The sequence below is a fragment of the Onychomys torridus genome, chromosome 16 (genome assembly GCF_903995425.1).
Source record: "Onychomys torridus chromosome 16, mOncTor1.1, whole genome shotgun sequence".
NCBI lineage: Eukaryota > Metazoa > Chordata > Mammalia > Rodentia > Cricetidae > Onychomys > Onychomys torridus.
In genome coordinates this window covers 65,577,458-65,721,636 of record NC_050458.1, presented here as the reverse complement: position 1 = coordinate 65,721,636, position 144,179 = coordinate 65,577,458, and the positions used below count along the sequence as shown (strand labels likewise).

The 144,179-nt window shown below is 47.2% G+C and overlaps 2 protein-coding genes across 2 annotated transcripts in view; both read right to left on the bottom strand.

Moving 5' to 3' along the window:
• The window catches only part of Scn8a (sodium voltage-gated channel alpha subunit 8), a 169,231-nt gene extending 156,333 nt beyond the window's left edge, over positions 1–12,898 (bottom strand). Inside the window, exon 1 of the mRNA XM_036207633.1 lies at positions 12,777–12,898. The gene's annotated coding sequence lies outside the window, so the exon portion shown is untranslated. The remainder of the gene's footprint in view (positions 1–12,776) is intronic.
• A 51,028-nt stretch (positions 12,899–63,926) lies between these two features.
• Slc4a8 (solute carrier family 4 member 8) lies at positions 63,927–129,004 on the bottom strand. The gene is made up of 25 exons (XM_036207701.1): positions 128,782–129,004; positions 115,399–115,480; positions 108,061–108,210; positions 107,166–107,301; positions 106,158–106,318; positions 101,017–101,205; positions 100,090–100,181; positions 98,870–99,027; positions 97,990–98,077; positions 96,833–96,979; positions 95,987–96,087; positions 90,982–91,156; positions 90,306–90,439; positions 89,034–89,279; positions 87,516–87,621; positions 85,429–85,590; positions 81,023–81,136; positions 78,547–78,708; positions 77,497–77,748; positions 75,590–75,658; positions 74,211–74,384; positions 73,348–73,485; positions 69,588–69,679; positions 68,140–68,235; positions 63,927–67,089 (listed from the first exon to the last, which is right to left on the bottom strand). The coding sequence occupies exons 1-25, from the start codon at positions 128,824–128,826 to the stop codon at positions 67,077–67,079; spliced, it is 3,282 nt and encodes a 1,093-aa protein (XP_036063594.1). The 5' UTR covers positions 128,827–129,004; the 3' UTR covers positions 63,927–67,076.
• Between the last annotated feature and the right edge of the window lie 15,175 nt (positions 129,005–144,179).

Below are 144,179 nucleotides of genomic sequence, written 5' to 3'. Positions count from 1 at the left end.
GGTGGCTTAAGGTACAGCTATGCAAGCCTGAGCTCAGACCTGCAGCATCCACAAAAAGAGCTGGGCACAGAGCATGCCCTGCAGTCCCAGCACTGAGGCACAGAGCATGCCCCTGCAGTCCCAAAACTGAGGCACAGAGCATGCCCTGCAGTCCCAGCAATGAGGCACAGAGCATGCCCTGCAGTCCCAGCACTGAGGCACAGAGCATGCCCCTGCAATCTCAGCAATGAGGCACAGAGCATGCCCTGCAGTAAAGATAGGAGAAGCTGGCTGACCAGCCAGTCTAGTCAGGAAGTGAGCTCCAGGTTCAGTGAGAGACCCTGTCTCAGCAAAACAAGGTGGAGAGTGATAGAGGACACTTGATGTTGACCTCTGGCCTTCACACATGCACACACATGCATACCCTACACATGTTATACAGCACCGAAGACACACACATACTTACTACATATACTTACTGTACTTCCCAGCAGTCCCATTTTTATTTGTTTGTTTGTTTTTCAAAACAGGGTTTCTCTGTGTAGCCCTGACTGTCCTAGAACTCACTCTGTAGACCAGACTGGCCTCAAACTCAGAGATCCACCTGCCTCTGCTCCAAAGTGGTGGGACTAAAGGCGTGCACCACCATGCCCAACTCAGTAGTCCGAGTCTTAGGGACTACCTCTGAGAAATATGAATTCAGACTTATACCCAAACCTGTCCGGCAGCCATTATTCACAATAGCCAGGAATATCCCACAGGCCAACTGGCCATCCACAGAATTGAACAAGCAGATTGTGAAATGCAACGCTAGACAGAATAAAACAAACAAGTCACTTATATACAGTGGGAGACTACTCACCAATGATAAAGAACTGATTGGCACAACAGAAATCACCAGGATATTATACTGAACAAAAAAGGCCAGGCTCAAGATGCTAGATGCTCTGGTACGATTCTATTTATACAGCCTTTGGGAAGGGTGGGTCATAGGAAAGGAGAGGCAGTCAGGGCTTGCCGAGAGTTACCCATTGGGACCCCTGCAGAAGGACTACAAGAGGAGCTTGTGAGGGCAGGAGAACTCTTCTCTGTCTTGACAGTGGTTACACTTACATGGATCTATACATTTATTAACTCAGAATTTAACAATTTCTTTCTCAATTTTGCTGTTTACAGGTTTAAAAAGAAAACCAAAGCTGTTTGACATAGTCAAACACTGTCTCTAAGATAGTGCAGAAGTTATCCAAACACTAGCCACACTGAGTCTATTCCTGAGAAAGAAACAGCCTTCTCTGGGGAGAAAACCCTAACAGGAAGGACCCCAGACTGTAGGGAGTCCCTGCTGCCCCGGGCACACGTGCTGTTGGCCTAAAGACAGAACTGCAGTTGCAGGTTCTGATCCCTCAATTCTGGTCATAAGAACATATTTTCTTTCCCAAAGTTTGGACTACCATCCATGCCTTGGATTCTACAAATCCACCACTGACTTTACAATTCTATGCCCCCAATGTCCACAAAAGAGTTCCTACTATGCTGTGTGATTAAATACCAGCACCAACAGCTCAGGAAACCTACAACTCCACACTGCTCAAGAGAAGAAGCACCCACAGGAGCTGCTGGCTCTGGAGTCCCACAGAAAGTGACAGAGACACTTCCCTGCCTCCTGACTTTTTCTTTGTTCATGAGATTTTTTGCTCTGGAGTCCCACAGAAAGTGACAGAGACACTTCCCTGCCTCCTGACTTTTTCTTTGTTCATGAGATTTTTGCTCTGGAGTCCCACAGAAAGTGACAGAGACACTTCCCTGCCTCCTGACTTTTCTTTGTTCATGAGATTTTCACAACAGGCCATGACAAGGGATGAGTGGTGGCTCTGACAAAATTCCTCACAGTCCCCCAGCAGCACTCTGGGCTTTTCCAATCCACACCTTACCACCAGACACCAGGAGGCAGCCTGCTGGCGAACAGGAGATAAAACTGTCCATACTCACAAGCCCTACAAGCTATGAGGATGAGGGTAACCCTCAACTTAGCAGCAGGCACACTGCATGTCAGTCCTCAAGAGTCAGGCTAAGTATATCCTGCTTAAATGGGTACAGGAAGCACTCGGGCTAGCCAAACAGCAAGTCTTCAGTATCTGCTCGGCACACAGGAACAAAAAGGCTTGACTTCACTCTGGAAAGCTTTTGAAGCAAGGATCTACAACAAAGTTTTAAACCATACTCTTTGGGCACTTGAGGGGGACTCCTCCAGTGTGTAAGTGAAAGCTATGTGACCCCTGCACCGTCATTACGAGAAACACTGCATGTTACACACCTCTTCCCCTTTTCTGGAGACAGGAGAGAAGAAAGATTACAAAGGGTCTGGAAGACTCCTACAGTTCACTATTTGTTCTTTGCACTAGAACATACAGATTGCTCCCTCTGTCTGCAGGTCTTCTAGTAGACATGCCTCGCCCAGCCCAGTTCCAGAGCGTCTTCACAAGGCCGTTTGATGCCTTAGGCAGGTGCGAGCACACAACTCGAGCATAGAGTTGCTCCCCATGGAAGTGCTGTGAGGACGCTGTGCACCCTATGTGGAGTGCTACACCTATTTCCATCGTGCTCATGAACTTGGCTTGTCCCCCTGGCTCCACAGCAAGCCCCGGGGGGCCACTGCCAACTGTCTGAGCACAAAAAGGTGGATGGAAAGGAATTCGCAAGGGCTCAAGTTACTCAAGCAATTTTAGCGGCTAAAAATTCTTAACCGAATTTTAAGAAATTTTAACAAATGAGATTATTTTTTACTGAAGCAAATTCCTGGCATGCTTTTTCTCTAAACTCACTTTATTATTTTGGGATACACATTCTGATATTCCAAATACTCTTTTATTTTATTTTTCTTTTCTTATTTGAAGATCTTTGCTAACTGGGAGCGGCAGGAACAAGACCAAGTTCCCCGTGTATGCCTGTGCTGCAAATGACATTCAAGTCCTTTGCAGGGCCAGTGGCCACTGTCACATATAGAGGGCTCATCCAAGCCCAAGACTCAGCACTTGAACTGAAGTAACAGCATGAATAAGATCTCGCCCTCTTCCCTCTGTTCCTACAAGCTAAAACCTTTTAGAGGCTTCCTCTAGAACCCCACTCACTTCTATTTGGAATAGAAGGCAACAATGCAAAGGAGAGGAAGAAGGGAATCCACTGTCTCGGCAAAGACAAAGCTCTCCATCAGTCTTCGCCTAAGAGAAGGTGTGTGATCCTTATTCCCGATCCTCCAGACTGAAGGGCAGTTGAGAATATCAACAACAACAACAAAAATAGGTTAAAAGTATTTGAACAGAAGAGGCGGCAGAATACTGAATGAGCCAGAGGACCAAGAAGCTGAAATCTGAACCTAAAGTTACCTAAACAAACCTCAATGATGACACCGCCAGTTGACGTGCCAGTGTGGATGGGGGACATCTCACAAGGCCCCACTCCCGGATGAAGAGCTACAAGCAAGTAAAGACTGTTGGGCAAAGGGCCATCAATGATCAGCCCCTAACTGGTGATCCAATACCAAGCACTCAGACCAAAAAACACACAGAGGGCGACACGAAATGGACTCAACAAGTTCCATACATGCAACAAAAACAAAACCCTCAGAAGCTCATGGGGAGAAGAAACTCCTGCAGAAAAACAATTTAAAAATTAGACAAATGTTACCGAAACAAAAAACATCGTGTAGCACACACATTCAAAAATATCCATGTAACACACACATTCAAAAACATCCATGTAGCACACACATTCAAAGTTCTATTGACTTCCTTTCCTGTCAGTCCTGCTCACGTGACCACAAGTGCAAGCTTTCACCAACAATGAGGCCAACTCAAACTGCCAGCCACTTGGCCGTGCACGCCTTGCTCCGTGCCATCCTGTAAACAGGGCTACACGATGCCATGGCTTTGATCATGGGTCATTTAGTACTCCTCTAAGTTGTCTATGCTTTCCACTGACTGAGAAGCCTTCAACGGTGCCTAACTCACTGCTATTTTTGCAGGCTTACCTGCAACTGGGGAATTCTACCCAGCCCACCTAGACTGCCCACGACTCCCCAGAAAGAACACTCTACATTCTTTACCGTCTCAATTTGGCTCACAGCGAGCTCAAAGCACACAGCTTCCAACAACCTGTTTCTGACCAAACTGGTTTGAAAATTTTCTGAAAATTCAACTTTCTAGCCAGGCATGGAGACTCTCAAGAGGCTGAGGCAGGACTGCCATGAGCCTGAGGTGAGCTTGGACCAGATGGTGAGTGAAGCCTTACCTGGGGGATGTGGGGGAGGGGATCAACTTATTAACTAATTGCCAACTATACCACTCGGTTAGCAATTAAACCCTTTTCAATCACTGAATCATGAACCATTAAGAAAACCTATTCGTTTTTAATATTCTGTGTTTGCTCTTTATTTAACCAGGTAAGTTTCTAGAACACAGAAATTGTTCGTACATCTCTCAGTAGCGGCTACACTCCTCTCCCTCAGTTGTACTTGACAACTTTTCTAGACCATGACTTCCTCTACACTCACTTCTAAGAAGTGTCTAATGGAAACCCTAACTTTTTACATTAAGTACCCCAAAACAGTAGAATATAAATTTCATCAATAAGAGGAAAACATAGAAGAATTGTGTATATCGTAAAGAAAGGACTGATGTAAGATAGTCTAGAATAAGTGATCAAATCATCAAATTATTCAAAGTCCTTCTAAGTGAGCTGGGGAGATGGCTTAGCCATCAGGAACAGCCTGGCTGTTCCTCCAGAGGACCCAGGTTCAATTTCCAGCACCCACACGGCTGCTCACAACAGTCTGTAATTCCTGTAACAGAGGATCCAAAGCCTTCTCCTGGCCTTTGCAGGAACCAGGCAAGCACATGGTATAGACATACATGCAGACAAAACTCCCATACATACAAAGTAAATAAATATTTTAAAAAATAGTCTTTCTAAAAGATGACAGAAATAGTTGTGGGAGCCAGAGGAGCTACTTTGTGTATGTGCCCAAATAGTACTTATTGTATTTATGGGGTGCATACTGGGTGGCCAGGAGACAGTAAAAAACAGCTCAACTTTTTTATTTTTGAACCCTCTACCTCTAGCAACTATTCAAGTAAATACAAAGGGTGGATTTTTCAAGCAGAATGGAAGCGAGAACACCAAGAATGTCTTTGTAGAAAGGTTCTTAGAGGGGTTAAGAACATTACCCCAGCCAGGAGTGGTGGCACAAGCCCTTAATCCCAGCACTCGGGAGGCAGAGGCAGGTGGATCTCTGAATTCGAGGCCAGCCTGGTCTACAGAGTAAGTTCCAGGATAGCCAGGAATGTTACACAGAGAAACCCTGTCTCAAAAAAAAAAAAAAAAAAAAAAAAAAAAAGTTACCCCTTTTACCATAAAGCAAGAAAATGCCCTCCAGTTTTCCTAACACAGAAATCAGGAAAAGAAAACAATGTGCCATAAAGTTAACATACAAGGTAAAACAAAACAGATTCTAACCAACAGATTCCACCTTCCTTAAGGTTCTGTACTCTGTCCAGATCAGGACCACTGTACCTCAGATATGAGCCCAGACACGGACCCACAGGAGTCTTCAGGAGCACACAACTCGTAGTAAGGCGTGAGCAGTGCTCATGTTCACAATATTGTGCCTCCCTGCCCCCTCTGATGAATACTCCCAACATTTCCCTCCCCAGCCCAATATTGATCTTTAAAGCATGCCTATTATACTTGAGGTATTTTCCCCCAAAGAACCATGGGTCACATCTTTTTACACCAAATCTTAGGAAATCCAACTGAGAATTCTGTCATAGGAGGTCTCTGGTACTCTGATCTCTGAGAAAGTTCTGCCAGGCTCATCCCAACTGCTTAATATTCCTCTGCAGTTTAATAAAAATGCACTAATTGTTTTCATTTAAAATCGTTTGTATTCAGCTTATTGCCAAGACAAAAAGGCAGTAGTGGATGTGGCGCCAGAGCTCACTACATTATCCTTAATTAAAGAACTCCTCAACAAGGATCCAGCCACACAACAGACTGTATTCACTCCTGAGACCACTGCTCAGCAAGGTAAGGCAACTGTTACCCACGGTGGTTTGCAATGGACTCTGGTCTTAACAATTAAAATAGGAAGAGATCATACATGGAAATGGATTGCTTTTTCTTTCATTATCAATTATTATCTAAATATTAAAATTAACCTAACTAATTTATCTGACTCCCAAGTTCACTCTGGTGGAAATGCTAATAATCAGTTAAGAACAAACATGAAGAAAACAGATAACTGTAATTCAGAACTTTTCTGTGTGTCTGCACTGCCTGGGCCTCCAAAGTCTCTAACAGCATCCGAGCCGCACAGACCAACAGAGCAGGGAAGGAGTCGGTTCACAGGACTTTTGAGGGATTCCATGCTCTCCATTTCTAGACCCCTGGAGAAGCCCCAGTGACTCAGGAAGCCTCTCCTTACCACTATAAGGCTATAAAGATGTTCCAAACTCTCCACATAACGTGTCAGTCACACATGCATATGAATACATGTGCACGCATGCATACACATACACACACACACACACACACACACACACACACACACACACACCCCAAATCAGCTCCCAGGCCTAACAGAGCTTCAGTCCCAAACTAAGAGTATCTCTTAGGCCAGTGGTTCTCAACCTTCCTAACGCTGCAATCCTTTAAGACAGTTCCTCATGTTGTGGTGACCCCCAACCATAAAATTATTCTGTTGCTACTTCATAACTGTAATTTTGCTACTGTTATGAATACAAATGTAAATATTTGATATGCAACCCCCAAAGGGGTTGAGAACCATTGTCTTAGACCCTCAGGGTCCCGGCTTCTGAGCCAGTTTTCCTCATTCTGGTACATCTCTGTGCCTGAGGAAAATCTTGACTGTTATCCTCCCTCACCTGCGCTCTCCTAGCCTACCAGCTCCCACCCCAGGAGCACCAATCCCCAGCGAGCCCCGTCCTCCAGCTCCCATACCAGCCTCAACCTGGCATTGGCAAAGATGTTCCAGGTGTCAACAGCCACCCTTTCCTACGGTCCTCGCTGTAACACAGGGTTGGCAGTGTGAGAGCGTGTAGGGGTCACCACATCGGGGAGAAGGAGAAGCACACACAAAGATGTGATGGTCCTTTTCAAACATAGCCACGCTCTGACTTTCGGGGGTCAGAAGGTTAGGACAGACGCAGAAAGAGAATGCATGCTACTCAACTGCTTCTCGACACTTCTTTGGGTCATTTTACCTCGTTCCTCCTCTTCCGAAACGCTTCTTCAGAGGTCCTTCTGCCTTTCTCAGAACCTTGCACTGTGCCCACTCACTAAGATATGTTTAGCTACCTAGGATAATGATAATTTCTTAAAATAAACCAAAACTGTTCATTTTACTTGGTTCTGTGAACATCAGAATGTAACACCATTTAATGGGGGAAATCTTTAAGTGTGGATCAACCAATCCCAGTAGCTGTCTGTGCTCTACCTCTCAAGTGGTCCTCACGCCTGCACAGCTCCACCTTCTGGGCACGCTGTCTCCCTAAGCTGTAGCACAGAACAACGCCTGCCTGCCATACCTAGCTCTAAAAATCACCAGCTAGAAGGGTATTTTCAATTTTGGTAAACAGAGTCATAATGACCAAAGGTATGTCCTAATATGATACCCATTCAGACATGGCCATTCAAAGTCCACATACCACTAAAACTAAAGACAGAAGCCCTCCAAACTCTACCACACTGATAACACCCACTTATGTGAGAACAATGGTGGGCCTAGTCCACCTTTAGATCTGTAGATAAAACAGCCTGTGAGTGCCAAACCAGTCCTTTGTGGGCAGGAGCCACCACAGCTTAGTTCAGGAGGGAACAAGGGAAGAATTACTTTGGGAAATGTAATGATGATTTTCCTCCTCTGAAACTAGCACTGTCCATTCAGGTTAAGGCACCTGCAGACCCCGCCTCCGAATCCAGACTGACATTAAGGAGCTGTCTGTTTTTCGGACCACTGAAACTTAATACAGTACATATAACTAAATCAGACACACATATAAATACCCTCTAGCCTGCTAAATCTCAGAAACAGATTTTATTTAATCCCCACAAACACTGCAATGAAGACATTATTATTACTATTTTATAGATAAGGGCAACTGAAACCCAGAGAAATTAGATAGCTTGCTCAAGGTTAAAAGGCAACTGTCTGACTCCAAGGCCCATAGATCTTACCTATGTAAGAAAGTAACTATGGCAACTGGCTGGGTCGTTTCTCCTCAATCTGTAACATAGTATTTGACAAGGTGTCCTAGCCATGTCTCCCCAACTTCACAAAGAGACGGGAAATTTTCAGAGGCTTTCTCCTTTTTCTTTTCTTTTCCTATATTTATTTTCTACCCTTTTACAAACTATTTTTAGGTTAAAAAAAAATCACTGAGCTCAACATGGAGGTCACACAACGTTTCTGCAGTCAATAAGTGCACAGGGCCAAGTTCTGTTTTTCCCTTTCACTTTCTACAGTCACAGAGCTTGAGCATGGCATAGTTTCAGCAACTGTGCCCATGTCTCATACAATGCCTTACTTATGAGGATCACGGGCCGACACCAGTCATCAAGCCACTGGTTGGGAAACATTGTCTTTATTCCTCTAGTTAACTTGCTACATTTTAGCCAAGAGACTTCAAAAGAAAGGTTTATTCTGTGAGCGAATTCATTGAAGATAGTTTTCTGAAAATTGTTTAAAGGATTAAGGGGGAAAGTAACGGGAAATACAACAGCTTAATGTCTGAGTCCCTGGGTCAGGTAGACCCTGAGTTTAAGAACCTGGAAGACACAGTTTGAAAGTAACTGTCATTTGGGTAACTTCTGCAAGTACACCTTGAAATTGAAAAGCGCACTCAAATGTGGCCAGCGCTTTTGCTGAGCTTGTAAAAGTCAGGACTTTCTTTCATGCTGTTTCTGCAACCAGTGTGTGTTATTTTTATAACTGTGGCAACTACCCCTACTCTGGATGCGCTGTTTAACTCCTTCTCTATGAGATGGGCTTTCTGCCCTTTTCAGTATAGCCCACAGGGGTTAAATAGTCATTAAGTAAAGCAGGTGCTTCCCAGAACTGTTACATAACCCAGCACATGAAAGACAGCTTTCTTTCCATTCAGAGAACCCCCTTTCTTACTTTAGGCAGCCATGATTCTCTGCATTCTTTCCAAATAGGTGGAGTATCTTATCAATTCTCAACAAAATATTGTCTCAATTTTCTTAGTTGCAAGCATGTGAAAGACATTTGCCCCTTACAGAGTTCCGATGTATGTCCTTCAGTGTTATACATGCTATCTTTTAAGAGAGATTAAAATATTTCAACCACTGTGGATGAACTAGTTTCATCCATGTTGTTAGTGAGTTCCCTACCAAGTATTCAAAGCAGAGTTGTCCTATAAGAAAGCTTCCCAGGTGAGGCAGGAGGCTGAACATGCTGAATTCTATGCTCCCCTTTCTTCTTCTTCTTTTTAATTAATTTATTTTTTTGGGGGGGGAGGGGTTTTCTCTGTGTAGCTTTGGAGCCTTTCCTGGAACTCGCTCTGTAGACCAAGGCTGGCCTTGAACTCACAGAGATCTGCCTGGCTCTGCCTCCTGAGTGCTGGGATTAAAGGTGTACACCACCACCACCCAGCGATGCTCCCCCTTCTTAATTTATGATTTTAAACACATTTTAGACCAATATACCCTAGTGACACAATGGATCACAAGCTAGCCTGCTGAGTCCCTTTCCCAGCTCACTGTTCAGATCAACCTGGCAAAGATGCCCTTCAGATTCAACTTAACTTGGTAAGCTATCTAATTGCTTCTGACGAAGACCAAACTACTGTAATATTAACAGTGTCTTGCTATTTGAAATGACAACAATGTGCTGAAATCATGCCATCAGCAGAATATATGCCTAACCTATGGATCTGTGGCAGCCTATAAAGCATTGCCTCCGTGAGGGGCACAGGCAAATGAGGAGTTACGTGGGAGTAAGAAAGACGTGATAACTAGACCTTCAACCTCAAGTACAACCTTGCTATGCACGCACAGGCAGATCCACACCCACAGGAAAGCCTGCTGTTCACACACCAGACCCAGTCCCTTCCAGCCTGGGACTTCAGCACACAAGCCAGGGAGCTGTCCATTCAGCACCATAGCCGATTCCCCCTTCTAGTTCCAGCATAAAGCAAAAGAAAAGGCCAGACGGACAGGGGGTGGGGGGAATTGCTGAGGGTCCTCCTTCAAGAGATCAACTACATAGCTACTCGTTTTTAAACATACTATATACCAGGTTATATCTTTTATTAATTTAAAAGAAAAGGTTCCAAATATCTGTATGAAAGTTGACAAAAACCTCAAATGAAAACCAAAAGCATATAAAGTCAGCCTCCCAAGCTGACCCCAAGAAACCAGTAACTAACTGGCCTGCACCATCATGAACTGCACCATCATGAACTGCTTTACAATGCCCACCACATCCCAGTAAGAGACATCACATCCACACACATCAGATGTTCTGAGAACACAGAACATGCTTGCAGCCCTCTCCAGAGAGCTTCAATTTCTAGGACAGACAGAATGCTCACAGAACACCAAACCATCGCTACCCCCACACACAGCAATCAAATCCTCTTTCAGGGAGAACTGAAGGCCTTATGGGTCATGAGTTCCAAAGGAGAATGCTGCAGTGTTTCAAGAGCTGGGTTACTGACAATATGCTAAAAGCGTTCAGCATTTTAAGTCCGAATCCCCAGCTCTGCCACCCTGGTACTGGCTAGCAATGTTGTCCAGCCATTTGCATTACACATCAAAAACAATTTTTTGAGGAAAGAAAAAGACTCCCTCTCCCATATCTCCTAATGCACATGGAGAAAAGGGAAGAGAGCCTGGGAGACGGTGAAAAATCTACCACACCCGAAATCTCCTTGGAAAGCTAAAATAATCCCCGGTCCTAGCACATACCCCTCTAAAGAATCTCTGGGTTTAAAGTCGAGAAAGCAGGTATAAAAAGCTCTCCCCCTTTGCCCCTAAAGGCCCTCACCCACACTTCCTGCTTCCTATCCCTGCCCTTCTGGATGCCCATTGTGCATTAAAAGCAGTTGCCCCTGTGCAGCGGAGCTTGCGGAGTGATTATTCTCCCTGCCCCTGAGTTTGGCCAGATGCAATGCAAAGTTTCTTCTATGCCCCCCAACAGATGACATTGATTAGGAACAGTGATGCGAATCTTGGAACCTCCAGTTATAAAATGTATTCCCCCGTGCTTAAAAAAGCTGCAGTGTAAGTGAGGGAGAGGGCATAGGGTGGAGGAGTTGGAAGGAATGCACAGTTTGGAGAATTCCTGTTTATTAGGCTGAAAAATTATTCCCCCGCCGTCCAAACTAGAAGCTAGGGACACTGAAGGGGTCTGACAGCCCCTAGTACCGCCCGGAAAGTTAACTGCCAAGTCTCCACCGGTGGTTGCCGGCAATGGAGAGAGGATGGAGCGGAGCTCCCCGGTGAAACGCAGAGGTTTGCCGGTCCCCAAGGTACCGAGAGCAAAGTAGAGAGGAAGGGTCCAAGCCCTGGAGCTGGGCAAACAGTTCTGTGTCCCAGCGCTAAGGAGAGAAGCCCAGGGTGCTGCTGCCCGTGGTAAGGTGGGGGAGGGAAGGGAGCAAGGAGAGGAACCAGCTCTGCATAGGGTGGCGTAGGGGTGGGGGTGGGGGAAGGGGATATTCTGAAAGTGATGTGCTCTGATGCAGGAATCCTAGCCTGCCAAGGAAGGTCGCGGGGGGCTCCAACATAGCCCCGGAGCACCCCGACGAGAGGGGCACTGCTACAGCCCAGCCGAGTAAAGGAGTAGAGGACAGTAGGTGTCCTGACCGCCCCACGAACCCAGGAGTCCCCCGGCTTCTGCAGTTGGTAGCAATGTGGAGCCGGATGAGGGAGGATTCAGTAAGGACTGGGGGAGGGGGCAGAGCTGCTGGGGCTGCAGAGCAGCCTGAGAGCCCCGGTTGGGCTGGCACTGGGGGGGCTGGGTGCCGGCTGCAGCAGTTGAGGGGGTTGCCGGGGCAAGCCCACGTCCCCGGCGCGACCGGGAGACCTGGAGGGTAAAGGTGTGCAAGGGTGGGAGCCGGTGGTCCCCCATTCTCCTCGGGAGCCCCGGCAAAACACCGTGGAAAGGGAGCAAGACTTCCAAACACCCGTTCCAAAACACGGAAGGGCAGGAACCCCCGCTCCACGGCCACGCGAGCCCCGGGAGCCCCGGGAGCCCCGGGAGAGCGAGCCCCGCGGCCCGCGAGCCGCGCCGTGCGCTCTGCGGCAAAGCTCGGGGCTGAAGAGGGGCGAGCCCGCTCCAGGGTCCCGGGGCGAGACGGGGAGCCCAGGCCGAGCAGCGGCGCCGGGGCGGGGGCGGGGGGGGAGACCTCCGGGGCGACTTACGGCGGCGGCGGGCGGGCGAGGCGGCGGCGGCCCTAGCGCGGGGCCCGGGAGGCGCGGCCGGACTGCAGAGGCGCCGAGGCTGCGGCGGGCGGGACTGCGGTGGGCGCCATCTTGGAGCGCTCCCCGCGCCCGCCCCCCGCGCCGCGCGAGTCCTTGCATAATTGATGACTCGCGCCGCGCGCGCCCCCGCCGCGCGCGCCCCCGCCGCCGGTTCTTCTCTCACCCCCCCCTTCCCCCAGGTCCCCGCGCGACCCTCCGCGCGCGCCCCCCGCCCGCGGCCCCCGCGCCCGCCCGCCCGCTCCCCGGCCCGCCCGCCCGTCCGTCCCGCGGCCACCTACCCTGCCGGGCGCGCCCGCCCGACCGCCCGCCCGCCTGCCTGCCCTCTCGCTCCCGGCTCGCCGGCCTGCGTCCCCGCGCTCCGGACTGGATGCGTGCCGGAGCCCGGCCGGCAGGGGGCGCCGCGCCCGAGCGCCAGCGAGCGTCCCCGGGCCCGCCTCCGCGACGCCCCCGCCGGCCCCGCCAGCACCGGCTTCGACACCCGAAAAGGTGCTCGCTCTGCGGCCCTGGTCAATGACAAGCTTCTCTCCTCCTCCTCCTCCTCGCTCCTGGGCACACTCGGTCACCGTGCAACCGCAGCTGAAGTTTCTGACGGATCGACTGGGTCTTGGGTCCACCGAGAGTTGTAACGCGGCAAATGGCAGCCGGGGTTGCCATCGGGGCCTGTTCTGAGTGGCAGAGACGCTGCTCCCCGGCAGCTTAGAGGTCACCTTACCCTCTCTGAACTCAGTGGGTCGCTCTGTGGAGTTGGCATGAGCCTCTGAACAGCTTCCGCCACATGCCTGGGGATCTACACGGTGAAGACGAGAACTCCCAGCGCTGTGTCTCTAATGCAAATTCAATTGAGCCGGAATAGCACCTCTTTAACTAAGTACCGGCGGGTGACAACCTGTCCAAACCTCGGTGTTCTGTCACTAGGAGGGAGCAGTCAATCACAAGCATCAGACTGATAGCTTTATTGTAGACACTAAAGGGGAAAGCATTTACCCTGTTCTAACACAGCCCAGCAGACTGCCGCATAATGTGCCCACTGCATGCATTTTACAGTAGCTTTCCTGAGATATATTTGGCGCACAATAAGCTGCATGTGTAGAATATACAGTTTTGACATGTGTATGCGTGCAGGAGCTCCTCCATAAGGTGATGGGCACACCCAGGGGGTCCCGGCGTTTCTTTGCAATCCCTCCCTGCGTGGCCCACCCACGCATACCCTCCCCCAGGCAAACATGGATCTTCTATTAGCGCACATTAGTTTGCATTTTCTAGAACTAATGGGATCATTCAGTATGAACTTTTTTTGGGGGGGAGGGTGTAGGACTCTTCTCTCAGCATGATTATTCTGAGGTTATTTTGTTGTTGCCTGTCAGGTGTTCATTTCTTCTTCCTGCTGGGCAGCAATCATCATGGAGGGACGTACCACAATTTTAATCCACTTACTTACCGGTGGCATTTAGACTGATTTTTACTTGTTACAAATGAAGCTGCTATGACCACGGTGTACATCTTTGTATGGAAGCATGGCCTCCCTTCTTTGGGCATAAATAAATACCTAAGAATGAAATGACTGAATCCTCTTCGGTTGTGCTTGACAAGTTAAAGTCCAGGGGCTACAGGTGTGTTCGATGGGTAGAGCGCTTGCCCAACATGCACAAAGCCGGGCGTCCAATCCCCAACACCCACCACATAAACCGTTCAAGGTCATTCTCACCCACATAACGTCTCCAGCTACAGGAGGCCATGCCTTTCAAAACTAAAATAACAAAGAGAGGAAAGGAAGTTCTGAACTGCTTTTCAAAGTGCTTAGGCTATCGTACATTCCTGCTAGCAGCCCAGCAGGACAGCAGTGCCCCATATCCTCATCAGCTTCTGGTGTGACCAGTCTTTTTAATTTTAGCTGTTGTACTGGTGTGATGGATTTATTATCCGACTGTGGTGTTAGCTCCTGCTTTACTAATGACTAAACATGTTAAATGTCTTGGCTCAGCAAATTCTTCTGGTTGAAGTTATCTATTCAAGTCTTCCATACTTTAGAGGATGCTTTCTTATTGAATTTTGAGAGCTATTTGTATATTATGGATACACCTCTTTATTGTTAGTTGGTCTTTAGTCTTTTGGGGGATCTGCCACCCAGCTCCCAAATAAATCACACACACAGAGGCTTATTTTTAAATTATAAATGCTTGGCCTTAGCTTGGCTTGTTGCTAGCCAGCTTTTCTTAAATTAACCCCTCTGTTTTTCAACTGGGGCTTTTCCTGTTCTCTTTTATAAATCTTACTCTGTGGCTTGTTGTGTAGCTGGGTGGATGGCTCCTTCCTCTGGCTCCTTCTTCTTCAGCCCCTTCTTCCCAGATTTCTCCTATATATTCTCTCTGCCTGCCGTCCTGCCTTGCTATTGGCTGTTCAGTCCTTTTTAGACCATTCAGGTGTTTTAGGCAGGCACAGTAACACATCTTCACAGAGTTAAACAAATGCAACAAATGAAAGAAAAAAAAAGAACACACCTTAAAATAATATTCCCCAACACATCGTCTAACAGGTACATGATTGGCAAATACTGTTTCCTAATATGGACATATTTAAGTCTCTTGACAAAGTAATTCCAAAAGTAAAGGCTCTTAAGTTTTGTGAAGTCCAATTTATTTCTTCTTCTTCTTCTTCTTCTTCTTCTTCTTCTTCTTCTTCTTCTTCTTCTTTTTTCTATGGACCATGTTTTAAGCAGGTGTTTAAGACTCTAGTCTAGATTCTGTTCCTCATTTTGCATGTTTACCTGGCCTTGTTTACGCTTGCTTTAAAATAAACCTTGTAATTGGACAGTTGAGGCCTTTTTCCAGGCTGAAGATCTTGTGCAGGGGTGTAGCACATGTGTGCAAGCGTGTTTGTAGCACAGGTATAGCATGATGAGACCCTGGATTTCATACGAACAAAAATAAACCAAGTAGTTGGGCTTGTGGCGAGGCCTGCAGTCCCCACACTGGGGAGGCCAAGACACATGGATCAGGATGACAGCTCATTTTCTCTCACTCTGTCTTTCTCCAAGGCTGGCGCTTCAACTCTAGGACTTTCACATTTGCCTACAAACTTTGGAATCTGTCGAGTTCTACAAAACAACAAGAAATCACTGGAATTTTCATCAAAATTACACTAAATCTACAGCATTCAACTTTGGGGAAACGTCTATGACAACAGAACCAGCTCTTCCATTTCAGCATTATTGTGGTCTTCCAAGGGCTCCGAGTGTCCTGTGATTTTTCAGGAGAATGGTCTTACTCGACTTTCTAGGACTCGTTCCTAAATATTTTGTATTTGTGTGTGTTGTGTGGCACTTAATTTGTATATTTCAGTTTCTCATTATTCCTTGGAAATATAGAAGTACAGTTGATCTTTCTGTATCTTACAAATGTGCTAACTTGGTATCAGATTACCCACAGGAAACACCACAAGATTGGACCATTAGCATTCTTCTACAGAGGGGGCGGACAGCTCAGGGGGTACATGAGTCTTTCCCCTTCCTGAACATATACAAGTGGTTAACAGTTGCTGAGGAGGAGTGGGGCAGGTTGCTGGGGGGTGGGGGGTTGCTGAGGTGAGGTGGGTTGGTAGAGGTGGGTAGGTTGCTGGTATGGAGTGGATTGGTAAAGTGGAGTTGGTGGGGTGAGGTGGGGTGGGGTGGTGGGGTGGGTTGCTGAGGGGGGTGGGGTGGGTTACTGAGGTGGGGTGGGGTGGTGGGGTGGGGTGGGTTGCAGGGGTGGGGGGGGGTGGGTTGCAGGGGTGGGGTGGGTGGGGTGGGTTACTGAGGTGGGGTGGGTTGCTGGGGTGGGTGGATTGGTGGGGTGGGGTTGGTGGGGGTGGGGTGGGGTGGGCTGGTGGGGTGGGGGTGGGGTTGGTGGGGTGGGGTGGGTTACTGAAGTGGGGTGGGTTGCAGGGGTGGGGTGGGGTGGGGTGGGTTGCAGGGGTGGGGTGAGGTGGGGTGGGGTGGGTTACTGAGGTGGGGTGGGTTGCAGGGTTGGGGTGAGGTGGGGTGGGGTGCAGGGGTGGGTGTACAACTTTTCTTCAGTAGTTTACCTGCCTGCAAGCTGCCCAAGCTCCAGGTAAACTTACTGGTTCACCAAATAGAGAGGAATCGTTCTTTAAGCTGTCGTCATCCTCAGTCTAGGATGAATAAAAATAGACTCCCTAGGAAAAGCCCCGAAGCATGTATCACTTACAAATGAACACAATTTTGTTTCTGTTTTTTAAAAAGTATTTTTATTGTTTATTTAATGTATATGGGTTTGGTGGTAGTCTGAATGAAAATGGACTCAGATGTTTGAATATTTGGTCTCCAGCTGATGTAACTGTTTGGCAAGGATTGTTAGAGGAGGTGTGTCACGGGGAGTGGACTTTGGGAGTTTTTGTTTGTTTGTTTGTTTGTTTGTTGTCTTTTTTTGAGACAGGGTCTCTCTGTGTAGTTTTGGTGCCTGTCCTACAACTCGCTCTGTAGACCAGGCTGGCCTTCAACTCCCAAGTGCTGGATTAAAGGCATGCACCACCACCACCCTGATGGACTTTAGGGTTTTAAAAGCTGCGATCTTCCCAGTTAGCTCTCTCTCTCAGGGCAGTCAAGAATGGAAGCTCTCAGCTGCTGCTCCAGCGCCATACCTGCCTCCCTGCTGCCTGCTTGCTGTCTGCTGCCTGCCATGATGATCATAACTAAACTAACCTCTGAAGTGTAAGTCCCAATAAACTCTTTCTTCTGTAAGTTGCCATGGTCATGGTGTCTCTTCACAACAACATAAAAGTAACTGAGACATAGGCATATATCTATTTCATCTAAGTTGTTAAGTTTATGAGCATAAAGTTATTCATATCACTTTGTTATTCTTTTACCATCTATACAATTTATAGTGATGTTATCGCTCATTCCTGATATTTATTTATTTATTTATTGGTCATTTCTCTCTCCCTCCCTCTCCTCTCTCCTCTCTCTTAGGTAAACATTTTCCTGTTTTTGTTGGCTTTTCTTCAGAGATGTACGAGCTGGCTTTGTGTATCAACTTGACACAAGCTAGAGTCATCAGAAGAAGGAGCCTCAGCTGAGGAAATGCCTCCATGAGATCCAGCTGTAAGGCATTTTCTCAGTGATCATTAGGGGAGGGCCCAGCCCATGTGGGTAGGGCCATCCCTAGGCTGATGGTCCTGGGTTCTGTAAGAAAGCAGGCTGAGCAAGCAATGGGGATCAAGCCAGTAAGCAGCACCCCTCCATGGCCTCTGCATCAGCTCCTGCCTCCAGATTCCTGCCCTGTTTGAGTTCCTGTCCTGACTTCCTCCATGATGGACTATAATCTGGAAGTATAAGCTAAAAAGATCCTTTCCTTCCCAACTTGCTCTTTGGTCATTGAAGCAATAGAGACCCTGACTTAGACAAGAGACTTGTACAGTCTGTCATGGACTTCCACTCTGGGTTTGTTTCCTTTTGTTTGTTTATTTAGAATTTCACTTGCTCAGCCTCCACTTCCCCCAGTTTCTTAAGCCTGAGGCCACTGGTCTGTAGCTGAAGTGTTCCTGTGTCCCACATGGTCCGCAGCTGCTCAGACCCATGTAAACACACAGAGGCTTATATTAATTAAAACTGCTCAGCCGTTAGCTCAGGCTTACTGCTGACTAGCTCTTACACTTAACTCAGCCCACTTCTATATGTCTCATAATCTATATGTTGCCATGTTTTCTGTGACTTTACCTGTGTGCCATTACATGCTGCTCCCTGGACAATGGGCTGGTATTTCCTGATCCAGCTTTCCTCTTCCCAGAATTCTCCTTATCTGCTTATCCTGTCTATACTTCCTGCCTGGCTACTGGCCAATCAGCATTTTAAACCAGTGTACAAAAGCATTATCCTACAGCATTGGTCTCAGTCCATTCTTTTCTAAGCTAGGCTTTTAATGCTACAGATTCCTCCCTAGGTACTGCTTTAGCTGCATCTCACAAATTTTGATATGTTGGATTTTCATTTAAATTCCATTAAGATTACTTTACAATTTCATTTCACTCTTAGGCTATTTAGAAATGTATCATCTAGTTTTGAAATATTCAGGGACTTCCCACATAACTGTCTGTTGTCTGACTCTTATTCCATTGCATTGTTCTCTGTGGCCATGGTTTGTATGGCTTCAACGCTTGTAATTTTTGAGACTTATTTCATGACTCAGAGATCCTTCTAAGCAAATGTCCCATGAGTAATTGAGAAGAGTGTATCCTCCACTGTTGTGAATACCCAATAGACGTCAGTTAGGTCAAAGCAATGGGTAGAGCCACTCTGGTATCCTCTGATTCCCTTCACCAGCTCTATTACTTATTGAGAAATGTGTATCAAAATATGTGAGTGTGGTTATGGCATGATACTTCTGTTATTGTTTTTTTTTCTGAGACAGGGTTTCTCTGTGTAGCCCTGGCTGTCCTGAAACTCACTCTGTAGACCAGGCTGGCCTCAAACTCACAGAGATCAACCTGCCCCTGCCTCCCAAGTGCTGGGATTAAAGGTGTGGCACCACGCCTGGCTCTGTATTATTGTTTTGACTTAGCCTCTTCATGCCTCTATATTTAAAGTGGACTTCGTACTATTCAACAGAATAAAGAGAAAACAAATAGAGTGGGAGAAAATATTTGCACAGAGTTTCATCCAATAAGTGGCCAACGTCCGAAACATGGGAGGCACTCAAAGCAGTCCACAGCAAGAAAACAAGTGGCCCTATCACTGGGTCAACAGGACCTGAATGGACTGGTTTTGCTGTTGTTGAATTGTGGGTGTTTTTTGTTTGTTTGGTTGGTTTTTGTTTTGGTTTTGGTTTTGGCTTCCTGGGGAACCAGCCCCCAGCACGGCAGGACCCAAAGGGAAGCCACAGAGTCAGAGCATACCAAGATGTTTCTATCTGAGGGGGTTATGGAAAAGACACTCACACACTCTCTTGATGGTTTCCTCAAGCCTTTTCTTTATTTTTCTTTTGCATTCTCTTTATTCATTTATTTTCCTGGTGATTTCCATCTCTACCTTATTTTAATTCTTTTTTTCTTGATGTTTTCCTTCTAGTCCGTTTTTAACTCTCTCTCTATCCTTTTTCTTACAGCTTATATACCCCAGCAAAATCTTGCAGGTAATATAAAAATTACAATGTGTTTTTCAAATGAATATTTACAATGAATACAAAACAAACAGTAAAAAACAGCATGTTTTCCATATCCCTTACATGATTAAACATTTTACATATTACAGGTGAAAAACAAATTACCCCAAAAACCCACATACATTCATACCCAAGCAACTTGTTATAGATTAACCGTGTAAGCAAGCAAGGTGTTCTTCTTAGTCAGGTCTTTTGCTGGCAGACTGAGTTTTGCAGTTACAAAGAAAGGACCAATTACTTTATTTTCTTGAAAGGTAATCTTATAAGGAATTTGTTTTTGTTTTTGTTTATTTGAGAAAGGGCTTCACCTTATAAGGAATCTTAAAGGAATCACAAACCTAAACTTTTACATATAAAAAAGAATCATTCAGCTCTACTTTAAATCTCTGGAATGCATACCCACTCCTCAGTAGTTTTTATATCAGGAGACTGAGAGCAAAAATGGGTACAAGAAATTAATCATCACCTTTGATCATCAACCAGTCCAAGCAAGAAAAGTGCATCAGCTAGTAATAATTGGGCTGCTTTGTTCTTGTTCCCTGATGTTAAAGAGTTCCTCACTCAACTATGTGCCTTTCTAAAACTTTAGATTGTCTTCTTGGATATTTCACCTCAAAACTATTGGACAAAAACATCTTAGGCTAACTTTAAGTTATTGTCAAAGCTTTGTTTCAGCTGTGATGCATTCTGAAACCTGTGAACACATCTCCCAACATTAAGCTTAAAAGAATTTAAGCTAGCTGGGCTAACTGAGACTCGATTGTTTTTTTTCTTAATCATTAACCTTAGCCACAGTCTATACAGTTCCTCAATAGTAGCTCATGTGTTCTAGCTGTGTGAAACTTCCTTTTTTATAATTTTTATCATCACAACTCTATTTAAACTAACATTATTATTATTAGTTAGACAGTACAGCTTAGGAAGGAATCATCTTCATAATAATCCACAGGTAAAAATGCCCAGTAGAAAGGAATATTTCCATGAGATAAACACACTACATTACAGGCAGTGGGCATCTCCTCCACACCCATTCCCACCATGTCAGATACTAAAGAAAGAGCAGACATGTAAAGGCACAGCAGAAGCAAAAGACATTCCAGAGTCTGTGGACTCAGGCCCTTTTCATCAGAGGAACTTCAATTACCACCTGCTGCTCCTCTGATATGGCCACCAACATTGTTTACTTTGTTTTGGTTTGGAGTTTTTGAGACAGGGTTTCTCTGTATATCCCTGGCTGTTCTGGAACTCACTCTGTAGACCAGGCTGGCCTTAAACTCAGACCGGAGTGCTGGGATTAGAGGCATGTGCCACCACACCTGGCCCTGAATGAATGAACATTTTACAAAAGAAAATAGACAAAGGCCAAGACAGATGTGAAAAAATATTCATTATCAATGATCCAAGAAATGCAAATTAAACCCTGAAGATCTGTCCTCTCACACCTGTTAGAATGATTATTATGAAAAAATATTCTAAAAATAGGTTTTGACAAGTATGTAGAGAAAAGAGGACCCTGATATACTATTGGTAGGAATGTAAATTTATACAGCCATGATGGAAAATGGTATGAAAGTGCCTCAGAAATCCAAAAATCTAAATAGAACTACCATATGATCCAGCAAAATCAGTACTGAGTATATGATTGGTGGAGGGAGAGCAGGATGCCTGTGTGGGGAAGTCACTTGCTGCTAAGCCTGACGATCAGAGTTCAATCCTCAGGACCCAGAAGAAAGAAAAGCAATGACTCCTACAAGTTGTCTTCTGATCTCTATACCCATACAAGTGCCAACCTTCCCACAACAAACAAATGAATAATAAAATATAACCAGTAGACACAAAAGAGGTATGCCAAATAAACACCTGCAATTCCACGTTCCAAGCTATGCAATCAGTCCAAATGCCCATCATCGGATGACTGGATAAAGGGAATGTCATGTAGCCACAGAGTGGAATGCTATCTAAAGGCGATCCTTTCAGTTATGATGCTGGATGATTAACCTAAAAGAGGTAAGTGAGATAAACCGAGCCCAGAAAGACACATACTGCTTGATCTCATGTCCATGTGGCATCTGGAAAGTTGATATCGTGCAAACAGGAAGTAAAATGGACTCATTAGACCCTGAGGATGAGGGGATGAGGGGCTTGTTAGTCAAAGGATACCAAGTATTAGAAGGAACCATTTCAAGAGATCTATCGTATTATGCAACTGTAGTTAATAACAACATATTATGTACTTGAAGACTGTTAGATGTTGAGGATTCTTGCCACAAAAATGAAAAATATATGTGTCAGTTACCTAGAGCTAACATAGCTCACAATCTAACAATTTCTAGTTTTCAAGTGGATGGGTAAGCAAGTTATATTTCATTATTAATATGATTAGAGTTAAATCTAAAATTGAGCTATTTTCTATTTGTTGCCATCTGTCCTATCCTGTCTTCTCTTTATCTGCATTATTTCAATTAATTGGAATATATTTTATTATTTCCTTTCACCTATGTTGTTGGCTTATTTACTCTAAACTTTTCGGTAATTTGGTTACTTAGTTAAAATGGCTCTTTGGGCTTGGTGTGTTTCGTGTGCAGATGACTTTCAGTGTCTAATCACTGGCTTGCTGGATGGATGGATGGATGGATGGATGGATGGATGGATGGATGGGCAGATGAGCCGCTAATTCTTCTCTTGCATGAGCAAACAGTGGATACCTGCGGAAGGCACTCGGGCAGGGTAACTAGATCATGGTGACTGTGAACAGGACAGGGAGAAGAGGAAGGGTTGAAATGTGGCAAAAGGCTTTATGTGGTGTGGTTGATAAGACATCTCATGTGTAGAAAAGTTAGAAAAAAATTGTAGTCCATTTGTAAGCTTAAATACCACGACAAACTCCTCATAAATAATCCCATTTCAGAGCAGTCCTGAGCCCACCAAATAAACACCAGGAGCAAAGCTCACAATCCCAAACTGGAAAACTACAGTTTGGACAGCAAGTTGTCAATGAAAGGGAATGGTGGCAGACCCGTTATAGACGTGCCGGTGGGCAGCAGAACAATGTGTAGTGGTAGTGATGCGGGGAAACATGCACTGAGTTCAGTAATGACAGCTGAGTAGAGATAGCCAGCTTCCCCCCACCACTAAAGGGCTTGTCCTACTACAACTTAGAAGTTGAGTCATATACGAGTTTGCCTTAAGCTTTTGGCTAAAGAAACCATGTAATAGCTGAAGCGTGCCTATCCTCCTTACTAACTCTGTGGCATCTCCCAAACAGTGAACGGGGATGATGTTCTAAATCCTTTCTCCAATATTTTAATAAATATGGAAACTCCACTGCTGGGATTACATGGGTTCCAGGAAAAGAATATTTGCTGACCCAGTGGATGATCTTCAGAACATCAGAACCGTCAAGGATCTCCTTTAACATCTAGTCCACCTGAGGGGCAGAACTGGATGACAAGTGAGTTCTGCTCAGAAAGATGAAGGAGTTAACTTAGTGTTGCTCCAGAGGACATGAGCAGGAGCCTGGGCGAGAGCACCCAGAACAAGCTACCCCTGCCCCCTACAAGGGAAGGTACCTGGAATGTTTGCCCAAGAAAAAGCTGTAAGAGCAGCTGCTTGGAAGATTTTTAGACTCAAAGACCCCTTTGAAAAATCTAAAGAAAATCATCAGTTTTTTTTTTTTTCTTTTGCTTCAGAAAAAATGACTCACTCCATGCCTGTATACCTGTGTGTATATGGACACACTCACAAACATACAATCTTGCATGGACTGTGGAGCACATCCTTGAACTACAGATTAGCAACTCAGTGGTGCATCCAGATGCCCTGGGTGTATAGCAGGACTAGGCACCTTCCACCTCAGATCATCTATGAGTCCCCAGATCTGTCCCTGTCCCCAGAGCCACCTTTAGAGGTCACCCGAGGTTTCCTAAAACTCCAGCAGCAGAAATGCTTCCTTTTCTCCTTGAGCTGTTCTCTCTCAATTCTTCCCCATTCTACTCGATAATAATTTAGTTAGCCTTCTATCCTCATTCCAGACATTATTGCATCCTCTAAATTTACTGTTCTCTTCCACAGAGATAGATTTTAATACCCCAGCTCCCTGTGATGCTAGCAGTTTCCAGTCTGAAGATTTTATCTCTGAGATTACCCTAATCTCCTCTACAAAGGCAGGTCTTGCAGAACCCTGGCAATGGGGACGGTACCACTCACTCCTTTCTGTTGCAACCCATGTGAATTCCCATGACACCATGCCTCCTATGTTAGCTGCACAGCTTTCTCCACTCATCTTACTTTTGATTGTTGCTTTGGGGAAAAAAAAAAAAAAAAAAACAAAAAAACCTTTCCCAGGCTGCCAAGATGGCTCAGCAGGTGAAGGCACCTGCTGCCAAGCCTGACCACCTGAGTCAATCCCCCAGACCTACATGGTTGGAAGGAATGAGTCAACTCCCACAACTCTGACCTCCACATGCCCACTGTGGATATGCTGTACACACACACACACACACATGTGCACACACACCCACACACATGTGCATGCACACACATTTTTTAAATTATTTTAAGTTCCTGGCTAATTTGCATCCATAAGAATATACTTTGTGCCTGAAGCTTGGCATCTAGACTCTACTGATGGTTCCACAGAGCATTTCCTGTAGGCTTCACTCTACAATAGGCACAATTGAGAGACAATGTTTGCTGTGATCATACATGTAGACCATAGCAAAAGGCATAAGGGATTCAAATCCACACTTCACCATAGTCTTTTAATCTTGCTCAGTTATATAACTACCAAGCTTTGGTTTCCTCACCTCTGAAATGGAGAAAACATTAGTTCTTGGATCTTGGTGGTTTTGACAGGATCTCGTTGGTCTGTGTATATAAGCATTTAGTGTGCTGTTTAATCCCCTACTAAGCACCTAACAGGTGTTAGTAGATTGTCAATATGGCCAAGAGAGATCACACTTATAGAAGACTGCCAAGATCCTTATTACCAGAGGTCCTTAGTTCCTTGTGTCCCAATTTCCTCTGTCATTGCCCTAATTAGCTCATGCTACTACTACAGTGATGAGAGAATTTTTAACAGAGTGATTCTTTCTCCTTTCCATCGCAGGGTCCTAGAGAGGGCAGAGCATATTTATCTTCCACAGTGGCTTTGGATAAGCTACAGACTTGGTTCAGTGAGCAGGGATGGTAATAGCAAAGGCTTTCCACGTGCCTTCGCATGAGCTAAGTCTGTGGCACAAAGGTCAACTCTGAGAGCAACCTTCCCCGATTAGTCCCTGACAGAACTCTGTGGAGGTCAAGGAGGAGACTGGGAGCTGCCCCAAACCAGCCTGGACCCCCTCAGCCAACCTGTAGGCTCATTATTGAGGAAAAACCTGAAGAGAAAAACACACTGTCACAGCATTAATGCAGCAATGGCTGGCTCACCCAGCCACCCTTTAGTCTCTGTACCAGCTGCTCTCCGTTCCTGCTCATCTCCACGCTGACATATCTGTCTTTGTGAAATTGATCACATCAGTCACCATAGGATTCTGTGACGGCTCCCTGTAGTTGACATAATAGAGTTTAAACTCCACAGTACCTCATTCAAATCTAGTTGTAGTTAGGCTCTGGGTTACCTCCCTCTCTTCCTTCTTTGGCCTGTGTATGTGACATGTAAGCATGTGTGTATGCATGGGCACATGTGAGTGTGGGTGAGCATGCACATATGTGTGTGTGCGCGTGTAGAGGCTTGAGGTTGGCATCAAGTATCTTCCCAGACTACTCTCCACCTTATATGCTGAGGCAGGGTCTCTTGAGGAGCCCAGAGGACATTACCCCAGCTTGTCTGGCTGCCCAGCTTGCTACATGGGTTCAGTCTCTGCCTCCCACTTGCTAAAATGACAGGCAGCTGCCACACCCACCTGGCTTTTTATGTGGGTTCTACAGGTCCACACTCTGGTCCTCAGGCTCACATACAAGGTGCTTTATCCACTGGTGGTTTGAATGGAAAATGTCCCCCATGGGCTCCTGTAGTTGTGGAGAGGTTATAAAGTCTTTAGGAAGTGGGACAGCCTTGCTGGAGGAAGTATGTCACAAGCCTCACTCCACTTCTAGGGGTTCCCCCCTCTCTTTCTCTGCTTTGTGCCTACAGTTGATGGAGTGATCTCTCAGCATCCTGCTCTGGCTACCTGCTGCCATGCCCCCACCACCACCATGGACTCTCCTCCTGGAACTGTAAATTCCTCCTGGAATACTAGATCTTCCTAAATAGCCATGATCACTGCAACAGAAAAGTAACCGAGACACCACTGAGCCCCTATCTACCTGCCAGAGACTACCCATCCACTCTTTGCCTGTGGTTTTAATCCATGGGCCCAAATCACACGGTCCTGTATCATGCCCAGGTGTGCTAAGCAACACCACATCCGCACAGTTGCTTATACAGTTCACCCTTTCTTGCCTTGATTTTTTTTTCTTTTGCTATGTAGCCCAGGCTGGCCTCAAACTTGCAATCCTTCTGCCTCAGCCTCTTCATTGCTGGGATTTAAGCATGTAGCATCATGCCTGACCTGGTCAGCTGTCCATTGCAGCTCAAGGTCTAACATCCATCCCATGGTTTATAAAGCTAAGCCTTCTCTAACTTCCTATCAAGTCAAAAATCAGTGATATATAGTTAACATTTTCAGACATTTCGTTTTGTGGTTGTCAGAGGACAGCCAGCAGGAATCAGTTCTGTCCCTCCACCGTGAAGGACCCTGGGGATGAGGTCATTGCGATGTGTTACGGCTATCCATGTGTATGTGTGAATACACATGCTTGTTTGTCTTTCTGCCTGCCTGTTATTCATCTCTTATCATTATTGTGCATCTATCACATGTGTTTCCAGAGACTGTGTGTGCCCAGTGTTCCATCTGCCTAGATAAAATGTCACTAACCAGTTATTCACAAGCGCCCCCCTGTCTGGTATTTACCTTTCCTTTAATTTGACACAGCGCTGGAATGCTCTTAGTTCCTTCAAATGCCCAAAGCCTTCAGCTCCCTAGCTATGCATCAAGGCATCCCAGGGCACGGAACTGCCAGGGGCTTTGGAAGATACTTTGGCTTTTTGAGAGAAATGCTAACATTTAGTGTCAGTCACACGCTGTGCAATGTTTAGCTCGAAGGTGCTCACAATTTCAGCATTACATGACAAACTTTCTTTTAAATGGTATCAACTCTTTATAAAGCTGGATTTTCAACACTCTTTACAAAGAAAAGACTGTGGCAATCAATACAGAAAAGGAAAGCAGGGTGGTGGATCTGACCTAGACCTAAGGTCAGACAGGGAACCTTTGTGATGCTCAGAATCCACCTGCTGGAGTAAACTATTACTGATTTATGAGTAAAGTTATCGCCTGATTTCAAGTTAAGGAAACAACCCTAACTGTTAAGGAAACAACTAACTGTTGGGGGTTATTGCTGCTTATTAAGTTGCCTGGGCCCAATGAACCAATAATGGAATGCTTCCCAGGGCTACCATTCAAAAGTCGCCAAGACATTAAGGGTTCAGTAAACTCAGAAGGTTCAGGACTGTCTGCCTCATGATGTACCCCTCTTGCAGACCTTTCCCCAAGATGCAGCCACACCTGGATGCCTGGGACCATCTGGAAAACTCAGGTTTATGCTTCAAAGGGATGAGCCGAGGTTCAGTCTCCCTCAAGATATCTGGCTTTCACAGATGGGGGCAGAGGGGATGCAGACATCCTGGCCCAGCACCTGCATCCCAGACGCCTGCATCTCTGCTTGTCAGCGTTCTATGTATAGAGGAGCTCATCAAATAATAAAAACTTTGCCCATTTGTGGGAACTGTCTCCAAGAAAAAACCCTGGAGCCACGGTTGAGTGCTGTCTTTCTCTCAGCCCTCTCAATGGATCTGTCAGCAAAGCCAGGCTGTAAATTCTCCCCCGCGCCCTCCCACAAGTAGCCGGCATTTTTCACCCTTGACTCAAAGGCTTCTTGGTTGGTGTCTTCACCTGGGCCCTTCCTCAGTCTCTCTCCGCTCGACAGGCACAGGGATCCTCTAGAATAGAGGTCAGACTGAGCTATTCTACTTAAAACCCTCTTTTGGCATAAAAAGTCAAACGCTGTGCCGGGCGGTGGTGCATGCCTTTAATCCCAGCATTTAGGAGGCAGAGGCAGGCAGATCTCTGTGAGTTCGAGGCCAGCCTGGTCTACAGAGTGAGATCCAGGAAAGGCTCCAAAACTACACAGAGAAACCCTGTCTCGAAAAAAACCAAAATAAATAAATAAATAGATAGATAGATAGATAGATAGATAAATGAATGAATGGATAGATAAACGAACAAATGAACAAACAAACAAACAAACAAACAAATAAATAAATAAATAATAAGCATCAAAGGCTGTGCTGAGAGTGAGAGGCTGGCATGATTGACTACATTTTTCTCTCTGCGCATGCCCACGGACCCGTCCTCACACAGCCAGCACAGGCCCAGCCTCTTGACTTTCACGCCTCAGGATGCTTCATCCCAGAACTATTTCCCACAGGATGCTCTCGCATGCGCTTCAGATTTCATCACTAGCGCCTCCCTTTCCCGACCATGCTGTGCGGTCTGCTGCGTGCACTAGATGTGCATCCCACGACAGAACTTTAAGAAGAGTGGAGAGGAGAGCCAGCAGCCGCTAACACTGCCAACAGAAGCTAACGTCTAAGGAAATAGACAGTTCCTGCCACGAAACGCAGGTTTGGGATCGAGAGACGCCAAAGCGGCTCTCGGCAGAGCTGTGTGTGGAGGATGAGCCTACCATGGCAGCAGGTACAAATAGGAAAAAGGAATTTGGAAAACTGTTTTGGCAAGAATTCCAGCCAGTACTAAAAAACATGCTTATCAAGTGAGATGACTTGTTAAGAGCCTAAAAGAGCCACCTAAGAGGAAAAGTATAAGCTAGAGTGGTGTGTCATGAAGGCAATACCAACTGCTATAACAGGGAAACACTGTGATCGCTGTGGCCCAACGCAGGAGAATCCCACTGCTCACGTGTGCTGTTAGTTTCTGGTTAACTTAACACAAGCTAGGCTCATCTAAGAGGAGCCGTCTGTGGAGAGAACACCTCCATCCTCTTCCCTAGAGGCCAGTCCGCGGGGCATTTTCTTGATTAAAGATGGATGGGGAAGAGCCCAGGCTGGTCCTGGGTTGTATTAAAAGCAAGCTGATCAAGCCACAGGGAGCAAGCTGGTTCCTGCATGGATCCTTCCTCCAGGTTCCTGTCTCAGGTTCCTGTCCTGACTTCCCTCCGTGACAGACGGTGATCAGGATGTGTGGCCCAAACAAACCCTTCCCTCCCCAAGTTGCTTTTGGTCAGTGTTTTATCACAGCAACAGGAGCGCAAGACAGCATTTTAAACCCAAGGTGACTGGAGGAAGCATGTTGTCAAGCAGATTTGCTCCACAAAGCCATTCAGGAGCATGCTGCATGTTGATTGACACACAGCCAGCAGATGGGCGGTTTCTCATCAGTGATCGCTGCATTCCATTGGCTGGAGCATGTGAAGGCAGGAGGAAGACATCCTCCTCTGAGAAGCTAATTCCTGTGTGCTACAATCGAAGGGCCACAGGATTCCTGCAACAGCTGCCCTGGTTCCAGTGATTACAGTGCTGTGTGTGTGTTCATCTATGTATATATGTGTGTATGCATGTATGTGTAAATACATATATGTGCATGCATGTATGTATGAGTTTATGTGTATGTTCATTTATGTTTGTATATATGGGTGTATGCATGTATGTGTGTGTGTTCATGCATGTGTATATGTACATGTATGTGCATGTGTGTGTTGCTGAGAACTGACCCTAAGCCCTGACATACACTGAGCAAACACTTTATATCCCCAGCTTTAGCATTTATTATGTTCAGTGCTCATACTAAAAGCATCATCATGATAAGGACTAGGTCTTTTAAACAAATAACAATGTGCAAAAAAATTCTTAACCATCTCTTATGGTTTATCCAAAAGGTTTCTACAAAGGCCTTCATGCCTTATTGTTGTTGGAAGTTTTCCTGTGTCCTGCCTGGACCACAGCCACTCGGACCCAAATAAACACACACAGGCTTATATTATTTTTTACCTATGGCCATGGCAGGCTTCTCACTAGCTAGCTCTTACATCTTAGATCAACCCATTTCTATAAATCTATACTTTGCCATGTGGCTTGTGGCTTACCGCTACCTTTACATCTTGCTTCTCATGGCGGCAACTGGCAGAGTCTCCTCTGCTCTCTTTTCTTCTCTACTATCTCTAGATAGAATGTCCCACCTAATCTCATTCTGCCTCACCATTGGCCAAACAGCTTTATTTATCAACCAACCAGAGCAACACATATTCACAGCGTACAGAATGACATCACCCATCATCTTGCGATTTAACAATATATCTCAGAAATTGTCCTGTGTTCACACATAATGAGTGTCCCTGATCTTTGTTTTAGCTGTATAATATTCCACTATATGGGTGCTTTGTAATGTATCTAGCAAAGGAATATCTCACAATCCCCAGTGCCTGGCTTAGCATTTGATAAATGTCATTTTACAAAGTCCTCAGCAGGTAAAACATGATTTTGATAAAGCAGATAAACACAGACACGGGAAAAGCCACAATTGTAATATGTAGCATTAAACACAGCTAAGGTATTTTTGTTTTGTTTTTTAGGGTAATTATTCAAGCAGTAAATGAGACACACACACACACATACACACACACACACACACACACACACACACACACAAGCCCAACTTATGAAGCAGGCAGGCCACATGAGTTTGGATCTCAGTCTCAGCTGTGACTTCAGGTAAATTGTCCCCCACCATCCCTCTGGGTCTCTACCTTCAAATACGGAGTCACCATCTTTCCAGCTCTGGACAAAACATCTTCCTGGAGTCACTTGAAGAAGGACTTGCTTGGGTCACAGTCCCAGAAGTGTCACCCTGCTGAAGGGGAAGTCCATGTGGCAGGAGCTTGTGGTGCAGCTTGTTGACATCCTGGCAGATCAGGAAGTGGGGAGTGAGAACAGAGGGGTTGGCTGTCACCCACAAAGGGAGATGCTTTTAACAAGGACAATATAAAATGGATCTGGAAGAGAGACGGATCAGAAGGGAAACAGTTCTGACCTTTGTGTACTGATGGGCACTTACAAGCTTGGTCTAGCCTCACCTCTGCTCTGTTTGATGGAGGTGTGACACTCGCTTCTGTAGAAATAACAGGCTTGAAGAGGTAAAGGATATTGTCCATGGCAAGAGAGAGATGCACTGGTAAAGTTAAATGCAAACCTAAGCTGGCCATGATGGCACATGATTTTAATCCCAGCACTTGTGAGGCAGAGGCAGGTAAATCTCTATGAGTTTGAGGCTAGCCTGGTCTACATAGAAAGCTTCAGGGTAGCCAGGGCTACACACTGAGACCCTATCTAATATATAGTTGTCTTACTCCAAGCAGACTCATAAAGCTTACATGAACAGATAGCTAAAATTTCAGGAATTTTGTGAACATTTTCCTTAACATAGTCTTCATTAAGTAAATGAAGCAAACTTAGATTTTGGCAAATTCTACTGAAGATTATAAACACTACCAAATTATCACCTCCTGGTCATTATTCCTGTCTGTCATTTTTTTTATTCTTTACTCTTTGTGGGGGCCCCAATAAATACACATGGAGTTTTAGTCTTTCTTAAAAATGCCTGGCCTTAGCTTGGCTTGTTTCTTGCCAGCTTTTCTTAAATTATCTTGTGTATCTTTTGCCTCTGGGCTTTTACCCTTTTCTATTCTTGTATATATATTTTACTTTTCTCCATGGCTTAGTGTGTAGCTGGGTGGCTGGCTCCTGGAATCTTCCTCTCCTTCTCCTTTTCTTGCTCCTTGATCTCTCTTGCTTCCCATCCCTCTTTTTCTCCTTCTCTTTATCCTCTCTGCCTGTCAGCCCTGCCTATCCTTTCTCTTGCCTTGCTATTGGCCATTCAGCTCTTTATTAGACCATCAGGTGTCTTAGGCAGGCACAGTAACACAGCTTCACAGAGTTACACAAATGCAACATAAAATAATGCAACACATCTGTGCATCACTGAACAAATATTCCACAGCATAAACAAATGTAACACATCTTAAAATAATATTCCACAGCACCTGTCTTCACTGTTGTTAATGCTTTCTGGTTATTTACCTCCCTTGTATCTGTGTATATGAGGAATGCCATAAGATGGTATCACTGTTCACCTCTTCCCAGGTCCACCTTCCATTCAGTGAGGTCATACTTAGAGTTTGAGATTGGCCAAGAGCCTAAGGCCTGCATTTCCCCAGCTGCCTCACAGTGAGAAGGCAGTGGGAAATATTAATAATGCAGGGTAAGCGTCAATGTGTTGTGTCTTTGCTGTTGCATTTTGCATAAAGCAAAAGCACCAAGGAAATAATCATCCCTCCACAAGCTTTGTCTTCCACACTGCTCTTTTTCATGAAAGTAAATAAAATATCAACCAATTTTCACATCAGACATGTGCTAACTCACCATTTGCAAACATGGATTAGTGAAGGGCACAGAGCTCAAGAAAGATTTTAAAAGTGCTGCAATAATCAACTGACAACTCACTAATGCCAGAACATTAGACAGTGTGTGTAAATCATCTGTTACACATATGTTGTGGGGCACTGTTCCAGGGGAGGGCTGAGCAACGTTTAATCACCCCAAACAGGGAACTGATGACCCACTAAAGTGCAGCTACCACCAAGTCAGCTAGGTGGGTTCCTTACAGGAATGTGGGTGAGGGGTTACTTACACAAGTGACTAAAGACAGCTGCATCACCAAAGCCCACCCCATGCATGTGTTTTCAAATTTTTATTACATTCATGCATTTTATGTATGTGTGCATGTATGTGTGTATGTGTGCCATTGCGCGTGCACACACACACACACACATACACACACACACACACACACGCACATGTACGCGCATGCGCAAGCCTGAGGACAACTTGTGGAAGTTGGCACTCTCCTTCCACCATGTGAGTTCTGGGAACAGAACTCAGGCATGATAGCAAGAGCTTTTAGACTGAGCTATCTTACAGCTCCTCATATATTTCACATCATTATTTTGTTTTGAGACACCATGTATCCCTGGCTGGCCTGGAACTCACTATGTAGACCACATTGGCCTTGAACTCATAGAGATTCTCCTGCCTCCTGAGTGCTGGGATTAAAGATGCACACAACCATGATTGCTTTTTTTTTTTTTTTTTTAAATTGTTAACAGCAAAGAAAGATTCAAGGGTTTATCCCCCTTTTCCTACAGGGATTATAAACACAGATAACCAGACAGCTAATGAGAAGTTCTCTTTATGAAACCATTGCATTTAATAAAGAGAAACCATTGCATTTAATAAAGAGAAACCATTGCATTTAATGAAGAAGGAATGGCAGAGTTAAAATATTGTCACTTATTCCCCCAAAGAACTAGAAATACATTGGACACAATCACCAACTTTGCCAAAAGAGACACAACCACAACCACGGGGTGGTGGTGGTGGTGGTGGTGGTGGTGGTGGTGGTGGTGGTGGTTCTTCTTCTTCTTCTTCTTCTTCTTCTTCTTCTTCTTCTTCTTCTTCTTCTTCTTCTTGTTTTTTGTTTTTCTTTGGTTTTTGAGACAGAGTTTCTCTGTGAAGCAGTCCTGGCCATCCTGGAACTCACTCTATAGACCAGGCTGGCCTTGAACTCACAGAGATCAGCCTGCATCTACCCCTGAGTGCTGGGATTAAAGGCGTGTGCCACTGCCCGGCCACAACCATGTATTTTATATCAATCTAAAAGAGTCCTTTCTTCAACTAAGCCAAAATACTAACATACTTGACATACAAGAGGTAGGAATATTAAAAACACAGGCTTACAGTCAGCCAGGTCCTGAGAGGACAAATGATCTTTGTCCTGGGGAGATTACAAGGGAAAAGGAAAAGGAGAGAAGGGATTGACTGAAAAACCCTTGACAATCTGGAGAGAGGGCTCAGCGGTTAAGAGAGCTTACTGCTGTTGCAGAGAACCAGGGTTCACTTCTTAACACCCATATGGCAGCTCACAACTGGGGATCCAATGCCTTCTTCTGGCCTCTACAGGTACTGCACACACATGGCACACATACACTTACCAGGCAAACACACATACATGTAAGTTTAAAAAAAAACAAACTAGGAAGACATGAAAATCAGCTGCAGTACATAAGCCTTATTTGGATCTCTACTTGAACAACAATAAACATGCAATCCTTGATATTAACACCTGATGTTAAGTAAATAGTGTTTGTTTTTTGTTTAATTTTCCAAAACAGGGTTTCTCTGTGTGGCCTTGGCTGTCCTGGAACTTGCTCTGTAGACCAGGCTGGACTTGAACTCACAGAGATCTGCCCACACCTGGCCTTTTGAATATTGTTAATTGTAGCAGGAATACTAAATAGTCTTATTAATAAAATCAAACCTGAGGCTAGTTATTGGGGTGAATGCTGGAAGATCAGAGAAGCAGAACAAGCCATAGCTACCTCACCTCGCCAGTTCCTCAGCTGGTCTTGTTTCCTCAGACTGCAAGCTTCTGTGTCCTCATCCAGAATGGATCTCAGCTGAACTGCTGCTCAAAAGCTTGAATGCTTAACCAGCCAAATGCTGCTAGTTTCTGGACTTCACGCCTTATATATTTTTCTACTTTCTGCTGTCACTCCCTGGGATTAAAGGCTCGATTTCTGGGATTAAAGGCATGTGTCTCCATGCTGGCTGTATCCTTAAACACACAGAGATCCGCCTAGCTCTTCATCCTAAGTGCTGGGATTAAAGGCATGCACCACCACCACCCAGCTTCTGCTATGGCTTGCTCTGACCCATTTTCTAGCCACCATTTTTGGCTCTGTATCTAGTGGCTGTCCGTTCTCTGACCCCAGATAAGTTTATTAGGGTGCACAATATTTTGGGGAACACAATACCACCACAGTTAATATGTAATATATGGTAACAATACTATATGTTACATATCATGTTACGTTATGAGTCCTTGTCTTGAGTTACTGCAAGAAGCGGGAAGTGGGTAAGGTGGGAGACATGGCAGGCTAGGAAACCGGAGCTTTAAAAAACACAGCAATCCCACAGAAGCCTTAGTTTGTAACATTTGCTCCTCCTGGGTGGCAACACTCTCACTATAATCAATTTGCAACAAGGAAACAAAGAAAAGGGAAGGGGGTGCAGCACTCTAAATAACTGATTAAGATTTAATTAATGATTATGGAGAACCGTGTGACCCATTGAATAAAGAATCCAAGAGTCCATGGTAATGAAAAATAAGCAGTTTGATGATTAATGGCTAATAAATATGGAAGAGATGAATTTTTTTTTAGGAATGAGTATTTTAAACTAACCATTTTGCAGTCATAAAGTCAGCCATCTGTTGATGTGAAATTTCCTCCATTTTAATTCCAGCACTTAAGAGGTAGAGGCACACTGGGCGTTGGTGGTGCATGTCTTTGCCCCAGCACTTGGGAGACAGAGGCAGGCAGATCTCTGTGAGTTCGAGGCCAGCCTGGTCTACAGAGTGAGTTTCAGAAGGTACAAAGCTACACAGAAGAACCGTCTCGAAAAACCAAAAAACAAAAAAACAAAAAGAGGTAGAGGCAAGAAGATCAAGCTAGCCCCAACTATGTAGCAAGTCAGAGGTTACCCTGAGCCACACATAGATACACACACACAGAATTTGATTATTATAAGGTGGAAATGGAAGCATATACCCCCACTTAAGAAATGTATCCTGGGGCTGGAGAGATGGCTCAGCTGTTAAAAGCACTGGCTGAAGAGGTCCTGAGTTCAATACCCAGCAACCACATGGTGGCTCACAACCATCTATAATGAGATCTGGTACCCTCCTCTGTCATGCAGGCAGAACATTGTATACATGATAAATAAGTCTTAAAGAAAAAAAGAAAAAAGAAAGAATGTATATCAAAGGACTCACGTGCAATCTTTTCTCAGATTGCTTAGAAAAACATCACTGTGTCTCGACATAGTATATACAGGCATGTCTGCTTATAATGCTCACACAGAAGAGGGCAGAGAGAGTAAGAAGAAAATACAGCATGATGTTCAAACTTGGTAAACATGCATTACACTCACACTGAATTCTCTGTACCATTTTGAAATTTCTCTGTAAATCTGAAATGATTTCAAAGCTTTCCAAAACCTTGAACGATGGCGAATGAGCTGGCTCAGAGGTTGAAGACCCTTGTTTCAAGCCTGGTGACCTGGGGATAGCATGTGGACTCACGTGGCAGGAGAGAGCCAACCTGTGCAGCATGCCCTCTGACCTCTACACGCATGTTAAAACAGGAGTGAAAACTATCCAAAAGGTAACGAACCATAATCAGGGACGCTGCCAATCAAAGTCCTGAAGCAGGGACGCTGCCAATCAAAGTCCTGAAGCAGGGACGCTGCCAATCAAAGTCCTGAAGCAGGGACGCTGCCAATCAAAGTCCTGAAGCAGGGACGCTGCCAATCAAAGTCCTGAAGCAGGGACGCTGCCAATCAAAGTCCTTAAGCAGGGACGCTGCCAATCAAAATGAAACATGAACACAAGCTGAAGGGGGGGGGGGTGGGGCAGCTATTGTGGGCAGGACTCTTAGTGGAGCCCAGCAAGGGACAGAGAAGGTAGCCAGAGGCTCTGAAAGACAACGTGGTCTGGACACCTGCTAAGTGTCCAAAGCCACTGCCAGGAGGCTGAGGCCACTTTTGCCACCTGTCTCCTCACCACTCTGTAGTGTCGCTTTGGAGAGCACCTGGTCTGGGACATACATGAACGGCTGTTGTGTTTTCTGTCTTCTATTGCTGAGCTCCACCTGGAGGTCTGAACCATCCATCTGTGGATAGAACTGAGGGAAATGATAAGCCTGAATGTGAAAGGGGAAAACCCTATTTTTTCCTGATTACTAATGTAGAGTTGGCATTATTTTTAATTATAAATGTAGTCAACAAACCCTAGCAAAATTACCAGTCCTGAATCTGTCACCAGTAAATCCCACCAAGCCTGCCATATCATGCCACAGCTGTGGCAGATGCTGTAACATATCTATATTGGTTACCTCCTGTGCCAGGAGCTCTGCCGTGACTTGCTCAAGAGAGACACTGAGCTGTGGGTGTGGGTCTCCAGCACAGGCTGTGGTCTTGCTTGAAGGGGTTGTAGCAAGAATTGTTAGAAGAACAAACCTGGAGCCAGGTATTGGGGTCAACACTGAAAGATCAGAGAAACAGAGCCAGCCATAGCTAACCTCATCTCGCCAATTCCCCAGCTGATCTTATTTTCTCAGGCTGAAAGCATCTGAGTCCTCATCCAAATGGATCTCAGCTGAACTGCTGCTAGAAGCCTAAAAGCTTAACCAGGCTCTAGTTCCTGGTCCTCAAGCCTTATATACCTTTCTGCTTCCTGCCATCACTTCCTGGGATTAAAGGCTTGTGTCACCATGCCTGGCTGTTTCCAGTGTGGCTTTGAACTCACAGAGATCCATCTGGATCTCTGCCTCCAGAATGCAAGGATTAGAGGTGTGTGCGCCACCATTTTTTGGACTCTGTGTTTATCTAGTGGCTGTTCTGTTCTCTGACCCCAGATAAGTTTGTTTGGGTGCACTATATTTTGGGAAATACAGTATCACCACAAGGGGTTGAGACTAACTTTGTCCACATTCACTATCTGAGATTCAAAGATAATGGGGTAGGGGGAGAGAAAAAAACTTCTTGGAAATGGGAGGTGCCCTTCTTTTCGTGCCGCAGCAGGCCACCACTTGGCCCCGGCCATCTGCCACTGCGACTCCCTTGGCGAACTCACTTCCTCCTGCGGGAGACACCAGCCACTGAAGAACACTATTCTTTGGTGTGGTTTCAGACATCCTGTTTCTCTATGTCAGCTGCCATTAAAGCAGGGGTCTAATTTCCCAGGGAGGTCAGCTCATTCCCAAGATGGGTGTGAACTCCCGGGGGGGGGGGGGGGGGCAGAGCTGCTGGGTGTCAAGACAAGCTGAGCTCTCTTCCCCGGGGCAGGGTCTGAAGCAGGGGACCGGGTCAGAAGCAGCAGGAGGAAACATCCCCTCTGGGCGAGTGTGGAGTCAAGCCTGTGGTGAGCTTACTACTTCGTCACACAGCAGTTGCTTGGTTGCTCAGCTGGCGGTGGCACCTCTCGCTGGATTCATGACAGGCCAGCTGCCCTCTGTGCCGTCACAGATGCAATTCTTCTTGTTTGTGCATCTCGGCCTGAGGGGTACTATGGAGATCTGTCTCCAGGAACAGACCAAGCCCTGCCATCGGCAGCACCATTAGATAGCGTCTTCAGTCTCCACTGCTCCAGCTGATAGGAAGTGGCCACTATGGCTCCCGCACCAGTCAGTAGGCATGGAGGACGGAGGCCCAAGTCATCCACTCCTCAGGTCTTCTATGGCTAAGAACCTGGGGCTGGTTTGCAACATTTCTGCTTAGAGTTACTGGCCAAGCTGGAAGTGTGTGTGTCAAAGTCAGTCTAGAAACTGTGTCACATGACCCTGTCCCAAAGTGCAAAATTAATGACAACAAAAGCCCAAACTATCAGCAAGACTTGTCAGCAGACAACCCTTATTGCTGATTGGCTGGGAAAGGTGGGTTACCTGTGACCCCACTCCTAGCTAAATGCTGTACTTTGGGAGGATGGGAAGTGGAGAGCAAATATTCAGAGAGCATACGAGAGCTGGAGATAACTCAGTAAGTTGCTTGCCACACACGGATGAGGACCTGAGTTATAGATCCATACACACGCTGTTGAGGTGGCCACCTGGCATGAGAATGGGCCCCCTAGGCTCATATATGTGAATGCTTAATCATCAGCTGGTAGATTGTTTGGGGAAGTTTAGGAGGTGTGTGTGGCCTTGTTGTGACGCTGGGAATGGGCTTGGAGGTTTCAAAAGACCACACCAGGCCCAGGCTTGCTCTCTCTCTCTCTCTCTCTCTCTCTCTCTCTCTCTCTTTCCAGATTAGGATGTAGCTCTCATCGACTTCTAGAGCACCATGCCTGCCTCAGGAATGCCAAAGTTGACTCTAAAATCTCAAACCTAAGTGCGCATACACACACACACACACACACACACACACACACACATACACACACACACTCACATACACACACACTCACACACACACTCACATACACACACACACACACACACACACACACACACACACACACACACACGGTCACAGAGTCAAAGATCTGTAGAGGCAGAGAATAAGGAAGTGCTCAGAAAACTCAAAGGTAGGATTGGTGGAACATTTGCCTAGCCTATGCAAGGCCCTGGGTTCAATCCCTATTACTGGAGCAAAAAAAGGTGCCATGAGTTAGATGTTTGTGCCACAAGCATTCATGTGTTAGAGAATCGGGTCTCGGTGTGGAAGGGGAATTTTGGACCTTGAGTCTGGTGATGGTGCTGCCCTTGGGCCCTCGGGAAGAATCGAAGTTGCTCTTGAGTGATTGGTAGCCTGGCCTGCACAGATCCCTGGCTTCCTGAAGGCACAGTCCCACACACATCCTGTCATTGCCATCTGTCATCAGGTGACGCCGCCAGTGAGGAGCCCTCTTTGGCGTCTGTGCCACACTGTTTGGATTTCCTGTGATGGGTAACCTTAGTCGCCAGCTTCACTGGATCTGGGACCAAATAAAAGGCAAGCCAGTTGGCATGCCTGTGAGGGATCTTCTTGTCCTGGTTATTTAAAATGAGAGGGGCCACCCTCACGTGGGCAGCACCTTCCATGGGTGGCCAGATGAAATGAGATCCGGCACAAAGAGCTTGACTTCCGCCAGCGTGGACTGACCAGCTACAGAGTTCTCTATTGGGACAGCTAGTGTTGGACTGCCCAGACCATACTGTGTTAGCCTACTTAATAAACCCCCTTTTGATATATAGTAACTCTATGAGCGCTGTTACTCCAGGGAACCCTGACAAACAGAGACTGAGTCCTGATGGTTAAGAGTTCATTGTCCACTTGACCGGAATCACCTGGAAGAATGTCTCTGGGCATGTCTGTGGGAGAGGGTCTTGATTGCTTCAATGTAGAAGACCTGCCACAATGAATGACACCAGGCCCTGGCTAGGACCCCAGACTCTGTAAATGGAGGGATGGAACTGAGCAACCGTTTTGATTCACAGACCTCTGCTTCCTGAGCGTGGGCACCTTATGATTAGCTCCTGCTTCTGGGGCTTCCCCACCATGAAGGACTGTAACTTCCAACTGTCAGTCAAAATAAACCCTTCCTGCCTCAGCTGCTTCTGTCGAGATATTTTGTCACAGCAAAGGGGAAGGAAACTCAGGCAGCCTCCACCTCTGCATGCTTGTGAATGTCTGTTCTCCATTAAGTTAGCCTGCCCTGGGTAGGCATTGTACCCACCCACAGAAAGGGGACTAATGATGTCAGAGACAGAAACCAACGCGAAAAAGCTCCCAGTGGCTGAAGCTAAAATAATTTGGTCAATAAGTGATGTGGTATTTGATAGGAGCCCAAAATATAGTCTATAAATGAATCTATATGGTATAAATTAATGATTCAGTAAATAGGTGAGATAAGGAACAAACCTTCCTTAAAGCTGAATTACAAATCATAATATAATAAATAATCCCCTCTTGGAGGTGGAATTTGTGCCCTTTGTGTGTGGGACAGACTCCTATCCAAACACATCATGGAAGGGGGCGGGGGTAGTGACTTTACCAGGGGACACTTGGCAAACCCTGCGAGGGCCAGAAGTTAGCGTCACCAGTGATGCTGTGTGGTGTCACGCCCCTGATAGGATACAATGAACAAGTCACTGAACTTCTGTGTTATTCTTCCCCAAACCCACAGCCCTCGCCTAAGCCTGAGAAAAACATCAGGTGGATCTAAATGGAGGGACATTCTGCAAAACCCTGCACCCGAACTGCTTTGGTGGGAACGAAGTCAGAGATGTGAGCTCCCATGCTAACCACTGATTCTAGGGTTCTAGGGACCCCCACCCCCACCCCGTCTGCAGATCACACTGCCCCTCTCAAGCCCACAGGGTACAGGGGCCACCAGAGGGCTGAGAAACTGTCACAGACTAGGTGGCTACAGGAACGAATAATTAAAGGCTAAGTGGTTCCCTAGATCAGATCATGGTACCACAAACTATAAAAACTGGTGAAATCCAAATGAATTCTAGAGTTCATTGTTAGTATCATTCGTGCTTTCTTGGTTTTAGCGGCGCTGTTACACAAAACACAAGGGGAAATGGCTGAAGAGGTCAAGGAACTCCACCATCTTTATAACCTTTCTGTAAATCTAAAATTATCCCCCAAATAAAAGTTTATTACTAAACATATATGCACATGATATGTATGATGTGGGACCAGACAGGACTGTGGTAGCACTGGGGGTGAAACCATAAAATCATGAAGGAAATTGGCCTTTGATATGCAGGGCAATTTGGTGGACTTGGTAAATCCTAGGGAGCCCAGTTTAATACAGCAAGTATGCTCAAACGCACTCACACTCTACATTAAGTACAATTTGCCCTGGAAACTTGAGAGAGAGGGATTATAATTTTGGTTTGGAACTTACGTAGCAATGAGTAATATTTAATTAAAATTGGCTACAATTTCCCAGGAGTCAACCATTTCTACCCGGGAATTCTTATGAAGTGAGAAAATCTAACCCACAAACCCTTTAAAATGGAATGATATTTATCAACGCCAAATTTAGCATTTAATAAACTTGACCTAACCTTGTTTTACAGACATTCAGTTAAGCCCTATTGGTTGCATTTCGCTAGACCTTTTTGCATTTGGACCCAATTCACTTATTTTGAAGTCCTTCGAGATAACCACCTCCAGGGTGAGTATGAGGTACTGTTCTGGCCCCCTCCAGCCCTTAAGTCTCCCCAGCCCTACCCAGGCGCCTTGCTTCAGAGTCCCTGTTGCTCAGCCCTCTCTCCCTTTATTCTAGATTTTCTTCCTTTTCTCGTCTTTGCTACTTAACAGTATTTCCCACAATGTCATTGGCTCTGAGCTCTGGACTCAGTTAATGTGCCAACACCCTGAGTGGTTAATGACTCACTGTCCAGGCAATTTGTTTACATCTTTTAATAGATGTATTTTAAGTGGGCCTCTTTGGAGATGTGGCATTTGAATTCAAAGGACTCCCTTCAATTATGTGAATTTAGCTCTTAGTTATAACAGGCATTTCTAGGCAGGTGCAAATTCCTTTGGGAGTAAACTTTTTAAAAATATCCTTTCTTCCTGGGAACTCATAAATTAGTAGAAGAGGGGACATAGGAAGTGTCTTCCTGCAGCATAGGTGGGCAAAGTCAGCAGGGAAAAGCTAAAAGAGAGGCTGTAGGTGCTCATGGCCGAGCCTTCGTGCAGCGGCAGGCATGGAGCAGGCTTCCTGCAGGGAGTGGCCTTTCAGGGGGACCCTGAAGGGTCAGTGGGACTGGGTGGGGGCTCCGGAGCCCTCCTGGTTCCTTCTCTCCTGACCAGCTGCTGATCATGAATTGTTCCAGCAGAGGGCATGCCACACCAAGACCGGTTTCTTTAGCCAAGTCTGTGGATCTCTGCAAGGCTCTGCATGGACAGAGCTCTCCTGACTTACTATGAAGGACAAGTAGTCTCTCTGTGATATTTAGAGTTGCTTGCTCCCAATTTGGACTCCAGGGCTCCACCTTGTGTTTGCCTGGAATTAGCAATGAATTTGCATTTTCCATCAACTTCACGTACTTCCAGGGCAGCCTGGTTGCCATCTGTCCGATTCTACCTCCCCACCAGCATTAACATACCCTTCTGGGAGAAGCCAATCTTGGGAGTCTGGGCTGTCTAGGCTGGAGAAGGGAGTAGAAGGCCTCTGTGGGTTGTCATGGGAACGGGTTCAGCCCTCCTTCTTAGAGAATTATGAGCCAGAATCTAGTCTGTTTGGTGTTTGAATTATTTCTCGGTGCGCCAGGTGTGGCAGTGCATGTCTGTGCCCCAGCACTCGGCAGGTGGAGGTAAGGGGATCAAGAGTTCAAAGGTATGGTGGTGCATACCTTTAATCCCAGCACTTGGGAAGCAGTGACAGGCAGATCTCTGTGAGTTCAAGGCCAGCCTGGTCTACAGAGTGAGTTCCAGGACAGCCAGGGCTGTTACACAGAGAAATCCTATCTCAAAACAAAACCAACCAACTAAACAAGCAAAACAAACAGAGTTCAAGGTCGGGGCTAGTGCAATGACTCAGCTGTTACGAGCACCCCAGCTTTATTCTTGCTGAAGACCCTAGTTCATTGCCCAGATCCATGTCAGATGTCTCATAAATCCCTACAGCTCCAGCTCTAGAGGGATCTGATGCTCTTTTCTGGACTCCAAAGGCTATTGCACTCACACATGCACACACTCACACACAGACACATAATTAAAAATGTAAAATAAACCTTAAAGCAAACCAACCAAACCTGAGTTCAAGGTCATCCTTGGCTACATTTAAAAAAAAAAAAAAAAAAAAAGATCTGGAGAAGAGATGAGACAGAATTTTGAGCACAAGTGACTAACTCGGGAATAACCTCAGGAAAACCCTAGAGAGCAGCTAAAACAGAACAGGGAAGGAGAAGACAAGTGTCACCTTTGGGGCACCCTACCCTCTGCACAGACAGGAGGCAACGCCCTATTCCTGGCTCTGTGGAGCGTATGCTGCTTGGGGCAAAGTCCCAGGCTATGTGTCCCTGTCCCTTACAGGTTGTTCTTATTCTAGGAACATAAGCTGACCAGCATCTCTGGTTCTTGATGCGTCAGCATGAAGGGGCTCTGAGGGCTCATGCTTCATCCTCTGCAGACAACTGTGGTTATGAGCCCTTGGCCGATGAGTGCAGAGCTGCCAGAGGACTGTGTCAGATCCAAAGGAAACGCCAATCCTCCCAACTCCAAAAGGCTGTCCGAATATCCAGAAATGAGCTCAACCTGCACTATAAAAGGATTTCTGGTGGTTACACAAAAGTCAGTCTTCCTCAGGAACTTGTGAAACAGGTTCCCTTCTGCCAGAAATAGTGATTTCCCTTCCCTCTGGCAGAATGGGCATTGGCTACCTATCGGCATATCAAAGCACACGCTGGCCTCCAGGTGCTCTCAGAATCACAAATACTGTTTCATAAAGTCTGCTCTAGCATCCTCGGCCTCCTCACCTCCCAGGCTCCCCACTTTCCAGCTATCCCTTTGTTCTTTATGATAGCAAAGATTCCCCCACTACACCTGCTTCTCCCTGGGCCCTCTCTGTCCTCTATCTTCTGCGATTCTCCTCTCTCCCTCCAGCAGTCCTGGCCACATCCAGTCTGCTGGCCATGTTCAGTCTACTTCTTTCTCTCTCTGCTCTGGACTCTTCAGATGCCTCTGGACATGTTCTCTCTTATTTACAGTACTGCCCCACCCCCGCCCCAACCGCACCACAGAGTGGTCATGTGGGAAGATTTTTAATGCACCCCTTGCACGCAGACTTGAGGATAGTGGGGTACAGCTAGGACAACGGTTGTGGCTCGCCAAGGCCCCTCCTATTGACGTCCTTCATGGTCTCTTCCTAATTGGTCCTTTTCATGACCTTCCTAAGGGCACTTTTGCAAGTCTACCCACTGCACTTGACTGTCCCTGCAAAGGTGGCTTGCAGCTGGCTTTCTCCGCAGCTCAGCACATCCCTGGATATGCTGTTGCTCAGCTCAGGGAAGCAACACCTGGGAAACTTCAAGGGAGAAAAAGGGGAAAAGCTCCGCCCCCATTCTCTTCTCCCATAAAGCCAGTAGACAGGGTGGTTCTCAACCTGCCTAAAGCTGAGACCTTCCAAGACAGTTCCTCATGTTGTGGTGATCCTCAACCATAAAATTATTTCATTGCTACTTCACCGCTGCAATTTTGCTACTGTTACGAATCAGAATGTAAATATCTGATATGCAATCCCCCAAGGGGGTCACAACCCACAAGTTGAGAACTGTTACAACAGACTATGGCAAAGCCAGGAACAACAGTTCTCCAACGCAAAGGCCCAGTGAGGCCCAGCTGGGGCAGTAGGCTGCGGCAGTTCTCGGGGCCTCCTGTCACTTTGACTATGCCGAGGAAGGGTATAGGAAAAAGCTCCGGGGACAAGCCCAGAATGAGAAGCATAAGGAGGGAGCAGACTTCATCCACAGGCTGTGGTCCCAAGAGCAAGGGGTTAAGGAAGCAGACTGCCTCACTCCATCCTCCCTGAGACAGCCCTGTCCTGGTTCTGATCCTCATCATTACTTTTGGGTCCCTGTGCACAGCATCAGGTCCACTCACACCCAATAAATACTTGTGGATTAAACACCAAGAACCATTCTCTCTGTGGATGCCATCTGTCTGATACTCATGTACCCAAAAATAAACAGTAAAGATGCAGTGTGGAGCAATCTCAGATATACGACAGGGACCAAACGAAGGGCCTTAAAATACACAGGAATCCAATAGTTTCTTTTTGCAGAAGAGGAAATTGATAGAGTTGGGAAATATCTCTTGGGGTGGGCACACAGCTCATTCCAGACAGAGCTGAAACAGAAAGGCAGCTCAGAGCACACCATTTTTGATGGGAGTCTAGATAAGGAGGGAGCGTGCTGCCCTCAAATGCACTGATGTGTATGTGGGAAGGCTCTCCCAGGGTCTGGACATGACTTGCTTGAAGTACACTGCACTGGCAGGTATGTGGCAGCAGGTGTACCCCTAAAGGTAGAGAACCCATACGTTCTTTTCTACTATTGGGATGCCCAGAGGAGGTTCTGCCCAACCTGCTTCCTTTGGCCTGGGAAACGCTGTGTACCTTGGTAAAGACGCTGTTCAACCCTGGTGGATGATGAGGAAGCTGGGCCCCTGCCAGGGCTGGGGGGGTTGAAAGCTCAGTCTGGTGGAGACATGGAGATCCTGCTCAGGATTGATTGACTGTCTCCACCCAACCAAAATCCACACAGTTCCTAGCACAGTGTGCACGCTCAGCCCTGGGAGGGAGTTTGGTTGGTACTTGAGCAGTCAATCCAAGCAGGAGCTTTACAAATTAGCATGTCCTTTAAGCCAATAATTCTCATTACAAAATCTGTTCTAAGGAAACAATGTGACATACAGAAAAACCTTTATGCTAAAAAGTGTTTGTCACAATGTTGACAAAAGGCAGAAATTATAAGAAGCAGTGGAGGCCAACTATGGTGAATTAGTGAAATGAGTCACAAAATATCCCATAATAAGCTGCTGTGTACACATGCAGGAGTCACAATAAAGAAACCACTGAAATGACCACTCCATGATTGTGGCTAAGGGGAGGCTTTTATTGTGGGTAAGAGAAAGAAAGTGGCCAGAGGCATCAGGAAGAGTCCAGAGCAGAGAGAAAGGAGGCAGGCTGGACAAGGCCAGGACTCTCTGGGAGAGAAAGGGGAACAGCAGCAGGTGGATGGTCAGAGTCAGGAGTGAGCATGGCCAGGGAGGGGCAGATGGCATAGAGAGAGCAGGGATCTGAGGTGAGAAGGGCCAGGATGCCAGCATGGACTTTGAAATGTATAGCAGGGCCTGAGGGAGCTGGCACAGACCAACATGCAGCCACAGGTAACGTCAATGGAGCCATACTCTGCCAGCAGCAAGGGAATGACTCCTTTTAGCAAGTGGGAGCTGCTTTTACACATTCCTGAGGAAGGCTGGCTTTCATCTGACCACCACCAGAGATCCTCCTATGGTCCAGCGTGAGCTCATTTCTAGACATACGGACTATATATGGACTGCATGAGACCTACCAGTGCAGTCATTAACCAGGGTGTTTGTAATGATTTTTTTAAATCAGTACTGGGGTTTAAACCCAAGACTCACCCATGCTGGGCCAAGGCTCTTCAACAGATCTACATTCACAGCCTTGAAACAACTTCACAACCTAAATAAATCCATGTTGTCACCACAATTTTTAAATTTAAATTTTGCTTTATGTGTGTGGGTGTTTCACCTGAATGTTTATGTCTATGCAACCACATGCATGCCCGGAGCCTTCAAAAACCAGAAATGGGCACCAGATTCCCTGCACTTGGAGTTACAGACAGTTGTGAGCTGCCTTGTGGGTGCAAGGAACCAAATCCAGGTCCTCTGGAAGAACAGCCAGTGTTTTTCACCATTAAGCCAATAATTACCCAAGTTGTTATATATGATAATGAGCTTGATATAGTTGTCATTTTGCAATGCAATGAATATAGAAACATTGGGTTGGGTCAGGCATGGTGGCACCCCCTTGAACTGCTGGGCTTTTCCTTTGAGCCATCAACCAGCTCCCAAATCATGACACAGAGACTTATTAGTTTTGAATGTTCCACCTAGCTTAGGTACATTTCTGGCTAGCTCTTTTAACTGAAGTTAACCTGCTTCTTTTTAACCTGATGTTTTGCCTTGGGGCTTTTTACCTTTCTTCCTGTGTGCATCTTACCTTCATGCTTCTTGTATCTAGCTGGTGGTGGCTGACTGGCTTCTGGCTCCAGGGTCTCCCTCATTCTCTCCTCCTCCTCTCATTCCTTCTTCTCCTCTTATTTATTCTCTCTGCCCACCAGCCCCGCCTATTCCTCTCCTGCCTAGCTATTGGCCAATCAGCTTTTTATTAGACCAATCAGGTGCCTTAGGCAGACAAGGTGGAACAGATGCAACACATCTTTACATAATTAAACACACATCCTTACATCATTAAACAAATGCAGCATAAACAAATGTAACATATCTTTACATAATTAAAATGATATTCTACAACACCCACCTTTAATCCCAGAACTCAGAAGGCAGAAGCAGGCAGATCTTTGAGTTCAAGGCCAGCCTGGTCTACATAGTGAATTCCCAGACAGCCAGAGCTACACAATGAGACACTGTCTCTGAATAAAACAACAAAAACGCATTAAGTTGTATACCTTACATATTTAATTTTTGTCAGTTACACACCATACAGTTGGAAAAGAAAATCCAGGTTCAAATAGCACATACTGAGTGATTTTAATAACGTGAAAAGAAATGGCCAGACAAAGCTAGGAGCAAATGTACCAAATGCTAATGGCTCCCTTCAACAATAGACCCATGTGGAAGGTTTTCTTTTTGTACGATGGCATTTTACTGTGGCAGACAGTCTTCTTGGGTGGTTCCTGTGACTGTCCTCAGGCATCTTATTTTGTTCAAGTATAAACTGATAGCATAACCACTCCATGGGATGGTTAAAGAGAAGGTTTTTATTGAAGCTGTGAGAGACATCTGGAAGAGTCCAGAGCTGAGAGAGAAAGCAGTAGACTGAACATGATCAGGAGGGAGGGAGGGAGAGGGAGAGAGAGAGAGAGAGAGAGAGAGAGAGAGAGAAAGAGAGAGAGAGAATATCAAAAATAGCAGGGTTATAAGGAGAACGGGTAGCTGGGTCAGGGGGTGGGAAGCCTGTGAACTGGAGAGGGCTTAGGGTGAGAAGGGCTAGAAGGCCAGCATGGGCTTTAACACATGGCACTGGGTACTTGTGGTACTGAGGGAGCCTGGAGGCCAGCATGTCCTTTGGGATGCTAATAGCACCACAGGTAACTGTTTGTCCCTTCTGCAGGGAAATGGCTCCTTTAGGTGGAAGAACTAGCTTCACCAGTTCCTGAAGAATGCTGTCTTTTACCTAACTGCCAGAAATTCACCTCTAGTCCAGGACTGCCTGCTGTAGTTTCTGGTTGAGATGCATCAGATTTGATCAATCGAGACCTCCTGAATCTGGACAGATAGTATCTATCAACACAGGTTATTGTACTGATATTTGCTCTGCCCATGACCTTGGGCTAGACAGCCCAAAGGAGGCGATACTTCCTGCCTTATAAGAGGTCACGCACAACTAGCCATGTGGGCAAGAAACTGCTCTTGCCTGGACTGCTTGACAATATGTGTGTAAACTGGACATGCAGGACCCATGGGAAGATGGCCACTGAACTTTGCCAAAACAAGGCAAAATGGTCCTTCAAGTTCCTGCTCCACAGAAGAAACTGCCAGACATTCTTCAGGACACAAAGGAAAGCAAACTGACAAACTTTGCCAAAATAGGCAAAATGGTCCTTCAAATTTCTTGCTTCACCAAAAAGTATGCCAGAGACTCTAGACATGTAGGCTGAAGATAGATGCCCCAATGTTACAGAGGAACTTTGGATAACTGTCCAGGCAGCCAGATGTCTCTGTCATTTCTAGAATTTTGGAAGTTGTTTGCAATGCACTCCTGTTTACTCAGATAATATCCCTCTGGGGTTTTTGATAGCATTGAAGACTAGATAGTTATAATTATAATTTTCCTTGGTTATGATAAAAGGTAAACTAGATATGAAACTTTAGACTCATAAATATAAGATAGATAATATTTTCTTTAAATTTGCCAAATACAAAGACTAGATCTTGTAACTGCAATTCTTGCTTGATAACTGTTTTGTTATATGTAATTTTAATATGCTAAAATGAAAACCTTCCTTTTTGATTAGACAGAAAAGGGCAAGTGCTATGGAATGGTCTTTCTGTATGCTATGAACATGTGTTGCTACTATTGGTTAGTAAAGAAGCTGCTTTGGCCTATGGTGAGGCAGGTTATAGCCAGGTGGGAAATCCAAGAGAGACACAGGGAGAAGAGGTGGAGTCAGGGCAGACGCCATCCAGCCACCCAAGAAACAAGATGCCAGCAGACCCAGTAATGCCATGGCCACATGGCAATACATAGATTAATAGAAATGGGTTAATTTAAGATGCAATAGCTAGCTAGCAATATACCTGAGCCATAGACCAAACAGCTCGCAATTAATACTAAGCCTTTGGGTGATTATTTTATAAAAATTGTTGCTGCCTGGGTGGAATCAGTTGGGACCGGACAGGACTGAGAAACCTCAGGCTACAACTGCCTTTTAGAATCTGGGGATGCCAGGCGGTGGTGGTGCACGCCTTTAATCCCAGCACTCGGGAGGCAGAGGCAGGCAGATCTCTGTGAGTTCAAGGCTAGCCTGGGCTACCAAGTGAGTTCCAGGAAAGGCACAAAGCTACACAGAGAAACCCTGTCTCAAAAAAAAAAAAAAAAAAAAAAAAAAAAACAGAAAAAAAAAAAAAAGAATCTGGGGAGCTGGAGTTTCCTTTGGCCCTAGCATCCAGGTTCTATGGTTCTGGGATCCAACCAAGGGCTTCATCCAAGCTAGGTGAGCACTCTATTAACTGAACTACATCCCTTGCCTCTCTTCTCCTCTTTGAAGACAGGGTCCCACTTTGTATCCTAAGCTAGCCTGAAACCATGTAGCTCAGGTTAGCCTCAAATTTGTAATCTTCCTGCATGAATTGCTAAGCCCAGTACATATCTTTAAGCTAAAATAGCTACAGACTACTAGTGGATAGCAGATTGGACATCGCAGTTCTGTAGGTTAAATGTCTGTGTTCTGAGAATGCACAAACTTCACAAGAAGTCTCAGGGGACAGGAGGGATGGCACTGACTGACCCTCTGGCCCTGAATGTTCTTATCTGTGAGAAGGAAATGGCTCCCTCAGTTTCAAGAGTCTACTGTGTGAAGACGACCTGCTGAGAAGGGGGCCATGTCTGTGACTCTCCACCAGAACTGGCCACATGGAATGCGAGGGAGCTGCTGCCTGGGATTGTAGATGCTTTCTAACCAAGAGCAGGTGAGGCAGGGAGGCCCCACGCCTGTGTCCCTCCTGGGGGCTGAGCAGGTCTGTTTTTCAGAATGTTGGTATGATTCCAGCTCAGAGGTTCTTATGCCTCCCACCCTGGTTCTCTGGCTCTTCCCTGTTCTCCAAGGCGTGCTCCCCTGAGTCTAGGGGAATGCAGACTTTTCCCAGAGGGAACTATTCTGCCCTGAGGCAGCTCCCCGCACCCTGCAGCTAGAGCTGGGGTGGGGGTGGTGAGAACCTCTTTTGGGAATGCCTGGCAGACTCCTTGGCAGGGGCAGGGAGGGAGCAGGATGCAGAGTGAGGGAAAGTATATTTAATATTATGAAATAATTGTATATTTGGATAATGAAAAAATAGATGTTTTCCTTGTGCCACAGGAATAAAAGCAAGGAGAAATCCTGTCCCTGGGGAGTGTTGGAAAGCGAGGGAAGCTCCCCCTGGAGGCTGGGAGGCCAAAGAAGCCACTTTTTCTTTTTTTTTTTTTTAGGGTGTGTGTGTGTGTGTGTGTGTGTGTGTGTGTGTGTGTGTGTGTGTGTGTGCCTGGCACCTGTGAAGGACAGAACACAGTGCTGGATCCCCTGATACTGGAGTTACAGACAGTTATGAGCCATGTGGGTGTTGGGAACCCAACCCGGGTCCTCTGCAAGAGCAGCCAGTGCTTTTTTTTTTTTTTTTTTTCCCCGAGACAGGGTTTCTCTGTGTAGTTTTGGTTCCTGTCCTGGATCTCACTCTGTAAACCAGGCTGGCCTCAAACTCACAGAGATTCACCTGGCTCTGCCTCCCAAGTGCTGGGATTAAAGGTGTGCGCCACCTCTTAACTGCTGAACCGTTCACGACAGAAGGGCCTTGAAGACAGATCAGTCACTCTATAAGCTGTGCTGTTTTGGGGAAATTACTCAGCATCTGGAACCTCGGTGTCTTTATCCATAAAATAGGAATAATTATTCCTCCTACACAGAACTCCACGCATGGTATGTTTTATTTGAAACGGCGTCTAGCCAAAAGCATCCCCTTACCTTGTCAGTGCCAGCAGGAGTATGGAGAGGAGGTGGAGCTGGAGGTCCTGCAGGCCAAGACTGTAGAGTCAGCATGAGGGAGCCAGGGGGACCTGGAGCTGGGGGTCGAAGAGAATAAGGCCTCACTTTCCACAACATATAACACATCTAGTGTATTTGTCCTGCTCAAGGGGAGGGATGTGGGTGAGGAGCTGGGAGTTGAAGGTGTAGTGGGGAGAGGGTCTTCCTTCCAGGAGCAGCTGAAGAGCGTGCAGGACCAGAGGTGGATGGACATGTGTTCATGTCCTCCCTTCATGTCTGGGGCCTTGCTGGTGGGATAGACCCCTGTCCAGGGATGTATATGATCTAAAAGGTCAGTATAATGGCCAGGCGGTGGGTGGGGCTCTTCCCACAGTATCCTGATGCAGGGTTCCCCTAGTCAGATTTTTCCAATCGTCCCCAACCCTGTGATAATATGAAGCTGTGTTCTCCAGACCAAAGACTGAAGGTCACACACTCTTTACTTTGTTTTTTTCAACATCTGTGTGTCAGTGCCAGGAGACACACAGGGTCACAAGAACTAAATGGCCTCTTTTGAAGTTTCGAAGGTCTAAGGACTCAGGTTCTTGGCTGCTGGATTCCAGACTCCAGTCTGCTGGAGCCTTCTGATGGTCTCTGGTCCCTTCTCTTGACTCTTAGGATGCACCTGTCCACTCTGGCAGTCTTGTCAAATGTGTGTGCCTTCTGGCCCCCCCAACGACTGAGCCTGCTGAATGATTCCAGACCTCATTCTAGACTCAGGAAATGGTGGGACTGTAAGAGAGCTTAGAAGCCATGTAAACACAGCTCTTCAATTATACTGAAGAGGAAACAATCCCTGGGAAGGCAATGGAGGCTCCCAACAAGTAGCATCAGGACCGGAACCAGCATGGAATCTACTGACTCCTTCCTAGCCAAGATCATGGGACAAACATGATGCAGGGATCACTTGGGAAGGTTTTTCCAGCTGTCCCCATCAATATGATCAGCCTCCTGGGGCTGGAGAGACGGCTCAGCAGGTAAGAGCTCTCTTCCAGAATCTGGGGTTTGATTCCCAGCATCCCACGATGGCTCAGTAACCATCTGTAACTCCAGTTACAGAGGATCTGATGCCCTCTTCTGGCAGCCTCGGGCACTGTATGCAAGTGGTGTGCATGCATACATACATGCAGACAAAACACCCATACCCATAAAATAAATCTTAAAAAAAAAAAAAAAAAAGACCAGCCTCCTCCTCAATTCATATTCATGTATGCCACCCCCTTCCCCATGTGTCCTAAGCATAGGGGACAGTTTATGGCACAGTGGAAATGTCATCAATGCAATCCATGCAGATGAGACCAAAGCAAAGTACTCAGCTCTCCAAGGGTCTTTGGGGCCTGGAAAACACACTGAATGCATTTTGCCAGGACAGTGAACTGAAGCATGACTATGCTTGGGACCTAGAAAAGTCTCAGCCTATGTCCCAGCTCCACCACCTGCTGCACAGGGGCAGCCAGATTGCTTCACTTTCAGCCTCAGTTTCCACATGGAAGAATCAGGTACATAGCTCAGTGGGCTGCTGTGGTAGCTACATAGTCCAAGGGGCTGTGCCAGCATCGCCTGAACGCTGAGCACTCACACTGTGGGGTTTTTCCATAGGAGAGAAGCAACATGCTGCCGGCCCTGCCCTTCCCTCTTCCTGGGAGCAATGGCACTCTGCACATGACCTGGCCATCGGCCAGAGGAGGGAATCTGGTCAGGGGTCGCCTTCTTTGGGACCTGGGCCTTGTAGGCAGTTGCTGCTTGTGCTGAAACCCCTTTTGGCTCACTGCCCCCAACAAAAAGAATCCACAGGTAGAAGGTACCTGAAGCCTGGCAGAAAAGGCTCCCAGCCTTGGATCAGGGCACTGCTGTGCTGAGGGCTTCTAAGTCAATGCCATCACACACAGGGCTGTTGGCCCAGCATGAAGTGGGATGGCACAGCACATCTGTGGGTGGTAGAGATGATGGCAGCAGCAGGGTCTTGCTCTATGTGGGCATGACAAGGACGAAACTGGAGCCTGAGCAGCTGACACCGGGGTTTTCATCCTCATTGGGGGACACGATTCAGCCCAGGGATCTTGTAAAGGGGACCAGGAAGTACAGTAGCAGGCAGGCACAGGGACCATCAGGGCAGCATTCTCCTCTGGCCTTGTGGAATCCTATTTTTTTAACCTGTGTCTCATGGAATCCAAAGACACAGCCAAGCAATGGAGATGTGAATGCCAAGGCCCTCACCCACCTGCTCTGCCTCAGACGCAGACAGCTTTCATCCATCCCACCCTCTCTTCCCAACACCCATGTGCTCCCTCCTCTCAGCTCAGACATCTGTTCCCCACCCACTCTTCATCACCACCCTCCCATCTCTCAGCCTGCTCCCAGGAAACGCTGTCTGTCTGCAGCACCCTCCTTGTCCCTGTCAGAGAACCATGTACTCTGCTGTCCACCCTTCCACACCTACAGCACCGCAGCACCCTCTCCTCTACTGCTAGCATGGTCAGTACCAAGACACTGATGGCATTTTTGGGCAGTGTTGGCCGTAAGGCCCTTGTACCGGGTCGGGGGTGTGGTCCATGTGTGACATTTGCTTATGTGGAAATATCACCGTGAACTCCATTGATTTGTACAAGTAACAGTTTTAAAGAGGAGGCTGGAGAGATGACTGAGGAGGTAGAGTGCTTGCTGTGCACAATGATGTGTGGCCCCTCAGCACCCACGTAGAAAGAGGAGCATGCTGGTGTCTACCTGTAATCCCAGAGTTGGGAGGCAGAGGCAGGAGGGTCAAGAGGCTGCTGGACAGCCAGTCTAGCCAATCAATGAACTCCAAGTTCAGTGAGAGACCCTGTCTGGGCAATAGAGAGTAATAGAGGGAGATGACCCATGTTGACCTCTGGCCTCCATGTATGTACACAGAGGCACGTGCACACATGATAACATATACACACCCCTAAATAATTTTAATAGTTTCTTGGCAATACTAGGATTGAACCCAGAGTTTCATGAATGCTAGGCAAGAGCTCTACTGAATTACATCTCCAGATCAGTGATCATCAATCTTAAGAAAACAGATTTTAAAAGATTACTTTTATATGTATGTGTTTTCCCTGCATGTATGTGCATGTATTGCATGCAAGCCTGGCCCCTGCAGAGGCCAGAGGAGGGTATCAGATCTCCTGGAACTGGAGTTACAGATGGTTGTGAGTTACCATGGGGATGCTGGGAACCAGACCAGATCCTCTGCAAGAACTTCAAGTGTTCTTAACTGGTGAGCCATCTCTCCTGACTCCAAGAAAACAATTTTTAAAAGGCAAAAGTGTCTAGAGGCTGGAGAGGGTAAGAACACTTGATGGAAAAGCAAGAAGTCCTGAGTTCAAACTCCCCAGATCCCATATAAGAAGCCAGAAGTGGGCACATATGCCTATGAGCCCAGCATTGGGGTGGGGGCAGGGGCAGGATCCAGGAACGCACTGGCCTACTAGCCAGAGTGATTAGCTCCAGTAAGAGAGCCTGCCTCAAAACAGAAGGGGCGCAGAGACAGAGGAAAGTATCCACATCTGGTCTCTGCACACTCACACGGGCATGCACGACACACGCGTGGGCCTGTTACTCACAGCTTCCCAGGAGATAACCTGGCCCTAGCATGTCTTTGGAGCCTTTTCTCTCGGGTCAGTGGTACTGAATGCTGTTCCACTCCACCTACCTGGCTCCCCAGGTCCAGCTGCTCCTTGGATCCAGCCTCCTGTTTCCTTGTGTCTCCATTAGTCTCGTCTCCGTCACCACTTGTCTTTCTGTTGGCCCAGCTAGGTCAGGCCGTCTCCATCGCTACGCTATGAGTTGCTTTCAAAATATCAAAATGTCCCAAAGCATCCTTCTACGCCACTGGAGTCCTGGGCAGCAGTTAAGGCCTTCCTTTGGCTCCTACGTTTTATGATCCAAGGCTTCTGACCCAGGATCCTTCATGGTGAGCACATCCCTCAGCACCCTGTTGTCCCAATCTCCTGCCCACACTCCCACCCCTGAGCTCCCGGCTCCTCTGTGGCTTCCCTGGCTCTGAAAGGACCCTTCTGCCCACAGGACTTGGCAGGTGCCATCTTATTTCCAGCACTAGTCCAACTGCAGTCCCTCTGAGGACTCTGGTGTTCCCTTTTACAGAATGACAGCATCCCAGCTGCCAGGATTCTGAGTGTCTCTCCCATTCCTGTCAGGAGCTCCTTTGAAAAACGTGTTTGGTCATCTCTGTTTCTCCACTGGCCTCTGAACAGCCCATACTATTCACTGTGAGGTCTGGCCACTATCAGGCCCGGTGAGACCAGAGGGGAGCCAGGCAGGTAGTGGCTTGTGATGTGACCATTTGGCTGCCCACAATTACCGTGTTCTGCTGCCAAGACACCCAATCAGTGCTTTGTTTCCTAGCTTCCGAACCCTGCACCTTCTAGATTGTTTGGGAGTAGCCATTGAGCCTTAGCTGTTCACAAGGGGGACAAGCTGCATGTCCAGCATTTGTAACAAATGCTTTCAGGGCATATATTTTATTCTTTGAATTTGTTGGATCATTCCCAAATAAGAATTTGGGTTCTTGTTTGTTTTCTTGACTTCTGTTATTTATAGGCAGCTGGGCTGCTTTCCCTCAGTGTTTTGGTCTCCAGCAAGGCCTTCTCTTGACCCCTCTGTATCAGGCTGCGTTTTAGACGCAGACCCAGAGTCAGGCACTGTCCTACTTTGCTCTCTCTCTTGCTGTGATGAACACCATGACCGAAAGTAACTCGAGAGTTTGTTTGGTTAGTACATCATATTACAACCCATCGTAGAGAGACATCAGCGCAAGACCCTGGAGGCAGGAGCTGACGCAGAGACTACAGAGGGGTGCTGCTCACTGGCTTGCTCCTCCTGGCTTGCTCAACCTGCTTTCATATAGAACCCAGAACCGCCTGTCCAGGGTGACACCACCTTTGGTGGACTGGGCCCTTTCTACATCAATCATCAGTCAAGAAAATGCCCTATTGGTATTTTTGAAGACTTTTTGTTTCTTTTTTTTTTTCTTTTGGTCTTATTGGTCTTTAGTGTCTTTGATTTTTGTTTTTGTGGGGTTCTTTGGTGTGTGTTTCTTGGGAATATTTTGTTTGTTTCTTGTTTCTTTTTCTTTTCTGGGAGAGAAAGAGAAAGCATAAAGTTGTATGGATAGAGAATGGGGAGGATCTGAGAAAGTTGAGGGAAGGAAAAATATATTTTATGAAAAGATAATTTTTAATATAAAAAGGATTTAAAAAGAAAGAAAATGCCTTACAGGGAATTTGATGGAGGCATTTTCTCAACTTAAATTCCTCTTTCTAGACAACTTTAGCTGTGTCAAATTGGAAAACAAATAAAAAACCCCACAAAAACAGGGCAGGAACCCTCTGGAGTCAGCAGAGAGTGAAAGCTGAGAGCACAGATCTGAAAAAACCAGGCTCCACCCTTGGCTCTGCTACTCAGCTGTGTGAGCATCACAGTGAGCACCATTTTCCTCATCTGCAGCACCCATTGCACAAGCTGCAATTATTGGATCAGAGTGACTCTGAAGCACACAGAAGAGCAGACACTGGCCCTCACTGCAGCACACACTGCACACACTGGATCAGAGTGACTCTGAAGCACACAGAAGAGCAGACACTGGCCCTCACTGCAGCACATTCTGCACACACTGGATCAGAGTGACTCTGAAGCACACAGAAGAGCAGACACTGGCCCTCACTGCAGCACACTCTGCTCACACTGGATCAGAGTGACTCTGAAGCACACAGAACAGCAGACACTGGCCCTCACTGCAGCACACACTGCACACATTGGATCAGAGTGACTCTGAAGCACACAGAAGAGCAGACACTGGCCCTCACTGCAGCACACACTGCACACATTGGATCAGAGTGACTCTGAAGCACACAGAACAGCAGACACTGGCCCTCACTGCAGCACACACTGCACACACTGGATCAGAGTGACTCTGAAGCACAGAACACAGACACTGGCCACTTGCAGTGATTCTCAGGTTGAGGACTTCAGCACTGTACAGTAGGCCTTTGAGTAAGAGGACAGCAATGATTGGACTGCTGGAGCAAGGCAGGGAAGCCCTTGTGACCCTGTGGTGGTTTGCAAGAATCATGGCTCCCTAGGGTCATATTTGGGATGCTTGGTCATCAGGGAATGGCACTGCTTGGGAGGGGTTAGGAGGTGTGGCCTTGTTGGAGGAAGTGTGTTACTGGGTGGGCTCTCGGTGTCTCTCTCTTCCTGCTGCCTATGGATCCAGATGTAGAACTCTCAACTACTTCTGCTACTGTGTCTGCCTGTGTGCTGCTGTGCTCCCCACCATGACAGTGGACTAAACTGCTGAAACTGTAAGCCAGCCCAATTAAATGCTTTCCTTTATAAGGGTTGCTGTGGTCATGGTATCTCTTCACAGCAACAGAACACTAAGACAGGCCCCAAACTAATGCTAGACTCTCACAACTCAGGATTACATGAAAAGGAAGTGACTGGGCAGCCAAGCCAGGCACTTCTGTCTTTTCCACCATGACTGTTAGGGAAATTAGATAAGGACAGCCCATTGGGATTCCTTAGCAGATGGATAGGTTTTGGAATTAGGGTAATAACAGAGGTCACTAACCTGTAGGAGCTTGGGAAACCTACTCAATGGCCCTCTCCCCTCCAGGCAAAGTGTTGACAAACCTGGGAACTAGTGTCCCATGACCTCACAGGACAGGTGATAGCTAGACCCCTAAGCTGGAGAGCATGTGTATCCCAAGAGCCCTGAATGTGGTTGCTTTCTTCCTATGAATATGCAAACCACTCAGAAACCAGTTACAGACTCTGGGGCAGGGAGGCCAATCCAGCACGCAGCTGCAATGCCATAGGGCAAGAAGATGGGGGACACAGACTAGAGGGGGTGTGATGGGGGACACAGACTAGAGGGGTATGCTGGGGGGCACACAGACTAGAGGGGTGTGCTGGGGGCACACAGACTAGAGAGGGTATGCTGGGGGGCACACAGACTAGAGGGGGTGTGCTGGGGGGCACACAGACTAGAGGGGTATGCTGGGGGGCACACAGACTAGAGGGGGTATGCTGGGGGGCACACAGACTAGAGAGGGTATGCTGGGGGCACACAGACTAGAGGGGTGTGCTGGGGGGCACACAGACTAGAGGGGTGTGCTGGGGGGCACACAGACTAGAGAGGGTATGCTGGGGGCACACAGACTAGAGGGGTGTGCTGGGGGGCACACAGACTAGAGGGGGTGTGCTGGGGGGCACACAGACTAGAGGGGGTGTGCGGGGGGGCACACAGACTAGAGGGGGTGTGCTGGGGGGCACACAGACTAGAGGGGGTGTGCTGGGGGGCACACAGACTAGAGAGGGTATGCTGGGGGGCACACAGACTAGAGGGGTGTGCTGGGGGGCACACAGACTAGAGGGGTGTGCTGGGGGGCACACAGACTAGAGGAGTGTGCTGGGGGGCACACAGACTAGAGGGGGTATGCTGGGGGGCACACAGACTAGAGGGGGTATACTGGGGGGCACACAGACTAGAGGAGTGTGCTGGGGCACACAGACTAGAGGGGTGTGCTGGGGGGCACACAGACTAGAGGGGTGTGCTGGGGGCACAGTCTAGAGGGGTGTGCTGGGGCACACAGACTAGAGGGGTGTGCTGGGGGCACACAGACTAGAGGGGTGTGCTGGGGGCACACAGACTAGAGGGGGTGTGCTGGGGGCACACAGACTAGAGGGGTGTGCCCACTGTCCTCCTCCCTCTGCCTCTACTGCTGGCTCTGTAAATTATCTTTCCCGTTTTGCAGGTGAAGAAATTGAGGAATGGCCGGGAGGTGGTGGCGCACACCTTTAATCCCAGCACTCAGGAGGCAGAGGCAGGTGGATCTCTGTGAGTTGGAGGCCAGCCTGGGCTACAGAGTGAGTTCCAGGACAGGCTCCAAAGCTACACAGAGAAACCCTGTCTAAAAAAACCAAAAAAAAAAAAAAAAAAAAAAAAGGAGGGACAGTTGGAGTGACCTGCCCGAGGTCAATTGGCTATAGAAACACAGCTGGGCTTGACCTCAGGCAGGATGGCTGCTGAATGGATGTCTGCAGGCCAGGTGTCTTCTGGGGGTCTCAGCAGCAATTTTCATCCTCCCAGGGTGCTTCCCTCCATCAGAATTACTAAAAAGTGAGGGTTAGCATCCATGGCATGTTTGGTGGACAAGCAGGCAGTGGAGTGTCCTGCCAGCTTGTGCCTGTGTACAATTAAACCCAGCCAAATGTAAACGGAATACTGTGTCCCAGCTGGAACCTGAAGAACAGCCTTTAGCCATGACTAAGGTGTCTCTTGGGCCCTTGCCTGCTGAGGGAAACTGACAATCAGTCCTTCACAGCCATGTTTCAACTTAAATTTTTATTTTATGTGTATGGGCATTTGCCTGCATGGATGTCTGTGCACCACTTGTGTGTCTGGTGCCTGTGGAGGCCAGAGGTGGGCTTCAGATCCCCTGGAACTGGAGTTACAGATGGCTGTGAGCTGCCACATGGGCCCCAGGGAGAGCAGCCAGTGCTCCTAACTGCTGAGCCATCTCTGCGGCCCCACAACCCTATTCTTTTTTTTTTCCCACCAATTTCCTTTTTCTTATTAAGAAATTTTTTTCATTCATTTTACACACCAATCAAAGATCTCCCTCTTCCCTCCTTCTGCTCCCCCAGCCTCCCCCTCCCAACCCAAACCCACTCCCACCCACAAGAAGGCAAGGCCTCCCATGGGGAGGCACATCCAGTAGAGGCAAGTCCAAGCCCATCCCCCTGCCTCAAGGCTGCACGAGGTGTCCCAACATAAGTAGAGGACTCCAAAAAGCATGCTCATGCACCAGAGATGGATTCTGATCCCACTGCCAGGGGCTCCCTCAAGCAGATCAAGCTACACAACTGTCTCACCATGAAGAGGGTGAGAGGTCCAGTCCCATGCAGGATCCACAGCCATTGATCCAACTTTCAACAACCCACACCTGCTTCACCCACGCCTCTCTCCCACTGCCCGAGCTGTCAGGGCCCTACACTGTGGTCTACTGAAAAATGACAAGTAGGGACCCACAGCTTTGTCGGGCTTGGGAATCATTTTGTAAGTGCAGAGACAGTGAAGTTGGGAGCTGTGGGGGTTGAAGCTGGGAGATCTGGAGGTGGCAACGCTGTGAGAGCCTGGGCAAGAGCTCAAATGCTGGGGAACATTCTAGAACTGGGTGGGAACAAGCAACAAGCTAGCTGGAGGTGAAGCCTGGCAGCACTCAGCCACAGTGAGCACAGGTGAGGTGCTCCAGCAGCCGAGTGCGACCACCTGGAGAGTTCCGGTGCTGTCCTCCCCAGCATCTGTTTATTTCATGTGGAGCAGCGTGTGGATACTGGGAGGCTGGAAATCTGCTCGGGGTGGAGAGGAGCTGACCTTGGCGCTGAGAGCTCCTGCTGCTCTCTTCAGCGAGGTCCAGCTGTGCCAGAGGCTCCTACCAGCTTATTCTTTGCTGCTGAATTTTGTGCAGGTGTTAGGACAGAACATGATCAGGGAGGTGAGCACTGATCCCAAAGCGCATCCTTGTTTTCCCCACCTTAGGAGACGTGTGTGGTCCAGCTCTGGCCAGTGCTGTGTTGGCTGCTTCTGGGATCCTCCCCACTATTTAATGAATGAGAGAGGGAGAGAGAGACTGGAATACCACCCATCCTGCATGTGGCAGTGATCTTGGCCAATGTAACTCCTACCAGAGTCTCAGGAGCCACCTTATAACCAGGAGGCTAGCAAAGGAAGATGCAGCGAAGAAACTGACCAGCACCCTGATGCACTCGCTGCTGAGCGAGCCTAGGAACCCTCAACCTTTGTGTTTATCAGGGCTCCTCCTGCTGCTACGAGCCAGGTGCTCCCTAAGGACACCTGACTCATCAACTAATAGACTCCCTAACCCTGGGTGTGGGATGACGACGCCCTCTGGAGCACCAGTGTCTGGCCCTCCTGGAGCTCAAGGCACCACACATGGCACACCTCTGGGAAGTAGGCAGAGGGTATGCGAACACGGGAAGGGTTGAACAAACAGCCAAAGGCAGCCCAAGTCTGGGAGCTGGTGAGTCCCAGGCCTACAGACTGCAGGTCCACCGGGGCTGACTCTCACCTCCGTGAACGTCCACACTGGAAGCTCCCCGGGATGCTTCTCTTGTCATCCAGTCGGGCATCCTGCCTGGCTCCCCACACTTCCCCCCCCCCAGGTCTGTTTCTACTCCACCCTGTCCATCTTCCTCTTGTCCCTAACCCTTGAAATGAAGTTTGAGCGTTAAAGTAATCAAGTACCCCCCACTCTCCCAGAACCAACTTTCAACAGCCAGATTCTAAAATCTGTATTTTGAAGCACTGGGTAGTACTTAGATATTGGTCTCCATAGCCCAGGGGTGTCTTCAAAATACCCTTTTCCTTTTCCTGTTGACCCCAAGAGAGAGGCCCCAAGTAGCCCGTGCCATGGCTCAGCCTAGGTGCTCTGCTCAGAATTACACCAGAGAGGACCGCACACAGGAGCTACAAGGCCCTTGTGCAGTATCCTTGGTAGATAAACACCCCACCACACACACACACACACACACACACACACACACACACACACATCCACTGTCTTCAGGAATCTTCTCCACACAACCTGAACTCAGGCCCCAAAACAGCACAGAAGCGAACAGTTTATACAGACTTTATTTGTCACCCAAAGAGGTGAGCACACACGAGAGTGGGCAGGCAGGGGGCTAGAGATACACTGGCATAGTTACCTGCCCTGTTCACAGACAGACCAGAAAGGGCGGGGGGTCTAGTTTTTAGCACGTATTGCTATGGGATAATCACAATGACACATTTTATTCCCAGTTCTATTTACGCCATGGAGTGTGGAGAGGGTACACTTCTTACACTAAAAATATAGACTTTGGAATCTCTAAAACAAAAATATCTGTCTCTACATGAGACCTAGAGAGAAGCACACAGAAAATGAGGAAATGTACCAGCACCTCAAGCTGCCCCTTCCGTGGGAAGGTTGCCCTGCTTTCCACCAGACACCATCAGCCACTTCTAACCAATGACAGACAAGACACAGAGGAGGCTTGGCATCTCAGAGGAGTGGGGAGGGGCAGGAAGGATTTTGGCTTCTCTCACAAAAGGAGTGATTGCACATTCAGGTTAGTGCTTCTGGTCCCAACACAAGTAAAAACCTGCTGCGGAAGTCACCCATGAGTTTGCTAAGCAATCCCCAAGCCAGCCAATTGCTCCTGGGCTTAGAAAGGGGTTGTGGGAGGGTAGGAGGGTGGGTTTTCCCTCTTGCTCAGAAAACATCAGCTAGGGAAAATGCTGGAAGTGGGTTAGATTTGGGGGAGGGTGCTCCTCCTTTTCTCTTCAGAAGATCCCGAAACCACTCCATTCTTATTGAGCACAGAATCTCCTCAAAGGATCATGCCTATGGATGGATGACTCACTTCTGAGGGCTACGGAAAAGACTCCATTCCTCTCACACACTCCAAACAGTGATAGTTACTTCACACCTCCTTTGCTTATGAAAATTATCCTCCTTTCTGGCCACAAAAAAGGTAACTGAAGAAAAAAATGTAACTGAGTCAGCCATCCATTCTCTATAATTAATGCTAAGAGAGACCAAGAGCAAGCCAAGTATGGTGGCACATGCTTGGAACTCCAGCACTCGGGAGGCAGGAAATCAGCTGCAGGCTCAAGGCTAGCTTGGTCTACGCAGTGAGACCCTATCTCACAGAGCAAGAGTGTCGGAGGGGGCACCGAGAGTCACTTAAAAGTAGATAAAGCAGAAAAGTTGCTTCTGTTTGAATTTTGAATGTTTGTCTGTTTACAATGAATGTAGGACAATACAGACGAACATAGGAGCTTAAAAATGCTTAGTCCCTCCCCAACATGTCATGTCAGAGCATAACCATCCAGTCCAGGACACGACCATCCAGTCCAGAACATAACCATCCAGTCCCGAGAGGTGTCAGCAGCAGCTGAGCTCAAAGCTCTCACCACCTAAGCTGGTGGCACTGTCAGGAGCTCTGATTATGACTCTTTCCTCAGAGGGAACTTGAACAATGGCCAGAAGAGCTGAAGGAGAGAGAGTTCTTGGAAAGCTGAGGCAGAACAGGCAAGAGCGTGGGTGAAGTCTCACCTGACCAGCCAGGGCCGGCTAAAAGATTTCCACCAAGAGAAAGTCAAGATGGCGGAGAACACTCAGTGCGGGGTCTGTGAAAGTCCAACAACGATGGGCTTGGAAACTTGAAGAAGAGTATGAGAGAGATGAGGGACAAACTGGCTCGACCCCACAATTTAACAGCCTTGGGAGCTGAGGACACGGTTCAACAGTTAGGAGAAGGACTCAGGTTCAATTCCCAGCACCTACATGGAAGTTCACAACTATCTATAAATTCAATTGTAGGAGATCTGATGCCCTCTCTGCTCTCTTCAGCACCAGGCACACACATGGTACAAAGACATACATGTAGGCAAACACCCTCACATACACAGTTAAAGTAAAATTAAAATTCCTAGGAGGTGCTGACACTCTTGCAAAAGACCTTCAGAGACACTGTAAAGTCTTAGGGGACACATGTGACATGATGTCTCTGATGCTCTTTAAAGACTAAAGGAAACCCAGGGGCCTGGATCCTAGCTAGCCCTGTGCTTCCGGATCACTAGAGAGGACACAAGGACAATTACTGCTTCCCTGACTAAGAAGGGAGTCTGGAGAGCTGAGGAGGTGGATAATGTAGACTTAACCATCCTTTTTGGATGATCAAAAACCACAGACTCTCCAGAGGGGAGACTGGAAGGCTGCAGCCATCAGCACCACAGCCTTTGGGCAAGTCAGGGACTCAGTCAATGCCAGATCTTTATCCAACATTTATAAGTAATTCAAAAGTCTGTTCCATCACCAGCAAAGGGAAATTATAACTACTCACATTGTCTTTGGGAAAATATGGCTCACTTTCCCTCCACCATGAAGGCAAGTTTCATGAATTAAGGAGACCTGGGATGGGGCTGTGAGTGGCAAAGCTCAGAGCCTCCTGACCCCTCCCAAGTTGCACGTGTATTACACAACCAAACACAAGAGGCACAGTATATCTCTTCAGGTCTTCACCCTCTCCCTAAAGCAACCCTTCCCTGATAATCATCAGGAAGCAACCTGGCCACTTTACATCTTTTCACATTTCAGGAACTTTACATCTTTTCCTTTAGAGCCAAGGCTTCACTACCAACATGTCCTTGAACCTCAGCCTTCCCCCACTCACTCTGCTCACATCACCAGTTGACATCACTAGGATGTCAGGACATTGGCTGGCAACACTCAAGAAGCTACCCTTGTCATAGAAGAGGTGATCACTTCTCTGGTCCTAGCAAATGTTGGCATGAGAAAAAAAAATCAGAGGTCCCATAGCTGCACTGTTCAGAGCTAACAAAGGCAGCCCCCACCCTCCAGCAGCTAAACATCTAGAGGGCAACTCAAGACTCAGCACTTGGAAAGAGGTATTTCCCTGGGGACACTGTCACTGGCTTCCTTGCACCATGGGCTCCTCTGTTACATGCCTCTCAGGTGCACTGAGGCCAGAGCAGTGGGTAAAGTAGTCACCAATTTCCCTACACGCATGGGAATACCGGGGTGGGGGGGGGGGGGGGGTGGTGTTCCCAGGGGACTAAAGCAATAGAAGAGACGCAAGTCTAAGGAAGTAGCTGGAGGGTTGGAAAGTTATCAAGAAAGTTTTCCCACTGACAGGCTGCTTCTGAATCATTCTGAGCTGGGTAAGGGCTACAATCGCTAGATCTGTCCTGAAGTGATACGCTCTGGAATTTGGCTCACAGAGACTATAATGCCCACTGATTGATTTCTGTGATACCTGCCTGTTCCAGTGTGCAGTCCTGGAGAGCAAGCCAGGGCTGTTGCTGAGATGCAACAGAGATCTCTCACGTGTAGAGATCAGACAAACCAGGAACAACACTCCATATTTCAGAGGATGTCATTTTAGGATCTGGGAGCAGCAAGGCATTCATTCATTCACCATGAATGCCTACTACTATTTTATAAAGTATACCTCTTGCATCTGTCCTGTACCAATTGTTAAATATCTTGAAAATCATCTCTGTATCAAAATGGCAGTGGTCCTCACAGGTAGGGAAGTAGTGATAACACAGGTTCACTTCAACGCCAAAGGCCTGCAGAGAATGGCCAGATGCCGTCGAGTACGTGCACAGTCCAAGGTGCATACTGCAATAAAATGATGCAGCGCTTCTCACCCAGGAATGAAAGCACGCATGCACTGTGTGTGTGTGGTGTCTTCTGTACAAAGATGCAGATGGAGAGCCAGTGTGACCAGCTTACCAGTCACTTCTGTGCACAAAGGAAGGAGGGGTCCATAGCACTGAGGCCCAAACCCTGGATGATAGTTTTAGAACACAGGAGAGAAAAATCATACATATACTTTTAAACTAAGTGTCCAAATTGACTTCACCACTTACAGTTCATTTCTTAGCATGGCTTTTTACATCTGAGAGCCAGAACTTCTGTCAGCCAAAAGGAATCTGTGGTGAGGAAGCCACATGGCTGAAGGCGGTTTTGATCCACTGTGTGATGATGGAGTTCGCCACCAAGGCAGCTAAGGAGATGTCCATGAGCACTTGGGTCTCTCCAGGGTGAAGGAGCAATGTAGCCTCATGAGACAGCAGCAGAATGTCAAACAGTCCCACAAAACAGCCAACAACCCCAGATTCACCTTTCTACCCACAAACAACTGGTATCAGATCTTCCCTAGATGACTACAAACAGACCTGGTAACAAATCCCCAGGCTAGGGAGTCTTCCCTGGTCTCTAGATTCATTCCTCTGCTAGCAGGCTCCTTCTTCCTCAAGGAGACCCAAGGAAAGATGGTCGTCCTCCTACTTGGCTGGTGTCCCCGAGGCCTTTCCTTTCTTCAGCTGAACTCTAGCTCTCACACTTGGCCCTGCTTCTTCTAAGGGTCTCATCGCCTGTGTTGACTGCTTCTGGGGAGCAATATGGATGACCCCAGGCCAGCAGCATCTTGCCAGCTCTGGTGATGGCCATTGTTGATGCTCAGATAACTGACCTCAGACAGCAGACCTGCTACAGTGTCTGGTCTGACCAGCACCCCTTCCCAAGTAGAAATGGAACTGAGGCCCAGGCTTCTCCGGAGCCTCCCCTCTCCAGCTTCTCTGCTACCATCCCAAGCTACCATTCATGAAGAGGGACCTCAAGAAGGAATCCTCAATGACAGAATGGACTCATGTGGCTTACTAGGCCAGCAGAGAGCACTGGAGAAAATGTCTGAAAAATGGGAAGCTGGCTCTTTAATGGTGGCAGTTCTGAAGAGAAAGAAGAAAGAGGAGAGGAGGCAACAGGAAGTCAGCCTGACGGTGGCCCCGCTGGTGCCTGGCTGCTGGTATGAGGGTGGCTGGGTATCTTCCAAAACGCACACCGAGAGTGACTGAAAGCTTCCGTGTGGCATGGCTTTGAGATGACCAAGGACGGGGCCAGACTCAGCCCGGCTTTTCTCTGAGAGACTCACCATTTTCTCGAAAACCAGAACTTCTCTGAGGCACCTCATGGCCCACATCTTCTCCTCCAGCAGAGGCTCTCAATTGAAGAGGCTGGATGACAAAGTTACAGTGAGACAAAGGGGCACAGGACCCGCGCCTGCTCTCAACACGGTACTCTGAAGACGCCACAACTCGGCTGTATCTTAAGTTCATTTACAAGTAGACTAGTTCTCTACTAAAAATAACCACATGTGTTATACATTTCTACAGCTGCCTGGGTTTCCTCTGAGAGAAGCAAGACTCTGCATCTCACCTGCATTCGACACAGATCTATTTTAACCCATTCAGGGAAGGAATGGGGGCCCACATGCTGGCAGCTGTGACTCTGAGAAGACTTTGCTGCTGCTTAGTACCCACATTCTACCACTGAGCCAAATGCCAGAAGTGGCAAAATGCCAAGTTATACCCGGAAGTAGGAGCAGGTCTAGTTTTCCCAGTTCCTGTTATCTCTATCAAGACCTCGAATATTTGCCTACATTTTTTTGAGGACTTAAATGTCCTTGGTGTTTGGGCTAAAATCGTAACTTATATACATAGCATTCCTTAATGCAGGCAAAGATGCCTCCAATCCTTTCTGATTAAAACTGATCTATGTTACCATTAAATGATACAGAGAAATTTCTTTGCAGAATAAGAAAACTGTTATGTTTAGCAAAATTCTCATTTCAGAACCTAAGTTAAGTGGGTTAAAGTCTGAGCTAATACTATCATATTATTTATTAGTGTTAATAGTATTGATCCAGGCTTTTAGCAATTTTCCAGTTTGTGCAGTTACAGTAACCAGAGACAACCTTCAGATTCTGAAATGAGAAACTTTCTCCAAGTAGATTTAAAAAACTAAGCAGATAAAGCAAATTTACATTCCAAAATAATTACAGCCTGTCCTTGGGACCTAAGTAAATGGGCAATTCAGAACAGCCTGCCTTTTCAAATATTTGGAAACTTTTTATTTTTATTTGTCTTACTGTACAGTTAGCAGAAACAGTTCTGTTATTTACTAGGCAAATTCAATCCTACAAGTAATATACATCTTACCTTTAACATTACTGCCATTTCAAAAGCCAGAAGTAAATAAAAATGGGAAGTTAGAATTCTCTTTACCTTTTTTCCTTTGTATTTCCAGAATTTATACTGAGAGCCTTCCAGACCGTGGTTTTAGGCATTTCATCTGATATATTAATCTCAGAGGGGTCACATCTGAAATCAAAGCTTAGGCAGTGAATATCAAATATGTAAGTAAAGGACACACCCCAGTTTACCATGACCACCACCCCATGAGAAGGGAGAGTTGCTTGAGGATGAGTCTGACAGGCCAGGGCATAGAAAGAGGCTATGTGCAAGGCTTCAGGCTGCTGATGCCCAGCTGGTGGCTGGTGCTTTAAAAGAGTTCACCGTTGGTGACACTGAAGCCAGGGGCCACCACTTGCTACCCGCTGCATGGCACTCTGGTTCATCCTCATTTACATAACAGAATCTTTTCCATTTATACTTTACAAAAGACTTTCATACTCTATGAACTTAATAATCATAGCAACAGAGATCAATCATAATCCTCATTTTGAAAGTGTAAAACCCAAAGGTTTCAGGGCTAAGTGCCCATCAAAAAGTTAAACAAAAGCATAGAATCAAGACTCTAAACACAGTCCTGGGTCCTTGAAAACCTGACTATTCTAGAATCATCCATGGATGCATCCTGAAATGCACAGAGAAGAGATAGCATCCCACAGGGAAAGGAGCACTGATCCTGCTTCGCTGCCAGAGACATCAAAGCCCATGGTCTCTTCCGTAAAAGCACAGAGACATCTTCTTAGGGACCAAAGAAAAGATTTCCTGATTTATCCGCAGTATAAACCACAGTCAGTCTAATCATTCAGCAGCTAATGATTCCCTGGGATCCAGATGTGGCACATCAGGCTTTCTTCCTTCTCTAGCTGTCCTTATTGCCAGGCTTCTTCAGCCTGGGTCTGCTGCTTCCAAACAGACACAGATGTCAGGAGTGAAGCCACATTCCGGGCATTCAGTACCCTCTGCTTTATGGAGAGCAAAGGGTTTGACAGAGAAAGAGGCTGAGGCACCAGCGCAAGCCTTGCCTGGGCTTTAAGATCAGTGTCCCCCGGGCTCCCTGGACTAAAAATGCTAACCCATACTGAGATAGGCTGTCTCTGCCTGCTTCCAAAGGCAGGCACGACATACCCACCAGGCTGAGGACACACACTACTGACTGGGGAAGTGGCAGAGATCCCGTCTAAATCCTGACCTGTGTGAGCAGCACTATAACCCTGGAACAACATCTCATCAGCTCCTCACTCGTACAAAGCAGCAGCTAATGAACCTCTGAGGAACGCTGTAAAGCCCCCTGTCCACCCTGACATGGGAGAAGGCATTGGGACACTGGCTCCTGCCTGCCTCTCTTCTTGTGACTCCTAGCCCTAGGAAGCAGGGAGCGCAGCAGGTGTTCAGTGGAGTGGCTGGTTGCACAGCTTCCTTAGAAGAGCCACAGCAGGGCAGCGGGAATCTGGCAGCAAGCTCTTTGGTATTTGGGGGCTAACCTGAAGCTGCTGTTCTTGCCAGGACTATTTAGCAACTTCCTGCTTTCAAGGGGGAACTTATCACCCCCTATGTCCAACATCTTCTCAGCCTCCTGGAAAAAGAAAAAAAAAAAAAAAAAAGGAAACCTTAATATTGTCAGATTCAAAGAAAGCCCCAACTCTCCAAACTCCAAAAAGTAGAGCTTATGGCCAAAAATTAGTCTCAGCTCAGCTCAAGCTGGACTACAGGACTGCTAAAAGCCTACAGCCAGCATTTCTCAGGAACCTGTGAAATGGGTTTCTGCCTGCCAGGAAGGGTCCTGCCAGCTGCTTACCTGTGGTTGCTAGCTCCTGTGCTGTGGTAGTTCATGGGTTTCCTTACTCCTGGAGATCTGCTCTATGTAACAGCAAGGTTTTCCCCGTCGTTCGTGTGTGCGTGTGTGTGTGTGCGCGTGCGTGCGTGCGTGCGTGTGTGTGCGTGCGTGCGTGCGTGCGTGCGTGCGTGTGTGCGTGTGCGTGTGCGTGTGTGTGTGTGTGTCCCATCAATGCATACCATTCTCATTTCTCTCACAGACAGCCTAGTTATATCCAGGAGGCTTCTTTTTCTCTCTGCTCTAGACTCTTCCAGATGCCTATGAATGTTTCTCTCTTTTACCTACAATAAAACCTCCCCCCCAATCATGAGTAACCATTTTGGTGGTTTCTTTACTGAGCCCTAGCTTACAATTAGATCTTGGACCAAGAAGGTCGAGAGCTGTTCAAGCCAAACAACCATCTTCCATATCCAGCACCCAGGCAGGGGGATCGGGATCTGTCCCTGGTCTATGGGCAGGCTTCTGGAATCCGGTGCCTGTGGTGTGACGCCTTGCACAGCCTTGGTGCAGTGGGAAGGGGCTTGGACCTGCCTAGGCTCAGTGTGCTGGGCTCTGCTGACTCCCCATGGGAGACCTCGATTTGGGGATGTGGAGATGCGGGATGGCTTGGGAAAGAGGGCTGGGGTGGGAGGGGGGGTGTCTGTGGACAGCATTGGAGTGAGTAGAAATTTTCTTAATAAAGAAAAATGAAAAAGAAAAAGAAGATGGAGAGCCCGCCACAGCCCATTTTCATAGTTTCACTCACATTCGTAGAGTTAGGCCCTTCTGTGAGTTTGACCCCTTGCAAGAGTGAGGCAACCAAACAGTAGTACATAGGGAACAGCATTGAAAACAGTAATAACCTCAATGTAAGCCGCTACAGCAGTGGTTCTCAACCTGTGGGTCACGACCCCTTTGGGGGCTGCATATCAGCTATCCTGTATATCAGATTTTTATGATTCCTAACAGTAGCAAAATTACAGTTGTGAGGTAGCAACAAAGTAGTTTTATTGTTGGGGGTCACCACAACATGAGGAACTGTACTAAAGGGTTGCAGCATTAGGAAAGTTGAGAACCACTGCCCTAGAGCCAATGACCAATTACTAGGGACACAGGGCACAGAAGAACATGCCAGTGTTACCAAAGAACTTCTTGATGAGAGAGACACCCTGCGGTCAAAGACCCAACAGAAAGAAAAAAGAGATCCCTAAAGTGATATGATGTGGGAATCAGCCAGTTGTAATGTATGGTCCTTTGCTAGATCCTGATCCAAATACACAAGCTGTTAAATGGTAAGTGTGTGTGGGGGGGGGGGGGTCTGGGAAGATGGCACAGGTGTGAAGTGCTTGTGGCACAAGTGTGAGGACTTGAGTTCAGATCACCAGGCCCCGTAAACAAACCAGGCATGGCAGCATCCTGTAACCCTGTTGAGGGGCAGAGACAAGAGGAACACAGGCTGGCTGGTCAGCTGACCAGCACACACAGGGAGCACAGGAGGACTGCAGGCTGGCTGGTCAGTTGAGCCAACCCAAGCAAGAGCTCCAGGTTCAGCCAGAGACCATAGTTCTAAAAACAGGGTAGGACACAACCAAGTAAGACACCTGATGCTAACCTCTGGCCTCCATCTGCAGACACACACACAAACACACATATCCCAATAATAGTGAAATTGGGGGAAAGTTTTCTCATTTTTACATATATTAAAATGTTCCATATTAAAATATTTTCTTAAAAATTATGCCAACACAAAAAGATTGGGAGTTTGAGTCCAGCCTGGATTACACAGGTCTAATAGGCCTGGCAATAGGTGCCTCTCCCTGCAGAGCCATCTTGCTAGGCGAATTATTTCATAGAAACATGAGTAAAATATTTTTGTCTGTATTGCTTGACTATTCTCAGGATGAGTTCCTGGGTCAAATGGTGTAAACATTTTTCTTTCTAATACAGAGTCTTATGTTGACCAGGCTGAACTCAAACTGTCCCCCTGCCTCAGCCTCCCAAGTGTTGGGAACGTAAGTATACGCTACAGTATCTAGCTTAAAAGGATACATATATGCATTTGTGTGCGTGTTCATGTGTGCCCTTGCACGTGCATATCGTGTGTGTATGCCATGGGTATGTGTGTGTGTGTTTTGCCTACATGTCCATATTGATATCATGTGGTTGCCTGGTGCCCAGAGAGGCCAGAATGGGGTGTTGTGTCCCTGGACCTGGAGTTACAGGTGAGTGAGCTGCTGCCACTTGTGCTGGGAGCCAAACTTGGATCCTCTGGAGAAGCAGCCAGTGTATAAACCATGAGCATCACTCCAGCTCTGGCAGATGTGCATTTAAGACTCTCCATCTCCCGTCAGTGTATGCGTGGCCCGTTCCAAACACAGAGTTGAAGGGTTAGTTCCTATCCATTCATGCTTTGTTGTCATTTTGATAAGTGAAAAAAAAAAAATTCCCTGCCAGGGATGGAGGCACAACAGGCAGGAGGGACGCTGTTCTGTTTTGTTTTTTCATTGCTTTTGTATTTAAAAATTCAATTATCTAACAATATAAGATTTTTTAAAATTCAAGACATTAGACATTAGGAAATTTTATTTTAAAATATAGTTGAAAAAGATGACAGTGTCTGCTGAGTGACAGACCGGGCATTTCCAGGTCAGAGCTGGCAGCAGGAAAACCACGTGTGTGTGTGTGTGTGTGTGTGTGTGTGTGTGTGTGTGTGTGTGTGCGCGTGTGTGTGTGTGTGCGCGTGTGTGTGTGTGTGTGTGTGTGTGTGTGTGTGTGTGTGTGTGTACATATATTTATGTGTGTATGTATGTATGTGTATGTGTGTACATATATTTATGTGTGTACATATATTTATGTGTGCATGTGTGCACATATATTTATGTGTGCATGTGTGTGTACATATATTTATGTGTGCATGTATATGTGTGTAGATAGATAACAGACAGATAACCAGAAGGACACTCCCAGGCCCTTCATTTCTTGGCCTGGTATTTCCATCTTGCCACACATCCTTTCTGTGCATGTTTAGGCCATGGCTCATGGTCCACTGTGCCAACTGCTGAGGGCCATGAAGGACAGAAAGTCCCTCACAAGCTGTGTTTGCACAGTGCCAACCACAGCACATCTAGGTGTATAGCCAGTACTCTCAGAAATATGGGTTCTACACACTTGTCAAATCAGATCTTCTGGAGAAAAGGAGCCATTGGATCTGAGAATCACAGAGTACATCCATATTCTAGTGTGATCCTGGGGTAAAATCCAAGGGGGAAAGGACTAGTTACCAACTCCGAAACATGAAGGGCAGACAGGGCCAGGACCCCTTAACCCTTCGGCAGCTGAGGACACCTTGGGTAACCCTTTGGATCCTGACATGCCGCCCCGCACACAGCCCTCCCTCCCTCTTCAGGCCCTGAAATGCGAGGCTCTACCTCCTCCTCCTTAGCCTTCTTCTTGGCGTCATCCAGCTTCTTCTTTTTGCTTTCAGGCATGAGGTCATCCAGCCAGCTCAGCTCACGCTTGGAGAAGCAGAGATCCATGACTTTCCTGACGAAGACCAAGGCCAGGACCTGACAAGAAGGAATGGAGGTAACGGGAGCTTCTCTGGCCGTTAGCAGAGCTCTAGGGCATTTCAAGCGGAACTGGACGACAACAGGAGCAGCAGTCACTCACTGCGGGCCAGTGGCACCCAGCATGAGGCTTTTTATAGAATTTATTTTAAAATTTTATATATTTAAAAAATATGCCTTTATGTGTGCTATGTATTATATATGCATGTGTACTATGTGAATGCCCGGTGCCCGTGGAGGTCAGGGAGGCACCAGTTCCCAAGGAACTGACATTGACTCTCTAACAGAAATGAACAGGGCATGCCTTGTTCACACTTCAGGAAATTCTGACCCAGGGGACAACATGGACAACAGGGAGATGGCAATGTCACATGATCACCTAGGGTGGCAGAAGTCCCAGAGGTGGAGAGCAGAGCTGTGGGTGCCCGCGGGTTTGCAGGAAGGGAGTATGAGGCGTGGCGGTTTATGAGTCTGGAGTTTCTGTTAGCAAGGTGAAGGTCTGGAGTTGGAGAGTGATACTGGTACCTCAACAGTGTTCTTAATCCCACTGACCTGCACCCTTAAAAATGGTGAACTCAGGATGGGCAGTGGTGGTGCACACCTTTAATCCCAGTACTCAGGGGCAGGGCAGGTGGATCTCTGTGAGTTGGAGGCCAGCCTGGGCTACAGAGTGAGATCCAGGACAGCCAGGGCTACACAGAGAAACCCTGTGTGGGGGGACTTACCATCATTGGGAAAACAATGGCAGCTGGCGATGCCTTGATGACCCAGAGCAGGACGAGGCAGGTGAGCTGGATGAGGGTGAAGAGGTGCACTTTGCGCAGGGGTACATGCCGCAGGTAGATGAAGTCTGGCTGGTGTTTTGCAGGCATCCCAAAAAGCTTCAGGCGGTCAAAGAACTGAAGGGGAACACGCATTGGCTGCGGCAGGTCCCAGGGAGGAGCCTCAAGCCCATCTGTGGCCCTCCCCACCTGCTCTGCATAGCAGCAGCTGGGGCCCTGCCTCCGGGAGATGGAAACTGGGTCTCTGAGACAATCAGCAATTTGGTCAGGTCAGTGAGTGGCGGTAAATAAGGAAAACCACCTTTTCTAATTCCAGGTGCAAACTTCCTCCTCCCGGTGCACTGCAACCGCCCATACCCTGCCCCCACACTGCAGCTGCAGAGAGGGTGTTCCCAGGGTGGGTGACCAACAAGCTAACCGCATCTTTGTGCAAGCTATCAAAACCAATTCCACCCAGGCATAATTACAGACAGGCTGGGGCAAGAGGATGGCTAAGTTTGAGGCCAGCCTGGGCTGCACAGTGGGTCCCAAGTCAAACTGAGCTACAGAATAAGATACTATTTTCAATGAACAAATTCCCTCCCCCCAAGTCCCTAAGTTCCCAAACCTCAACTCTCCTGCTTGTTCTTTGAAAGATTTGAAGCTACTTATTGATAAGACCAAAAGAGAATTCTTAAAATTCTGGCTGGAGGAATGACGACATTGGGGGCCAGTGAGACGGCTTGGGAGAAGTGTGGTATGCAAGCCTGAGTTCAAATCCTGAGACCGTGTGAAAGTGGAACGAGAGAAACAGCCCACAAAGTTGTCCTCTGACCACACCATGCATGCTGTAGCACGTGTGCCCACACATACCACCCCACACACATACGTACACACCACCACCATGCCATGGCATGTATGTGGAGGTCAGAGGACAAAGCAGCTAGTTCTCTCCTTCCACCATAGGTTCCAAGGATGGAACTCAGATCGTCAGGCCTGGTGGTCAGCACCTTACAGGCCTGGTGGTCAGCCCTTCCTGCTGGGCCACCTCGGTGGTCCTAGTCTACAGGAATTTGGCCAAGTGTCCCTGGTTTAATGACAAATAACCACTGTGTAAGAATGACCAGAACTGTGACATAAACCCGTGTCATTCTGGAAGTCAAGACTCCTACGCCAGCCTGACCTATTTTGTGCCCCACATCTGAAGACATTGCTTAGCCAAATGGCAAAACAGGAAGTCATGTCTCAGGTACTGGCTGTGCCTCCCTTGGGGGACTGTGCCTCTCTGGTCAGGACAAGTGAACACAGAGCAAGAGATACGGTCCAGCCGAACCACACGATACCTGGATTCCTTGTAGAGAAGAGACTCCCATGTAGAGGAAAACTCCGTAGAGTACCGGCATCGGAATGAACTGCAGATAAGGGCGGAGACAAGACATGGGGCGCACCAGCAGGTTACGGCTAGCTAGTCTTCTTTTTGAGACGGACTCTTACTGTGCAGCCTTGGCTGGCTTGGAACTCAATATGTAGACCAGGCTGGCCTTGAACTCATGGACACCTGCCCATCTTTGCCTCCTGAGTGCTGGGATTAAAAGGTGTGCGCCACTATGTTCCATCTCTATAAATTTTTAATTTTGAAAGTGAAAGAAAGCCACAGACAGCTTCATAAACTCCTTCATTTAAAGCAGAAACAAAAGGATAAGCTGGCGATGACCAAAGTCATTTTATTCTGAAATGGAATTGTGATCCATAGGTAAGTCATGGGCCTCGCGTCTCCTCCAGCCTCTCCCTCTGCCAGTCTTCCTCCTCCCTAGATATGACTATACAGATGGGACAGGACCACACTCATGGTCATGTGCACACATACATGTACACACATGCATACACACTCATGGTTATGTGCACACACACACACACACACACACACACACACACACACACGTATACCTGCATTTTTACTGACCTAAGATTTGAGGGCACCAGAGAGGAAACTAGCTGAGAACATGTTGTTATACTGCGAGCTTTTTAAAGTGGTGGACACAGTGCGAGACTGTGGCTTTCCTGTCACATCATGTCTTTCAATGTAGATAAAGTTAGCCTTGAACTTACTGTGTACAAAGAATTTCCTACCTCCACCCACATCAGCACCTCTCCTGCTGCTCTAGAGCTGAGGACCAAACCCAGAGCATTCAACAGCCCTAGCCCCTCAGTCTGCTTTTATCCTGGCGCTAAAGAACAACATAACTCCTCTCAGAAAGTCCACACTGGATTTTCATGCTGCCCCGACTCTAGAGTAACCAGACGTCCCAGTTTGCTGACAAGTCTGTAGCAATGCTGGGTGGTGTCTTCATTATCCACTTGACATAAGTTCAGAGTGACCTGGAAGGAGGATGTCTCAGTAAGAACTGCCTGTGGGACAGTCTTGATTAAAGGTGAGTGTGGGAGCCCACTATGGGCAGCGCCATCCCCAGGCAGCTGAGCATGTGCCAGAGTATGAGCCAGTACACAGCGTTCCTCCATGGTTTCTACTTCTACATGATGCATTGTCATCTGAAAGCGTAAGGTGAAATAAACCCATTCCTCCCCAAGTTGTTTTGGTCATGGTCTTTATCACAACAATAAAAAACATACTAGAACAATATCTACAATCCCAGCAATCAAGAGGCAGAGGCAGTTAGGACTGCCACAAGTTCAAAGCCAGCCTAGACTACATAGTGAGTTTTAGCACTCAGGGCCATATAGACCTGTCTCAAGAACGAAAAGCCAGGGGTAAGAAGGGCCAGGGCATAGCTCAGCAACACAGTGCTTGCTCTGCATGCAGAAGGCCCTGGGCTGGACCTCTAACATGAAGGGAGCTAGTCCAAGAAAAGGAAATGGCAAGACAATGGCCCATCAGATTACTCATTACATTTTATAATTACCATGTTTGTTTTCTTAAGCACATTTAACTGTCTTACCCACAAGAATAAATTCTTTTGGGCTAGAGTTAAGAGCACTGGCTACTCTTCCAGAGGTCCTGAGTTCAATTCCCAGCACCCACATGGTGGCTCGCAACCATCTGTAATGAGATCTGGCGCCCTCTTCTGGCCTACAGGGATACATGCAGGCAGAACACTGTGTACATAACAAATAAATAAATCTTTTTTAAAAAAAAATCAATTCTTCCAGAGCAGAGGTCAGTGTATGTCTATACTGGAGCCCTGCATTTCCAGCACAGTTTCTGGCACAAGGGCCCTGGATGAGTGATTACCTTTAAGACAGTTGTCATGAAGACAGAACAGCCCATCAGCACGAAGATCATCAGGCCTGTGACCCTCTGCTCTCGGATGCCCAGGAACTTGGGCTGCTCCCCAGGAGCGGAGCACTCAGACTCCAGCTTGAGACTATTCACATGTGTGATGGACAGGACAGTCGCAGCCACAAACCAAGGCAGGCCCATGATGGAGCAAACACCCAGCATGACGGCCACCATCAGCAGGTCCAGATGGTAGCCACAGCCTTTCTGTGGGGAAACGGTCACTTTCAGTGAGCTGGCTGTAGCAGGTCATGGAATAGTGAGCTAAAGGCTTCAGGCTCAAAGCTAGCTGGAGTAGAAGGGGAAAGAGTCCAGAGAACACTTACAACCCTCCCAGTTTGGAGGGAACAGGTAAGAAAAAGGGAAGTTTAGCTTGTCATATATATATCTGGTCTTCATACAGTTGCCTCTAACTTCCTCTGATTGAGTTTAGACATTCAAAACTCAACCCTTCTTTGGAAGAGCAGCAGGAAGCAAGCCACATTGTGACCGTCCTAGAAACTACAGAACGATGTTTTTATTGAGTTCCTGGACACCATCCCCATCCGTGCCAAATCTGGATTTTACCATAGAGATGGAAGGCATGTGGCCTCTCACTAATACATGAGTTAGAACTAACCCTAGCCTGAGTAACCCTAACTCAAGATTCACCTTGAAGCCTCACAATGGGCCTCAGTGGAAGAATCTCTGCCTCTGGGAAACAGAGGTCAAAGCCCTGAGCTGAACCATAGGAGGAAAAGCTGTATAGTTGTTGATTCAGAACATGTAGCTACTTAGGAACCAGCAGGACCTGTGGCCACCCCCTCTACACAGTCTGAGAGGAGAGTAATGGAGTCCAAGTCCCCCCATATTACGTCACGTGCTCCGTCTGGTCTCACCTCCAACCACCCTTTGTTATTAACAGGCAAGCAATGAAAAGCCCTCAGAGTTCCCTCAGCTCAGTTCCCGGCACAGCCAGGCTTGGCCCAAGTGAGAAGGTCAGCCTCGGGTCTGAAGCTTGGTTACCTTGAGCTTATGCTCCTTCCGATTAATGATGACGGCGGTGATCTGCTGGTCCATGAATATCAGGATGGTGCACAGGAGAGCCGGGATGGTCGCAGCTAGCACCGTCCACCAGGGATTGGGGCCAATGGGACTGATAAACCATCCTCGATCGTCCCTCGTCGGCTAAGAGATAAAACAAGCTGGATTTTTGTATCTTAACTCTGGACAAAACAAACCAAACTGAATCATTATTCTGTTTTTCTTTTTGTTCTCATTTGAATAAAAATCCTTAGAAAACAAAACATGAAATACAACAACCCCTAAGGAAATCTCTGGCCTTTTTTTCCAAATTCCCCTTAGTGGTCAGCTGTCACTTATCAGCTTCCTGTGGAATATTCATTAATCCCACATGGCCTTCCATTTGCTCCCCAAGTGCAGAGAAGGCAACTTTATCTCACGGTCAGCCCAAGTAAATACATCAGCAACTAAATCTGTTGTTCAAAAAAAATGACTTCCCAAGACAAATGAACGCAATACAGACAACCCTCACCCCTCCTGGCAGGAGCCATGGACTATGTCTGATGTACAAACAAAAGCCAAGTGGACCCACGTTTACTCAGATTCTTGGGCTGAGAGGAGAGTGACCCTGCGCCCCCATCAGTGGTCAAACAGGAGCCCAGGTACTGGAGACTTAGCAGTCCCAAAGCTTGGGGATATCTGACCTAGGACCCTCTTCGACGGCTTTCTAAGCTATTTGTTCAAACTCTCAACCTCCCCCTTGTGCACTCCCCGAAAAGACACATGGTGCTGGAGGACAAAAGGCTATGACCCAGAATGACCCCAAAAGGCAGCGAGTAAGGGAGAGATCGCTGAATCGGAAGCATTTGGTTGCAACAGTAGATACGGCACTTGGGTTAAAGAACTCTTCAATAATACTGGCAAGTCCTGGATTTCGAATGGGCTAAATAAATTCTAGAAGCTTTAGAACCTATGTGGAGAGACTACGTGGTCTTAGAGAGCAGTTAAGTTCTCAAACCAATACAGAAACTTGTTAACGCATTACTGATATCCTAAGTAATCACACAGCCAGGTCTGCTAAATCTGTTGGTTCGCTCTACACCTGCAGACTGAATCAACTGCAGATTAAAGATGCTGAGGAGATGCCACTGTGCTAGACACATTCGGATGCATGTCGCTGGCCTCTAAATACTACAGGATAACGCCACTTACACTGCTGTAGATAAAATCAGTCTAAGGGGGTTTAACTGCAAAGGAGTTTGCACACAGGTTGTAGCATTTAGGAAATATAGCATTTCCTTTCTGGAATGGAGCATCTGTACCCTGGGTCCTGGAACTAATCCCCAATGGATAAGAAGTGATTACACCAGCCTTCAGCCTGGCCTCGGGAGCTGAGACTGGCTGGTTAAGGAGAGAAGGCAGGAGACGCCTTGCTCTGCTTCCTGGGCTGTCTGTACCAGCCATGTTTCCTTGGTCTTCGATTTCCCTCTCTGTCTTCCCCTGCCTCTCAGAGGTCCCAGAAATCAACTCAGGTCTTAAGTCTGTGCATCATGGTACTTTCCCAGACTGCTTAATGCTCCAAATTTGCCCATTTTTATACAAAATCCATTTGTCCTGCAGCCCACTAGGTATAAGAGAGAAAGCTGATGGTGTCTGTTCATACAGGGATAAGAACACCGTGCTCTGGGAGGTGTTACACTTCTGGAGGGTGTTTTTCAACCCATTCAGCATTTTAGCAAGTTTAACAAAATTAAACAGATAAAATAGAAAAACAGAGGAAGAGAGACAGTATGTCTCCTTACAATCACTGTGAAGACAGTGAGGAAGTTGGGAGAGTTACCATGGAGCATCCCTGCCTGGCCTGGAACGCGCTCTGTAGCCCAGGCTGGCCTACAGATTCACAGAGATCTGCCTGCCTCTGCCTCCTGACTGCTGGGTTTAAAGGCACACACCATGGAGCACCAAGGACTGCCTCTGTACTATCTGTCTTCCGGCCATCCTCAGCCCCTCCTATTCTGGAGTCTTCTGAAGGAGCTGAGCATATCCAGGCTTTCTGACCTCTCCACCCAATGGGGTTTGTGGAAATCAGCTCAGCTCTCCTGTCTCATCTACTTACTTCACTAAAATAGATTTGGGATCCCAATGATTGATCATTCATTAATTCACTACTGTGGATTATAAATAACCAAACATAAAATACAGTTGAAGAGATGTTCAGATGACTTCTTAGGTCTTAGGTCATTTCTACTCCTTCCCAATTCCTTAAAGCTGCAGCTCTGTGAGGGTGGCGTCACTCAAGTGCGCTCCTGGGCCCACCTCTGCACACCAGCACATCTTTATGTAAACGGGCACTTTCCATCACCGAAAGCTTAGCAGGGCGCGTATTCATAATAACACACAATACATTTTACTTCCTGAGCCTCTGAGACCCACTTCAGATCAGCCCACACTCAGGCATGGGCTCCCGAGACCTACTTACCTTGAACACACTGGGAACCTGAAGCTTTGGTGACGGGACCCCAATCAAGAAGTCCACGATCACCATTGTGAAGATGGTGAGGAAGACGGCGAAGTCACTCACCATGGAGCGGACCTAGCACAGGAAAGACCAGAGCAGTTACCACAGCAAAGATGTTACAGCCTGAAAGAGCCACAGCTTCCCAGAAAAACACGGCAGCTGAACTAATACAAACCCATTCAAACAAGACAATTTTAGTATACTCAAAGGAATGCCCACAATGTGTGTGTCTAATATGGAACAACAAACCTCTGACCAAGTCTAACATAAAGTCAAGACCAGTCTCTAAAGAGCAGAGTTTGGGATGCACAGGCTCAGGTTCAGATCTGGGTCCAGCAGAGGTCGTCTATGCTAGCCCAAATCTCAGCAGCAGCACCTTCACGCCCTTCCCACATCCTGGATCCAACCCATCCACAGGCCTATCAGCCGCCATTCAGAACATCCCCAGAACCTGGGCATGACTTGTCACCCCAGCTGTGCCCACACGCAGCCAGTCACTGCCATCTCTCACAGGAGTCACCTTTGCCCTCCCTGTTCTTGAAACAAAAGCTCTGGAGTAATAACCTAAAAGCCAGGTTGAATCATGTCCTTCTGCCCAAACCCAGAGGCCTCCTTGTTTCACCAAGTTCAAAACCCAAAACCCTCTCCTCCCCGTGAGGTGCACGGAGCCTCCAGAGCTGTCCCACCTGTTCACGCTGCTCCAGCCACACAGGCTCCCTGCCTGCTTTCCTTGAGTGCTACTCTCTCATGCTCTGCCAGCCCGGCTCACTCCTGTACTGCTCACCTCCCTCCCTATGCTTATGTCAGGTGACCTCTGGGAACTCCCAAGGCCCCTGCAGCTTCACTCAAACATGACCTTCTTTCTGAGATTCTCTTGAGACAGGACAAAAAGTCAGGGACTCTAAGGGGACTGGGAAGGGACAGGACGCCCACTCTGGATCTGCCTGCACGGTGCTTGTCTTCCTGAAGGCGTGGAGACAAGACGGCCCTTACTCAGGCCTTGAGTGTGGCTGGGTCAGCACACCTCAGGACAACCGTACAATCTCAGACAAAAGAAAAACTACATTCAGAGAGTTTTTAAGTAAACCAGCTTGTTGGTTGTTTTGTTTGTTTACGAACTCACACATGTGTGGGCACACATGCATATATGTGCATATGTATGTAGAGAACCAGAGGTCACCTTTGGGTACCACCTTTAAGGAATACCATCATCTCCTCTGAGACGGGGAGCCTGGAGCTCACCAATTAGGCCAGAGTGACTGCCAGCAAGCCCCAGAGATCAGTCTCCTCTCCCTACAACTAGAATCACAAGTGTGTGCCGTGACACCAGGACCTTTTCCCTGGGTTTGTGATTTTTCCCACTGCTGCCTCGTGTTCACAAGGCAAACACACTGCTGATGAAGCCAGCTCCCAGAGACGGAATACGTCCTTACTTAATTTTTAAGCTTCAGTCCTCAAACCTTGCTGTAATGACATCCTGTGAGCACAGTAACTAGTATAGCACTTAGTATTAGTAACTAGAATAGTACTTAGTATTAGTAACTAGAATAGTACTTAGTATTAGTAACTAGTATAGTACTTAGTATTAGTAACTAGTATAGCACTTAGTATTAGTAACTAGAATAGCACTTAGTATTAGTAACTAGAATAGTACTTAGTATTAGTAACTAGAATAGTACTTAGTATTAGTAACTAGTATAGCACTTAGTATTAGTGACTAGTATAGCACTTAGTATTAGTGACTAGTATAGCACGTAGTATTAGTGACTAGAATAGTACTTAGTATTAGTAACTAGTATAGCACTTAGTATTAGTAACTAGTATAGTACTTAGTATTAGTGACTAGTATAGTACTTAGTATTAGTAACTAGAATAGTACTTAGTATTAGTAACTAGTATAGCACTTAGTATTAGTAACTAGTATAGCACTTAGTATTAGTAACTAGTATAGCACTTAGTATTAGTGACTAGTATAGCACGTAGTATTAGTGACTAGAATAGCACTTAGTATTAGTGACTAGTATAGCACTTAGTATTAGTAACTAGTATAGTACTTAGTATTAGACTAGATAGTACTTTAGTATTAGTAACTAGTATAGCACTTAGTATTAGTAACTAGTATAGCACTTAGTATTAGTAACTAGTATAGCACTTAGTATTAGTAACTAGAATAGCACTTAGTATTAGTAACTAGAATAGTACTTAGTATTAGTAACTAGTATAGCACTTAGTATTAGTAACTAGTATAGCACTTAGTATTAGTAACTAGTATAGCACTTAGTATTAGTAACTAGTATAGCACTTAGTATTAGTAACTAGTATAGCACTTAGTATTAGTGACTAGAATAGTACTTAGTATTAGTGACTAGAATAGTACTTAGTATTAGTGACTAGAATAGCACTTAGTATTAGTAACTAGAATAGTACTTAGTATTAGTAACTAGAATAGTACTTAGTATTAGTGACTAGAAAAACACAAAATCACACATACGCCTCAAGAAGCCCCGAAGTGTGACTCTGCGTGTCTTCAGTGTGTATGTCCTTTCCCTACATGACCCTGTCTAAACACGTTACATAAACTCACTGATCTTCTTCACTCTGGCTTATCTGAAATTCTCTCCATGGTGCAGCCAAGGACTGGCTTTAACTGAAACTCCTCACGCTTGCAGCCATGATGGACGAGTCCCCTCAGCACTGCTGACACCCGACGATCCTCCCGAAAACTCGCCACCGCCCCCAGCATTTCTTTCCTGCTTCATTTTTTTTAATAGTGCTTATTTCCTGTGTGTGTGTGTGTGTGTGTGTCTGTGTCTGTGTCTGTGTCTATGTGTGTAGTGTGAAGCTTGTGTATTGTGTGTATACATGTGCATGTGTGTGATATGTGTGCATTTATGTGTGTGTGGTGTGTGTGATGTGTGTGCATTTATGTGTGTGTGGTGTGTGTACTTTGTGTGTGATGTGTGTGCATGTGTGTGGTGTGTACATGTAGTGTGTATGTACATGCATGTGTGTGTGGTGTGTGTACATGTATGTATACATGTGCTTATGTGTGCACGTGTATTCCCGTCTATTTTAAGGCCTGTCCCAAGAGGACCACCCCATTTTAGAGCTTAGGTGAGCTTTAATCAAAGCTAGGGACGAGCACCCTGGTCTCAGCCTCCCACAGGAAGGAGGTAAAGACATCTTGGCCGCACACAGCATCCCCACTAACTTTGTTTTGATGTATCAGATTTACAGCATACTCTCCAGGATGTTCACGGATTCTCTGAAGCCTCATGCCCACACATGCACCATGAAACAACCCTGACACCCTGGGACCACACCTTCCTTCTTCCTCTGAATTCCTACGGCACTGACTTTCCAGGTAGATGGGACCAGCTGCCCACTGGACTTTTCCTTCATATCCACTAGAAGACACTACTATTGGATTACTTTTAAAAGTCTTTATTTCCTTTTTTATTCTGTATAGATGCACACACACCATGACACACAGAGAGACAGAAGTTGCTCTGTCTACCATGTGGGTCCCAGGGATCGAACTCAGGTCGTCAGGCTTGACAGTGGAGTCTTTACCCACTGAGCACCTCACTGGCCCTGCAGACATCTTTAACTCTGTGTCCCCCACAGCACTTAACCCAGGTGTGAGCCACTCACTAGTCAGTAGGTAGCAGCCTCTTGTTAACTATCTGTCTGGACAGGAAACAGATTGTGAACTTATTTAATATGTGCTGCAGACTCACTAAGGCCTAAGGATGGATTTCAGCCATGGATATGTAGATGGTAAGTAACCAACCGTGCCCTCCACCCACAGATTCAAGTAGTCTGATATGTGGATTTGCCGGAAGGAGAGATCTCACAGAAGCCATGGCCCACACAGCTGCTCAAACTGAGGCTTCTGATTTGCTGTCTGAACAGACAGAGACCCTGCTCATGACACAGGCTTCAGATGGTCAGGAAAGGAATCCAAGCCAGGGACAGGCTGGTTCCTGCAGTCAGGGAGTTTGTAATCTATGTCAGGAACCACGCCTTGGAAGGGGCTTTGGGGTCCTTTAAAGCACATAAAGCCAATCTCTCCCACAAGCCTGCTCTAGCTTTACACCCCAAGTGTCTCAGACATGAACTTCAACAGCATTCTGGAGAGACGTAACCTTTAGAGGACATTACCACCTCCTTCAACTTACCTGGCCCTTGTTAATCAAAAAGGTTTTAAGCATCCTCATTCCATACCATGAATGAAGATGGAGCTGAGAAAGAGGCTACCTAGATAGCTGCCACCATGCAGCTCATCAGGACAGCTGGTGTCCTTTATGCTGCCAATCTCTAGGGCAGAATCCTAACACAAAAGTAGTGTAGGAGCAGCTACCTACTCTGGTCGGGAAATAGCGGCTCGTCTTAAATGTCTTTAAGGTGCTTGAGAGGATGAAGGTGGTGAAGAAGAGGATGCAGGACCAGAAGAGCACATCGGGAGTGTAGGGTCCATGATGACCACATGACGATCCTATGAATTCTCCATGCATGTACTGGCATTCCTGGAGAAACAATTCTGGGTTACAAAAGGCGGGCACATAGGAACAAACAGCTGCTTTCTGAGGTCACCACACACTGCCGTCCCACAGTTGCGGGAAGCACAGGCCTCTTGATCACCATGCAGCTTGGGCCCTCACTAGCAGGTCCCTGTCAGGAACACTGCTGGTCCTAACCAATACATCCATCTAGGCATGAAGTTAGAATTGTCTGAAACAAACACTTCTTCTGAGCCTCTGGGAAGAACTCAGAAGTGGATATTATTTGTATTATAGAGACCCTTTGAAAGTTGAATATTCTTCAAGCTCCACAAAGCCTGGATCTGTCACTGTCCCCACATAATTTTATCTTCACATGTCTCCTAGTCACAGGACAGGGCATATGTGGGAGAAAATAAAGGAGCAGCTTTCTTTTCCCTGAAAGTATGAGAGGATTTCAGAAAGGGAAAAGAAAAGTTAGAAATATTTAGGTTTGATTAAGCTTTTGTGTTTACTTTTTTTTTTTTTTTTTTTGAGACAGGGTTTCTCTGTGTAGCTTTGCGCCTTTCCTGGATCTCACTCAGTAGACCAGGCTGGCCTCGAACTCACAGAGATCCACCTGCCTCTGCCTCCCGAGTTCTGAGATTAAAGGCGTGTGCCACCACCGCTGGGCTTTGTGTTTACTCTTATATTCATTTTTGTGAGGTTTTTGTTTTTGTTTTTGTTTTTTTAATGAAAATCAGCTATCATGTTCATATAAAACAAAGGAACGCAATAAAGCTGTCACTGCCTATAGCATGAATCTTAACAGGTCTTATTAATAAAATCAAACCTGAGGCCAGTTATTGGGGTGAACGCTGGAAGGTCAGAGAAGCAGAACAAGCCACAGCTACCTCACCTTGCCAGTTCCTCAGCTGGTCTTGTTTCCTCAGACTGCAAGCTTCTGTGTCCTCATCTGAATGGATCTCAGTTGAACTGCTGCTCGAAAGCCTGAATGCTTAACCAGCCAAATGCTGAACCAGCCAAATGCTGAACCAGCCAAATGTTTCTAGTTTCTGGTCTTCACGCCTTATATATCTTTCTACTTTCGGCCATCACTCCCTGGGATTAAAGGCGTGTGTCACCATGCCTGGCTGTTTCCTATGTGGCCTTGAACTCACAGAGATCCACAGGGATTTCTGTCTCTGAAATGCTAGGATTAAAGGCGTGTGCTACCACTGCCTATCCTCCGTTTAATATTGTGGCCGTCCTGTTCTCTGACCCCAGATAAGTTTATTAGCCTTCACAATATTTTGGGGAACACAATACCACCACAACCACCATCAGCGGCAAATTCTCTAAGCGCCGTGGAGACTCTGGTAGAAACGAGCACACGATAGGACTGCAGCACTTCAGAGCCTGACAGTCATCTGAAGGATCTCTGGGAAACCCACCCTACTGGAGGTGCATACACCTTCACAAAACATACCAGTTTCTTTCCATAACTTATAAACTCATACAAACTCCAAGGCAGTTTTCAAAAATAAACAAGAGAGGGTGATTCTTGAGTTCATCCACTAGAAATGTGTATCAGCTAACTGTTGCCACTAAGGGTGATACAGAGACCAATAAATAAATAAAATGTAGCAATTTCAGCATGATAAAGGCAAAGAAATCGTTAAGTATATCAATATGATGAAACAGAGCTAATCAATAACAGGCCACACAGTCACTGCTTGCATGATCAAAGTAGCCCTTTTCAAGCCCTCAGTGGGTCTCTTCTGTCAACCCTGGACGGCCTTAAACTTACAAAATGTTTCCACCTCTGGCTGCCAAGGGCTAGGAATACAGGTGTGTGCCACTACATCCAGCTCAAGCTTAAATGCCAGGGTGTGGCAAGGGGCCACTCTACCTCCATCGAGGAGTCCTTCACAGTGGTCACAACAGAGGGCTCTGGCCACGCCCGGACTTACACTGACAGTCAGGTTCGCCCAGTTCACGTCTGTAGTCACAATGTTGTGATCCTTCCAGTACTGTAGAGTATGGTTGTTGGGATTCTCCGGGAGTGTGCACCTGCAGCTAGGGAAAGAGGAAGACATTCCTAAACAGAGGCAGCCAGCTAATTATTAAGTGCTCGTAGCAATGACTAGGTTAAGGGCTCTGTGGAAGCCTTCCTCCTGTTTTCTCATAAACGTCAGATCTTGGAGATGGTTCCTATTGGTTGAAGACAACTTATCAACACAACCACACTCTGAATTTTCAGTTGGTCATGACTAAAGATGTGTCCAACTCAGTCAGCATGTGGGTCTTGGATAAAATAGTATGGACAACCTACGCTTGACGGGATAAGCCCATATTAAGACCAGTGGTTCCTTGTTTGGTTTCTCTCTCTTAAGCTCTTGCTATGAATCAATCAGCAGAAGGGGAGGTCCCGATGCTCCACTCAGTTCTCAACAACTTCTTCCAGTCTCAATCCCAGACTCCCATGCCACCATCACGGCCCCCACCCCTGGAGTGAATCTCCACTCTGCAGCCACTTCCTGCCCCCTTCAGCTGCTCCATTGCCTCCTCCAGCTGCTCCATTGCCTCTTCCTTCCCTCCCTTATCCATCCAGGTGAGACGCATCCACCTGGCCACCATGTTGTCCCCCAACCTCAGCAGGCTTTGCATCAGTGTGGTCAGCTGACAGCGGCTCTCCCGCTTTGGCATCATCTGGACAACTAGAAGCCAGGCCTTCCTTTTATAACAGGATTAAAATGCAAATCTCAACAGAAGGAAGCCTCAAAACTACACTTAGGTTTTTGTTTTTAAAGGCCAATCTCAGGGCTGGGAAGGCAGCTGAGCAGGCAAAGGGCTTGCTGTGCGAACACAGAACCTGGGTTTAAATCTATAGAATTAGACGCTGAGGAATGCCGTGTGCAGCTGCAATCCGTCACACCTATGATGTAGGTCAAAGTGGAGACAGAGGACCTGGAACCTTGCAGGTCAGCTTTCTGGGAACACAGTGTTAAACAACAAAGAGACTATGCCAAACAAAATGGGAGGTTGCTAGAAAAAGGGGCAATGATTTCTTCAGTGGTCTAACCATTGACAAAAGGTCTGTGTTCTTGTAAACAACTCCCACCACCTGTGCTCCTGTAAGCAAACCCAATCAAACTCAATGAGACACACACACACACACACACACACACACACACACACACACATATGCACACACACACACATGCACACGCACACGCACACACGAAGATGTAAACGGAGAAGGAAGACTGACTGGACAGAAGAAAAGCATCAGTGGAAGTGGCAGGGCGGAGGAATATGAGGGAAAGTGACTGGGGTGAACATGATCGAGATACATACTTGATACATACACTACATTGTCAAACAGGAAACCCTAAGTTACTTGATTGCCATACCTCGGTAAACAGAAAGTTCCTAATTCTGTAAGTGAAAAGCAAAAGGACGAGGAAGAAAGGCAGGAACATACTTACTAATAGAGGCTCAGGTGGTCCAGCTGGCTGTGCATGTGGATGGGGTAGGTCTCCGCCAGGTGAATCAGCTTTTCTATCGCTTCATAGATGAAAATGATGCAGATCAGGGAGGCAAACGCTTCTTCAGTGAAGCGAGTGATGTAGCAGACGAGGGAGCTGGCGTCAGTGGCCACAAGGACGATGCACAGGAAGGCAGTCCACAGCCCGATGCAGGCTCGCAGGGAGAGGTATGAGAGGGCATAGTCCCTGGAAAACACCGAAGCTCATGAAGAAACACGGAAGGGAGGCAGGGAGGGACAGACAGACACTATGGCTGATTCAGCTCAGAGTATCCACACCAGCACTGCAACCCTTTGTTCCTAAGGCTGCAAGCACTGCACCCACTGCATGCACTGCACTACTCAGCAAAGCTCTGGGACGGCTTGGTCAACATCTTCACAGGAGCTGCTTGCAGGGTAAAGACACAGAAGACCGAGAAGGAAGAAAACACTGTGTGTGCAGCATTTCTGCCATCACCACCCCGTGTGATTATAAGCAGGTCGTGCCAAGAGAAGATGATGCGGGCTCTGGTCCCGTGCGTCTACAGTGTGGGAAAAGGGTCTTCTAGGATGGAAGCCAGAGCATCACGAGTACCCAGCACCATCCACAAACAGAGTAAGAAAGGTCAGTAGACCCAATTTAAGACTGTCCTAAAATTTCGGGAGTCTGCGTCAGTTAGGATATTGGGCATGGCCGTGCAGCCTGCATCCAGCACTCAGGAGATCAGAGCAAGAGGAATGTGAGCACAAGGTCACCTGAGCTACACAAAGAGATTGTAGCTCAAAATAAACAGCTGGAGAGATGGCTCAATGGTTAAGAGCACTGGCTGCAATTCTAGAGGACCCGGGTTTGATTCCCAGCTCCCAAATGGTGGCTCACAACCACACGTAACTCCAGTTCCAGAGGCTCCAATGTCCCCTCTGATTTCCCCATCGACATTGCCCACACAATGCATGCAGGCAAAATGCCTATACACATACAATAAACAAACATAAAGCTCAAAAACTGATACATCTAAGAGGCTAAAGATGTAAAGACTTTCAGTACTGGTGAGGAGACACTAAGCAGGCTCTGGAGAGGAGGAGGCCTGCAGCTACATGAACCGTGGGAGGACGGCAGGCCAGAGACTCCCGCCCATCAGGTTTGTGTCTACTATGGGCCTGTATGGAGCTGGTGCTCAGCTTTGGCAGGTGGCAGCCACATCCATTAACTGTCAGGAAAACAATGTCTTACTTGCAGAACTTGAACAGAATCTTCTCAAACACAAGGACTGGCCCAGTACTCCCCAGGATGGTGAGGGGCTGCCCAGCAAACAAAGAGTAAGCAATCCCCGTCATGGATGCTCCAAACAAGGATTCAATTGCACTCTGAGGAGGAGAAAAAATATCAGAGTCCACGGCTGTCCACAGACAGGAGCTGCCTTACCTGCACTGATTTAGCTGCTCCATGCCTAGACAATCATTTGCCTCTAAGCAAAAGTGGGGGTACCCAGGGCCTAAAGCTCTCGCAAACAAACACTGCTTTAACAATTCAGGTACCCAAACCATCTTCCATGATTCCTCAACTAAGTTTTATCCTTCAGCTCAGTTCAGTATTCAAAGATATATAAAGGCACAATGTCATTCATACAACATCCTATCACACAGGGTCGCTGAATCTTGTTTCCAAATGTTATCAGTGGATCCATTTTCCATGCTTGGGGAAATGAGCAGTTCACCCAGGCAACCATCTACTAACAGCGACATACAAGCAGAAGGTGTATACGTGGGAGGCAGAAAACCCAGTGACTCAGGACAAAGGACCCCGTCTCCTCAGCACTGACTATGTAAGGTGTCCCCAGAGAACTTGGATGCCACCACAAGATCTGAAGTCTTGTCTTGGACCATTAGAGACAACGAAAAGCTCTTACTATGCGTCCTCCAGTGGCCTCTCCCAGCAGTCCCCCAAAGGTGATGACAGGAGACATGCAGGCACAGTACAGGAAGAGGAAGGAGGCCAGACACTGTAAGCTGAGTGCGTCCCGGTAGTCACTCCAGTACCAGGGAGCCTTCCGCTTGACGTCCAGCACCAAGCCCCCAAACAGCCTGCAGAGACAGGGCGACAGGCCTCTAACTCGATCCTCTTCGGAGGACACAGAGCAGAACACACCTGAAATACTGCAGATGTGCTCAGTGACAGTTCAGCTTCAAGCACACCTCTTTGGCATAGACAGACTCTGTTATAATCAAGGGTATAGTGTGTGGTAAAATTGAAAATGTGCCAAGCATTAAAAAGGTTAATTTAGGTATGCATACTGCCCATTTATCAATATCTAAAAATTAACAAGAAGGCAAACATTAGCTTCAATTTCAATCTCTAAGCTGTTAGGAGGAATTGTGAAAAGCAGATCAGGTTACTAGTGTTGTTAGGGTTTCCCAGGTATAAAGCACCATGCATGCACATTCCTACTCTGAGCAGCCCCCTGCCTCAGTCTCTTCAGAACCACTGACTCATGCATTGGACAAGCAGAAGACAATCAGGGCCAGGCACGGGGCCAGGCACTGGAGACGTAGTACCGAGCAAGACGAACACAGCCCTTGCTCTCCAAGACCAGCAGCCCAGTGCAGGAGACAGGCAAAGTGTGACAATGGGTGCTGAGGTAGCATAGGCCGGAGAGGGGCATCTCAGCAGTGACTCGGCAGGAAGGAGACAGCCAGACAAGGCAGAGGGACCTGCACGGGGACACCCCAGGGTTCAAGGTGCACAAGGGAAAAGACAAGGTTGGGGAAACTGAGTCACAGAGGCCGCAAATGGTTTCAAGGAACTGGAACCTACACCTAACAGCATGTCAAGTTATTGATGGATTTTAAACAGTGGAGCAGCAGCACCCAACATGCATTCTAGAATCATCGCCCTGCGGAGTGTGAAGGCAGTGTGGACTGAGCTGAGGGGAGGTGGTGGGTTCAGATCGATGGCATGGGGGCGGGGAAGGAAAGGACTGGGGATGTTTTAAGGCAGGAACTAGTAAATGCAAACTTTGATTGGATCCTACATCAACAAATAAAATCCAAGAAGAGTTAATCATCTCAAGAAAAATGAACATGGGCTGAGCACTGGATAATTTAAAGGAAGATGGTTAATCTTGTTAGACTTGAGATCAGCATAACTGTTTTTGAGACATCTTTATTAAATGAGATACATACATACTGAGGTATTTACAGGGAAAATGGTATCGATGATTTAGCTTAAAATAATCTAGAAAATATAAAAACAAGCGAGAGGGAATAAATGAAACAAAATTGGCAAAATGTTGGTAACAGCTCTGGTGGGTGTCTGGGGGGGCCATTATATAATTAACTCTTCTTCACAAGTTTAGAATTTTCTACATAAGAAAACTCCAACAACAAACCCATTTTCTCTATTGGAGGGCAGTGTGGCTGACCCTTGCCTCTTGTCCTCCACAAGAGCTAGGGAACTGTGAAGAGGTCGGGACCTACACCCAGGGGACAAGCCAGGCAACCCTGTTCCACTCCAGCCCTGGACTGAGGGTGCAGTGAGAAAGGACACAGGGCGGAAACTTCCCACTCGCCCGTCTCCTCTGGCTGTGGCACTCACTGTTCCTCCATTTATACCAGTAACATCACCATCTGCTGTGGTCTTGAGAAGGGACAGGAAAGCCACCCCCAGGACCTGCTTTAGCATCTGCATTACCACAAACCAGCTCAGGCAAAGGAGCTATCTCCAGGAGCCAGCCTAGATCACCAAAGGTCAGTCTCTGGGTTGGGACCAAAGACCTGTTTAAAACAGAGTGCCATTTTGTCTTGCTCTCTCTGTACAAAGACCCTCAAGGTCCTCTGTGGTGGCCATGCTAATCTGGGGCATATACAACTGTTTCAGGGTCCTACAACAGTGTCCTGTGCCACGGGCCCATCACTTTTCACCAACAACCTCCCTCTGAAGGGAAAAGAATCTCAACAGCTCACTGAGGCTCCTTGAGGCTCCCCCAGTGGCCAGCCTCTGGGCACGGGAGGTAAACAACAGACAAGTTCTATGAAACAGAAGGTGCCTAGTAATGCTTGAGAGAGGCAGGCTAGGGTCACACTAACAGCATCACTAAAAACTATGAATAATTTCTGATTACTTCTTTTATTTTTGAGATAAGGTCTCTCTATTATGTAGCTCTGGCTGTCCTGGAACTCACTCTGCAGACCAGGTTGGCCTCGAACTCACAGAGATCCACCCGCCTCTGCCTTCCAAATGCTGGGATTAAAGGTGTGCACCACCACCACCCAGCTCTGATTGCTTCTTTTAGAGTCAGCCCCATACCTCACTCATGCATAAAATCAGACCAGAATGCAGACATGAATAGACGTGGATGCTTCTCTTCATATCTGAAATTTCCTTTCCCTCAACAGGGTCCTTGCTGTTCAGTGTTTGGGGCAGAGGCACACAGAAATATGAACTGAAGCTTGATGCAAGGACAGACTTACCCGTGGAGAGGGTCACTAGGCTCTGGACCACTGACTTAGGGAACCCTTCCCTGGAGGGCTTTAGGGACAGGCCAGCCATCCATTTGTCAGGTGTGCTTTGAAAGAAACCTGTTTGAAGTGTGGGGGGGATCATCGAGACAGCAGCTCTGGATTTTTTTTCATTAACCCTTCCCAAAAATGTGCTCCCCGAATACGGGATATTAATCTACCCCAAAAGCCCCTTCCCAGAGGATCCTGCTGCAGAGCTTCTGGGTTGCTAGGAAGCATCCAGTCACACTTCCTGTTTCATTACATGATAGCTCACCTGAGTCAACATCAGGATGCCTCACAACATGGTCTTAACCCTGGCTCAGAGGGTCAGGAAACACAGAACACAGGAGTGCCTCCCACTGACTTCCTGTTTCTTAGACTCCACTCCACCTCATCTCCAAACACCTCTTCACCCATCATGACAACTGTCCCTAAGTCTCTGTGTTTGGCCTCAGGGTTCTACTACATGATATGCAGAAAGAGATATCTGCGTTCAAAGCTATACAACAAATGGTGTGAAGAATTACAACTGTTCTGTGACTGTGCCATCCAGAAAGCTCCAGAGACATTTAACGTACCCAGGGTCCACATTCACCTTTTACATAGTTGGAAGTGGGCTAGGGGCCAGACTGGCCTGGAACTGGGAGTTCTCACAGAGGCAGTGGGTCACCTGGCCTAAGAGCCTACCATGACAGGAAGGCCATGGCCCTGCTGCCTTTCCCTAGGTGGCCTGAGGCTGACATCAGCTCAGGAAGAAGACAGCCAAGCAGAACTTAGGCCACAGCTTTCTCTGAGCATTGTCCTACCCAGAAGTCCTTGCTGCGTGAAACATGCAGACTCTTCCCATTCCTGCTTGCATTTGTGAGTTAAGATCATTGGGTCTATGATAAGGGTGTGACAGTCCCGCCACTGGTGTTTGCCTTGGGAAAATCATATACTATTTCCAAGATCCTATACCTGTTGAAATCCGATCTAACGGTGGCCCAAAGCCCCACGGGGGCTGACTTAAGCCGTGGTTCTCATGTTCTATTTCCTCAGAGAAAACCTTGCGGTCTCAACCCCATGGCTTCAACTATGCCTGGGTACAGACTTACTTACACGTCAAAAAGATACACTGAGACACTGAAACACTGTCAGACCCTGATCCTCCTCCCGGACAGCCTCAGCCTTGGAGCTGCTGCCCGGATGCCCCCTCACTGCTGCCAGACACCGGCTTCCCACGCTCCTCTCTGGCTGCTGCTCCCTTTAGCGAGAGCTACCTCCATGCAAGGCCTATGTTACCCCAGAACACAGCTACTTTCAAACATCCTCTCAACCAGAAAAACATACTCCCCATCAGGACAGTGCTAATTAAGGGCCATTCCCACCCCCCATTTCTCTGTTCCCTTTGTGACTTCTCCATAAATTTCTAAGAGCAGAGAAATAAATCATCCATTATATTAAAAAAATTAAACAAAAACACCTGAGCTTCCAGAAAAGAGGAACAAGGCAAGGGGATGGTGTGAGAATTATGTCCGCAAGGCGTCCAGCCCTGAGGACTCCACCCACTGGATCTTCTTAGACAAAACACATCTAGAACCAGTCCCAGCCTCTCCCACACCAGTGCCTCATTTTATCTCTCTCCTACCTGGGAAATGAACTTCCTAGTCTATGGACTAGTTACCTTCACCTACCAAAAAGGACCTCTGCCATGGACACCTGTCTCTAAAATATCGGCCTGGAACTGTAGGTTTCCCCTCACAGAAACCTAATGGAACACCCATCCTCCTGCCCTCAGCGAGTTTCTCATCCTAAAGTGATGACCCAGCATTTACTCATCCCTTGTCCATTCCATGCTGCACATAGGTACCATGCTAAAAGTATTCATTCATCAGATAGTGTGTGTCCACTTGACACTGGACACTGTGCTGAGTGCCAGGAATACAGTGGGGTATCTGACTTTTTGGAGTCAAGAAATTAGCAGGGGACACACACACACACACACACACACACACACACACACACACACACACGGAATAATAATAAAGTATGATATGGGGTGTAATGATGGGGAGGTAAGAGGGGCATTGAAGACCAATACTATAGAAGCATGTCATTTTAGCCACAGAGAATACTAGGCTTTCCAAAGAAATTGCCAACTAAGTAGAGACAAAGGATGAGTGGGGAACACCAGGAAATGAGGAAGGGGGGGGTTGTGTTCACATCAGAGGAAACAATATCTAGAAAGGACTGGAGGACAGGCAGAACATAATAAATGGTTTTAAAAACCTAAATGAATGAATACAATATTAGACACACCTGCACTATGTACAGTAGATGGTCCCATCTGAAAGTCAACCACAGACATGGATGCCTCATTCCTTAACACGGGGTCTGCCAGTGAGCAGCACCAGTGAGCAGCATCTCAGAACTTACCGCCCAGTCCGTTCAAGCTCTGGCCCGCTGTGTCCCCCGTGTGGCTCTGGTTCTACGTGGCAGATGTTTCCATTTGGAACCCCAGGCATCTTCCTTTTCTCCTGTTGGCAAAAGACCACAGAGCGAGTTAAGCCAGCGTCTGTCTGTCTTTGCTCTTCCCCGTATCCAAAAGCCAGAAAAATGTTCCAATGTTCGTGGCTTCCAAATGTATTGCTGATTTGACGCAATTGGCTTTCATGGGGGTGGGAGAAAACAACGTCCCCAATAGAATGGGGACGCCTAACTAGAACTTTCCAGAGATAAGATATGACCTGCATCCCACTCTCAAATCTCACTGTCCTTTAAAATCTTACCCTAGAAGATCAGTTAATTCTGTAAACTAGAGATAAGAGCACAAGGGTGGGAGAGCGGGAGCCGAAGGTCGGAGAAGGTCAAATTTACATGGCTAGAAATGCCTGGCCTCACCTGGTACATATAGGAGCTCTCTTCCCATCCTTAGTATGTCAGAGAACCATCTGGAAGCCTATTTGCTCTTTCATTATACCGTGTCTTTCTCACTTGATTATTCTGTATATAATGTACTTCTAAGAAATATTTTCCCTCTCCCTCTGCCATTCTCCATCAGTCCTCCCCAAGTTTGGCTTAACATCTACTCCCAGTTAACAATGGCATCTCATCACATCCAAGCCTACCTGCTATTGTAGGTTAATCTTTTATTCCTAGGTCTGACATTCAAGAACTCCCAAATAGGGACATGTCTCGGTATATTCAGCACAAACACACATAATTTTGCTTGTCTATGGAAGGAACAGCACCCACCAATAGCTTAGATGATGCATACGTTACCTGGGAAGGGACATTTTTGGGTGGCTCAATTCTAATGGATGGGTCCCACTCCCCCGGAGGGAGTACTGTCACCTGGTCCAGGAACTCGTCAATCCCTGCCAGGAGGTCATCTCGCTCCTTGGCTTTATAAGCCACATCATGAAAGATCTATAGGAGGGAAAAAACTCAGGAAAACTCAAACTTATTTTATTTACAACACTCTCCAATGAATAGTGATAAATGGATACAGCCTTTTGGTTTTTTTTTAATCTCTGGCATGGACATCTAAGACATAAAACTCAGTGCTTAAAGAGGTACGTGGATTTTAAAAGGAACCTAAAGTGGAGTGTGGAGGCGTATGTGCCTGTGAAGGCAAGTACACCAAAGGCTACGGCAGGAGGATCACCGCAAGTGAAAGGCGAAGCTGGGTTACAGAGTGAGATCCTGTGTCAAGGAGATAAGATACAACTCTAAAGTCATTCTATTATCTCCACAGGAGAAAGAGTGAGACACACAGACACTCTGTTAGTCATGTTTGAAACTAGACGGACTTACTAATGGACGTCTTCTGTGAAAGAACAAGAGAGAGATCATAAACTCAGCCCACGCTTCTCCCCTTGGAAACCCACTGCCCAGCAGTCCTCACCAGGGCCAGAACAATGGTGTGGGCAGACACTTCCACCTGACACCACCCAAGGACACATCCTGACCTTATGCAAACCGCTCTCCTTTCCATGGAACAGGAGCATTTCTTTATGCAAATAACTTCACTGTATCTAATTCACCATATTCTCTAGAAAGGTAACCCAGGCTTCATGAGTTACATTAAATAGGAATCTACACATTCTACCTGGCAATAATAATTCTCCCAGAAAATGATTTCTCTGCATCCTTGTTCACTTAAAAGAGTCAAGCGGCCATAACGGTACATGCTTATAATCCCAGCACTGGGTGTTCAAGGCCAATCTGGGCTACATGTTAAGAATCTGTCTATAAATAAACAAACAAGAGATGGCACAGCCAGCAAAGTCTCCAGAGGCTCTTGAATGGCTCTCAGGAAAGTTCTCAGAATGCTGTGACAGTCATTATTTTATCCCCAACAACACACACAGTTTCTGTACCAGAGTAAATGCTTAATATTATGAGATGAGTGAATAGAAGGCAGAAATGGCGGGTACCTCATCTGTCATGATGGTGGCCATGGATCTGCCGATCTCATGGTACTGCTGACCTTTTCCTACTGGACCCAATAAGATAAACAAAAATCTGCCAAAACACGCAAAAAAAAAAAAAAAAAAAAAAAAGGGAGTTACGTAAATAAAGGCAGAGAAGTACATCTTATCCACTCTAGACAGTAATCTCTCTCCCCCACTACCACACAGAGTATCACTGCCTTCAATGAGAACATGTACTAACATGCAGCAGAACATCACAGTGCTATGGCCAAACAGCATCCTGAGCTATTTATACAACATCATTCAATACTGTGGCTGGCTGGGTTTCTTAGAGTTACCATAAGACGTGATTCCTAGCAATAGAAAGGGTGTCTTTTCAAAACACTGCACTGCTGTGTAAATTCCAGGTCATTTAATTCCCGTTCATTGTTCTAATAAGAAAATGATAGGGAAAGGGAGGGATAAGAAGTAGAGATGACCAGCCCCGGAGAGGAGCCTGAATTGTGTTCTGGACATCTGAGCACTCTCTATAATTAGTGGGGCTCTGAATCACCGCGTCACCACCTCAGGGCACACAAACAGCCAAGCCCTGCCAGCGCTGTGGAAAGATATCAGTACCTTTGCCTAGAAACAGTTCCCTGGATACTGCTCTCTCAAACTGGGAAAGGGGGACCGAGGCCTCCTGGTGAGACAGGCCACTGGTCCCTGCCGGACTTGACTGTTCTCTAGGCTCCTTTTCCAAGGCCAACAGTACTCCATGGTCACAGCCCCCAGCCCCAGCCCCACCCCCAGCCCGCTTTCATAGCTCTCTCCAAAGAGCCAGCCCTAACTTCTGGTACTAACTAGCTTCCGGCACCAGGGCTGGCAAACATCTCCCAGTTACCTTGTCGGGATGGGCACTTCTGTCAGGCCCGAGAGAAGCACAGCTGGGGAGAGCCTCACAAAGGCCACGATGGGCCGGTCCAGAGTGTCCACCTCTCCAACCAGGACATTGGAGGCCTCTGCCCCAGTGGGGATTTTTTTCATGAAATGAAGGTCCACCTGGAAGTGCACAAGCTGTCAACTTCAGGGCCAATCACGCTCCTCACACCTTCCAGTGCATTGTGTCACTCGGGGTTAAAAAAGGGTTCTCATTGTTTTATTTGATCTCTACAAAAACCCTGAATGGAGGTATCACAGATTTTATCAGTCCCACTATTTAAAAACAAAGGGGTAAAAAAGTAATTAATATTCAGGGAGAAAATGGTATCTAGAATTACAGAGCTTAGAATACAGATACATATTTATTTATAATTTATAATTTAGTGTGTGTGGTTTTTTTTTCTTTTCTTTTTCTTTTTTTTTTTCCCCTTTGGTTTTTTTTGAGACAGGGTTTCTCTGTGTAGACCAGGCTGGCCTCGAACTCAGAGATCTGCCGGGCTCTGCCTCCCAAGTGCTGGGATTAAAGGCTTGCACCACCACCGCCTGATGTGTATGTCTACATATGCTGTAGCCCATGTGTGCAAGCCAGAGAACACCTTGTAAGAATCAGTTCTGCCCTTGCACTGTGTGGGTTTCTGAATGGAATTCAGATCATTCGGCAGCAACACCTTTATCCACTGCGCCACCTCAGGAATGATAGTTTAAATCCACCATGCTCTTCAGAGAGGAGGTGCCTCAGAAGCTCTGGGTCATGTTATTTCTCTTTTCAAATCCCTAACCAGTTCATCAGATACAGCAGTCACAGCCCCCAAGAAGAGTCCGAAACATTAGGAGCTTTAGGAGGCATGCTGTGTGTCAACTTGAAGATGAGAAGGAACCGCCGAGCATCAGATACCCTAAAGCAACTAATGAATGGGGGATCTGGTGAGTAAAGCCTCAGGAGTGGTCTGTCTTCACTATGCTGAGCCTGGAAGGACACACTGAGGAGCAAGGCTCACCCAGGCTGTGTGTTCGAAGGGCAAAGACTAAGAAGATGGCATCCCTTTCCACAGCAGCAGCGCTGGTCTTGGGGAAAAGGTCATGAAACATTAGCGCTTACCAGATCCCAGAAAGAGTCTGAAGACACTGGGCTCCACTACAGACAACCTGAGCCTAGAAGCCAGCTTGCCATGTCCCCCTCACCTTGCTTAGATCCACAGGACTGTGTTCACAATTCACTCCATTTTTCACTTCCAGATTGTTAGCTGGAGCAGATTGAGGAGAAACAGTCTGACCTGTTTTGGAGAAAGTCAAACAGAACCTGCTAAGGGCTTGCCTTTCCCCTCTGACACAGACGGTCCTCAGAGCCAGCTTGTGACTTCTAGAGGCTGGCAGGTCTACGAAGCAGGGTCCACTCACACCTGTCTCCACACTCAGTACTAAGAGGAAGGTGATCCTCCTTCACCTTCCTCTCTAGAGGCAGTGACCCTTAACCCCAGTGCATGAGGACCTCCACAGTTGGCCAGCATAGGTCTGCACTCGATTTAGTAAATGAGGAGATATTACAGAGGAGGCCTTGCCCAGCCACAGCAAGAGAGGCAATTAGCAGCTGGAGGACCTTGCAACCCACCTGTGCCTGGCACAGGCTTTGGACATAAGTTAACTCACAGAAACCCCATAATAAATGGAAGGAGGTGCTGTCATTGTCCTTACTGAAGTAAGTTGTGAAGAGCTTTAAGAGACCGTCCAGAGCCATATACTCTCCAGGTGGGAGGCCAAAAGCACAGACCACACTATGGTGTTCTGTGTCTAAGCAAAGACTTTCATTTAGTTAGAAAAGACTGCAACTCACCTTCTCTGGCCCCAGATCATGATCAATGTGGACATTCTCCCCAAAGCTACACCCTCTCTGGAAGCATGCAGGGAATATTTCCCTCATCTTGGAGATCTACTTGGCATGCTTTCCAAGCACACAAGGGAGAGATGGTACCGTTTCCCAGCTGCCCGGCTTACCACCGTCCAAAAATTCAGGGGTCTGTGTGTCATGGCCTCTACCCTCTAGTAACTGCATCTCCAACTAGTCCCCAAATGTGTGGTCAACAAAGAGAAGCAGACTCAAATCCGTCGTACCATCTCTATCCATGGAATGTGGGTCAGATTGCTTCTTGCCAACCTCGGCGAAGGAGCGGACGATGGGGATGAGGTTGTTCCTCCTTCTCTCCTTCTGATGGTGGTGCTTCTTGAGAAGGGCCTCCCGCACTTTCACCCTCATACTGTCATTCAGGTCACTCAACAGTTCTTGCTGGTCCAGGATCAGGTCTGGAAAGCACACATGCACAGCAGCATTCACACTGAGCTCAGGAACCCAGGGGAATGGCGTCAGGTGGGAATGGCGTCAGGTGGGAATGGCGTCAGGTAGCTGGGGAAGGGGTGACAGAGGCAGGCTGCTCTACTAAGGTCACCAAGGTGGTCTCAGCTCCCCGTCCGGATGAGCGTTTGGTTTCTGCAGCTGTGAAACACTGTCCTTTGTTTACTTAACAACGAAAACACATTATTTAGAGATGGGAGTCACTATACTATGAGGGCTGGTCATGAATTCCTGAGCTAATGTGACCCTTCTGCAAAAGTGGGGCTTACAGGAGCTGGAAAGATGGCCCAGTGGATAAGAATACTGGATGCACTTACAGAGGACCTGGGTTCAATTCCCAGCACCCACACGATGGCTCACAGACACCTGTATTCCAGTTCTAGGAGACCCAAGACCCTCTTATAGTTCCCAAGGGCATACACATGCAGTCAAAGTTTATATATATAAGTATATATATATAAAATAAAATTAATTAATTAAAAAATTTTAAAGGTAAGACTTACATGGTGACATATGTCATTATGCTTAGCTCAAATCATTGGGGAACAAAGCCTATTAAGTATTTAATACATACCTAGAACTACACCATGAGCTTTACATCCATTATCTCTACAATACTCACTAAAATTGAAAAAGTGGATATTTTTATGACATTTTTTTTCTATTTTTAAAATATTTATTTTTTTCTTTGTGTGTGTGTGTGTGTGCACGAGCGCCACATGTGTGCAGGTGCCCAGGAAGAGAGTTATCAGATCCCCTGAGGCTGGAGTTACAAGTGGCCGTGAGCCACACATTGTGATTCTGGGAACCAAACTGGAGTCCTCTGGAAGAACCGCAAATACTCTTAACTTCTGAGTCAGAGTGTTCTTCCATATAAGGAATAAGGAAACCAAGGAACGCTTGTTACAGAAGTCCTCAAACTCTCACACCTTCTAAGTGGGAGAGCAAGGATCATATCCAAGCCTGGCTGACTCCAAAGCCTATGATCACCTCTAATTCTATTATCCCTTCTCCCAAGAACTCAGCCCTGATGCAGCTGTCAGGGCTACTGCAGCTATAAGCTCCAGGGGCTACCGGAAAGTGGAGCCCGGAGGAAAAGTTAGTGGAGCTGGAGAGGTGTCAGTGGTCAAGAGCATGGGCTGCTCTTCCAGAGGATCTACAAGCAGGCAAAACACACAGATATGAATTGAAATAGTAAGTTTTAAAAGTGTATTTAAGGGTTTGGGGATTTAGCTCAGTGGTAGAGCGCTTGCCTAGCAAGCACAAGGCCCTGGGTTCGGTCCTCAGCTCAAAAAAAAAAAAAAAGTGTATTTAAGTTACAACTGCTCACTGAAGGCAATTACCAGCACTTAAACTATCAAGCCCAATGACTGGGGAGAATGATTACTTGTTTCTGTCAGCAGGACGCTAGATACATGTCTAAATGTCTAAGCTTCAGACCCTACACATCATTCCTAGTTCCATTATTCTTGACCCATCTGACTTCGGAATTACATGACCACCCTCTACTCTGTCTCCCCATCCACAGAGAGGTACAGCACCGGAGTCTCAACACTCCCGGGAAGGTTGTCACTGCAGGTAGCTTCAAGTAGTTGGTCTTCCCACCTTCCTGTACTTCCTAAGTCCTGGGGCCACAGGTGTGAACAGTCAATAAGTGCTGGGGCCACAGGTGTGAACAGTCAATAAGTGCTGGGGCCACAGGTGTGAACAGTCAATAAGTGCTGGGAACACAGATGTGAACAATCAATAAGTGTTAGGAACACAGGTGTGAACAATCAATAAGTGCTGGGGCCACAGGTGTGAACAGTCAACAAGTGCTGGGGCCACAGGTGTGAACAGTCAATAAGTGCTGGGAACACAGGTGTGAACAGTCAGTAAGTGCTGGGATTACAGGTGTGAACAATCAGGACCAGGTTCCTGCATATTTAACCTTTATAATGACTGATTTCTTCCTCCTATTAGTAAGCTCATGCTTCTGAATCCTTCATCTTAAAAGGAAAAAAAGTTCTAACCAGGCCCCTCTTCCATGTACTGTTTTTCACTTTTCTCTTCCCACTAAAAATTCTCAAAAGAAGAAAAATCATAATTCAAGAATGACCTGCAGTTCCCACTGGGTGCCAAAGGACCACGGAAAATCGTTTCTACTCTGGGCCTTTAGGAACACAGCCTTACCTATAACTCATTTCAGATTGCTGGCTTCCAAATGTATTGTTTGATTGGTTTTATTTTGAGATGAGATCTTGCTACAGGCTGGTCTTGAACTTATCTACTTGCCTTAACCTCTGAGTGCTGGGAATACAGGCATGAGCCACCACATATGTGGCAATGTGTCACAGCAGTCCTAGCAGGCTAACAGACTCGGTGGTCCTTATACGGTTGTCATCTCACCTCCTATAGGCACTCCTGAGTCTCAGTTTCCAAGGAGGACACTCTTCTTTCTTTAAATGGCTGGCGTGCCCACCCCCACTTCTGACCTCATTCTCAACTGCCCTTAAGACTGTGAGCACCAAACGCCTATGAACCAATGACTGAAAACTACATTTCAGTTCAGATCTATCTCAAGAGTCACATCAGAGCTCCAGTCACCTACAGACATCATCTGGATGTCCTCACACCCTAAAACTCAGCAAGCACAAAATGAAACCCATCCTCTTTCCCACCCACCAGACCTGCTGATGTTCTAGGCATCTAGCCATAAGCCAGAATTCTAACACTCTTCCCTTTTTACCCAAAACCAGTCCATCAAGTCATCCCCATCAATTCTACCTCCTGAATTGCACTGGAAACCATCTCTTGCCGCACCGCCCACTGAAGAAACTCTAGTCTACAGAAATGTGGCAAACATGGCTCCGGCAGGCCTTCTCCTCATTCCCTCAGCCTTGCTAAAAACCATTAGATCACCTTCCTAAAGCTACCCACTAAGGTCTAGTCCCTGATTTCACCACTTCCTCCTCCCGAGGCTGACCATCAAGGTCCAGCTATCAAAGTACTGAAGTCCACCAATCAAAAGCCCCCTTTGGCTCACCTAATTAACACGCCCAATTAAAATTAAACATCTCATCCTAACACGGGGTTTCCCAATTTACCTTTATAAGCCATCATTTGTCCATGGGCCACATCTGTCTCCTCTCTATCCAGAGGCGGCCCACTGTCCCTCTGGGAGAAATACTGCCTTTCCTTTGTCCCCTTCCCTTTCTCTCTCATCCCATCTCCTTTACCACTGCATCCCAGCCCAATCCAACACAGACCTCCCTCTTCTTCTCCTAAAATTACACCTGCAAGGTCATTTGCTGCTGTTTTCTGCCTGAGTCAGACAGCGGTCATTTTAACTTTTCTTCCCGCTTACTAAAGGATCACTCTGTGGAAACAGGTATTCGGATGTGGTCGGGAGGCAGCCCCACCCCCACCCCACCCCCACACCCCCTCCATGCGGGGATGGGTCTCCTTCCTGTACCATCTCGCCTGCTCTGACCCAATGGCCTGGTTCACTCTCCTAAGCCCCATCATCTTTCTCTCAGCTAATTTCACCAGGCACTACCCTGCCAGGACGTCTGCAGGATTTCCTCACTGTGTATGTTATCATGCCACTAACTCCCTGGGGTTCCTCCACCCACAACAGGCCACAAACGTTCTTGGGAGCCTTCGCAGGCATTTAGACACAGAGCTAGAAGTCAGTGAAATACAGATGTGACCTGGTCGGAACACAGTCCAAGAATGGAGTTGTGTGAAGAAAGATTTCTGAATGCTTGTGGAAAAACTCCAAGAAACCAAGACTCTTGTCTTGTGACCTCAGTTTCTTCAAAAACACAGAACTGTTCTTGGACTGTGCTTTGTTCCCCTTCCGGGTGTACTGGATAGACGTTTACTTCAGATTATTCATTACGACTGGCTATTGTTATCTGTTAGCCTCTACAGAAAATCATGTTTTTGCCACATGCCGTGTGCAGCTCACCTGCTGCACTGCCCTCAGGGCATAAACTGTATAACTCATCTGATGTTCATTTTGGGTTCCATTCTCCCAGGTTCCACTGCCTCTAGAGCAGTAAACAGGACCGTGATACAGAACTCACTTTTTTTTTTTTTTTTTAAATTTCCACTTTCCCCACAGTTGGTGGTACATCTGGGGCACCACCTTCCAAAGGAGTTGACAACAGGATTCCATCAGTACTGACCTCCGGCCCCCGAGCCCCCAAAGGTCCTTAGAGAGGCCTAATAGATACTTGGAATGGAGACATCTTTACTCTGTCCAGCAGAACAGCGTCCATCTGAGGGGAAAGGGTCCAAATGCAGCCAGGTACTCTCCAATGCTGCTCCCACACACGGTATCTTAATATCCGTTCACATCAGATCCAGCAGACAGGTTTCCCTGTATGCTGTGCTGGAGCATGGGAATGCTATGGCTCACTTCCCTGCATATCTGTTCTAGATGATGTATTTTGTACTTTTAAATCTTTAATTTTCTTCTTAAAGTTATTATTATTGTTGTTGCAATCATTAGTGTATGTGTTTGGTGAAGGTGTGCGCCATGGCTCGCACGCACGTGTGTGTGTGTGTGTGTGTGTGTGTGTGTGTGTGTGTGTGTGTTTGATGAAGGTGTGTGCCATGGCGTGCTCATGGAGGACAGAGGACAACCCCCATCAGCTCTTCCAGCCTGGCTGCCTGGGGTGGAACCCAGCTTGCCCAGCAAATGCTTTTCCCCACTGAGCCATCTCAACAGCCCTTCAATTTTCTTTCTTTCTTTCTAGCTCCATTGTTCTGTTCAGTTTTGCTTAAGATAAAGTGTCACTGTACAAGGCAGGCCTCAAACCTGCTTCAGCCCTTCCTGCTTCCGGGAATACCTGAATGCTGGCCCCTCCTCCGTCTGAGCTTACCCAGGATGCCTCTGCCCTTTGTTTAGGCTTACCTGAGATCTCTTCTATGCTGCTTGCACGCATGTCCAGAAGGACAGTGCCGTTGATGAGGCAGCTCCTTAGCTCAAACAGACTGTGCAAGGAGAGAGTTGCCACGTAGGGCTTGCTCCAGCGCTCTCCCCCATCTTCAACGTCCTCTTCAAACTTCAGCCACCTGCAGACGAGGATGAGAGGCCACAGACAGAAGATGGGCTTTTCAAGAGAGCAGAATACCTGAACGGCACAGAGAAGGCTGCAGCCCTAGTCTGAGTCCAGACACAGAAGAATGGAAAAAAGAAGCCGTGGCACAGTGCCAATCTAATCCCACCCCCACCCCCTTTTTGTTTGGTTTGGTTTGGTTTGGTTTGGTTTGGTTTGGTTTGGTTTGGTTTTTCGAGACAGAGTTTCTTTGTGTAACAGCCCTGGCTGTCCTGGAACTAACTGTAGACCAGGCTGGCCTCTGCCTCCTGAGTGCTGGGATTAAAGGCGTGCCCCACCAATGCCCAGCCCCAATCCCATTTTTATTTAAAGACAAATCTAAAATTACAAACACGTGTGTGTGTGTGTGTGTGTGTGTGTGTGTGTGTGTATAAGACCCCAAAAATATTCCTTGTTCTATCCTTGTAGCAGTAGGGCTGAAGGTAACTGTCATGTTCTTCCTTTTGCTTATCTTTATTTTCTAATTGTCTATAATAAGACTGACTTTTAAAAACCTAATCTATATCATTATATCATTGACAAGCCACATTAATTAAATAATAACATTTTTATCAGGACTTTTTATGACTTCAGAAGTCACAAAGACAGAAACGTAAAAGACTGCCTTTCACTTGGTATCAGGCCAGCTGGCCTGTTTAATTCTCGTGGCCCACGAGGAAAGACCACAGTAGTGCAGGCACCAATGCCACACCAATGGGAGCTGGAGCCAGGCCTCCTCGTTACCGCTTCACCCATGACAGTAGGCCTGTCACTTGCAGAGAGGTGTCCCCTAAGCCCCTGCCTGGGTTACCGCAGGGCCTCACCTGGCTGTCTCCTTCCATTCAGCATCTTCCCCGTCTCTCATACATATCTCATCCAGCTCTGTGAAGAGCTCATGAGGCACGTGCTCTTCATCCTCCTCGGTGCCAAGAATGAACTGAACACGCTGAGATGGGGTGTCTAGAAAGCCAACCAGAGAAAGGTCTGGATGTGTATCTATCCTCCAAGTCAGAACAGAAATAGCACTCTGCCTAACCGCTTTGGGAATATATAGAAGATGTCCTGAATACAGATTTAAAGTTCCTTTGTTCTTAGAGAGAAGGCTATTCTGTGGAAGCATTTAACCAAGAGAGCAGAATTATGAACTAAGACCACTCACAGAAGTCCCATGAGAACTCAAAATCAGGATTGGAGAGATGGCTCAGCAGCTAAGAGCACTGGCTGCTCTTCCGGAGGACACGGGTTCAGTTCCCAACACCCACATGACAGTTCACACCTGTCTAACTCCTGCCCTGGGATTCTGACGCCCTCTTCTGGCCTTCAAGGGCACCAGGCATGCATGTGGTATACAAACATACATGCAGGCAAACCACCCAAACATGTAAAAGTAGATTTTTTAGTTTTCTAGAAACCTGACAAATTTTAAATAGCAAAGGATTACTTATAGTGCTGACTGGGGTGTGGAAATGTCAATTTCAGGAAGACATTTTCAGTTCTTAGAAGCATTCTTTCCTCTTGGGAACCCTAGCCAAGGGCTAGAGAATCAAGGCCACCTGCCTATGCCTCCTGCATTCCCATAAATCTCCACACCACCCTGTCATGGACACTGGTCCTCTCCCCCCCAGGGTGTTACCCCGTCTCCCCCCAGGGTGTTATCCCCTCCCCCCAGGGTGTTACCCCCTCCCTCCACAGTGTTACCCCCTCCCCCCAGGGTGTTACCGTGGGCCAAGGCTTCCAGACTCTCTTCCCCCTGGCTGGCTCCTTTGCCCCGCCCTCCTCGTCTCCGGTGCTTCTGGCCATGAGTGCGGTGGTGCCGATGGCCCTGCCTGCCCAGTGGCATCCGAACCCCCACATACAGAGTTCTATGACCTGAATGGAAACAGAAGACCTATGGAGAGAACTCCTCTTACAAAAGGAGTCTAGCCTAATTAAGAGCAAAACATCTCCGACCTTTGTATAGGCACTTCCCGGAATGATTAAACGGCACACACCCCAGGACTAGAGACAGTAACCACAGAGTTGACAGTGTCTTCTATGTCCTGCACACAGCTATAACCTCACACGGATGCTGTGACAACCAAAGGAACCAACTGTGCTCCATTATGTGCACTAGCTGTGAGAGTGGGAGCCTGGGAGCCTGGGAGGGCATAGCAGGTCACACAGCAGAGCATGGGAACGGAGCCTTGGCGTGAGCAAGGCTCTGGGAGGAGGGTGGAGGAAGGAGGGAGGGGGAAGAGGGAGGGGGAAATGACTCACAAACTATGAATATATGTGTGTGACTTTTTGCTATTACAAAAGCAACATGAATGATTTTAAAGAGGCAAGCCCTGTATGGTGACCGTGGCAGGTTTTGACAGAGAGGCTGTTAGCACAGTCAAGGACCCAGTAAGCCCACCCAGGCTCAAAGGTCCATTTCAGCACTGGCTAACAGTCTGAGCATGAGCAAGCCAGCCAGTCTCTCTGATTAATCCTTTCAAAGGAACACTGATGCTTACTTTTTTTAACTCATGGGGTTATCAAGAGCAGCAAATAAGATAACACATGGGAAATGCTCAAGGCCATGCTGGGAACTGCAGACCAATGTGGTATTGTGTTCCCCACAATATTGTGCACCCTAATAAACTTATCTGGGGTCAGAGAACAGACAGCCACTAGAACAGAGCCAGAAATGGTGGCTAGAAAATGGGTCAGAGCAAGCCATAGCAGAAGTTGAGTGGTGGTGGTGCACAGCTTTAATCCCAGCACTTGGGAGGCAGAGCTAGCCGGATCTCTGAGTTCAAGGCCACTTTAGAAACAGCTAGGCAGGCGACACAGCCTTTAATCCCAGGGAGTGATGCAGAAAGTAGAAAGATAAATAAGACGTGAAAACCAGGCACCAGAGTTAGTTAAGCATTTAGTTAGTTAAGCATTTGGCTGGTTTAGCGTTCAGGCTTTGAGCAGCACAGTTCAGCTGAGAGGACTCAGAAGCTTGCAGTCTGAGGAAACAAGACCAGCTGAGGAACTGGCGAGGTGAGGAAACTGTGGCTTGTTCTGCTTCTCTGATCTTCCAGCATTTACCCCAATAACTGGCCTCAGGTTTGATTTTATTAATAAGAACTTTTAAGATTCCTGCTGCTGACCAGCTTCTGCACCATGGACTGCACAGCCAGGCTGCTGCAGACAAACCTTATAAATCAGGAGTGAGGCTGGATTTTGAGAGTTAAAGTCAGTGCACAGAGTGGAGAACGTGGAAGTAAGTGACTGACAGCAACCCCTTCTCGTCCCTCCCCCTGCTCCCAACTCCTCTCCTACACCCCTGTGGTGGTATTGTGTTCCCCGAAATATTGTGCCTGCTAATAAACTTATCTGGGGTCAGAGGACAGGACGGCCACAATATTAGGTTAGGCAGTGGTAGCACATGCCTTTAATCCCAGCACTCGGAAGGCAGAGCCAGGCAGAGCTCTGTGAGTTCAAGGTCACATTGGAAATAGCCAAGCATGGTGATTCACACCTTTAATCCCAGGGAGTGATGGCAGAAACCAGAAAAGATATATAAGGCGTGAAGACCAGAAACTAGCAGCATTTGGCTGGTTAAGCATTCAGGCTTTCGAGCAGCAGTTCAGCTGAGACCCATTTGGATGAGGACACAGAAGCATGCAGTCTGAGGAAACAAGACCAGCTGAGGAAATGGCGAGGTGAGGTAGCTGTGGCTTGTTCTGTTTCTCTGATCTTTCAGCATTCACCCCAATAACTGGCCTCAGGTTTGATTTTATTAATAAGAACTTTTAAGATTCCTGCTAGACAGCCCCTTTGATTTCATCCTCACCTGACTTCCTGCCAAGCCTGGAGCCCAGGATCAGCCTTGCTGTGCCCATTTCTACCTGACTCCTGCTGCTCTGCACACCACACCTTAGCTGCACCCACACTGTCTCCATGGTTCTCGGCATCTTTAGCCAGTGTCTTTGAATCCTACCTATGCCTGTCCCTGCCCTTTGACCCCTTCCTCCTCACCTTACTGAGAAGACAAAGGTCCTTTCATGGCAACTCCTCTGTCACAGTCTGGCTCCTCTCTGCCAGGCTCGGGAGCTCTCCACCCCATGCCTCCCACTCTGCTGCCCCTCCCCAGGTGGGACGAGGCCCTCCCTCTCCTCTCCATCCAGTCCTTCCATGGCTCATCTTTGAAGACTCCCACGACTGCAGCCCCCCACATTTCCCCTCTCCTTCCTTCTCCACCAAGAATCACGACTGGCCTCACTCCCTCTCCTTCCCAAGTTCTTGTTCCACGGCCTCTGGCTATGGCTTCTGTCTCTGACTTCTACTAAAGCTGCTGTCCACAGTGAGGACATCAGATGGCACTTAGTCACTAAGCTCTGTCATAGACATCTCCCAGTTCCACAGACTCTATGGAGACCCAGCATGCACCGGGTCTCCAGATGCCCGTCCGCCTTGATGTTCTGGGCCCCTTCAGCTCTCACGCTCTGCTGCCTGACTCCTTCGGATGCCTCATCACCCACCAGAGGAAGGGTCCACTCTTGACCCTTCTTCTCTCCTCTGTAGTGGTACCCATTCTTTGGATTTCAAGTTCACTTCTACACAGGACTCCCCAGACCCCTTGTTTTGAGTCTTTATGTATATCCCAGCTTGGCCTACCAGGCTGGCTTCATACAATTCTCCTGCCTCAGCCTGGGATTACAGGTGTACGCTACCATACAGCTTCAAATCTTTATCTACAGCAGTGGTCCCCAACCTTCCTAATGCTGTGACCCTTGAATACAGTTCCTCATGCTGTGGTGACCCCTAACCATAACACTGTTCTCATTGCTACTTCATAACCGCCATTTTGTTACTGTTATGAATTGTAGTATAAATAACTGTGTTTTCTGATGGTCTTAGGTGACCCTGTGAAAGAGTTGTTTGACCCCAAGAGGGGTCATGACCCATAGGTTGAGAACCACTGACCTACAATGATTATCATGCCCCAAAGCGAATTTAAGACCCTCTACCTTCAGAAGCCAAGCTCACTGTGGGCGTGGTATCTCACACCTAGCCCACCTTTCATCCTAGCCCACGAAAAGATGAAAACAGTTGGCTAAAACTTGGAAGTCAATCGGTGACACCGTGAGTCTGAGACTGGCCTAAACAATAGTCAAAAGAATCTAAGAGTGAAATGAGCCCATGTCTATGTCTGGGCCACCGCTGCGTAGATTCCTTGGAGGCTGGGAGAGGCCCAGCAGTGGACGTTCTGTTGCTCTTGCAGAGGGCCTGGGTTTCCCAGCAGCTCCACGGTGGCTCACAACTGTATGTATAAGACTGTTCTAGAAGAGCTCTCGATCTATGCTGGCCTCCACAGCACAGCACACATGTGATACAAGGACATACAAGCAGGGAAACACCCATACACAAAATAAAAATAAGTAATTTTCTTCAGCGTTCCCTCAGAGTCCAGCTCTACCTCTCTGCCCCTTTCACTGTGGTCCTGTAGATCAGGGATGTCAAGCCTTTCCCCGCTCCTACTCTGACAAAGCAGGCTCTTCTTCCTGCTTCCCATTCGAACTGAATGCTGCAGAGTCACCATCCTGGTTACAGACTGATCATAGTTCATCCTGTGAGTCCAGAACCCCTGTGCTCAGTTCTCAACCTCTTCTATGGATTTTCCTTCCTTTGGGACAAGTTTACATATTCAACATGGAAATAAATGACCTCTACAGGAACCAGGTGATCAGCTCAAGAGAGCTAAAAGAGTCATCCTACATGCTGGCCCAGAACGAACATTCTGGAAAACAATCCATGTGCCCTTCACCAGCACCAAAATGGCTGGTTCCAGCTCCCTCTGCCTTCCCCAGCTGCTGCATCCACAGCACTTTATTCTTTACCTCAGCCAGGCTGCCCTTCCTCAAGCCTGTTGGCGCCTTCTGCACATGCATTCACCCGAGTCACCGCCAACTCACCTGCCTCCTTGGCATTATCTCTAATTTCCTCGGTGAGAAGTGTGGTCACCTTCCTCCATGTTACCCTAGCTAAAGCTTTTCTCCTGCCCTTTTTTCTGCCTTACAGTACAGTTGAGCAGCTGCCTTATCCCAACTATGCACTTGTGAACTTCCAAGGTCCCGGCTTAGATCTCCTCCAGTACCTATATGTAACCAAGCACATTCTTCAGTCAATGTCAGACCGAGTCTACTGAAGCCATCAGCATGCAAATAAAGCATCCTAATTTAGTAAAACTTGTAAGAAAGATGTTGATGCTTTTAAAAATAAGAATGTACACATACACACACACACACACACACATACACACACACACACACACACACACACACACTCACATACTGAGAGCAGCCATGAATGAGAGACACTGGACCTTTGGAGCAGAAGAGAAAGCACAGGGATGAGGCCCCCCCAGAGCCGGGCTGTGGCACACTACTACCTGCGCAGCCGCGGTTTACCAGGCATTCACATGCCAACTCATTCGGGAGTCCTAATGCATACTCTGCTTACAGGGTAACTCAAAGTCAACAACCACAGGGGAAGTCCTACATCTGGGACAACGCACACCTCCTTAAAGTTACAGATATGACCAAGTGGTCCAGCCTTTGCTCAAGTGTATTCGAAGGCATAGTGCCGACACCAGGAGTCATAAACCTAGCACTTAATCAGGAGTAATGATCTGCCAGAAAAAATGGGAAAACCCATTCCTCTAACAGGAGTGCCCTGTTTTCCACAGAGGCTGAGAGAACTCTGAAATGTACTACTGACTGTCACTCGAGTTATCTTTGGAGTGCTGCTGTTCAAAAGCCTTCTCTAACAAATAGAATCAACTCATTCAAAAAGACCCACATCTACAGTCACTAACACCGTCTCTGAAAATGGTGTTAGGGAACGTGACAGAGCATATGAAATAAACTAGAAGGAAGACTCAGGATTTCTTAGCAGCCACAGAACCCTGAGTAATGCATGCGCATTACTGAATCAAAAAACAATTTATGGATTATCCATTAAAGCGGGGCCGGTTTTTTTCTCTCTGTGCCCTTAGGCAACACCACTACCCAGCATGCAGCTTCATCGAGTCCTGTATTTACACCTGGAGTGAGTGAGTCTGGTGGAACCCATAGCATGCCCAAGCCCACGGCAGCAAACCCACTCCCTCTCCTCTCCTTAGGCTTTGCTCTTGAGACATTTCAGGTCTGGGCATGGGAGGACTATTAGGTAGTATATTTTTTAAGTGCTAACAGAAGAAAGTCCAGTTTCCAGAAAGATCTTGTCATAAAAAGCCATTTCCCAGCCCCATGTCCTCCGATAACTGTCGTCCCATAGGTTGTTTTTCTAGCAGAGTAGAGCATGCACCAGACAGAGATGACATCATCTGGAGATGTCGCTCCCAACAGTGCCTCAGCTGACCTCGATGGATGGGACCTGGCCCTCAGAATCCAAGAGAGCTTGCCCAGATTTATTATTCTATTCCCAAGCACACAAAAAAGTATTTGTACACATCCACTTGGGGGGGGGGGGGGAGGACTAATGTCCATGGGTAAGTGCTGGAGGCCAACGGACCTGCTAGTGATGTACTTCAAGGTGTTGGGACAGCAGCAAGAAACGTCTGCACGGTGAGGCAGGGTGCCGGGGCCTGGAGGGGGAGGCTTTACCTGCCTTGCAGTAGTCTCCTCTACTAAAGAGGGTAATGGCACCAACATGTGTCTGGGGTACTGTGAGGACTACATTATGTTTTAAGTTTAAATTACTGAGGTTAAGGGATTTATAAAACAAAATTGCTTCTAACCTGTACCCCACTTGCCCTGGAATGCTGGGGCTGTTGTTCATGAACAACAAGGCACTGTTTCCACTTCTGTAAACAAGCTTGGTTGCCCCAACTGCACAGGATGTGCTTGATCTCAAGTAGATGGGAGGTACCTAGGCAGGAAATACGTCAGGATGTATGCTTGCCCCTGATTGGACAGAGGCAGGAAGTACACAGTCTTGTGGGTTTTGCCTTGATAAGCCCCTAGCTAGTGTAATTTGGCACCACACTCTGGTAATCCCGGGTATGGACCTGTCCAGTGTCCATCATCCTGGCCAGTATTTAATAAATCTTGCTTCAATTTTATCTCAGAAATTGTGGTAGTGGTCTTATTTTTGCCCGCTGGGAATAACAGCACTGAAGTAGGTACTTTATAGCAGCCGCCCTTCCCTCTGCAGTACTAACACCAGAGGCCTCCCGCAACAGCACACACTTCCTGCTCCCACATCTCCCTGTCCCTTCATCCATCTGGCCAAAATAACTTCCAGAACTTGACCTTGATCTACCCAAACACCACTGACTCTGCAGAGCCACACACACACAGGTCTTCACAGAGCCGGAGCCCGAGCTGAAGCCCGCCTCCCCAGGTTTCCTCCACTTCCCATCCAAAGGCCGAGTTTTCCCTGTAGTGGCACAAGGTTGATAAAACCCATGACGGGAACACTCAGTGCAGAGAAATCCTCACAGCCATCTGAGCAGCCGGAAGCTGCTGCAACCTTCAGTGTACAGTGGAAGCAACAACCATCTCACACGGAGCAGACATAGCTCCTTGCACAGGAACCTTCCTCCAGGATAAAGGAATGTCACCTCTAATGAGGAACCATGGTTGGGCAGGTGGAAGGAGAAGAAGCCAGGGGACAGTCGGGGACAAGAATGGCTCCTCCTGCCTCCATCTCACTGGGGTTTTTCCAAAACTTTGTGCTGAGAACTCCGAGTCTTTGCTGGTGTGTTTCTGCATTCCCTTTTCTTGTTTACATTTTTTTTTAAATCTGGTACAAATGGGCACAGTTAGAAAATGAAGAGCCAATAATGGAAACGTGGTTTTAAAAAATGGTTTTACAGCCAAACTGAACTTTTAAGCTGATGATATTCTATTTTCTTTTAAATTTGTATAGATACTTATCTTTCCGTGAAGTTATGAAGAGTCAGTGAACTAAATGAGCACCTCACATTCTCTGTGCACTATCTCATGCTGCCTACTGGGCCCCGGGATAAGCCTATCACACATGGGGGTGCTGTTATCTCTGCTCTTATTGCAAGACTAGGACTAAGAGGCAGGTTCTTACCTTCCAACTCTTCCTTCTCATAGTGGATGTTGAGAACTGTACTGGTCCCACCCTGGTCCACCACAGCCTCCTCATCTGGTCTCTGTTTGAAACAGATATGCAAACAGTTACAGAAATACACCGATATTCATGCATTCAAATACTTCAAACCAAGGCTCCTTTGAGATACCTGGAGGAGGAAAAGCAGTGGTTTACATATATTTTCAAGTTGGAACCTCACAATAACCAGGAGATGCAAACATGGCAGCCATTCTCTTTCCCATTCTGTGAGTAGCCTAGACCCAAAGCACATTAAATAACTATGCCTCAAGGTAGAAGGTAGTTAAGACTGAGCAGCTCCATCCTCTCCAGTGACCCAGCCACCTTCTGCAGAGCCAACACCAGCAGGCACTTGCCTTGAATGGCGACTGCCCCTCACTTCCAAACAAACCTAAGCCCTCAGTGTTTATGTCCCAATGACATACTGCAATTCTGCTTAGTAATGAAACATACACACAAGGGCTGGAGATGCAGACCAGGAGTTGTTAAGAGTGTGTATGCTCTCGCAGTTTCCAGCCCATAACTCCAACTCCAGGAGACTGACACCCTCTTCTGGCCTCCATGGCAACTGCACTCATGCACACATACTCACACACATAGACCTAATTCAAAACAAAACAAGCCAGGTGTGATACTGCATGCCCAATCTCAGCACTTGGGAGGCAGAGACCAGCCTGGTCTACAGAACAAGTTCCAGTTCAGCCAATGCTGCACAGTGAGACCCTGACTCAAATAGAAAAAATATTTAAAAAAGATTACAGCCGCCCCCATATAGCACAGAAATGTTTACATAGTAAGTGCTCACATGAACACTCACATGGTGAGTGCTCAGTACATCTATTTTTTTTTTTTTTTTAAGATTTTAGTTAGTTAGTTTATGTGCACTGGTGTTTTTTCTGCATGTGTATCTGTATGAGGGTGTCAGATCTCCTGGAACTAGAGTTATAGTTGTGAGCTGCCATATAGGTGCTGGGAATTGAACCCAGGTCCTCTGGAAGAGCAGCCAGTGCTCTTAACCCCTGAGCCACCTCTCCAGCTGCCAGAAAGACTTTCTTAAAATAATGTGACCACCATCCCTCCTTCCTCACAAGGCATCAACTTACTAAGACAAACACACTGAACTGATACTCTGGCACTTACTTTCCAGGTGTGTGGCTCTGGCCAGGCTACTTTACCACAGGGACACGGGCACACTCTCGCCTCCACGTGGGCCTGTGCTTCCCCCACGCTCTGCTCAGATCTCCAACTCACTCTTCAAAGTCCCCACTTTACCATGCTCATCTGTGGCCCCCAACACAACGCTGAAGACAGACAATCTAGCTCCCCAATGACAAGATATTTTTAATGAGATTAACTTAAATAAATTCTTAGAGAAATAGAATGTCAAATGTCACTTAGAGTGATTAATTTGATAATTTACTTTCATTTTAAAAATACGTTATTACTACTATGAAAAAAAAATCTCTAAGACAGAATACTAAGTTTTAGAGGCAAAGTGGAAAAAACTGTGACTTGCTACATTTTAACAAAGTAAGGGCAGCTGGAACATAAATGCCTGGTTATACTTTAGAATAAACGGGTCTGGACAGATGGCTCAATGGTGAAGAGCTGGCTGCTCCTCCAGGTTCAATTCCCAGCACCCACCTGACAGTTTACAGCCATCTATAAGCTCCAAGGAATCTAGCGCCTCTTCTGGCCTCACACATAGTACACAGACATGGACATGGGCAACACCCAGACACAAGGAAAAATATTTTTAAAAAAAATCTTAAAAAGAAAGAATATTTACAAAAGATTGATTTTTTTAAATGGTTTGTTTTTAATTTTATGCACATTAGTATTTTGCCTACATGTATGTCTGTGTGAGGCTAAGTTCCCTTTCTTTTGTTGTTGTGGTTTTTCGAGACAGGGTTTCTCATTGTAGTTTTGGTGCTTGTCCTGGATCTCATTCTGTAGACCAGGCTGGCCTCGAACTCACAGAGATCCGCCCGCCTCTGCCTCCCAGTGCTGGGATTAAAGGTGTGCGCTGCTGCCGCCCAGCTTCAAATCCCCTTTTTAAACAACTACTTACAAAGGAGAAAAAAAAAAAAAAAAGAAACAAAGACAGAAGGCAGCCTTCCTTGAATATCTTATGAATATTTTATATAAATTCAGGTTTAAGAAAGAAATTCTCAGGTATGGAGAGAAGGCTCACTCAGTGGTCAAGTATGCACTGCTCTTCCATAGAACCCAAGTTCAGTTCCCAGCATCCACTTTAGATGGCTTAAAATCACTGGTATTTTTTAAGTGTGGGGGTGTCTTTTATGAGTGGGGGTGTTTTTTACGTGTATGGGTGTTTTGCCTACATATCTGTGTACCCTTTATGTGCCAGATGTTGGGGGAGGCCAAAAGAGGGCATTAAGATCCCCTGGAACAAGGGATGAGATTGCTGTGAGCAGCCATGTGGGTGCTAGGAACTGAGCCTGGGTCCTCTGCATGAGCATCCAGTGTTCTTACCAATGAGCCATCTCTCCACCCAATGAGGAACCATTTTTAAGTGGAAAAACAATTGGCTTATTCTGCACGTGTTATCTGCTTACCTAGCTCATCCTTCAGGTCATCAGTTCCTCCCTCCCTCCCTCTCTCCTCCTTCCCTCCCAACCTTCTCCCTCCCACCTACCTTTCTCCCTCCTTCTTGATTTGTTTTTTAAGACAGGGTCTCAGTATGAAGCCCTGGCTGGCCTGGAACTCAGGACTCCACCCACCTCTGCTGGGTTTACAGGCATAGACCACCACACCCAACATGGCCATGAGTTTCTAACAGCTGGGAACACAGACCCCATCCTTGAGTGTCTCCTAGAGTCCAGCACAGTGGCTGACACTGTACTCAGCATGCACCCCTGCAAGCTCCAGGACAGGGTGCTGTTTCCTGCCCACCACTGAGCAGACAGTACCCAGGACAAATGTCCAGAACATGACAAGTAACTTCTAATGAATGACATTAGTTTCTGAATTCTTTATATGTCATCATAGAGTCTCCTGAAACCAGGTGAAATGTTATATAGAAGTAATTTTGTTGTTGTTAATGTTGTTGCTGTTTTTGAGACAGGGTTTCTCTGTGTAGTTTTGGTGCCTGTCCTGGACCGCCCAGCTTATAGAAGTAATTATGTTGGCTACCAAGCTAGTTTTTAATATCCAGAATCACTTATAACAGTCGGCACTCTCTCAACAGACAGCTGGCACAGCACAGGACAAGGTGGGAATATGGAGAGGGAGGAAGGGAGGTAGAAGGCAGATTTCTCCAAGACTATAAATCAAGAGGCCTGGAGGAAGGAAAAGGGAAGGGAACTATATTATAATCTCAAAATATAAACTAAGTTACAATAATTTTAAAAGCACATCTTTAACATTAAAAATATAAAGAGTATAGCTGGCGGTGGTGGCGCATGCCTTTAATCCCAGCACTCGGGAGGCAGAGGCAGGTGGATCTCTGTGAGTTCGAGGCCAGCCTGGGCTACAGAGCTAGTCCAGGAAAGGTACAAAGGTACACAGAGAAACCCTGTCTTGAAAAAAAAACAAAAAACAAAAAAAAAACCAAAAAACAAAAGAAAAAATATATATATATAAATAAAGAGTAAAGTCAACTATTTGAAAACTTCATGTTTCCTTACCGTGGTTATCTACAGCTGAGTTCACTAACAGACTGTCCATCCCCTTCGCCTTGCCACAGGAAACAGCCACTATCAGTGAATGGTAGCAGCTAGAGCATTACAATGGCCACACTGGAATGTAAACTGGGGCCCTGGCTCACAGAAACTAATGCTTAAAAAAGAAAAATAATTATAACTAATTCAAGAAACTTATACAGAATGGATATTTGATTGTATTTATATACAATTGTATTTATTATTGTATTTATTTGTGTTCTTTATTTATTTATTTTTGAGACAGGGTTTCTCAGTCCTGGCTATCCTGGAATTCACTTGTAGACCAGGCTGGCCTCAAACTCACAGGAATCTGCCTGCCTCTCAGATACTTTTCAAAGTATGGCAGTAATCTTGCAATGTGTCATCAGTACATTTTAAAGAGTCCTTCGGCTGGTATTTGAGACTGGAAGGAGGCAGAGGAAACAAGTTGTGTGTTCATCGCTGACGCCGAGTCATTGGTACGTGATGATTCACTATGCAAATGTTTCTCCTTTGATACACTTGAAATTTTCCCCAAATTTCAAGCATATGCCAAATCTGTCTGAAACTGTTAAACTGAAGAGCAAGAAATGCCAGTCTCCTGGCCTATGCTTGCTGCAGGTGCCACAAAGATTGGTGGCATTTGCTCTGCCGCCATTGTGTTCACAGTAAGTAAGATTCACCAACTTGGAGTCCATAAACTTCTGGGAAACCTACGGATGCTTAGAGGAGAGGGGCAATATGTGTGCATGTACATTTGGTGGTGTGGGGCTGTCCATAAGTTTTACTAGAGTCTCAGAGGAGCTTGTGACTTGGGAAAGATTAGAAGCACATTAAACAAGTCTATGAGAAAAAGGAAGGGAGGGAGGGAGAGAGGGAGAGAGGGAGGGAGGGAGAGAGGGAATTGGGAAAAAAATCTTCAAGTAATCCTCTTTTCTATACTTCCTCCGAGTGGGTCACTGACGATGCCTCCTATTAAACCTGCATCAGAGGGTCCAAGGACTAGGTAAGAGCTGAGGGGGTTAATTCACACTAAAGCATCGACACTGGGGGGGGGGGCTGGACAGAGAGCTCAGCGGCTAAGCGTGTGCTGTCTTAGAGAGGACCAGAGCTTGGTTCCCAGCACCCACATCAAGCAGCTCACAACCACCAGTAACTCCAGCCCTAGGTGATCTGACACCCTCTTCTGTCCTCCACAAGCATGTGTGCCCACACACACACACACACACACACACACACACACACACACACAGGAAGACAAACACATATACACATAAACAAAAATGAAAATAAACCTTTTTCACTAAATCATTGACACTGCATGGCAGGTCTTGAGAGATAACGCACTGTTATAAGCCTTGGAAAATGGTCTTTTCTAGGAAAGAGCCTCCCTAAACTAGTTGTCCAACACTGAATGGTCAGCCCTGAGAGCATATGCACACAGCTAACATGTGGACTGAGCAGATCGTATTTATATATATATATATATATATATATATATATATATATATATATATATATATATATATATATATAGTGTGTGTGTGTGTGTGTGTGTGTGTGTGTGTGTGTGTGTGTGTATTCCAGGCCAGCAAGGGCTACACAGTGAAACCCTGTCTCAAAAAGAATGAGTCAGATCCTCCTGGTAAATCAAAGCCTTGCTTCCAGTAACGAGCAAATGGAACAGGGCTGAATATTACATAATGGCCCCAACTCCTAGACACAGCCAAGAAGCTGCAGGGACAGTGAAGGCCGGGGCAGAGGCCACTTAGAGCCCTTCCTGACACACTGCCCTTGTTGTCCTTGCTGGATTGTGATGGCCTGCCCACATGAACCCCAGCACCCTTCTGGTAAGAGCCTCTTCTACCCCCCAACCCCACCCCACTCCATGGAGCTAACGTTTCCAGGGCGTCTACATGCTGCATGCCCACCACACCCAACCATCATTTGCCCAGAACAACAACAAAACATCAACAGAGCCTTTCTGAGTGCTAATGCAGAGTTCCAGGTTCCCCAGGCAAGCACTCCGCACAGAGGACACTCTCAGCCCCACCTCCTGGGTTTCTAGTCAACAGAAGAATTAGGAAGTTATCCCTTACGCCTGCCATTTTTGCTACAGCTATTACCTCACGAAATCTTCAACACAGTCCTAATCAAGGCTAAATATTATCTCACAGGCACTGAGGGCTGGAAGGCTCAAGTTTTGTTATTAATTTTAATAATTTATTAATTTTTATTTTATGTGCATTGATATTTTGCCTGGATATATGTCTGTGTGAGTGTGTGGGAACCCTGGAACTGGAGTTACAGACAGTTGTGAGCTGCCATGTGGGTGCTGGGAATTGAACCTGGGTTCTCTGGAAGAGCAGCCAGTGCTCTTAACCACTAAGCCATCTCTCCAGCCCTTCATTATTAATTATGTATAAAGAAACTGGTCATTGTTAAGAACTCCAGAAACCTAATCATGGACTCGTGCCCACAGTGAGAACAGGCTGAGATTCACACTGCCTTCCCCAGCCGTCAGTGCCCCAGAACCTCCCACACCCAAGTGTCCTTCTGCTCAGCAGCCCTCCAGTGGTTTCCTAGCCCCCCATCTCCTCCATCTGCCTCTTCAGTCAACAGAACATCTGAACTCTAGCCCCGGGGAATCCCTGTCACTGTGACTGACCCATATTTCTACTTCTCTCGTGGTATGTCTAACTCTGGATTAAAACAAATGAAGCCAAAGAGGAGATCTTTTGGGTGACTTTTTGTAGCTCAAGGGCTGTTCAGTTCTCAAGGATGAACTTAGTGGATGACGATGTGCCACGCGTCATAAGGTTGGACCTGACTGAGTGCCCTCAGTTACTTCCACACAGCCTACAGATACCCTACAGCCAGAAAGAGTGGTCGGTCCACAAGGCCTCTTGGCTGGAGACCCTGGCCGCGAGCCGTCTTCCCTCTCTCCACCAGACTGCTGGGAAATGAGACTGCACAGTGGCTCTCTGATTCTTTCCTTGAACCCCACTTAGAGTCACCCCTATTTAGGACAGACGTGGAGAGTAACGGCCCCTGTAGAGATGCACCTCTAATCCCCAGTGGCCTCCGAGTTTGTGACTTCACCTGGCAAAAGAGAATTAAGATTACAGGTAAAGGTCACACCGCTGATCAACTGACCTCCAATAAGACCATTGAAACTCATGAAAACCACAAAGTAACCTCATGAAATCAAAAGCATTGTAAAGCCAGGTGTGGTGATCCATGCTTGTAATCCAAGACCTGAGAGACTAAAGCAGTGAGATCACAAGTTCAGGGCCAGCCTGGTCTACACGGTGAATTCCAGACCAGCCTGGACTACAAAGGAAGAGCCTTTCTTTTTGAGGCTGGAGAGATGGTCCGTTGGGTAGGAGGAACATTTCTTGTTCTTGCCAAGGACCTGGCTTCAGTTCCCAGCACCCACATGACTGTCCATAACCACCTGTAACTCCAGTTCCAGGGAACCCAGTGCCTTCTTCTGGCCTCTGTGGTAACTACATACATGGAGCACCCACACACATGCAAGGAAAACTCTCACCCATGTAAATATTTTCCAAAACATCATCCACAGAAGAGAGAAGCAGAAAAGTGGAATCAGAGAGACAGAGAAAGAGAGACAGACAGAGAGACAGAGAGAGAGAGACAGAGACAGAGAGACAGAGACAGAGAGAGATCTGAGGGGGGAATCAGGGACTGAGGAACCACATTTTCCGGCCTGAAGCAGGAAGCATGGAGGGAGGAAACTAAGCCGAAGAATTCGGGCAGGTCTTAGTCTAACAAGATGTAAACAAAGAGATTCTGTCCAGAGGCTTCCAGAGGCCCAACCCTGGTGACAGTTTATGCTCACAAGCACAGGTATCAGGTTCTCAACTGCAGAACTGTTCCCACGTACACACATGTTGTTTGAGGCACTCAGCCTCTGGTAGTGTCATGGAAGCAATAAGAGGCTTGTGTAGTGTGTTATTTTGACTCCCTAACTACCAAAGCTACAGTGAACTGGTTCTTACCTTATGGGAAATGACCACGGCTCCGTTATCTAAGGTGTGCTGCCGTAACCTAGCAGCAGATTTAGAACTGACTCGCTGTGGGCCCTGGCTACCCTGCCAAGGCAAACAACACTGAGATGGTTATCTAAGGCTCTGAAGGAAGTAAATGTACAGCCTGAACTGCCCCTGTTTGCTGCCCAAGTCTGCTTGGCAAGTCAGCCCACAGCTCTCCTACAAAGCTCCCCAGCAGAGCTGGCGGAGCCTGACAGAGGATACCCACGGTTCTCACATCACTTAGGTGTTGGGAGAGGTTATGGGGTCTGGATTGTCTACTGCAATGAGGTGACAGGGAAAACTTCCATCTAGGATTGGCATTTCTGTCCAGTAGTGTTGAGCAAAGTACTTATCATCTGCTTACCACAAACTAGCCGTGCCCCTCAGGAAGCTGATCTGCTCTCATTCACTTGTTCAACAAATATTATGTACTGTGTTCTGTGTGCCAAAGTCACTGGACACCACAAACTCTTGTTCTGCGAATTTGTTTCAGGTCTACCTACCGTAAGAGATAGGTGTGATCTTCTTCCCATCAGCTGTACTTCCCAGTTATCACCCACATGCCAGGGTTTGCCAATGTCTCTTTGCTGTTTCTTTAGCCAAAGTCTCACATAGCCCAGGCTGGCCTTGAAGTCTCTATGTAGCCAAGATTAACTGTGAACTTTTTTTCTAGATTTATGTGTATGAGTGTTTTGCCTGCAACTATATGTGTGCAGCACTTGCGCCTAGTTTCAGAAGAGGGCATCAGCGCCCCTGGAGCTGGAGGTACGGTTGTGTGGCCACCATGTGGCTGCTGGGAACTGAACTAGAGTGCTCTGCAAGAGCATCAAGTATCCTTAACTGCTGATCTATCTTTTTTAAAGTATTACACAACTCTGTGTGTGTGTGTGTGTGTGTGTGTGTGTGTGTGTGTGTGTGCTTGCCATGGTGCATCTACTGGGGTCAGAGGACAACTCTGTGAGTCTGTCTTTCCTTGCACCTGTACATGGGCCCCATGGTTCAAGCTCAAATGGTCACACTTGTCCAGAAATGCTCTATCCATTGCATCATCTCCCTGGCTTTGACCTTGAACTAACCTTCATGTTTCTACCTTCCAAGTGCTGGGATCACAGTCATTTGCTCCTATGGCCAGCTCCAGGGTTTGGGTTTGGTATTCTAAAGATTTCTACAAAGTGTTCCAGGGGTGATGTACATAAAAGCCAGGCTTCCTCGCCACTGTCTCCACGCTCCCTGGACGTCCCAGTGGTAACCTCACCTCCTACAGTCTCCACGCTCCCTGGACATCCCAGCGACACCAGGCACTACCTTCCTTAGATGCCACAGTGACCAACCTCCCAACACTTCTTCCTTTTGGTCAGTTCTGAAAGTGCTGATCAGAAGATCTGTGAGGCTTTAAGATGATCCAGCACAAAGGGGCTTTCCCTAAAGCTGCCTGGTCACCTTCCTCTATTGCTGCCCCCTTTGAAGAGCTCATCTTTCCTAAAATGTCAGTAATGCCCCTAGAGAGCTTATTGAGGTGGATGATGTAGGCCACGTTAACACAGCCTACACCATGCCAGCAGCCTCGGGCTCCCTCACTCCAGTCAGCTGCACTCTAATACATTCCTTGTAAGCTTTCCCAAGTACCTCTGGTGCTCACTCAGGGCCAGGCGCTGCTCTAGGCTACAACAAGGCTGCTCTAGGCAAGGCTACAGCTGTGGTAATGCACAGTGATTGAGGGCTCAGCGTTTGGAGAGAGGCAGTCGGCCCTTTCCAGAAGTCACTGCCCCTCACTACACTTCCATTTCTTTATTTGTGAAGTAGGTACAATAAAGGTGCATAATTCTCAGAGCTACAGAAAAAGTTCACGGGGATCTGAGTTTGAGAGGTGAGTTTGAGGCGTGGGTGCAACCCTCAGCCTCTCTGTAACTAAAGAAGAAAAGGTAAGCATGAGAATACATGGAAAGCACCCAGCATGGTGCCTGGCACACAGGAAGCACTCGGTGCCAACACAGTAATAAAGGGAAGTGCCAGGTAAGTGGCAGAAAGGGGCTTCCGTGGTCCAGCAGGGGTGAAAACGAGCACGTGGCAGCTGTGTGAACAGAGGAGAATGAGCAGCAGATTCCGGCAGAGCTACCTGGAGCCAGCCTGCAAGGTCAGGATGGAATTCCTCAGAGGAGGGGACAGATCCTGCAGCTTGCCAACCTGAGCAAAGGCACCATATCAAAGAAGAGAGAGCTTGTGTGTGAGCCACAGACTGCTTCATGCCAATCCCGCCTGGCAGACCTCGAGCTCCTAAGAAAAACGCTTTAGCCTTGGACCCAAGAGTCATTCACTAACTCAGCATCTGAGCACCAACTAGACGTTAGGCAGTGTGTGAGACAGGACTGGCTGCCACTGCCCTGCCCTCCTCAAACTTCTACCTAACAGGGCATCACGACAGGAACACTCACACGCAATGTGCTAGGGAGAGAGACACAAAGAGGATCCCACGGAGGAGTGTGACTCGGGGTGGAGGTCAGAGGAAGCTATTCTTCAGGAGATACAAATGAGTCAAGAGGAGGTCAAGCTAGAACAGTGTCCCAAAAAAGAGGACAAATTCCCGAGCTGGGAGGGAGCCTGACGTACCAAAGAAACACAAAGCCAGCCAGAGTCGGAGTGCATGGTGAGAGAGAGGAGGAGTCCAGGGACAGTGGGCAAAGCCTTGATCATGTCAAACCTTGGTAAGCCATGGCAGAGTTTGGATTTTATTCTAAAATGCACCGGAAGCCACTGACAGATTTCAAGAGAGGACATGCCAGGGAGGGTCTGGCTTGCAGCACTAAGCCCCGCTGGCTGGACATTGGAGAATGGCTGTAGAGTCAGTCAGAAGGGCAGGAGTCCAGCCCTGAGAAAACAGTCTAGACTCGTGGTGTGGGGGATGTGATGTCTGGAACCTCTCTGCTTCCATCAAGTCACTCACTCTGCAGGTCCAGCTCTCTCAGTGGCACACAGGAGGTTTGGCCACAAAGGGCATTGCCCATCGGTTAACTGTGTCTCCTCTGGGCCATCCCCATTTCCTCCCCCTCCCAGCCCCCATTCTCTTTCCCTCCCTAAATCTCAACCTCCTCTGTCTAATGCCTGACTTCACAAGGACCTGCCTGTTCCTCTCTTTTCTTTCTGCACTCCACGACCCATAAAGTGTCTTAGCTTTGTGTAAAGGACATACTTACTGTCTGTCCAGAACACAAACCACAGACCATTAACAGAAACCTGAGGGTGATGTGTACTCCACAAAACCTGCACACACTGTGCATGTTAAACACGGGGTCTCCTCACATCCCAGCCCCATCGCCCACGGCAGCCAGAGACATCTTTCAGCAGAGGAAACCTCGTCAGGACCTCATTGTGTGTCTCCTGAGCTCTCTCTCGGGCCTCACCTTCCCTCATTTGCCTAAAGCTCACCAATGACTGCCCTTGGTCCTCACACGAATATCAATTCCTCAGTGTCAGCCACAGTGTCTTGCTACGTTATGTACACAGAGCACACCTCACCATTTCCTCACTGTCCCCTGTGGTTCTCCTACACTGTCCTTGCAGAACACACCCCATATCTGCCACAGGACTTCTGCACATCCTGTTCTCTGTGTCCAAGTTCTCTGACTCCCCCGTTCCTTCGGTTATATTCATTCTTCAGACCTTTGGCCCAGTTTTCTTCTTAGAAAGATCTCCTGTGGTCTGAATCATGTACGCTCTCAGAGGACTGTCTGAGAAGCTGTCAGAGCACCCGAGTTTATAATAACGCATTTCCTTTGTGCGCATTGTTTGAGACAGGGTCTCATCACGTAGTCTATGTTAACCCCAAAAAGATGTTCCTCCTGCCTCAGGCTCCGAGCATTAGGCCCACAGCTGCACAGTATGAAGACCTGAATTTGGACCCGCTCCCATGAAGAACCCAGCAGGGCAGTGCTTGTCTGGGCCCCCAGCACTGCAGGGCAGGGGAGGCACGAGCAGGGAGGGGACGGACAAGCAGATCCCAAGGACTCACTGGCCAGCTGAAATGGCAAGCTCCAGGTGCAGTGCAAGAATGTGTTTCAATAAATAAAGGCAGTCAGGCGGAGGTGGCACACACCTTTAATCCCAGCACTCTAGACATAGAGCTAGGAAGGAGCTCTGTGAGTTCGAGGCCAGCCTGTTCTACAGAGCGTGAGATCCAGGACAGGCACCAAAGCTACACAGAGAAACCATGTCTTGAGATAAATAAATAAATAGATAAATAAATAAATTTAGAGTGATAGACACCAGATATCAAACTCTGGCCAACACACACACACACACACACACACACACACACACACACACACACCCCTCTTACCTTAGGCTGGAGATATGGCTCAGCGGTAGAGTGTTTGCCTAGCAAGTTAGGAGGCAGTCCATCCCCAGCACTACCAAAGGCAAAACAAACAAACAAACAAAAAAGCTCTCCGCTTTCCCCACCAGCTGGGACAGGCAAGACCGTGGCCTCTGTCTGCTCCCTGTCTCCCAAACGGAAGTTGACTATATCATAGAATGTCATGAGATATAGATATGGAAAGATCTCCCCAAAATCTTAGATCTATTCATTCTTGTGACTGGCAAGCAAAGACTGTTGCCTGGGAGAGGTAGGGAGTGTCACACCCATCTTGCTACACTCAGGAAGTTTTCCCTGCCTCTCCCTAGACCCCACTCCCGATGTCAACATGTGTGGCATTTGCTTCCAAGTCCCGTCACCCTTCCTGATTCCCTTCCCTCCTTCAAACCCTCTTTCCAGGGCAGCAATCACACCTGATCGAGGTTTAAGAAAGTGGCGGTGGGGTAGGGTAAGACTCCAAAGAGCTACCACTCATTTACTAAGGCTCACACAATAAACCGACAGAGTCCTTAAAACAGCCCTGTAAAGTAACCCGTACAAAGATTACTAGTTTATTTATTTCCATTTTAATAGATGGGGAAGCCGAGGTTCAAAGAGGCCAGCAGGCTTGCGCAAAAAAGGTCACGAAGCCTATGAGAAACAGACTGGGACTTGAACCCACAGACTCTTAATATAACCTAGTCCAACGCTTCCTAATATTCGCCACCCCTGCGGTTCTACTGAAGGTTGGTGGTGTCGTTCCTGACCCCTCACCGCTTCCCGGGTCCATGTGCATCCCTACCCAGAACTTGCCAGCTGTCTGGGCAGCAGGGCGGGGATGCACAAAGCCGGCCACCTTCTCAGGAGCTGTTCCCAGCCTCCGGGTCTTTGCAAGGCTTCCTCTGAGCCACTGAGGAAGCAGAATAAAAACACAATGACCCGCGAAGGTCCCCGGATACCCTCTCGTCCACCTACGGTAGGTGGAGGCAAGGCCAGAAGCCGGCGTCTGACGCCAAAGGGGACCCGCGGACAGAGGTCACTGCTCCGGGACACCGGGCAGCAGGCGACGCAGGGGATGCGGCGGTGCCGGCGGCTCCGGGCTCGGCCCAAGGTCACCCTCCCCGGCCGCCGGAGCGCCCCCTGGCGTCCCACGCCAGCCTCCCCCGGCCCTCGGGGACACGCCTGGAGCCCCGGCAGGAGCCGGAGCCGCAGCCGCAGCCGGGCGGTGGGCAGAGGACCCAGGCTGAGCCGGGGAGGAGCGGGAGGCGGGGCCCACCTGATAGCTGAGGACGCCGTCCGGCTCGTTGCTCCCGGCGGGCATGGCCGGGCGGAGCCTGGGCTCGCCGGTGGGATCCAGGTTGAGCTGCAGCAGTCCTCGCCCCCTGGTCCTGGGTGAGCCGATCGCACGCGCGGCGACCCCCAACCCTGAAGCCAACCGTCAACCATCAACCGGCGCCACCTTCATAGCCACCAGCCGGCGAGGCGCCCGCCGCAGCCAATCAGAGAGCGGCCCGAGCAGCCAATCAGGGCGCGGAGCACGGGAGGACGCTGTCCGGCGGTACCCTGGGCTACCGGGAAGAGGGGAGGAGGGCGCCAGAGAGCCAACCCCTCCCAGGGCCGGTTGCCGTGGAAACCGCCTCCCCCCGCCCTCCCTGGACCGGTGCGGGAGTTCTCTGGGCTCAGCGGTCCCTCCAACCTCTTGCTAGGAACCAAAATCACAAACGTCCTCTGTAGGCAGTTGCACCTGACTCTCGGGAGAGTGTCGGGTTTGCCTCCCCTGATTTTATTCCTCGGAGGATAGGTTTTAAATCAGGAGAAAATTTCCCTCAGAAACCAAGATGGCAGGAGGAAGCAATGATAAGAAGAGAGGGCTCCTAAAATTACTTGTTAACCCTTGAGCTAGTGGCCAGATTGAAAGGCGTTAAAGAGCAGCAGACAGGGAAGAGTCGGGCCCCTCCACAGGCTATGAGACTTAGGCTTCCCTTGCCTCTCAGATTGGCAGCAGACAGTGGAGTTTGAGCTGAGGATGATTTCAACTTGTCCAAAAAAAAAAAAAAAAAAATGTTTTAAGACAAATTATTTTCTAACAGCAGAACTAACAGATCTGAGGCAAAGTTACAAATGATGAGTAACGTGTTCGATTTGATCTGGTTTTAAAAGAAAACAAAGTAGTTAATCATCCGAGGCCTTTTGTCTTACATGCACTATCACTTGAGACTGGAGGTGAATCCACACTGTTAGGGGGAAAGGGACCACTGCAAATCATTCTCAGCCTCTGCCAAAACCGCAGAAGGGAATGTGACAAGCCAAAGTTCAACCCTGTGGTGGTGCGGGCCTCTCCTGTAGCGTTCAAGGAACTGAGGCAGGCCAGCAGCAAGTTCAAGGCCAACCTGGACTTCATGGTGATATCCTATCTCAAAAAAAAAAAAAAAATCAACTTCCGAATATCATTCTTTGTATTATCACCCAAACTGGAAATAAGACTGAGCCTAGATGTCCCTAAAAAGAAACTATAGTTCTGGAGTGGGGGTGGCATCTAAGAAGTTCTTTGTAAGTATAAGGACCTGAGTCCAGTGCCCAGAACCCAAGGAAAATCTGGGTCTGGAGGCAAAAGCTCGTATCTGCATTGCTGGGAAAAGTAGAGAAAGCAGGGGCCTCTGGAGCTTGCTACCCAACCAGTCCAGACCAATCCATGACCAGCTCCAGAGCTGGTGAGAGGTGGAGAGGGCTGGAGAGATGGCTTGCTCTTGTAGAGGACCTGGGTTGGGTTCCCAGGGCCTACATGGTGGCTCACAACCATCCATAATGGCAGTTGTAGGGAATCAGTCCACCTCTTCTGGCCTCCTCAGGCACAAGAAATGAATGTGGTACACAGCCATACATGCAGGCAAAACCCTAATGCACATTAAAAAAAATAAACGGAGAGCTATTGAAGAAGACATCTGACACAGACCTCTGGCCTCACACAAGAGTCACACAGGAATGTGTAAAACACACACACACACACACACACACACACACACACACACACACACTTATTCCTGATTACGAATACCCAGCCTTAGCTGGGCTTGTTTCTTGCCAACTTTCCTTAAATTATCTCATCCGTCTTTTGCCTCTGGGCTTTCCCTTTTCTTTCCTGTATACCTTTCTTTGTTTCTTACTCTGTTGCTGATTGTGTAGCTGGGTGGCTGGTCCCTGGAGTCCTCCTCCTTCTCTGGCTACTTCTTTTTCCCCAGATTTCTCCTTCATTTATCCTCTCAGCCTGCCAGCCCCGCCTATCCTTTCTTCTGCCTTGCTGTTGGCCCGTTCAGCTCTTTGTTAGACTATCAGGTGTTTTAGACAGGCACAGTAACACAGCTCCACAGAGTTGAACAAATGCAGCATAACAAAAGTAAGCCAGGCAGTGGTGGCACACACCTTTAATCCCAGCACTCGGGAGGCAGAGGCAGAGGCAGAGGCAGGTGGATCTCTGTGAGTTCAAGGCCAGCCTGGACTATAGAGTGAGTTCCAGGAAAGGTGCAAAGCTACACAGAGAAACCCTGTCTCTAAAAAAAAAAAAAAGTAACACACTTTAAAATAATATTCCCCAACACACAATGATTTTTTTCCTCATGCCTCTGCATAGCCTTAAAGGATGCTAAGCATCTAAGAGGTTGCACATATATGTACATTCATTTCAATCTCCCTATAAATGTAATGAGGTCCAGTAGGTAAAGGCAGTTGTCGCCAAGCCTCATTATCTGAGTTTGATCTGAAGAACCTACATGAAATAAAAAGAAAACCAACTCTTGGGAGCTGTCCTCAGGCCTCCACATGCACAGCATGGCATGTGTGCGTGTGCACCCATTTTATTGAGCCAAAATGAAGAGAGCAAGCAAGCACTCCAGTCTGGGGCAAGGATTTAAGAGTGGTAACGAATGCCGGGTAGCCACAACCAGGCCAACACAGCAAGTTATGTTGAAAAGAACAGTAGGAGTGAGGGTTACCACTATACAATGCTCTTATCAGGCTGTGGGGTATGGATAATGAGTCCAGACTTCATTTCCCTTGTTTAATAGAAAATTAGGCTGCTAAAGGTTTTAGGGAGCCCTTGCATGCACCAGGACCTAACGGTATAAAATGTGCCTGTCATTCCTGGCAGTAGCCATGGCATCTCTATTCTCTCTGCTCCACTGTGGAGAAAGCTGAGTCACAGAAAAACTAAACAATGTCTAGATCAGGCAGTCATTAGGCAGGGACTGGATCATCCTTTGTGGATTAAAATGGCCTTGCTGAGATCCCCTGTACCCAGCTCTGGGTGTCTGGAGCTGGGGAACCAGCAGTGAGAAAAACCTTACACCCTTGGGACTTAGAATTTAGAGAGGAGACAGGAATTAAGTCAACAAGACTGTTGTAGGTTATGGCAGCCACCGTGAAGGAAAGCACACGGCTATGTGACAGAAGGAGCCGGTCATGTGACAGGGGACGGGACGCCTCTTTGTGGAGCTGAGGACAGCCTAGTGAGACAAATGAGTCAAGGTGAGCCTGTCTGACCCTGGAGTTCCTGGACAGTGTGCTGCACTATCTTGAGAAAGCTGCCAGATGAATTATAGGGCAGACCTGAAGCAGGGCATTCATTAGACTAAACTTCAAGAGACGCCAAGGCTGGCAGCCAAAGGGAGGATGTGGCTGAATGCCTCACCACCCATAAAACAGGTCTCAGCCACAGTGAAAGAGGGCAGGGTAGGGCAAGGGATATGATTTCTAGGAGCCCTTTAGCTCAGATGTGGAGGCAGAGCCTCTGGCCCTTGACTTCAGGGTCAAGAGCCCCATCTTCTGGCCTCTTGTGAGAATTACAAAAGGGATGTAGTCCAGAGCCAGAGCGGAGGAGGCCGCTGCTAAGGGAACCCTGCAGACCCTCTCCTAAGGCTCATCTTCCCTTCCCAAGCTGGGCTGGCATGGTACCAGGCTTCAGTCTTAGCGTAAGACTTACATCCCTACACTGGTGTAAAAAGTGCAAATGAGTGACTGAGCCTGGCCAGCAAATGGGTCCTGGCGGAGCTGGAAAAAAAACATTCAACTAAGGAACAGCACTATCAGACCCTTGTGGGGCCTGCAATTGGCCTGGAATGGGAATAAAGTGGACAGGAAATTGCCAAAACACACATTCGGAGACAGAACCACACAGACACACCAAACTCACAGGACATGATGGGGATGACCTCATCTAACCCTTGCCACAGCTTGTGAAGTAGATTCTGTCATCCCATTTCACAGATGCGAAACTGGAGCTTAGAGAACAGTGGCCCCAGGTCACCCTGCCAGGGCAGGAAGTGCACGGGGATGCTGGGAGCCAAGGTCAGGTACATCTGGTCCAGCATAGAATCTGCTTACACTCCTCCCAGGGGGCTCCCCTGTCTTGTACAGACCCCACCCTCTCTTTATGTCTTCTTGTCTCTGCTTCTCTCTCCTCTCACACTTTGGGAGAAAGAGGTGGATCTTAAAACTCCTGGATACAGGGCTGGAGAGATGGCTCAGTGGTTAAGAGCACCGACTGTTCAATTCCCAGCACCCACATGGTGGCTCACAACACTTGTAATGAGATCTGGTGCCCCCTTCTGTCCTGCAGGGACACATGCAGGTGGAATACTGTATGCATAATAAATAAATCTAAAAAAAAAAAAAAAAACAACTCCTGGATACAGGATAAATCATTTAAGTTTCTTTCCGGGTAAGTACACAGAGCACACAAATCTAACATGGGGGGGGGGGGCAAGGATGGTTCTGAGAAACTCACTGGTGGGCAAGTCCATGACTGTGCATGAACTTCACACAAATGGAGTCTACCTACACAAACTAAGAGGACTGCCACATTACTCAGTCATACAATACTAAAGAATCACCATTGTTCACATGTTCTATCCTCAACCAAAATGTCTTTATGTGTGTGAGTGTGAGTATGTGAGCACGAAAGTGTGAATGCATATGAGTATGTGAGTGTGAATGTGTATGCATGTATCTGTGTGAATTGTATGCATGTGTGTATGTGTGAATTGTATGCATGTGTGTGAGAGAGTCTTAACTATGAAACAAAACATCTGAGAAAATGTTCTATAATTGCAAACAATTTTTTTTTCATCAAAAGCATCTTAATTTTTCCTGTCAGCTTGCTTCTCTCTGCTCCTGTGCTTGGCATCCAGTCAGGGACCTTGCCTACGCTAGGCCAGAGCCTCTACCTCTAGACTACTCCCCAGGCTCTCCAGCTGCATCCTGTACTGGATTTTGTTTCTTTGTTTGTTTGTTTGTTTGTTTCTCCCCACCCCCACTCCCAACCCCACCTCACCCCAGCACTGAGGATGGAACTCAGGGCACACTGTACATGCTAGGAGAGCACTCTACCGATTGAGCTACATCCCAGCCTTTTCTGTCAGGAAAAACGTTGTCTCTTGATAGTTCTCTAATTACACACCTAAGCCCAAGGAAAGGTTGGAGGAAAAGATGGATCCAGGAAAGACTTAATTAGGTCTTGTTCGCACACAGTCTGGGAACACTTCCCGTGGAAGAGAGGGCAGGTGCGGGGGAGGGGTCTTCTTTGTCATGCTGGAAAGGTTAAGCAGGCGCACGATTTGCTTTCAGCCTCTGCCAACTCACAGCCTATCTAACGGGATGAGAGAATGCAATTTTCTTTGTTCACAGCATGCTGCCAGCCTGGAACACTGCATGTCACAGGAAAGAAAATGAAACGCCACCAAAAAAAAAACCCTGAGCCTCAGCTCCTGACTGCAGATCATTCCCCCTCACCATCAGCACCATCCAGAGAGCTTCCTTGTGCCCGACTCATTTACACCTGGCTCCAGACTAAGCGAGACTCTGAGATGAAGCACAGAGGCAAAGACCTGCCCCACCCCCGCCTTCTTTGCAACTCTGATTAAGACATCTAGACAAAAGCAGAGGAGGGAAAGGAGAGAGCAGAACAAACCAGGAAAACATGTCATAGGAAATTGTCACATGTACGTGAAGGCTCGAGAAAAGGAGCTGTGGGACTCCAGGACCCGATGGAAAGCCGGCCTCGGGAATTTGCAAGAAGCAGGTGTTCGCAGAGGACCACTTGCCAAAGCTCTAGATACCAAGTCTGAGCCCTTTTATGTTATGCTAAACACATTTGTCTTATCTGTTTCTAACCAAGCCTAACCCTGCTCACAAATGTTTGTTTAAAGTAGTTTCCCTCCATATCTTCTCTTCTCGGGATAAGATCTGTGACACTCAGGCAGGAAGTTCTTGGCTCACTTCGAGCCCTCGGGCCTGGCCTGGCCTTAAGGTGGCAGCAAATTCCAAGCCCTGTAGAGCTCAGGCAGAGTGTGTGTGTGTGTGTGTGTGTGTGTGTGTGTGTGTGTGTGTGTGGTGGGTATGGTGGGAGGGTGTTTGGGTGTGGGTGTGTTGGTGGTGTGTGTGTGTGTGTGTGTGTGTGTGTTTGGTGTGTGTAGGGTGTATGTGGTGGAGGTGGGGGTGGGAATGGGTGTGTTTGAGTGTGTGTGTGTTGTTGGTATGTGTGTGTGTGTTTGGTGGGGGGGGGTGTTGGGTGTGTGTTGGGTGTGTGTGTGTGTGTGTGTGTGTGTGTGTGTGTGTGGTGGGTATGGTGGGAGGGTGTTTGGGTGTGGGTGTGTTGGTGGTGTGTGTGTGTGTGTGTGTGTGTGTGTGTGTTTGGTGTGTGTAGGGTGTATGTGGTGGAGGTGGGGGTGGGAATGGGTGTGTTTGAGTGTGTGTGTGTTGTTGGTATGTGTGTGTGTGTTTGGTGGGGGGTGTGTTGGGTGTGTGTTGGGTGTGTGTGTGTGTGTGTGTTTGGTGGGGGTGGGGGAGTGTATGTTGTTGGGGTGTGTGTGTGTGCTGGCCCTCCTTGGATGAAGGAAGGAAGGAAGAGAAAAGCTGAGCATCTGCCTTTTGACTTTTGGTAAAGATGTAAGTAGAGCTGGTACTGCCCTCTTGTACCCATTTGGCAGTTGACTGCTGAGCATTGCTAGGGCACAGGTGCTGTGCTTTCCACGCCATCTCCTTATGGAGACAGAGGTGGCACAGCTGGGTGGGGCTCTGTGATCTGGGGAAGCCGGCTGTTCACTAGCCAGCAAGGGAGTACAGGTACATGAGACCTGCATGCAGCCGGGCCACAGGTGTTTCTGTGGGTTTTTGTCAACTTGAAACAAGCTAGAGTCGCCTGAGGAGTTTCTCCCCATCAGGATGGCCTGTAGGCAAGCCTGAGAGACATCACCCCGATTAATGATTGACGTAGGAAGACAGCCTATTGTGGATGGGACCACCCTTGGGTAGGTGGTCCAGGGTTGATAAGAAAATAGGCTGAACAAAACTATGAGAGCAAGTCAGTCCACTGCTAAATAGCCTTCCTCCATGATCTCTGCTTCTGTTCCTGGCTCCAGGCTCCTACCCTGAATCCTCATGCCTGCCTTTTATGCCAGCACTTAGGAGGCACAGGCAGGCAGATCTCGGTTTGAGGCCAGCCTGGGCTACATAGAGAGTTCCAATGATGGTGAGGACAACATAGAGAGACCCTGTCTCAAAAAACCCATAAATAAATATCACACACACACACACACACACACACACACACACACACACACACACACAAATGCATTCCACTTAATTGTGTGGTTTCCAACAAACATAACTCTAGTTGGCCTGACCCGTGAAAATCACACCCCCTTGAGTGGTTCACTTCCACCGGCACAAGGCAAAGCCTGGGCGTGATTCCTCTCTGCTCGAGGAGACTTTCACGTCTCTTTCACTGTTTTTCTATTTCCAGTGCTGAGGACCAAACCCAAGTGTTTGTTTGGAACCTCTAGCTCACCCCTGCATGATCCCAGAAGCCCCACTCCTCTCTCTGTCCCATGTAGGAGGCCAGCTCCCACCTTTTCCAGGGTTCCTGTGAGGAGGAGACAGGGATAAGAAACTTTTAGATAGAGCCAGTGGCGGTGGCACGTGCCTTTAATCCCAGCACTCGGGAGGCAGAGCCAGGCGGATCTCTGTGAGTTCAAGGCCAGCCTGGTCTACAGAGTGAGTTCCAGGAAAGGCACAGAAACTACACAGAGAAACCCTGTCTTGAAAAACAAAAACAATAAACAAAAAAAAAAAAAAAGAAAGAAAGAAAGAAAGAAAGAAAGAAACTTTTAGATAGATAGTGAAGAGGAGACAGAAACAAAGGATAGCTTCAGGAGGACCTAGGTCAATACCCAATGGCTTTTTTCAGTTTATTCAAAAGGCTTTTTATAACATGCCAAGGAGTGGGGCAAAAGACCACCCCCTTGCTAGATCAAAGCACACCATACAGGCAAAAATAGACGCTTCCAAACACCTGGTAACCATGCCTGTGGTCAAATGGTCCCCTTAAGCAGCCCTGCTGGGTAGAGCAAGCTCAGATTCTCTGACCCTGAGTAATTTGGGCCTCCACACTCCCTCTCCAAACCCTGCCTACTCAGACAGTCTCCAACAAAGGAAAGGCACCAAAAGGCCCAGTTCTGAGTTCTTGGTGGCTACCAAGTTGCCAGCCACCCAAGTCCCAGCCTAAGCGGTCAGCTTTTGACCAAACTTGGGCACAAGCCCAGCTTGTAGTTAACACATCATCACCCCTCACCTACAACCTATAAAATCTCCCTGCTTTCATTTGGGGGCACAACTCCTCTGGCCCTGATCTCTGGGACCTGAGGACCTGCCTAGGAGTTGCATTGTTCAAATAAACATGTTGTTATACTTTTTCCATTCGGCTTGATCTGGCTTACTGCATCAGTGAAGAAACCTATTATGGGGATGGGGCAGAAAACCTATTACCAAGACCTTGGACTCGCTAGGCAAGCATTCTACTATTGAGGTGTACCCTCAGCCCCATAATTTCCACTTTGAAAAGTCTGTCCGTGATACACGTAAGCTTACTGATCAAATTCTCACAACCTTCTGAAAATAACCATGACAACTACTTGCCTCTAGAAGCATGATGTCTGGCATAGACATAAATCTGGGCTGAAGCAAAGGGGATCAGATGCAGACTGTAACCCTATCTCCCTGGTTTATCTTTTCCTATGGCCTTTTGCCAAACAGAGAAGGCCAGACCCCTTTCCAGGAGGCAGATTGCTCTGGTCTCTTCTGCACCTCAACAGATAACAGGAGCAAGTATTTGCCAGATTCACCAGAAACCACAAAGGGAAAAAAAGGTCCAAATCAGGGGCTGAGGTGTAGCTCAGAGGTGGAACACTTGCTAGTGTGGGCGAGGATTGGGTTTGACTTTTAGGATGTGGGGCAGGAGGCTCTAGTCTTAAAACACAGTGGAGTCAGACGTGATGGATCATGCCCATAATTCCAGCACTGAGAAGCTGAGGCAGGGAGCTGGGGCATTCCAGGCCAGGCTACAGCTTGAAGCCCTATTAAAACACTCCAAACACCTTCAGCTGGGCCTATGGGAGGTGGGCGGGGCTAGACTAAGCCCCTTACAGCCCCATTAGAACCTGTGTGTCAGTCCTGTCTCTCCAGAACTTCTTGCCCTTAGCCCTAGAAGAGGGAGACTTAAAAGTCCTACAAACCATTTTCTAATACCGTTTTTTTTCCACAGTGACCCAGAAAAGGAGCCATTCAGTCACCCTGGGACACCTGTTCTAACAGAATCACCCTGACAACGACAGCCCCTTCCTCGGATCAACTGGCCTCCCTGAAACTTCTGCTTATCCAGGAGTTCTCAACCTCCCTAATGCAGCAACAACATGCCCAGCTTTTCCATGGAACTCCTCCAGTTATCTGGTCCTTGTGCTGGCACGGCATTTTACCCACAGCCATTTCCTCAGTGCCCCTTGGGATCAATTTAGTCAGAGCTGGCAGCTTTCTCATCGGGCAGAATTCCCAGAGATAATGTTCAGTTGGAACCTCCAGCTTGCTCCTGCATGATCTGGAAAGCCCCATTCCTCTCCTCTCTCTCTCTCTCTCTCTCTCTCTCTCTCTCTCTCTCTCTCTCTCCCCCCTCCCCCCCCTTCAAACCTTGCCCCCCACTCAGAGAGTCTCCAACAAGAAAAGGCACCAAAAAGCCCAGTTCCACATTCTTGGTGATCATCACAACTTCCTCCCCTGTTGCCGCCAGCAGCCCAAACCCCTGCCTGAGCGGTCCGTTTTTAACCATACCTAGGCACAAACCCAGCTTGTGGCAGACCTGTCATCATCCGTCACCTACAACCTATAAAGTCTCCCTGCTTTAAAAGCTTAGGAGTGTGGCCTCTCCAGCTTCAACCTCTGGGGCTAGAGAACTTGCCTGGCAGGTGCTTTGCTCAAATAAACCTGTTGTTACACTTTTTGAGTTTGGCTTGATCTGGCCTACTGGTTTGCAGAGAACCTATAAAATAGGAATGCAAATTCTCTGCTCCTTCTGGCCCATTGATACAGAAACAAAGGAGACTGACCGCTGCTGTCCCCACCATGTCCTGGTTGGGTTTTGTTCTTATGTCACCTTGATGCAAACTAGAGTAATATGTGAAGAACATCAGTTAAGCAAATGCCTCCAGCTGGGCGGTGCTGGCGCACACCTTTAATCCCAGCACCTGGGAGGCAGAGAGAGGGAGGTGGCTCTCTATAAGTTCGAGACAAGCCTGGGCTACACAGAGAAACCCTGTCTCAAAAAAACAAAACAAAAAAAAGAATATGCCTCCATCATTAAATTGGCCTGGAGGCATGTCTGTAGGCCATTTTCTTGATTATGATTGATATGCAAGGGCCCAGATCACTGAAGCAGTGCCACCCCTGGGCAGGTGGTCGTGGGTTACATAAAAAAGCCAGCTGAATGAGCCAGAGAAAGCAACTCAGTAAGAAAGTGAGCCAGTCTTTGTCCATGGCCTCTGCTTCAGGTCCTGCCTCCAGGTTCCTGGGCCGAGTTCCTGCCCTATCACCCCTTCATAGTGGACTGTAAGCTGTAAGGTGGTAAAACAAACCCTATCCTCCCCAAGTTTCTTTTCCCGGTGGTGTTTGTCACACAGCAACACAAAGCAGACTAATGTACACCACCACCCTGCTTCCTGCTTCTGAGATAGAGAGGAAAATACACTCGTGACCCACTTACATCACCGCTGCTGTCTTCTGTCCTGTGTGTCTCCAGGGAGACAAGAAGCCCAATTGGTTTAATGCCATGACCTACCACACTCACATCACATTTTGCCACCGTAATTGAATTTACTATAGATATTGTGACATGGGTCTGTTTTTCTGAGTAGGTCCTCTCTTACATCCATTATCTGAGCATTAACTCTCTAGTTGACAAGGACTGGAACTTTTCACATTTGTTTCCCTACAAAATGGATAATGTTTACATATGGAGTGTGAATCAGAAACGTTGAGAATGGCTTTTTCAGTTTTGTTTTCATGGGAGGTTGGTTTCCTTTGGTTTTGTTGAGGCTGGTTGGTTTGGGTTTTGTTTTGTTTCTTCATCTTGAGGACAATCTTGTTAGAGTTAAAAGAAAGCACCAAGGCAGGCAAACTGTAAGTCCCAGCAGCTGGGGGGGGGGGGAGGGGGAGCCGTGTTTTATACATGCTGGGAGGGGGGAGGCGAGTGCTGTGTGCGTGCGGCCACATAGCAGAAAGTAAAGAGGATGAGGTTGGGTTCAAGTTTCAGAAGAGTAGAAACACTCAAAGTACCAGAGAAACATACATAAGCTCTAGCCAGCATCTAAAAGAAAAAAAAAAGAGACCAGAAAAAAAGGGGCGGGGAGTTACAGGCATGACCACAGATACACACATAAAGCAGGTTACGTTTGTTTATGTACAATAAAGGAGACCTCACAAGGCCTCAAGGAATGAGGAGTCCCACAGAACATCCACAGCACTGAGGAAATGGAAATGGTTTGCAGCAGGAGACTGCCCTGCAGTGCAGCCTGAGGTGCACGCGCACATGCACACATCTGCCTCTGCTCACAGATGAACACCGGAGAAAATAGGAATGTTATACACGTAGGCTTTTCTTTTCCACAGAGGGATTTCACCCAGAAGGCTGGCGTGGATGCTATTTATAACCTGGTGATCCTTAGCATAGAACCAGGCTTCCCCCAAGTCTCCCAGACTCCTGAGACAATAGAAAACATTCTTATGAAAGAGGTCCCAAAACAGTCTATTTTATGCTTATTCCAGACCCTTCCTCCTTGACCCTTATCCTGAGCACTGTCAGTCGGTGGAGCCCATTCATATATGTGTATATATGAATATATATGTGTGTGTGTGTGTGTGTGTGTGTGTGTGTGTGTGTGTATATAATTTTGGTATTTAATGTACATTGGTGTTTTGCCCGCATGTATATCTGTGGGGTGTTAGATCCCCTGGAACTGGAGTTACAGACAGTTGTGAGCTGCCATGTGGTTGCTGGGAATTGAACCCAGATCCTCTGGAAGAGCAGCCAGGGCTCTTAACTGCTGAGCCATCTCTCCAGCCCCAGAGCCCATTCTTATGGAAGAGGTCACAGGTACTTTGCAAACAACATGCACTATGCAAAGAAGTCTTGATGTGATCATGCCTTGAGCTTTGTGGTGATCATCATCACAAGGAAACTTTTTTCCAAAGCGTGCGGTGCTTAAATACACCAGACGTAAGCTGCTATGGGCCAGACTAGAAGTTTGAACCAGCCTAGGTAACTAACTTGTGCTGAACTGGATTTCCTTCTTGACAATCTTGAGTCATTCCCCAGCTGGCCATGGTGTTTGCAGGGATCACACACACACACACAAGAGACTTAGGTAGGCAGACTCTGGATACCCTGGACTAGCCTCTTGCCTCTCTATTTGAGGATCATCTCTGCTTACAACAGAAAAGACCGGTTCCACAGTCTTCCATCCATCGCTAAGACCTACCTAGGGATTTCCTATGAGATGGTCTTTCTGTACCCTGTGAATATGTGTTGCTCTCATTGGCTGATAAATAAAGCTGTTTTGGCCAATAGCCAGGCAGAATAAGTTTAGCTGATACAATCAAGCTGGAGATGAAGAAAGGCGGGGTTGGGGACAGAGGCCAGCCAGCTGCCGAGGAAGGAAGACATGTAGAATATGAGTTAACAAGCCACAAACAACGTGGAAAAGCATAGATAAGAAATATGGGTTAATTTAAATGTAAGGGCTAACTAGTAATAAGCCTGGGCCATGGGCCAAACATTTGCAATTGCTGGGCGGTGGTGGCACACTCCTGTAATCCCAGCACTCAGGAGGCAGAGGCAGGTGGATCTCTGTGAGTTTGAGGCCAGCTTGGTCTACAAAGCAAGTTCCAGGATAGCCTCCAAAGCTACAGAGAAACCCTGTCTCGAAAAAAAAAAAAAAAAATACAAAACAAAAAACATTTGCAATTAATATAAGCCTCTAAGTAGTTATTTGGAAATGGCTGCAGGACAGGGTGAGACAGAGAAAAGCCTCAGTTTACAGGGATCTGCTTAGTTCACTGCCTTGAAGGACAGCAGGTCATCCCGACAATGTCTCTACTGAGTGACCACTCAGGTCCTGTGCCCCAGAGGCACCATTTCCTAATTGTTTAATGAAGGCTTCAGTCTGCTTCCTCTTTACTGGGCCTGAGTTTGAGAAAACATACACAACTCTCTTGTTTTTATTTTTTTATTTTTTTAACCTACTTCCCTATAGCAATGTTAGATAATAGTTCTTGTTATTTTTGGTCATATTCTAAACAAACAAATTTCCACCATTCAACGGAATTCTCATCAAAATTCCAATGCCATTCTTCTCGGAAATAGAAAAAAAACCCTAAAATATACATGGAAGCACCAAAGACCATAAATAGATAAAGAAATATCAAGTTAAAAGAGTAACTCTGGAAGTATGGTCACTTCTGACTTCAAGTTCTACTACAAAGCCAAAGTAACAAAAACAGTGTAACACCAGCATAACACGGGCACAGCACTCAGTGGAAGGGCACAGAGCGTCCAGGTGTCAAATCATGCTGCTGTAGCCACCTGAAGTCTGACAAAGACACCAAAAAGCACACTTGGAAAAGTCAGCTTCAAAACTGATAGGACCAGACAAATCAGATATCCACATAGAGAAAACTGAAAGCAGAGTCCTCCCCCCCTGTGCATAAATAGCCCAAATGGATCAAAGACCTCAGTGTAAGAACTTAAACTGTTAGAGAGAGAGAGAGAGAGAGAGAGAGAGAGAGAGAGAGAGAGAGAGAGAGAAACACTTCAAGAGGTCAACACAAGTAGGGACTGTCTGAGAAGGATTGATGGAAAGAGGGTGGTCAGAACCTAAATGGCCTCTTGCACCCTGAGTAGGCAAGCTGGAGATAGCTCAGTTGGTAAAGTGTTTGACTTGCAAGGATAAGAATAGCAGCTTCTATTATTGTTTTATTAATAAATAAAGCTTGGGAGTCAGAGATTAGGGTATAAACCTGATAGATCCACAGAGCAACAGAGAAAAAGTTCAGCTGACCCTCCTCTCCACCTTCCCAGATGGAAAAGGCCCTCGAATCTTTCCAAGCTCCACCTTATTCCTTCTGTGTAACCTCCTCTAGGACCTCCAGAAAACTCTATGGTTTATTTCACCCAAGTGCACATGGACTCCAACCTCTGAATCAAGGTTTAACTCCATTGGCAATCTTGGAGTGAGAATACAAACTAATCTCCTGCAACATCTCCTCTTTTTGTCTAAATAAAAAGGAAAAGTTTTTAACTTTAACATAATAAAACTATATATAATAAAAACAATTATCAGGTAAGAATTACATTCACAATGTCTAATCTATTTGTATTTGGCAAATTCAGAGAAAATATTCCATTATCTATCCTCTCTTGGTGAGTCCAAAGTTATTTTTGTTTTTTTTAAAGATTTCTTTATTATGTATAGTATTCTGTCTGCATGTGAGAAGAGGGCATCAGATCTCATTACAGAAGGTTGTGAGCCACCATGTGGTTGCTGGGAATTGAACTCAGGACCTATGGAAGAGCAGTCAGTGCTCTTAACCACTGAGCCATCGCTCCAGCCCGAGTCCAAAGTTTTGTCCCTAATTTACTTTCTATCATAAATAAGGAAAACTGTAACCATAACTATCTAGTCTTCAACCCCATCAGAGACCCAAGAAGGATACAATATTACCTGAATAAACTGGAAGCACAGAGCAAACAACTTCCAAAACTATAGAAACAACAGAGACATCAGGCTGCTTGGACAGTCACCCAAGGTTCCTCTGCAACATTGGGGCATCCATCTTCAGCTTATAGGCCTAGAATATCTGACAGACTTTTCTGTGGAGCAGGAAATTTTGAAGGATTGTCCTACCCTGTCTTGGCAAAGTTCAACAGTTGCCTTCTTTTGTGTCCTGCTTGTCCAATTTGGACAGCATACTGTCAGCAGTCAAGGCAAGGGTGGTTTTTTTGCCCAGTGGCTAACTTTGCCACAGTGAAAGCAAACTCCACATGAAGATTCTTCAATACCCATCATCCTTTTTTGAAGTAAATTGATGCTGCTAGGAACAGATATGTCTCACTGTCATGAAAACCTTATGTTATTAAAACATTTTAAATGTCATGTTCTATAGGTCTCTGAAGTGTTTGAAGACCATCTATTTTTTTTAAATATATCTCTGATCTTGAAAGCATATCTAACATGGCTATAAGTTTGATTGTTATAGATGACTATCTACTAGCTGTTTTTATTATCCTAAATAGCTTTCCAG

Excerpts from the sequence above, each read along its gene's own strand:
- Slc4a8 (XM_036207701.1), bottom strand. The coding sequence starts at position 128,826 with ATGCCCGCCGGGAGCAACGAGCCGGACGGCGTCCTCAGCTATCAG. Across the intron at positions 85,591-87,515 it reads GGGCGAACCTGACTGTCAGT|GAATGCCAGTACATGCATGG; the intron begins GTAAGTCCGGGC and ends TTGTTTCTCCAG. Across the intron at positions 81,137-85,428 it reads GCCGCTATTTCCCGACCAGA|GTCCGCTCCATGGTGAGTGA; the intron begins GTAGGTAGCTGC and ends TTCCTGTGCTAG.